At 36.4% G+C, this 117,970-nt stretch overlaps 11 protein-coding genes and 1 non-coding gene across 19 annotated transcripts; 3 read left to right on the forward strand and 9 right to left on the reverse strand.

The window, feature by feature from the left end:
• Positions 1 to 7,940: 7,940 nt before the first annotated feature.
• On the forward strand, positions 7,941 to 10,794 carry LOC117919641 (probable pectate lyase 12). The gene is made up of 4 exons (XM_034836848.1): positions 7,941 to 8,448; positions 8,837 to 9,740; positions 9,976 to 10,178; positions 10,469 to 10,794. Exons 1-4 carry the CDS (start codon positions 8,246 to 8,248, stop codon positions 10,635 to 10,637), a joined length of 1,479 nt encoding a protein of 492 aa, XP_034692739.1. The 5' UTR covers positions 7,941 to 8,245; the 3' UTR covers positions 10,638 to 10,794.
• A 2,285-nt stretch (positions 10,795 to 13,079) lies between these two features.
• LOC117920983 (transcription factor MYB27-like) lies at positions 13,080 to 14,850 on the reverse strand. The gene is made up of 5 exons (XM_034838717.1): positions 14,272 to 14,850; positions 14,050 to 14,178; positions 13,817 to 13,946; positions 13,622 to 13,722; positions 13,080 to 13,538 (listed from the first exon to the last, which is right to left on the reverse strand). Exons 2-5 carry the CDS (start codon positions 14,162 to 14,164, stop codon positions 13,192 to 13,194), a joined length of 693 nt encoding a protein of 230 aa, XP_034694608.1. The 5' UTR covers positions 14,165 to 14,178; positions 14,272 to 14,850; the 3' UTR covers positions 13,080 to 13,191.
• A 110-nt stretch (positions 14,851 to 14,960) lies between these two features.
• Positions 14,961 to 19,996, reverse strand: LOC117920984. Its single transcript, XM_034838718.1, has 4 exons — positions 19,733 to 19,996; positions 19,524 to 19,634; positions 16,324 to 16,392; positions 14,961 to 15,364 (listed from the first exon to the last, which is right to left on the reverse strand). Exons 1-4 carry the CDS (start codon positions 19,880 to 19,882, stop codon positions 15,314 to 15,316), a joined length of 381 nt encoding a protein of 126 aa, XP_034694609.1. The 5' UTR covers positions 19,883 to 19,996; the 3' UTR covers positions 14,961 to 15,313.
• Positions 19,997 to 20,669: 673 nt separating this feature from the next.
• On the reverse strand, positions 20,670 to 30,786 carry LOC117920170 (serine/threonine protein phosphatase 2A 57 kDa regulatory subunit B' beta isoform). Of its 6 annotated transcripts, none has more exons than XR_004652217.1 (3): positions 29,191 to 30,786; positions 21,718 to 21,873; positions 21,239 to 21,330 (listed from the first exon to the last, which is right to left on the reverse strand). XR_004652217.1 is itself a non-coding variant. In XM_034837548.1 (2 exons), exons 1-2 carry the CDS (start codon positions 30,373 to 30,375, stop codon positions 21,007 to 21,009), a joined length of 1,536 nt encoding a protein of 511 aa, XP_034693439.1. In that variant the 5' UTR covers positions 30,376 to 30,784; the 3' UTR covers positions 20,670 to 21,006. The 6 variants fall into 6 exon arrangements, 3 of the variants coding, with proteins under 3 accessions (XP_034693439.1, XP_034693440.1, XP_034693442.1); XR_004652218.1 differs by having other exon boundaries at positions 21,240 to 21,330; positions 21,671 to 21,873; XR_004652219.1 differs by lacking the exon at positions 21,239 to 21,330 and adding an exon at positions 21,339 to 21,357.
• Positions 30,787 to 37,491: 6,705 nt separating this feature from the next.
• LOC117921342 (protein NUCLEAR FUSION DEFECTIVE 4-like) lies at positions 37,492 to 39,830 on the reverse strand. The gene has a single exon (XM_034839211.1). The coding sequence runs from the start codon at positions 39,565 to 39,567 to the stop codon at positions 37,648 to 37,650; it is 1,920 nt and encodes a 639-aa protein (XP_034695102.1). The 5' UTR covers positions 39,568 to 39,830; the 3' UTR covers positions 37,492 to 37,647.
• Positions 39,831 to 46,893: 7,063 nt separating this feature from the next.
• Positions 46,894 to 51,419, reverse strand: LOC117920511 (glycine-rich RNA-binding protein RZ1C-like). The gene is made up of 3 exons (XM_034838095.1): positions 51,315 to 51,419; positions 51,092 to 51,213; positions 46,894 to 48,310 (listed from the first exon to the last, which is right to left on the reverse strand). The coding sequence occupies exons 2-3, from the start codon at positions 51,200 to 51,202 to the stop codon at positions 47,405 to 47,407; spliced, it is 1,017 nt and encodes a 338-aa protein (XP_034693986.1). The 5' UTR covers positions 51,203 to 51,213; positions 51,315 to 51,419; the 3' UTR covers positions 46,894 to 47,404.
• A 577-nt stretch (positions 51,420 to 51,996) lies between these two features.
• LOC117921374 lies at positions 51,997 to 52,114 on the reverse strand. Its single transcript, XR_004652334.1, has one exon. It is a non-coding gene; the product is annotated as a U5 spliceosomal RNA (small nuclear RNA).
• A 1,281-nt stretch (positions 52,115 to 53,395) lies between these two features.
• Positions 53,396 to 57,201, forward strand: LOC117921006 (heparan-alpha-glucosaminide N-acetyltransferase-like). The gene is made up of 13 exons (XM_034838741.1): positions 53,396 to 53,701; positions 53,798 to 53,935; positions 54,791 to 54,872; positions 54,999 to 55,075; positions 55,209 to 55,324; positions 55,430 to 55,538; positions 55,621 to 55,737; positions 55,836 to 55,927; positions 56,025 to 56,091; positions 56,180 to 56,261; positions 56,385 to 56,476; positions 56,607 to 56,750; positions 56,865 to 57,201. The coding sequence occupies exons 1-13, from the start codon at positions 53,495 to 53,497 to the stop codon at positions 57,009 to 57,011; spliced, it is 1,470 nt and encodes a 489-aa protein (XP_034694632.1). The 5' UTR covers positions 53,396 to 53,494; the 3' UTR covers positions 57,012 to 57,201.
• Positions 57,202 to 58,620: 1,419 nt separating this feature from the next.
• Positions 58,621 to 62,309, reverse strand: LOC117921085 (ACT domain-containing protein ACR10). Its single transcript, XM_034838879.1, has 6 exons — positions 61,921 to 62,309; positions 61,267 to 61,479; positions 60,847 to 60,952; positions 60,191 to 60,530; positions 59,381 to 59,665; positions 58,621 to 59,145 (listed from the first exon to the last, which is right to left on the reverse strand). Exons 1-6 carry the CDS (start codon positions 62,072 to 62,074, stop codon positions 59,008 to 59,010), a joined length of 1,236 nt encoding a protein of 411 aa, XP_034694770.1. The 5' UTR covers positions 62,075 to 62,309; the 3' UTR covers positions 58,621 to 59,007.
• A 3,508-nt stretch (positions 62,310 to 65,817) lies between these two features.
• Positions 65,818 to 70,588, reverse strand: LOC117919839. 3 transcript variants are annotated; one of them, XM_034837107.1, is made up of 5 exons: positions 70,478 to 70,588; positions 70,303 to 70,380; positions 70,039 to 70,134; positions 66,161 to 66,277; positions 65,818 to 66,072 (listed from the first exon to the last, which is right to left on the reverse strand). In XM_034837107.1, the coding sequence occupies exons 1-4, from the start codon at positions 70,478 to 70,480 to the stop codon at positions 66,200 to 66,202; spliced, it is 255 nt and encodes an 84-aa protein (XP_034692998.1). In that variant the 5' UTR covers positions 70,481 to 70,588; the 3' UTR covers positions 65,818 to 66,072; positions 66,161 to 66,199. The 3 variants fall into 3 exon arrangements, with proteins under 3 accessions (XP_034692998.1, XP_034692997.1, XP_034692996.1); XM_034837106.1 differs by having other exon boundaries at positions 66,154 to 66,277; XM_034837105.1 differs by having other exon boundaries at positions 65,818 to 66,277.
• A 1,317-nt stretch (positions 70,589 to 71,905) lies between these two features.
• LOC117919838 (dual specificity phosphatase Cdc25) lies at positions 71,906 to 74,050 on the reverse strand. Its single transcript, XM_034837104.1, has 3 exons — positions 73,907 to 74,050; positions 73,635 to 73,773; positions 71,906 to 72,294 (listed from the first exon to the last, which is right to left on the reverse strand). The coding sequence occupies exons 1-3, from the start codon at positions 73,987 to 73,989 to the stop codon at positions 72,124 to 72,126; spliced, it is 393 nt and encodes a 130-aa protein (XP_034692995.1). The 5' UTR covers positions 73,990 to 74,050; the 3' UTR covers positions 71,906 to 72,123.
• Positions 74,051 to 77,185: 3,135 nt separating this feature from the next.
• Positions 77,186 to 95,293, forward strand: LOC117919837 (E3 ubiquitin-protein ligase RFWD3). Its single transcript, XM_034837103.1, has 13 exons — positions 77,186 to 77,653; positions 79,098 to 79,176; positions 79,248 to 79,337; positions 79,435 to 79,479; positions 81,177 to 81,257; positions 89,255 to 89,324; positions 89,515 to 89,573; positions 92,686 to 92,796; positions 93,040 to 93,179; positions 93,304 to 93,343; positions 93,652 to 93,714; positions 93,819 to 94,012; positions 94,592 to 95,293. Exons 1-13 carry the CDS (start codon positions 77,280 to 77,282, stop codon positions 95,076 to 95,078), a joined length of 1,833 nt encoding a protein of 610 aa, XP_034692994.1. The 5' UTR covers positions 77,186 to 77,279; the 3' UTR covers positions 95,079 to 95,293.
• The last annotated feature ends 22,677 nt before the right edge of the window (positions 95,294 to 117,970 follow it).

Raw genomic sequence — 117,970 nt, forward strand, 5'->3', positions numbered from 1 at the left:
TGACCAAACTGCTTTGCTAGCTATTGGAGATTGTACAAATAATAATTGTATGGAAGGCTATCATTTGGTTGAAAAATCAAACCACCTACTAAAGTTTGTGACGCATAGCTCCATCTACAGACTCCAAATGCTTTTGAACATGAAAGAAAATGAGGGAGTAGGTAGTTTAATGGGATGGCGGCTCTGAAAGTGGTGAGGAAACTATGATATTTTTTTATGTGGAAAATCAGATCTGACTTTGATATTGAGGAAGGGTTCTCCAAATGGCGAACTTTGTAAGTACGGACGAATCAATTCGTAAATTGTGACGGCAATTGGATTGACTTCTTGGAGTGGAACGTGCAGTTCAACTTCTACATCTACATCTCGGCTTTGTTTGGTTGACAAGAAACCTTCAAATTTTCACATTTAATGGCTGCTTGAATCATGCTTTTAGTTTTAAATTAAAGTCAACTTCATAAGCTTTATTTCGTACTCTTCTATCATTAATACCCGGAGTACTAGTGAGAATTGTTGAGACGTGAGCTTCCAGGGCAGAGGCATTCAGATCTACATCCTATGATCCTTATAGATGAAAATATTTATGAGCCATATATAACTTCGAATTCGAAACAATGCGAAAGATAAAAATGACCAACAATCTGAAGATTTGACCTCCTAAAAAAAGGGAATTTTATTTTGCTGCCGTATGCATCATTCATGCCCTTCTACTAAGCAATGTTGAGTTAATAATTCATTTTGAAGTTGAATTACTGTGAATAGAATATTTTATGGAGACCCGCCGAGGCCAAGAAAAGGCTTTTATAGGGGTTGGGGGAATCAGCCACCAGGGATGAGAAGGAAATAGCTGGGCGCCGCCAAATGTGAGCCTCCAGGAAAGATCTATGCCTACGCTTTATAATAATTAGAACCTTCTGGACACCCCACACAAGAGGAAGGTGTCGTGCCCATCTTTAACTACTGGTGTCGTGTCGGAAGTTGGTGGCGGTACCTTAGTACAAAAAATGAAATGGGCATGCAGCTCTGAATTAGGCATTCCGAACTTCTCTTCACTAATTAAGCATGAAACCTAGTAACTGGTCTGGGGTTTTTCAATGGCCCAGCTAAAAGACTTGCCCCAATTCCATATAAAAAACGCTGGGTGTCAATCCTACTGGTTTTTAGGGATAAGATCAAAACGCTGGGTGTCATCCTGTAGGTTTTTGGGGATAATTGTGTTTTGGACTTTGGACTTAGTTGGACCTAAAAATTAAGCTTTGATCCATATAATTTCATTATTTAACTTCAAGACTTAGAGAAAGTGTGAATATTAAGAAGAAGAATATAAATTTTTTATCTTTCCAAAAATGACCTTTATTGATTATGAAAAAAAAAAAGTAGAAAAATATTTATTTAAATTTTATTCTTTTTGTAAACCTCAATAAAATTTGATTTAATTTAATTTAATGGTTTGGAAAAAAATACATCATTTTCCAAAAAAATAAAAATAAATTATTATTATTATTATTTAAAAATCAAATATCTTAGAAAATATATGTTTTTACAATTATGTATATAAAAATAACTAAAAATAAGTCAAAATTATTTTTTTAAAATGATATATTTTTAGAATATATTTTTAAAAAAAAATTAGTTTTCTAAAAATATTAAAATTTCAAAATAATTATTAAAAATAATTAAGATAAAAAAGTTTATTAAACATTGTGATAGAAAATATATAAAACAGTGATGAAAGGTATATTGGTTTTTCATATTTTATATTATTTTTATTAATTATATAATTTTTATGGATTAAATCTTAATTTTTGGACCATGTAAAACACAATTATCCCATAAAGGAAGTGTTTGTCCAATTTACTTCTTCAATGTATATATAAGCCAAAATGTTTCGGATATAGTCGAGACTTTTTTTTGGTGTTAGAAACTTGTCCTAATTAACCGAACAGTAATGTCAGCCGTGTTCACTATCTCGAAGCTTCTGCCTTATCGACAAAATTTTCGATTTTATCCGCTGCCCTTTCTTGTACATTTAATCAGAAATGCACATTGATGATGAATGATAGTGGCCCCCTTTGTCATGCCGAGGTGGCTCTTTCCTATTTGGGGATAAAAGCCCATCATCGTGACTAGCTCATATAAAATTATCTATAGGGGAAGGCAGAAAATGGAGCATTACTGATAGCACTCACTTAACCAACTACTGATCTGACCTTGGTGGATATCCCACAATCAGATTTTTCTAAGCTTTTCACCCACTTCTGTAATCAATGTCTGCTTCTCTCTCTCTTGTTCTTCCATTATAAGTAGCTGTTTTACCTTCAAAAAAAATATCCACGAACTAATCTTTTTCCAAAAGCGCTTATAGTACTCCCTCCCAACTCCATGGCCATGAAGAAGAAGAGATTAGTAATCTCATTGCTTTTGCTACTCGTGATGGCAAACTTCGCCTGTGCCATGAATAGGAGGATGCTGATGATTGAAGGCAACATCAACACCGAGACCGCCACTGAGCAGCCGAGAAACGAAACGGAGAATTCAGAGACAGGTGACCAGCCTGATGTAAATAACCACCATAGCATTCCCAGGCAGAAGTTTAGCGGTTGGGATAATAATCCTGGACCATCCAACAACGCTCAAACTAAGGATGGTAACGCGGTTGATAACCATACTTAAAATCTTCTCATATTCTTTCTTTCCAATCTTGCTACAAGTTTGTATAATAAAAGTAGCTCTAAGCTTAGCTATAGACTTCTGTTACGTTACAAGTGTATAGCTAAGATTAGAGCCACGGCCCGTGTGTGGATGCTGTGGTGCAATTAGTATATATGTAACCTTTTCATGTTATTCCCAAGTTTGAATGTAATATATAAGAATTAAACGGCTAGCGCTAAGATGTGTACGATTTGAGATAAAACGCCTGCAAAATTAAATTTTGGCAGACTGCTTATATTTGCATTTAAATATAAGTAATTATAGAATGGTACAAACTAAAAGTTTTAATACCAATATGGATCTAATCAAAAGGAGCAGCAGCAGCTCGATTGGAAGCTTGACAATAGGCGAACTTTGAATCCTGCTAATACAAGGACACAGATCGAAGTATCTTTATTAGGCGTTTACTTAAAAGCAATTGAAATATCGAGCTGGGCAGACCTGGTTGACCCAATTCAACATTTGGTCTTTTTTGGGCTTCGGATGTGACTAGCAAGGTTGAACAAGTTCAAACCAGTCGGAACCTAATCTGGGCCTGGCCGAGGTTGGAGACGATGAGATCTGAGTATTAATTTGGACCCGGGATCACAATACTCGCTAGAGAGAGAGGTAGATATGGGCTTCTGAATTGAATGAGTTAGAAGCCAACATGAACCTGAGACAGGTTGAGTTACGTCCGGGTCATGGACATTAAGCCCCGTTGAAGCATTCATCGGCATCATCCACTCTACCCAATTCATGCACGAGTCATAATTAAGACAAGGATGTGATTGATTAGGTGGAATCATAGAAAGTGGAAACCTGGATCATCCAACTCTCACTCATTATTAGATTATACGTACCTGTCACATCTAGTAAAAATGTTTTGATTTTTGCTGACGATTTTCACTTAGTCCACATATGTCACAGCCTCATGCCACTATTGTTGGATTACTATTTTTACTTCAATTTTCTTCCCCTGTTTCTGGTTTTTATTAAATCTCGGAAATCAGTACCATTCCCAACAAATTTGAGAATTAGTTGGTGTGGTTCAAAATCATACCATATTTCCTGAAGGGTTAAAAATTTGATTTACCTCAAATAAAAGTAATTACCTTAGAACCACAACATCCACATAGTTCAAGAAAAACCTATCACTTGAAAAGTATTTATACAATCCTATCCAACCATAAGAAAAAATTAGAATTTTCGTATTGCTCTGAATCAAAAGTTGCAAAAAGAATAATAACCAAAGCACATGTACTTCAATCGATGAAACAAGGTAGGGAGATATCGATTAACCAAGCATAAAAGATATTTGCTAAATAAATAAACGAGATATTGAATAAAAGAAGAAAACCATATTTGTGGATAGATGAGTGTTTGCGTTCATATATAAGAGTGAATAATAAAATAGACAATTTCAAATACCCTCAAATAAATGTTGCTAAACAAGTAAAGGGCAACAAATAATATTTGTGGATTGGAAAAAAACAACTCTCATTTAAGGAAGTGGACCATTGATAATAATAAGATAGGAAAGATAGATGCTAATAAGTAGTATTTTAAAGACTCAATAATCAATAAGCTTATAAATATCTTCTTCTAATTAATTTTTATGTCAAAATATTAAGGGAGAATTATGTTTTAGGGGTAGATGGGCCCCCAAATTAACAAAAGGTCTGTATAACTCTTCAAATTGAGCCCAAGACTTAATGAAAATATGAAAATTGAGTTGAAGGATATTATCCTTTAGTATTTCCAAAAAATGCCCTTTATTGATTTTGAGAAAAAAATTAATATTTTTGAAAAATACTTTTATTTAATTTAATATTTTTTAAAAATATTTTTTATTTAATTTAATATTTTTTAAAAATACTTTTATGTAATTTAATATTTTTTAAAAATACTTTTATTTAATTTAATATTTTTTAAAATAAAATTATTTAATTTAATATTTTTTTAAAATAGTTTTATTTAATTTAATATTTTTGAAAAAAAAATAATTTAATATTTTTGAAAACCACTTTTATTTAATTTAGTATTTTTGAAAAAAAAAATTATTGAAAAAAAATTATTTAACTTAATTTTATAAAATATTTTATATGTGTTCTTAGATGACATATTTGTTCGTTACTATTTCATATCCTTCAACTCAATTTGAAGAGTTATATGGACCTTTTGTTAATTTTTGGGCCTAAGTGGGATCAAAACACAATTCTCCCAAATATTAACTAATAGATGATGTTCAATCCATTAAAAGACAAGTACACTGTCCTACAATAATAAAACGAGGTTTTTTTTGTAGACTTGAATTGTGGATATCCCACTTTGGCACCTAACAATATTCAACAGGATACATAGATTGGATGTTTAACTTTCATAGGATTATATTAAACAAAATCTGACCTTAAGATGGAAAATATATTCTCTTTTGTTTGAGATAGAGGAAATTATATGTCCAACCATTTAGCTTTGGCGAGGTTTGAGACTTGCTTCCTCAAAATTATCTATAATCAATTAAACATAACACGTGAAAATTTTCAGATTGAGGGAAAATAATTGAGATAGAGGGCGTGGTGCTCAGGCTTTGGAAAAGGCTCCGCAGTTTGGGCAAACCGCTAATGGCGGACAAATGTCACCAAACTTTGAAAAAGGAGCTCCTTTTACCAAGTTTGGTCGCGTCTTTGATAAAAAAGATCCCGGAATTTATGTTACAAATAATTACTGATTTTCACTGCTTTTACTTTTGGTTTTACAATTTTCAAATTTAATACCTAAAAAGTATACAAAAATTCTTTTTGGACCCTTACCAAGAAAATTACGCCGGCTCACTTCATCATTGGATTCCCCTTCTCCCCCCTCAAAAATGATGCTCCTCTGTCCTCACGGCCGGTCACCCTCACCCCGCCACATCTCTATTGTTGAAGTGTTATTCACTTGCCTTCTTCTTCTTCACCCTCTCTCTTCTTCTTCTTCTTCTTCTTCTTTTTTCTTCAATTTAAAGACTTTTATTGAAGGAAATTTGATTTTTGTGTCGATTGAAAATAGTAAGTAGGATATGGGATCTTGAGAGCCTATTTGAAAGAACTTTCAAAAAGTAGTAGAAGATTTGGAGTGATTGCAGAGAGGATTCCAGCCCATACGCAAATATAGAAGGGGTCCACAACCAGTTGTGTAAGGCCAATAATTGCAGATGCCCAAGAGTCAAAAATCTGAGGGTAGGAACAGAGGAGGGCGCATGTGACCACTTAATTGTCTGAAAATACATCATCCCTGTGCTCTGTTCACACTTGAATACTTACTAACTACTCTCTATGCTAAAAGAACAAGCCTCGTCCCCTGTCTGTCATTTATCGTTTTTTGTCACTACAAAATTTTAAATTTATTTTTCTTAAAAATTATGATCTTTGAATGAATTATTAAGCTCATATGAAACTTGCTACATATTCTCAATCACATCAGTTTTGACTTTTGAAATCATAATTTGGAGAATATCACTTTTACTGTTAGCTTTATTATGATGTTATTTTCATGAATCACGTTATTTTCCCTTTGTTATCAAAATCAACTCTTCTTTGAATCCACAAATTTTTTCCCCATTTTTAATGCTTGAAATATTTGTCATTCAAAGGATTATTAATAAGGCCCCTGTTTTGATCATATAAAACAACATCTAGAAGTCGCACAAATCAAGTTATGTTCGTAAGAACATGAACTAAATATTATTCTTAAAAAAAACGAAATAATGACTGTGTTTTTAAGAATATGAAGTAAATATCGTGTTTTTAAGAATATAATCACATGTAGTTGAAAGAGAATTATTTTTGTTATAACTTATAATATAAATAAATTTATTTTTATTATAAGAGGTTATTGCTAGTTCTAATTGGAGAATGACACATGAACTTTTAATAATTATAAATATTAAAGAGCATATAAGGAAAAGGCAATTGGAAATTAATTTACTTACAATCATTACATAGATTACTTGCCTGAGTTAGAATTTTCAAATCTTTATTATAATTTAAAATTTTAGGTGGAATGAGTTTTGCCAAAATCGATTAATGGGCTCAATTTCAGTTAGAAAGGGAGATAGAGGCCCACTTCCTTTATCAGTTGGAGAAGAAAGGAATGAGAAGGCACTTAATTTGGAGACCCCGATGCACCTCTCTTCGCCTGATGCAGATTCTGAGCATCTGACTATCCTAAGACCTTAGGTTACATATGGAATCAACTTTGAGAAAGAAACCTTATTTATTGATAGTGGTAACTGGATGATCTTTAGAACTACAAATATCCACACTTTTCTTTTCTTTGCCCTTTTCTAATTTGACTGGGCAATAAATATTCCCCTTTAAAGTATCTCAATCCTCTTAAAACAAGTACAACAGATATTCTCCATGATTGATTGATTTCTCATTGGTATCCATATTTTTTGGCATCTGCTTTAAAATTAATGTCTTTTAATATTCCAGTAATTTTAAGGGTGTTCATTAAAATTTTTATACGTGGTATGCTTTTCATACTTTCTTTTGAAAGAAGTTAAGAATCTAGAATTTTAATATTCTTACTAGTGAAATTCTTCAAGTAGGATGAGTGGGAAGACCAAGTGAAAAAAACATCAAGTAAACAAGTATTTGAAAGAATGCCACTTTCAAACTTGAGCTAAACCAAGAATTTGATGAATTTTGGGGGACTGGAATTGCCAAGAATTTCACGGGAAGCAAAGAAAAAATAGAGGAATTTGAAAAACGAATGCAGGCAGAGAGGTAGGGCTAGAGCCCATTGAATTTGGAGACCCATTGATTCAGGGTCTTGACTCAATGCAGAAAAAAGGGGTAAAACAAAAATGAAAGCAGGCCCGGTTCTTTTGACTTTAGTGGCCCACATGTCCACAAAGGAGAAGATGAAAGAGCGGCTTACTGGGATCCCTAGGACCAATCTCCCACTCCTCTCAATTGCTTTTTTGATTTTATGGACACTGCTCCCCCACTTCCCAGCGTTGCACTTCAATTCTAGCTCTTCACCATTGTATTTTCAACAAACGAGGTTCATGATTGGTGAGAGAAGGGTGTATGAAAAGGGCTTCTGTTTAGGCTGAAAGTCCAAGACTACACTATTTTAGTAAAATGGATCCCAGTTATGGCATCAAATATAGTTAAATTTAACTTTAGCGTCTATTCCAAACGTTATCGGTTTCTAAATATTTTATTTAGACATTCTCTTTTTATACCAGGTAACTAGGGAACTACTTACTACTTGAGCCATGAAGTAAACTCTCAGCACTCTTCTCCTCCTCCTACTAAGAAAGTGAGAGCAGAGGCACTGAGTCTCTGGTTTTTCTCACTTTCTCCTGTTGTTTTCCCTTTCTCCTCTCTCACAATGAATCCCAAAAGTCTCTTAAAATGATTATAGACGAAGACCCCACTAGAGAAACAGAGTTAATGGTCTAGCCCACCCAATTCAACACCCTCATTACCATGTGTTATTCTAATAACTATACTTGCTTTTCTCAGTAATACATCTTACTATTCGCTAGCAGCGTTCAGCGATGTTAGATGTAGATCATTCTCGGCGAAAACCAACCCAGACTCATCCTTCTCCTTCTCCTTCTGCATCAGCCATGCTTCGCAGGACCTGCATTGTCCTAATCTCTCTTCTAAGCTCACTTTCTGCACTTGCTACGCCAATGCAGAACCTCACCCTCCTCGGTCAACATCCAGACCCCGAAGCTGTTGTCCAAGAAGTTCAAAGGTATTGAACAAACCATCTTCATCTCTCTGGGCTAAGGCTTTTGCTCCTTTTCTCCTCTTCCACTCTGTTTGTCAGGGTTTTTCATCTGGGCCACCCTGCATTTTGGGTTTCATTTTGCATCATTTTTTCAAAGGTTTTTTCCATTTTTTTCTTTTTTTTTTTTATTCCTTAGTTTCCAATGTGAAATGCTACATTTTTTTCCCAAAAAAATAATTTGAAAGTTAAAGGGTAGCCGGTCGCTTCGGCATTGCCTCTGTCCGCATTTCCTACATTTTTCACATATTTTTTTCAATCATTTGTTCTTCATTCCGTTTGATCTTTTACAATTATTGGTAGATAATTTGAACTTTGTCAATTCTATCTACATTTGCATTCGTTTCGAGAGCAGAAGAGTAAATGTGTCATTGTCAAGAAGACAAACACTAGAAGTGTCCCAAAGCGACCAGTCCTCATGCGTCACGGGAAACCCCATAGACGACTGCTGGAGGTGCGACCCCAACTGGGAAGCCGACCGCCAACGCCTCGCCGACTGCGCCATTGGCTTCGGCCAGTACGCCCTCGGCGGCAAAGGCGGTCAGATCTACGTCGTCACCGACTCCTCCGACCACGACGCCGTCACCCCTCGCCCCGGCACACTCCGCTACGCCGTCATCCAGTCCGACCCTCTCTGGATCGTCTTTGCCACCAACATGCTCATCAAACTCTCCCAGGAGCTCATCTTCAACAGCTACAAAACCCTAGACGGCCGCGGCGCCAACGTCCACATCGTCGGCGGCGGTTGCATCACTCTCCAGTACATCAGTAACGTCATCATCCACAACATCCACATCCACCATTGCGTGCAGTCGGGCGAGGCTAACGTGCGGTCGAGCCCAACACACTACGGGTGGCGCACACTGTCGGACGGTGATGGAATATCGATATTCGGATCACGAGACATATGGATCGACCACTGTTCGTTGTCCCATTGTAAAGACGGTTTGATCGATGCCGTGATGGGTTCCACAGGCATAACAATATCCAACAACTTTTTCTCGCATCACGATGAGGTGATGCTGTTAGGTCACAGCGATTCGTATGTGCCCGATTCAGGGATGCAAGTCACTATAGCATTTAATCACTTTGGTGAGCAGCTGGTGCAGCGGATGCCTAGGTGCAGACGCGGCTATATACACGTGGTCAACAATGATTTTACTCGTTGGGAGATGTATGCTATTGGGGGTAGCGGTAGCCCCACCATCAACAGCCAGGGGAATCGCTATACCGCGCCGTCCAATCGCAACGCCAAGGAGGTACATTCTTCAATTCAATGTTTGGAAATTCAAAAGAGTTTGAGATTAGGGAAAGAGTTTTCAATCTTTTATATTTAAATTAATTTTTTCTCAAGTGAGCACTAAAGCCATTTGTTTAGAAAAATATGATTTCTTGAAGATGCATATGTGTTTATTGGGGAAGAAATGGGAGTGGGGTGAATGGTGGGTGGAGATGGGGTAGTAATGATGGGGAGTTTGAATGAACGTGGCATAGGTGACGAAGCGCGTGGATACGGATGAGAAGAAGTGGAGGGACTGGAATTGGAGGAGCGAGGGGGACATATTGGTGAACGGAGCCTTCTTCATTGCATCAGGTGAAACCGTTGAGGTTCTCTACGAAAAAGCCTACAGCGTGGAGCCCAAATCTGCTGCCCTCATTGATCAACTTACCACTAACGCCGGTGTCCTCGGTGGCAGGTCTCTTTTCCTCTTTCTTTTACTTTCCAGTTTCCACTAAATATCACTCAAATCCCCTTTACCTTTTCACATCTCATTAACTCTCTCCCCTTTAACTTTCGTACCCAACCCGAAAAGTCTATGGGCTGGGCCTAACCCAAACCTTCCCATTGGACCGAATTTTGGAAAGTTGGGTTGGTTTGTTTTAACTTTTTAACGATAATAATTTTATGTGATTGACTTGATTGCTAATTAAAAAATGAATGAACAAACGACAAAGAAGTTGAAATGGTATGTTCATGGATGTGCAGCGGCAACAACCTTGGAACGTGGAGGACAGAACGAAGTGGTGGGGGATATGGTTTTGGTGATGACTACTCCGAGAATATGTTGAGCGGCTCACCATCCTCCTTTGCCCTTTCTTCCACTCTCCTTCCTCCTTTATTTCTCTTATCTTCCTTTCTACTCTTGTACCTCTAACCCCATCTTCTTGTGATAATGAATCATTTTTCTGTACTGTTATTTGCATTGACTCTTTTAAGTCGTAACTATGTCATACCGATCCATCCGACTCCTCTCTCTTTACTCATTCTTCTTAAACTTAAACAAAAAGAAAGAAAGAGGATAGTTGAGATGTTGTTTTCTCTTTTCTGCTGGGATATAACCAGATATGTCGCACTCTCTTAACTTTAACTGAAAACCAGATGCTTGTACACGTAATCGGATCAAGTTCTTAACATTTGCCGCAAAGCAATCTGTTTTCTATTGCCCAATACCCTAATATGATGTAGAACTTACCGGTATCCGATAATGGTTTACTCAGAGAACAGAGGTTGAAAAGCAGGGCAACAGGGTGAACACTGACCACAACTGATACATAGCATGTTTTTTAATTGAGAAAGATATTGTATTATATTCACATTATTTTGTTACTTGGGCTGAGATAACCTTGTCTCCACCCACAAAGGAAACTTTCCTTTCAAATATTGAACAACTTGTTTGCGACTGTGGGAAGGAAGACCTATGCTTTCTTTTATCTCTCTTTTCAAATCTAAAGCATAGAGAACAGGGAGAAGTGTGTTTCTAGTCATACATTTGAGAGGAAAACAAAAAAAATAAAATATAAAATCTCTATAAATAATTTAAATTTCATAGACTCTAGAGTAAAGATAGTACCGAAATGATAAAAAATAGTTCCTATATACTATTAAAAGATAGTATTTTTAATAAAAAAAATTTGGATTTTACAAAATTTGGTTCAATTTTATTTACCTTTTTTCTTTAATACTGAACAACATGTTTGTGAGTGACCACCAGTGCATGCATGGAAGATAGAAGCTAGCTATATGGTTCCGGAAGACCTAGGTTTTGTTATGGAATGTATGTGGTCCCTTTTTTGGATAGATTTGTCTCTTTTTTTTTAACTAGCCAATGATATCTACCAAGGCTTGTTCAATTCACGTCGGATCCATCTTGTCGTTTTAGAAAAGGGAAATGGTTATGGGGAGAATTTTTCTTTACTAGTGCAGAAGGCATATGACATGTAGTAAGAACTACTGATCAGTTCATATGGGTGACCCTTTTGTCTTATTTAAAAAAGGGTAAGGGTGATGGACTCATGGGTTGATCTTATATTACTAGTATATGTCATCTACAATGACCTGTTCAGATCTTGTTGGGGCTTCTTCAGTTATAGGCCAAGTAGTCAGCCATGGTTGCCAATTGGAAAACATTATCTTCTATCTTGTGATTATGCTGACCAACTTTGTGGCCCATAGAGACTATAAGGAACATATTTATTATAGGATTTCTTAGTCAGAAACTCTCTCTGACTCGACAAAAGCAATGACACTTGGGGGTCTCATACTTTGAATGTTAAGTTGTTGATTTGGACAATAATTTAAAAAATCTTCCACTAGGTATCCAACTTGTTTGCAACTGGACGCTACTAAACCAGTTTGGTCCATTGTAGAGGACATTGAGGGAACTTCATTTGTATGATCTGTCTGGATTTATTCTTTGGCTTCTAAAGCTACGATGGTAGTAGTATTAGAATCACTTACACCTTCAATTTTACATTCACCCTAAACTACGTCTTGTTGTAAGTCTATTATCACGAAGATTGAAAAAAAATTCATATACCGCATTTAATAATGTTTTTATTTGTAGTACTTTTAATAAAAGTATTTTTAGAAAAATTATCTATCAAATGTTTTTTCAATAAACACTATAATTAATTTTTTTGATTTTTTAAAAGTTTTTTTTGACATCTAATTTTTTTCAAAAACATATTTTATGTTAAAAATATTTTATTATGTTAAAAGTACTTTATAAAAATATTGTCAAATTGACTCTTACTATGTGAATGGGCCTTCAAGAATATTTGTTCCACACTTGATGAAGAGTAAATCATTTTAAAAGAAGCTTTTGTCACCATTCTCATGTCCTCGAGGGACTAGGCACATTGCTTTGCGTCATGCATTTTGTTTGGTTATGGCTTACGTGGTTAGTGGTACTTGATCCTGTGGCATTTAAAGTTGAAATTTTTTTAAACTTATCCAACTGATCAAGCCCATTACTAAAGAACATGGCTAGGAAGCTTAGTCATCACCTCTCCTCTTCTGTCCTGTTGTGGTATTTTAACCCTTAAATTCCATCCAAGATAAAAAAGCAAAGGAAAGGGCTCAATAGAGAGTCATCACTTGAGCATAAGTAGATATTTTTACAGGATATTATACAATTTAAGGTAATGTTTATTTTTTTGGCTTTTTGTTGAAAGGAATTTGCTTTCACAATTTAGGTAGTTTATTTTTTTATTTTTTCGTATCTTGTTATAAACTTTTTTACTAAAAAAAAAAAAAACTCATTTTTGTTTTTACTTTTTAATACTTAATATAAATAAAATATTACAAAAACAAACAATTTAATATCTAACACTACTAATCATTAAGGTTCTGTTTAGAATTAAGTAAAAAAACAAACACCACCTCAGACTTATTTAGATTCACTACATGAAGCTCATAAGCTGTGTGAGTTAGTCCATGACCCAAAGAGAGCCTGAACCATCCCAAACACTAGTATCACAATCCTCAGGGATCCATGCCGGATAACCGAAGGAAGAGTCTAAACTATTCCATTCCCCATGATATTTCATTTCACTCAAATCACTGGACAGCCCTGACATCCAATCTGATAATCTGTTTTCATAGGGAGAACTTGTGAAAGCAAAGTTTGACAATGCAAGAGCATCAAAGGAATCATCTGTGGCTCCCAAAACATCCTCAACAGATCCACAGTCTTCATAGTTACTTTTCTGTGTGCTTGCATTGCTTTGAATCAAGAAATCTTGTTTGGCATTGTCTATTTCACTTTGAAAGCTATCTGTAGGAGGGGACTTGATGTTACGGAAAGTGGATATAACAAATAGAAGAGGAATCAAGAAGCAGAAGAAAATTGCAGCATACCTTGTTCTTCAATTTCTGTCCTCTTCCTCAAATGAGTTCTCCAGTAATTCTTTATCTCATTATCGGTTCTTCCTGGCAAGCTTCTTGCAATCCATGACCACCTACAAGAGATTAGAATTAGAAAAATCCTTCCCAAAGTTTGGTCAATAAGATTTAAGTATGAGGTATCCAGACCACAAGAGGAAAGAACATTACTTGTTACCCCATCGTTTGTGAAGTTGAAGGATGATTTGCTCTTCTTCAGCGCTTATCTGACAACGTTTAAGATCAGGGCGAAGATAGTTCAACCACCGCAACCTGCAACTCTTACCGCTCCTTTTTAGACCTGCAAGCAAAACTTCTTCAGCTGGGGAAAAGCTTACTACTTGAAACTCAGATTGCAGAGCACAACAGTGAGCATCTTTTCTATACATTCTTGTGAATCATACCTGATGCTCTTGCAATAGAGTCCCAGCGCCGTTCCCCCAACAGTCCAACAAAGGTAGTCAGTCGCTCATCTTCCTCTTCAAGCCAAGACCCTTTACGCAAATTTTCCCCTTGCATGGCTGCTTTTCCCACTGAGCTCAAGAGGGGTTTACCCTTCTTATATAAGAAATGAGGTGGCAAAGGGCAGGGGAAAAGCGGAAAAGGGAGTGACCAGAAAATCTTACATAGGATGATAGGTGGATAACACTAGTTTTGTGGGAACTCCACCATTGGCTTACATGACTTGATGTTCAGACGGTTAAATTAGGCCATCCATGGATTATTCTATTGTTATTTCTTGAGATTGCATTGAGTTCTTCCTCCCTTTTTGCATCACCAGTTCTGGTTTTATTTGCTAAGGGCTGTTCGTTACTTGTACAACAACTACTACTAGTATTGCAGTTTGCAGATAGGTTTTGCATCTGCCAATTATAGAAGGTGGCGAGTGTAGTATTAATTAAGTAGATGATTAGATAAAAAGGCGAAAGGATAGGGATGGAGTTTTGGAAGGTAGCAGCAGACCAATATACGAATCTCAATAATCTCAACCTAAATCCTCTCCAGTATTTATTTAGACATACAGAGAGCAAACACGAATATGGATTTGTGCCAGACACCTTACAAAGTGCTGTCAATTGGAGGTGAGCGCATGCACTACCATCCCACTCATTCGTTTTATAGGACCAGCATTTAATCATGTTCTCAATTGAATTGTGCCTGTCATTGTCCTCACCTTCATCTTTGGGATTTTTCAAGACTCCAAGTAGTACATGTGCATTTTTTTCTTTTTTCTATAACGGTTTTGCCCTGCTCAACAATGGAACTGGACAGAATGAATCAATAGTGTTCTTTTGCGATGGCTGCCAAAGTCACAGGAAACAAGTTCAATCCATTGGTTCACCAGTAGGTAGTGTAACATGAAAAATTATAAAACATCCAAGTCACAGTGTTTCATGGAGGAAAATCCATGCTAGAATTCTATTATAGCCGAAATAGCATTTTGGGATAAGGAACCTCTTTTTCTCTTAACTATCAACATAAAAAATTCTAGCTTATGATCTAGAAATTAGTTTTAAACATGGGCATAAAATGCTGATAATGACCAGCTCTACAGAAACTCAGCTTGGCTAGGCTTCTGCAAGTTCCAAAAAACGTAGGATCATACATATGGCTGGCAAGCTGCCTGCTTCTGGCCACCCTCTTTGATAAACCAAAAGCCCAAAATTGCTAACGGTCTATAAAGGATTTGTTCATGAGATCGACAGCTGAATCCATGAACTGCATACAGCCAAAAAAGAATTAGAAACATCTATTAGACAGGAAACTCAAACAAAAAGCAGACTTTCAGGTTTTGCATGTGAAAGTGCAATGTGCTTTAGGACCACATACCAAACAAGAAAACTTTAAATTTAATTAAATTAAAGAATTGACAATGGACATAAAATTAATAGTGAGCTAATATTGATGATCATGGATGTTATTTTTAGGGTATTTCTTAACCTTATTTTCCTAGCTGCCATCAATACAACAACAAATAGGAATTTCAGTCAACATTTTACAGAAAAGATCTGAGAAGACAAGTCAAACCAAGCAAAACCATGTGGAAGAAAAATTGTTTCCAAAATGAGGCAACAATAATAAAGAAGAAGAAACAATCTGATAAAATAAATAAATAAATAAAAGAAGAAGAAAGGAATCCATCATCACAAGGGATGATAAACCAAGCACATCCCTCTTTTTAAGAGTGTACCCCTTTATTCCCCACATACTAGATTCACAAAATCAAACACAAAAGTTGTATTTTTTCCTTTGAAAACTTTCCTCCAGCAAAAAGAATTATAAAATAAAATTTTGAAACTAGGACAAAAGAATCATCATAAAATTTTGAAACTAGAGCAAAAGAATCTATCATGATAATTTCATATCCACTTTAAGTGTATATTCTATTCCCCATAAACAATGGCGGAGCTAGAAAATAAGTTTAGCGGGGGCCAAGAATAATAATTTATTTTAAGGGGTGTAAGAAAAAGAAAAAGAATCTATCATCATAAACTGGGTATATTTACTTCAAGGGTGTATATTTATCTTCCATAAACTGGATAGGAATTTTGACTTCTATGTATACATCACAAAATCAAGCAGATAGACTATAGAAGAGATAATTTTTCCCTTGAGAGCATTCCTCTTACAAAAGGATTTTATAAAATATTTCTAAGACCTGGAAACTAGAATTTTACCTTCCCAAGCAGCTTAAGCTCTCGTCCAACTGGTTCCATAAATTTCATGTCAATATGGATAGGCCATACCTGTGCATATGCAGAAATAGAAATTTGATGCCAAGATCATACAAGGTCAAGAGTGATGCCACGAAAGCAGTCCCAGAAATCTCTAGGACAAATATAATGTGCCAAAAATAAATAAATAAAAATTGATAAAGTATAATGTTTGCCAAGTCCTAGAGCCAACAAAAAATTTATGAAACAAACCCTGCTAGATGATTAGTTACTGTCTCCCAATTCGTACTACCGCATATATCAGAAATCACAACATACTAGTCCAAACTTGCATTACCTAGAATATGAGAACAGAGGCAACCATGTAGTTTTCCAAAGAAACACATATAGGATAGTTAGCTGTATATTCCCCCCTTGGGAGTTTTCAATGGATTATTATCTAGATCAAGAAAGCAACAAGAAAATTGATTGTGAGGCTTTTTTTTAATAGAGAAAATCTGATAGTAGTGAATCTCAACAAAAAATAATGCAAAGTTAAATATCATAAAATTGGAAAAATGAGGCAGTATACAACTCTGAGAAAACACAAAAAACTTAACATGTTTAGCTTTACTCTATGATTCCAGAACAGAGAACAAGGCTCACCATGTCATGTTTATGTACCAAAAAAGGTCAGATTATGTATATCGAGTATACTGACACCAGAAAAAGGCTTTTTACTTGAGCAGATAACTTAGGAACTCACTCTAAAAAATATTAACTAGTAAAGAAAAAGAGACTCCATGAAAATAAAACAAGAGCAAAGAAGCTGTAAGAAAATTCAAATACAGAAGATGCTATACTTGAATGAATTTAATCATTTATGAGCAATGCTTTAAGAAACTTATTTTCTATCAGGTATGAATTAAAACTATTTCAACTAAAAGAATCAAATCTCCAGCTTTCATTTTTGTAATCTTAGAAGCTGATAACATTTAAAAAAAAAAATGCTTCTAGTCAATTACAGCATGGGTCATTAAATGCCAAATATTTGGCTGAACATGTTACTTTGTACTGCAGAATCTCATTCTTGGCAAATTTGCCTAATTTCATGTTCCCCTTTCCATATGCATTTGACATATTATGAATTAGAGCCTCTTTTCTCTGAGTCTGGAACTCACCACCATCTTTTGGCATTTAAAGTTCAACTTTCAATTCTCCAAACATTTTTTTTTTCCCTCTTAATTCACACAAGTCTTTCTTTGCCTGCTTTCTGCATCAGAATTCTGAATGATGCTCTGCCAATATAGCTCTAACAAAAGAAGATCCACATAAAGGCTCAAGAATCTTTCTTGAGGTTATTCTGCTCCTATACTTTCTCTACCATGTGAAAATAATAACCCAATCACCTGTGTTTCTGGGGCCATTCACAATAGTAACTCTTTTATCTTAGTTTGATAGAGGTTATATATGCATATAGGTTTCTTTCCAAGGAAAATTGAAGATTTTATTACTAAGAAAGAGTAAAAAAACAATGATGAAAGATCCTCACAGAGAAGGAATTATAGAGGTCTATCTAGTTTCCTTGATACTAGATTAGACTCGCATCTTGAACTTGGGTGATCATAAGTAAGTTTAAATTCCTTTCATTTTCTATTACATAAAATATAGCAGGTTGTTCACTTATCACAAGTCTCCCCCACAGAATCTCCTGGAGTTGAAGATCATAGCTTATATGGTAAATTGTGTTCTGCTATAAAAGATTTTCCCTCAAATGTATTTCTCTCTCTTTCTAGAATCTTTGCATTATATTTAAGGCTATGTTTAGTTCTAGGAAAGTACCAAAGAAAGAAAAAAATATCAAGGAAAATGATTTTCTTATGTTTGGTTTCATCATGAAAAATACAAAAGAAAAGAAAAATTAATTAAAATTAGTGGGAAACTTATGAAATTTTAAATTATTTAATTTTTACATAGAAGAGTTAAAAATAAGTGAAATGGGTTTGAAGTAATATATAAAAATAATTTATTGACTTTAAATCTATTTTTTAATTTTTCATCACTTTTTCTTTCCTTTTAATTTTCCTCTCTATTTTCTTTCCCTAACATTCTCCCTCAAATTTTCCAAGAACCAAATATAGTGTAAGCAATTTAAAAGAACCATTTGTAGATCCAAAGAGGCATTCATGTGAAGTAGGTACACTCTATTCATCTCTTTTTATCCTTTTAGAATAATTGCTTTCTGTGAAATCAACAACTAGAAATCATTTAACTCTCAGAATAACCATCCCCAGTTATTGCCTGTTGTAGATTAAATCACATCACATCCCCTTTAGCAGCACCAGTCCTTTTTTCAGAAAATAAAGTAGGAGATATTTATTCACACAATTGGATATAATCTTGTGAAATGCATTAAAGTAGGATGCTACAAATCTTTATTTAATTGACATAAATATTAAATTGGTATACCCTCCGCTCTTATATTTTCTCTGTTCTAGCAGGGATTCCAGATAAGACCACCAACAAATTTCAATGACATGAAACCTAAGAGTCATGAGGATTGCGTAGATAAGAATAATGCAAAAAGAAAAAAGAATTTTGATTGTTTAAATTTTTGTGTTTGTCCTTCTATAAATTCTACATGCCCACCAATAAGCAAGGCCCTGAAAATCTGTAGGGCTGCACAATCAGGACATCAAACTAGACTACACCTGACAGACAAGAGAGTTAAATTCAGAAAATTATTGGCATCATATGCAACCCTGGAATTCTTCAAACCTCTAGCATAAATCTACCAAGTTAACACTAGTGATAATAAAATTATCATAACAGAAAGAACCACACAATTTGTTGTTGTTGGTCTTTTTTGGGAAACATAATAAAACTTCCAATTTATTACAACAAATTCAACCAAGATAGGTTTCAAGACTCATCATGCGATATTTGCACCAAATAACTGATCAATATGACTCCTAATAAGAGTGTTACAATGGTTAAGGGACAGTACTAATTGTTAACCAAAGAAGCGTCAAAATGTGGAATGGTGAAATAAACCACGAAATTCAAAATAACCCATTTAGATGATTGTGACATGTGCAAAATTCAAGGCGGAGACCGGAAAAAGTCGGAACCGTCGGTTACCTCCGGCCCTCCATTAACATAGAGAAGAAAAGCGACGGCTCTCGGTCGAATGCGTGCAAAAGAGAGAAAGAAGAAGGAAGTACCTTGAGACCAAGCAATCTAACGGGAGTAACCTGTCCAGGAACAATGCAATCAGGGCCTGCTGCTTCCACGATGGCTTCCGTTGCTAACCTATCCCCTATTGGATTTGGGTGCTGCAAATTTCAAATTTTGCCCAGCACGAAGGATAAAACATTAAAACCAGTGACGAATGAATAAAACAAATAAACGAGAATAAAAGAGAGGCAGAAACCTTCATGATGGAGAGAGCATAATGGGAAGAAGGGGTTTGGGAGACGCGAAGAATAGGGGAATGGTGGATTTTGGGGATGGGTTTTCCGGAAGGGGATGCCCGCCATGGGACATCCTTCTGGAGTGCTGCACCACCGCCTCTTTTCGACATGGGTGACTGGTATTGATATCTGTATATATGTATTGACACACAGTGAGGAAGGAGTGAAGGGATTAGAATTGAGAGAGAGTGGGAGAGGAGGATGCCAACTGTACCGGATATTTCAATGATGAATATTTGGGGAGAATGATTATATGTTTGTTAGAGGGTTGAGGTCTTCTTGCCAAAAGATAGGCCTGCCACGTCATGCATTACTATTCGACCCACACCCGTGCCGCTCCATGGCCCATTGGATATGGGTGCATTTTTCCTACCACATCATGAAAATAATTATTATTAGAGGAAAAAAACAAAGGCTAGAAAAGATTTATGCAATCCATTTAATTCATTTAATAAATGAGTTAAATTGTACATAAATAACTTTTAAATACCACCAACCCTTTATCCTAACTTAAATTTTAATTTTACTTTAAATTTTTAATCTTGATTAATTTAATTATTTAATTTTAATTATAATATAAGAAAATAAATTAATATTTTAATTTTATATGTATTTAGTATTTTAATTATAAAATATTTTTATTTTTATAATGAAATATATAAAATTTTATTTAATTATATAATTTTTTACAATGTGACATTTATAATTAACAAAACATTTTAATTTTTTATATATTTTTTAAAAATATATAAATTAATAAACTTATACAAATTAAATTAAATTAAAGAGTCTGAACAATCAAATCCAGCGCGATCCATTTATTAAAGAAGTCCCATGTGCTGATACGATTGTGATACAAAATTAACCACCCCCAATTCTCACAATTTCCCTAGTCCATTTTGAGCAAGTATAAACTATATTGAAGAGAAGAGGGAAAGAAAATACAGAATCATTCTTCCTCGGCAGCAGCGTATTACTCACAATTTTTCATACATTCTAAATTACAAAGCTCGCTGCTCTCCTGATATTTTCAATGGTAGGATCGGAATGATATTTAATAAACAATAAAAAATAAGAGAAGGTTAAAAAAAATTTATATAATATATATTGAGGGAAAAAAAAAATTAACACAATAGCACCAAAATGGACAAAGGACTGAAAGGAGCATTCTCCGTCCCATCTACCCATCATCAATTCTTTCTTTTTAGTGGTGCATTCCACCACAAAAAATCTGTTAGACTGTAATCCCATCCTCTCCTTTTCTTTGTTCTGCTGCTTCTGCCAGTCTCTTCCATGTCCATTCCCGTTGCTCTTCCAACTCTCTCGCCCTGGCCTCCATCTCTTCATGCTGCTTCTGGCATTCTTCAAACAAATCAAAATCCATTTCCAAGAACATTTTCCGAATATTAATGGTGAGACCATGGACTGCCTGGTTCCAATGAGACCGAACGTTCTTTTCCAATGGCTCAAAAATGACTGGGAGAATGACATTGCGATTCTGGGCAATTAAGCTCACAATGTGGTCATTTTTCCACAAAAAGAAGGCTCTTTCGGCAACCTGCAATGCAGATTGGCTAAGCAAAATCTGTTGAAAGGGATACAATCAAATGGGAATCCAATCCCAAAACAACTACAAAATCTTAACATCAAAAGATTTCAACAAAATTCACAATGTGTTTATTCTATCTCAAAGAAACAGTTCCTAAAAAGTGAAAGCTCAAGCTTTTCTCCCTTGCTTAACTTCCTTAATTAGATCTAACAAGTTGTTTAATAAGCAAGAAACTATTGAAAAGAATAAGACCAAAATACAGCATAATTATACAAATAGGATGTGTCATAACCCTTGGTTAATTTACAAATATCCATAAAGACAAGAACTAATGCTTATTAGCACATACCTATGCATGTTATGCAAGATAGCACGTACATGAAAAGTTAATCTTACATCTGTACTCGTGAAATATGTCTCCTCCATGCCCTTTCTGGCCAAATCCCAACTCTCCCAACTTGCTAACAGACTGGTAATCACCATCTTATTTGTGATGCAACTTCATCAAATAGATACCATTTTCTTTCATGACAAATGTTTCCAAGAAATTCTCTATAGAAAAAGAAGGTAAATCATAGACATACTTAGATATTTGTTCTACATCTAACTGAATAGATTATCTAAAAAAAAAAAAAAAATCTTCTGAATAGACGCAATAAGATCCATTGGTATTTTAACTACCATTACCCTAAGGCTATGTTTGGTTGATTGGATATAGCATATGATAGAATAAGAGAAATGATAACATATTTTATCCCATGTTTGGTTGGTGGTAAGATATGATAAGTTATCTCATCATTTATTATATCCTATATTCAATCATATTAGACTAAGTAGTGGGTATATCATCCACCCTCTTTTTTATATTCCTTCAATATGAGATATGTTAACCCTAAGCTAAGAGATAGAATATACATATCTCATGAATCATAAATTTTTTTTTTTTTTTTTTTAATCTTTTTTTATATTATTTATTTTGTAAAATAATTTTTTTTATTATAAAATTAAATTTATTGTTAAAAAACAAGAACTAAAAAGATATCTATAAAATATATAGTATACTAATATTAATATATGTATTATTTTTTTTTTATAAGCAGCAACAGAAAATATATTAAAGAAGGCCGAAAGGCCGCACCGCATACAGAAAGTATACAAAGCAGCCACAAGGCCAAAGAAACAAAAACAAAAACACCTCACCAGCCCTTAGGGGACCGCAACCCACTCCAAGAAGCTTATAAGTGAAGAGGACTCCTCTCCTCTATACAACTTAGTCCAACTCCACAGACTACTTACAAAAGACTTCTTGAGAGTCTGAATAGTCAAAAGACCCCCTCTAAAAGCTAACCTATTTCTTTCTTTCCATACCGTCCAAAATATACATAACGGAATGGTCTTCCAAATCTTCTTCCTTTTTTTACCCACAAAAGGGCCCCGCCAACAGAACAACGCCTCTTTAACCTTCTCTGGAAACACCCACTGAACCCCAAATAAGGCAAAGACGATATCCCAAAGGGTCCTAACCATTGTACAGTGTAAAAGAATGTGATTTACATTTTCCTCTTCACAACCACACAAAAAACAACAATTTGGAAGCTGCCACCCACGCATTTGCAGCCTATCCAACGTGAGGATTTTTTCCCAAGTAGCCTCCCACGCAAAAAGAGCCACTTTGGTAGGGACCTTATCCACCCAAATATTTTTTCCCGGAAAAACACAAGGATTAGGGGCTGCCAGCAGATTGTAAGCCACCCGAATCCGAAAACTGGCAGAATCCCCGCCTTTCCAAAGCACAAAGTCCTCCTCTGGAGTTACTCTGATGTCCCTTAGCAAAAAGAGCAAGTCTTCTATTAGCACCAGCTCCCAATCATTAGAATCTCTAATCAATCTGAGATTCCACCCTCCTTGGCCAAGCCTTGGATCCCACACATCATTCACCAGTTCATTACTGCACACTGCCAAGGCAAAAATCTGGGGGAATGCTTGGGACAGCGCTTCGGTGCTGCACCAATGATCAGTCCAGAACATGATCTTAGTCCCCCTCCCCACCTTGAGCTTCATCTTATTCCAGCACCAGCTCTTCTTCTTTAAAATCTCCTTCCAAACTCCCACTCCAAAGGGCCCCCGGGCTTCCTTAGATTTCCACCTACACCCCTCCAGCCCATGTTTCACCCCGATTACCTTCTTCCACAAGACATCTTTCTTAACGGCAAATCTCCAAATCCACTTGCCCAATAAGGCCCTGTTCAATAACCCCATCCTTCTAATACCAAGACCCCCCTTCTCCTTTTGAGTACACACCACCTTCCAATTAATTAAATGAATTTTCCTACCCGAGTTTCCCCCTCCCTAAAGAAAGTCTCTTTGTAATTTCTCAAGCCTTTTAGCCACTGACTTAGGCATTCTAAAGATGGACATTTGATAAATAGGAATGCTAGCTAGGGTACTCTTAATCAGGGTGATTCTCCCACCCTTAGACAAGTATTGTCTTTTCCACCGGGCAAGTCTTCTTCTCATTCTTTCCTCCACCCCATCCCACGTGGACAAGGCTTTGTGCCGGGCCCCAAGGGGCAGCCCCAAGTATTTAGCCGGAAAGCTACCAATTATGCAGCCTAACTCCACCGCCATTTCCTCAATATTATCAATCTCCCCTACTGGTATCAGCTCGCTCTTGGCCAGATTGATCCTAAGCCCAGAAGCCGCTTCGAACCACGCCAAAATCCATCCAAGATGAGTTAATTGATCCTTGTTGGCCTCGCAGAAGAGAATAGTGTCGTCTGCAAAGAGCAGATGAGACACCATAATCTCCGCTTCCCCTCTACCTCTCAGCCTACAACCAGAAATAAAGTTCCCCTGCACTGCCCGCCTTATGGGTGCACTCAGCACTTCCATGCCCAAAATAAAAAGATAGGGAGAAATTGGGTCTCCTTGACGTAGACCCTTAGAGCTGGAGAATAAGCCTTCTGAAACCCCGCTAATAAGGACAGAAAATTTTGCCGTTGAAAAACACCACCACATCCACTCTATCCAGCGCGACCCAAAGCCCATCTTTTTCAAGACCTTCATAAGGAAGCTCCAACTGATGTTGTCGTAGGCTTTCTCAATATCCAATTTGCACACCATCCCTTTTCTTTCCTCTTCTGCCAATAGTCAACCACCTCATTAGTTATGAGAGAGGCGTCTAGAATTTGTCTCCCCCTCACAAACGCATTCTGATCAGCCGAGACCACCTTATCTAACACCATTTTCAGCCTATTGGCCAAAACCTTGGCCATAAGCTTGTACAGCCCCCCTAGCAAACTGATAGGCCAAAACTCCCCAAGGTCCTCAGCTCCACCTTTTTTTGGAATGATGACCAAAAACGTGGCGTTCAGACTTTTGGCAAATGACTTCTGATCGTAAAATTCCTTGAACAGCTCTACTATCTCCTCCTTAGCGAAATCCCAACAAGCTTGCCAAAAGGCCACAGTAACCCATCCGGGCTTGGGGCCTTATCGCCGTTCATATCCATCAGAGCAGAAAAAATTTCTTCTTCAATAAAGGGGGCCTCCAAAGCTTCAGCTTCACTACAGTCAAGACTTTTAAGAGGTAGCCCCTCTATGTCGGCTCTCCACCCTGGTTCTTCCCTTAGTTGGTGCTGAAAGGCCTTGACAATCCCCTCCCTCACCTCCTGCTCCTCCACCAATTCCACCCCATTTATTCTAATTCTATCCAAAAAGTTATTTCTCCAATGGGCACTAGCCATCTTGTGGAAGAACCCAGTATTCTTATCCCCTTCTCTAAGCCACAGCTCCCTAGACACTTGTCTCCAATGGGCTTCCTCCAAAAGGACCCACTTCTTGAAGTTCTCCTTAGCTTCATTTTTCAAGTCCGTTTCCCTTTCTGATAGGTCCCTGCCACTTTCCACCCTGTCCCAAAACTCAATTTGCCGAAGGGCTGAGCTTTTATTCACTTCCACTCTACCAAAAACATCCCTGTTCCACTCTTTAATTTTCTCCTTCATTTTAGCAGCCATTCTAAAACTAGCCCTTCCTACTCTTTCCCCTCCTTGCCACCATTCGCGGAGAAGCTCCTTAAACCCGTCCACCTTGAGCCACATATTTTCAAACCTGAACGGGGAAGGACCCCGGCTCATCCCGCCCCCCTTCAACAAAATAGGGAAGTGGTCAGAGGTAAGCCTAGGGAGCCTACACTGAACAGCCCCCCTGAAGGTATCTAGCCAACCCTGAGATACCAGGAATTGATCCAGTCTCGCCCAAGTCTGATTACTCCTACCCCCACTCCAAGAATACACACCCCCCTGCAAGGGGAGGTCAATGAGGGCAAGGTCATCCACCACCTGAGCAAACCTACGCATTGCTCCGTTAAGGCTCCCCTGCCTGCTCCTATCCCTTTGAGATAAAGTAACATTAAAGTCCCCTCCTAAGCACCAAGGGTCTTCCCAAATTCCCCTTATCGCTCCTAACTCCTCTCATAACTCCTCCCTCTCCTTCCTGTTACACGACCCATAAACTCCAGTAAAAATCCAAACCCCTCCGTCTTCAACATTCTTCAACCTACACGATATAGAAAAATTGCCCACCTCCATCTCCAACAGCTCCAAGGATCTCTTGTCCCAGCAAACCAAAATACCACCCACTGAGCCTTGGGCTCCCATAGCCCCCCAATCGAGGAACCTCCCAGATCCCAGACTCCTCACCACCCCCTCAGTCATAGTCTGAATTTTCGTCTCCTGAATGCAAACTAAGTTCGCCATTTGACTCCTAATCAAAGCCTTGATCACTTTCCTTTTAGAATATTATTATTATTATATATATGTATGTATGTATATATGTGTGTGTGTGTCATTTTTATATATTGAATAACATAAAACAAAAAATTTTATTTATAAAGTTCAAATATTTATTCATTTTACAAACTAAATATAACCATAATATAGCATATCTCATTGAACATGTTACCTTAAGATATCATATCCATTGAATATAATATTCAAGGATGTCATATCCCATTAGAAATCATATCATAGGATATGTATTTCACATTCAATAGGAAATGATATCCTAAATATACATATCCTACTCTATTTTATCTTGCCAACCAAACGTAGCCTAAGAACATGTTTGGTTGGTCAGATATAATAGAAAAAGAGATGGGATTATATATATACATAGATCTCATGTTCGATTGATGATAAGATAAGATAAGTTATCTCAACACTTATTATAATCCATGTTCAACCAAATATGGGATTAAAATAAATGGTGAGATATATTATTTAATCTCTTATTTAATATCCCTTATGTATAGAATATGATAATTTTAAGTTGAGATATGATATATACATATCCCATGAGTTATAAACTTATTCTTCTCATCCATTTTCTTCAAAATTTTTAACTCTTTATATTAATCATTTTACAAAATAAAAATAAAATAAAAAATCATTAAGAAATTAACATTATAGTTTGAAAAAGAAAAAAAATTAAAAATATGTATAAAATACAACATAAAATAATTGTATGTATTAAATATTAAAATAATGAATATATTAATTTTATTTTATGTCGTATTTTATACATTTAACAACATAATATAACATTTTTATATATAAATTATAAATCTTTTTAATTATGAATATTATTAATAAAATATAAAAAAATTACTTACTAAATGAAAGATTATAGAACAAGCAATTTTCAAATAATATTAAATATGAAAGATATTTTATATATTTTTAATAGTAAATATTGGGATACAATATATTTTTTGTTTTAAAGAAATATTAAATATTGAAGTACAATATGTTTTCCATTTTGTCTTGATATTTTTTTATTCGTTATACAAACCACATACAAGAATGTATAATATATTCATGGGATTTAATATATAAGAATATCATATTTCATTGGAAATGAAATATTAAGATATCCAAATATCTTAGAATATGGACATCTCATTGAAAATGATATCTTAGCTCTTGGGGGAATCTTCAAAATTATTTGTCCATAGTTATTTGCCAATACAAGCACTGTTACTTAGACCCATGCTGATATTAACCTCCCTTTCTCCACCCAACCAAATTAAACCTCCTTCCCTTTCTCCTTCCCAAATCCACCCCTAAACTTCGGCTTGCATGTAGCCTTTCTTTTATGAGGCAACTGCTTTTATAGTCCTCATATCTTGAACACAGGAAATCCCTCCAAGAGGCAACTCTACTAGAAATTCTAAAAATGGATAAAAGATAGCTAGTGATAGGACAGCAAAGACTAAATACAATACACCCTACATATATAAATATATTTTGATAGGTAAAACAGGGAGTATATATTAAAAGGAAACGCCCAAACAGCATCCCAAAGTATGCAGGAAGTATACACTGGCTGCCAAAAGGCTAAGCCAAGTGGGGGAGGGAGATACATATACATACACAGGGAGTTATAATATTCCCTCAGCCCATCAGGTTGCATCCCAAAATATACAGGAAGTATACACTGACCACCAAAAGGCTTAGCCAAGTGGGGGAGGGAGATACATATATATACACAGGGAGTATATGTATTCCCCCTCAGCCCATCAGGTTGCTTGGACACTTTAGTGACTGTAAGATACCAACATGTTTGTGATTTATAGTCTCCACACAAGCAGGATAAGGTCTTTCAATGGTTGACTGCAAGTCTCATAACCAATATTTATTGAATTTTAAGGCTCATTCTGAATCCCTCTAGATTAAACTAGAATATGGGACGAAATAATGACCAAAAAAGGCTGCATACACATTTAAGCCAAAGAAGAAACCACAGCTACAAGCAGACACGATTAAATAATACAAGGTTTCCACTCTGCGAGAACAGATAAAATATGAAAGTTTGATGTTTTATAATCAAAGTTTTTTCTCTTGATAGGCATATGATTCATAATTGAAGTTAACATCATTGACACAAACATTGAAATGACAATATCATAAATAAAAGATTAGAACAAAGATTATGCATCTAAAATGAACCTTAACCAATCAATGCACCCTTTTGTTGATGGAGAAGGGGGACCAAAATGGACTGGTATTTATCACTCTTTTCTTCTTTCTACCACACACGGCAAAGGGCATTATCCTCCTAAAAACCATTTGCTTTTCATAGGCAGTTATTCTCCTGAAATCGCGGAAGTAAACTTGGGTAGGGGTTTTTGCTCCTAACGAATTACAAAGCATGTACTAGAAACAGAGAAATATAACATATATAGGACATTCTGGCACATTTGTCACACAAGACACCTTTGGATTCTTATGTAAGGAGACAAGGAGGATGGCATGATAGGAGATAAAAGATCCCTCAGGCTAATAGTAGTTATTGCTGTGATGCTCTTCAGAGAATTCCAGTATAATATTCATTTGGAAACATGGAAGACTCCAAAGAAAATAATTAAATATACAACAAATGTGAAGGAAAGAACGATAGGCAATGTAAAGAAGTAAACCTTGTAACTAATCAAATCTAAATTAGTCAACAAGTATAAAACTCTAAAAGTATAAATACACTCACAAAGAAAACAACTAAAGAAAATCATTGTCAACATTCACTTTACATAAACAGAAAAGTAGAAAAATGTCAAGAAAATTTGTAATATTCCTACCAACAAAAAAAGAAATTGCAAGAAATGTCAGCACAATAATCTATGTCAAACAATTTTATATCCAGAAAGTTTAAACCTTGAAAAATATGTAAGGCATAAACCTCTTTTCCTGCCAATACAATCCAAAATTTCAAGATTACTCACATAATAATCCACCACTAATCATGTAATTATACTTATAAAAGATGGTTAAAAGCTACATCAAAAAGACTTTAAATTTTAGGACATTTCCCAAACCTGAGAATGAGAGCTATTCAGGCAGCGGCCTATCTGTCTGAAAAGAGGAACCATGCAGCGTTGAAATTCAGCAGACTGTGTTGCCTCCAACACTTCTTCTAATTCCCCAAGGAAAAGAAGTTCCTTCGTACAATTAGTGATAGGCCAATATTTTAGCAAACCCCTAATTACCGTATCTGCTAACTTGTAATCTTTCTCAACAAATTGAGTGATGCAGTAAGACAGCTGCTGATGATACAGTGCAAGTGCCTTAGGTTTATGCAATGGTATAAGAGCCCGAACAAGGAACAACTTATGCTCCTCTTTCATGGGCAACGCAAACCCATTTATTATACTCCCAAGAATCTCCAGAAGCTCACCAATACCACTGTGCCGTTCTGTCTCATATATAAACCGATAAAATATATTATTAATGGCCTTTCTAATAAAGGGCCGGTGCACCATGAACTTCCCATATATGCGATGTAATATGGTTTTCAAATACTCCCGCTCTCGTGGGTCATCAGCATCAAACAAATCAAGCAGTTTTAGAACAAATGAATGATCAATATACCGCTTGGCAATCTTCGTGTCGGTGTCCGATGAAACAACATACCTTAAAAGTAGCTCATACACAAGATGAAGATGAGGCCACGCTGGTTCCGCATAGGGCTCCTCTTCTATCTCCAGCATTTCTGAGCCGGAATTTTCATGGGGAGCTGGAGGAAAACATCGGAAAATATTTACAGAAATCATCTTAATCATCTCTTCTTGATTGTTCTCTGTAATTTTCCCCGAACCGGATTGTATAAAGTCAATAAGCTCCAATAGGGTCTGCCTCTTAATTTCCTTTTCCCGTACTGATTTCAAAGTGTCCGTGAAATCAAACTGGAAACAGCAAATTTGTAGTTTCCTAAGAAACAAAAGTTGTCGATCCGACACAGCAACATCCCGAAACGGAGGAAGGGGATCAATATTGCCGGAAGGCAGAGCCGTTGGATCAATCACAGCCCCACCGGGCTGTGGCGCCGAATTGACCACTGATAGAGCTGGGGCAGTCCGAGACGCATGGTTTACAACCACATTCGACGTCGATACCATCCCAGAATTGCGATTCCCAGCCGGTCCATATCCATACAATCCCGAATCTATCGCATCGGCCTTGGACGGCTTCCGATGGCCGCGCTTTATAATTTTGTTGAACATCTCAATTAGTAACCCCTAACCCCAAAACTGTGAACTACGGAGATATATGGATCAAATCATGAATGAGCAACAAAACGAACGATGGTTACAAGTGAAAGCCGATCATGAAAGCAACAGCAATCCTAGATTTTCATCGGTTACAATCACTTCACATGGTTTTTCATAAATCAAAAGAAAACGGATCTGGGATGCGAATCAGGGCAGAAAGGTACCGTAATCGCAATCTGAATTCAAGATATGTTGAGCCGTTCATATACTGCAAAGGCGAAGGCGAGCGTTGTAGCATGTCGCCGGAAACCGGCGAAGTGATCGAGAGTGATTTCTGCAATTGGAGGAGGAGTTGGAGAAAAGCTAGTGAAGAAAGTGGAGATAATTAAATGGAGGAGAAAATGAGAATATATGATTGCAGAAAACGCTTTTTATGACAACTTAAGGATCATAAACATGTATCCAGATAAATTGGCCATGTTTGTTGTACACGTGGCTTATCAACAAAATCTGGTCCCCTCTGCCCCACCACCTTAAGGTTTCGTCCAAGTGGCTTGATTCTCTAGAATTTAGAATTCTTTGCAGCTGGCAAAGCTTAAAAGGCAACAGATTATTTTGTGTCCTAATAACATCTCCACATCACCCTAAATAAACATATGTCCAAATTATTTGGTCATATTTGTATTGTTAGCAATTTATCAATAAAATATGGGCCATTGTCTAACATGAGTTGTAGCCTTGTAAATGCGAGAGGTTTCTCTATGTAAATATAAAATTTAGAATTTTCTTGTAGAGGGTATGTACTTGCTTTTATATTAGCTTATTCTAATATTATGTTCAAATTGTCTGCTTCTAGAGGATGTGTACTTATTTTCATTAGCTTAATGTTATAATATGTTCAAATTTTTTCATGAGTTGATATATATGCAAACAATTTCCAAGTACTATCCCATTCGGGAAAGGTTTTGGGATGAACATAAATAGGTTTGGGGTGGATTATAAAAGTTTTTAAAACTTCAAAACAGGTTCAAGAATGATTTTGTCTCACCTCATTTTGATTATATATGATTTTAAATAAAATATCATTTCAATTGATTTTATTTTTATTTTTTATCATTTTAAACTTTTTTAACATAAATAAAATAAAAATAAATTATAAATATTTTGAATTTTTTTATTTATAAATTATAAATTTTAAAAAATTATAACATTAAATGAGACAAGGTATGGGAAATTCCTATGTCCATTCCACCTGTCCCATTTAATTTTTTTTGGACGGAGATAAGAATAGATATAAATAAATGAAATGAGATTGAAATAAGGAGACGTGTCTCGAACCCATCCTCATTGAGTCATGAAATCGTTTTTCTATTTTTATAACTTTATTCCTTTTGTAGTTAGTTTCATCCTTATATCAATTGGTACTCTTAACTAAAAGCGGAGTCTTAATCATTTTGCCTTTATTTTTTTTTTTATCTAATGTCAATATCATGTCATGTGATACATTTATCATTGTAGTTTCTTCTAAAAATTTCTCAATTAAGTAACATATATATATATACATATTTACAATTTTTCCATTCATAGCTACTAAAGCATCTTTTGTTAATATTTATAATATAGTTTTGTGAAAAAAAAAAATCATAGCCCAAAGTATCCAGAGTCTTAAAAGATATTAAATTCCCCCCAACTTATAAATACATTTGTCACTAGTCAATGTCTTTACAACATTATCAAACATATTTACCTTCATGGTATTAGCATTGTTCATTTAAACAATACTAACATCACATTCCTAACAAGTATCGAACCATTTTTTATAAGAACACATATGAAATGAACATATAAAATCCAAAATTTAAGAGTCAACAAAATTTTCATTAACTATAATATAAAACATTATGCTCCTCATCAAACTTTTCATCAATAATACCCCATAGATATTGAAGCTATTAGGATTCAAGTTTTGTTTTTTTTTTTTTTTTTCCACTTTTAGGTGCTTTGTCAATTCTTCATTGCCCTTCATGATATGTTAATTTTTTGTGACAATAGTAATGTTCACTTCTCTCTAATAATATGATTGAAATGATCATCTATCCTATAATAATGTATTTCTTATAATAATCTAGTCCTATTATAATGTGATTCAAACTTCACTACGAAAGTCTGTTTAGTATGAAACAAGTTATTTAGTTGCTTAACATTTTTTATCCTTAGAAAAAGTAGTTGACACCTCATCCATAATCAATGCATCAAACATTTAAGAATTTTTAAACTCGAATATAAAAACTTCAATTTTTTTTTCAATTGTTATTTTCTTTTTCTAATTTTCTTGTCACAATGCTAAAAGCTATGTTTTGTTTTTGGAAAATTTGGGGGGAAATATTGGGAAAAGAAAATATAAAATAAAAGTAGAATAAAATAAAAAGTGATGAAAAATAAAAAATAGGTTAAAACTCAATAAACTATTTATATTTTTTATTTCAAACTCATTTTATTTATTTTAATTTATCGATATAAAATTAAATAATTTTTAAAATATATAAGTTTTAATTAGTTTTAATTATATTTAATTTATTTTTTAATATTTTTTATAAGATAATCAAACACAAGAAAATCATTTTTCTTCATAATTTTTTTTTTTTATTTTCATAATATTTTATAGGAACCAAACACAACCTAATATAGAAAACTAAGTTTAAAAAAAAACTAGATTAACAACTTTAAGTATATATATATACCGAGGAGTTTCAGATAAATTATATCTCATGCATGTTTTCCACCAATTTGCTTCTTAAGTTTCTCAAATGCCTTTTCATGTTTGTGAGAGGTCATCATGCATAAGTATATTTATAATCTTACTCCTAGTAATTTGGGATTGTAACTCCGCGTATATATAATAATTTATACTCTGGGACGGAAGGATGGTTCAGTTGTAACAAACCTGTTTAGACTGCAACATGGTTGGTCACGCTTTGTATACATTCCTACGTAACATAGACATGTGCATATATAAAATTTACTCCACAACAAAATATAGCATAATAAACCACTAAAATGTTGTCCATTTGTCTGTGTCCTCTCATGGAGCGAATACGCAAGAGTGCAGATTTTAGATATCATTTTTTCGAGTAACGAGACACGGTCAAGCTGACAAAGCCGAATTTGAAAGAGGCCACAACACGGCATGATGGAATCAAGAATAATCGACTGCCCTCTATGCTCGCATCGACTTGACTTGGACTGTTTCCCACTACTAAAATCTTAATCATGATATGATCTCCTTATTATCTACCATAAATTGGCGGGACCCAAGTGGTACAGTCATATTGGATGGGGCTTTGAAATATCTGGTGTTAAGAGATAAGGCCAACTCATTGATTTAATGTACTTCCCAAAAGGATTGGTCCAATCTATTGATCTAGTAATCCAAAAATGCTAAACAGCCTAAGCCTCACCGAAAGCTTGCTACACGTCATCACAGTCCTTCTGGGTGAACACGGTATAGACACCAAGATCGGATCCAGTCCCTTGACCTTTTCTTTTCTCCTTCCAGGAGGTCTCCATCTTGTGAGTCGATGTTGCCCGCATCACGGGGTTGAAAGTGATTGCCTTACTTTTATATTTATTGGCTGCACTTATCCTTGTTAGCCGACTTCGTCCGGTAGGGACCCTCCCCTGATGACACGTGGCACATATTTCTTGATGGCACGTAGCACACAATCTTATCTGGATCAAATCCATCCGGATCTTCTTAAGAGTATATGTGGCGCGCTTCTCCTATCCGAACTTCCTTTAGGAGAGACACACGGACACTCGCAAGCATCACATCCGGACGAACCGCCATGTCACATCCGGACGATCGACATATCCTATCCGGATATGTTTTGTACAGATCATTGATTGAAGTAGGCAAGTCTTGCACGTCATCACAACAGCCTGCCATGACCACGTTCCGCCACCTGCAGAGTGAAAGGACAGGAATGAAGTGACAGCAAGTCACTTCCCACGATCTCTGACAGTCACGGCGCCTCCCACGATCTCTGTCAATCGCCCGTAGGGTAATGATGGTCCTACCACCATCTAATGGCATCATGACAAAGCCAAAATATCTCCCTACCATTAGAGAAGAAAACAGAGCTTCTGATACTATATATATGAACCTTCGCACAAAGAGGAAGGTAAGCTTGCTATACTTAGTAAAAGGTCAATTGATTTATCTCTCTTACCATGGTTGACAAAACCGTCGGAGGGTGCGTCCGGATGTCCTATCTAGACGCCTTTTGTAAGAACGATTAAATCAAGAATCTATATTAGTTGAGATCGTGTGTTCATCCATTTGACAACTACGTGGATCGTCAGGGACGCGAGCCCTCAACAGTCCCCACAACTGAGTCATTGTTATTATTTTCAAAGGTTTAAATAGCAGAGGCTGCACCCATTTTGCTAATTTGAATGTGGGAAATAGAGTTTGACTGTTAAGCATATAGACCCTGCAAGAATCCAAGATGGGATGATTTTGCGTGTCCCACAAGCCTCCTTTGTAATGGTATTGGAATGATTTGAAAGGGGTTGTCTTACACACTATAAGTCAAACATCATTTACACGGACGGACTTGAGAGATCAAACCCCAACCGGCTACTCCCATCATCCAATCATCTTCTACTCAGATTGAAGAAGAATGATGGCATTGTCTAAAATCGAAACCAGCTAGTAGTATTAGACTATTAGTATAAGCATGATTCATACTCTCCTAGTAATTAGCCACTCGTGAATTTAATGTCTCAGCTAGATTGCTCAATTGTTGACATTAGTGGGTCCAACTTTTAAAGTTCCACCAAAAGTAATAATTTCAGCCTAATAAAGTTAAAAGACCCCTCAAAAAATTTCTCAAGGACAATCAATTTTTTCCTTTTTTTCCAAATGTATTACACAAATTTGTCACTGGGGATGAAGTCGTCTAAAAATGGCAGGAGTTCTGGAAAGTAGAAGCCACTTTCTACCAAATGATTTGGTACTTGTCTCATTTTCCCACCAAGCAAAAAAAGAAATAAAGGATGACTAGAAAAAGAGATAGACCAGAAAGGCAGAAATACAGGTTCAGCAGTTTATAGAATGGGCCAGTAGGCCCATCAAGCTCTGCCGTCAAGTATCTGCTTGTTTGCTGGGCTCTTTAAAGTGGTACCCTCAATCAAAGCGACTCTAGTAGGATATTCATATTTGTGCAGGTCCAGGTCCAAGTCAAAAAAATTGAATTAGTTTCGGAGAAAAAAAGGTATGGTTTTAAAAAATCAATAGACTGCAGAGATAAAGAATAATACACGAAAATAAAATACTTTATACAAATCTAAAGTGCCCTCGTCTGCAACCCCAAGTTTGGGCCCAGGCCCAGGCCCAGGCCTAAGTGTATATAAAATTGGACCAAACCCACCTTAGCATGATCGTTTTGGTGCCCATGTGAATCCGGCGAGAATGACACAGCATTTTCCCTTTAAGAATGAACTATTGTCAGATGCTGATCACAAAATTGAAAATTAGGACTAAAGTCGTGGGAATTGAGAAATCAGGTCTGAAAAGGCGGTTTAAGAGATCTGTTAAACGAGATTAAGCCCAGTTTAAACTAATCAGGGTCAGCAGCTCAGGACACTGATACGACTTTTGCTGAAATTGTATTGAAACAATGTGCTAACTGATGGCGACTCACAGCGCACTTGTCCTGCCAATGACCAATTATACAATCTACTAAAAATTTGGCATTGTTCAATTTGAAAAGGATTAGTGTGACTCATTAATTACCAAGCCAACCAATTCTGGGTCTGTTTGGGCCGCAACAATGACGAGAGGATTGGTATATCCTATATAAACAATGGGGGGGTTTTTAGCTTTATTTATTCGTATTGGTTGGTTCCATATCTTTTCCTAACCCAACAACAAGCTAATTTATTTACACACAATTCAAGGCTGCTTTATGTCTGTTTGATAATTTTTGTGGGAGATTAGAAACACTGAGCTGTAACCCTTCTGCTGGAAGAGAAGACAATTAACAAGACTCTTATGTAAGATTGAAATACAGGATTTCACTTGGAGAAGAAGCAAGTTAAGATTATTAAAAGAGTTATAAAACTCTTCGTTCATCATCTTTCAATTAAGTTTTTAGGACAATCGATTGTTGAACATGATATTAGATCTTGCTTTGACGGGAAATCATGGATTCGAATAATTTGCATGTTTGTTTTCTCCTATTTACAATTCTTTGCTATCTCTTTACCCCAATTTGTGCAGGAAGGGTGTACAAATTGACTGTTAAACGTATTAAATACCATGCTCCTTAAAAACGGGGAAGACTGTCTTAATATGGGAAAAAGACAGCTAGTTATTAGGTTGAAGAAAGAGACAGGCCATATCCTCGCAATTAATCGAGTGACACAGGAAATTGCGTGAACCGAAAAGATAAGAGGTGTGGAAGGAGTGGCTACACTTACGCCGACACTTGAAACTTAAGTCTACCAACAAAAAGAGGTGTGTAGGAAAGGAGATGAGGTCAGCCACTGGATCAACTTCTTAACAATTGGCTCTTTGGCCTTGTGGGGATCACCTATCATGAACCATGTGACTGATTCTCTTTTTATTGTCCTGTAATTTCATTACAGGTGAAAGATGTTAGGACGGAGATGGTCATCTTTTACGGTTTTTGTCAAGACCATCTAGAAACTAGTGAAAGTGGGAGGTTCAATGTTTGTGTGTACAGTGTGTTGGCATATAATTTGGGCCCATGTTTCGAATAAATAAAGCACTTCCACGCCGATGTCTTCAAAATCAGTGAGAAAGCATCAGTCTCTTTTTGTTGAAGGCGGGTCCATTGTCGTCAACATCCATGAAGACCTTTTAAATTTTACTATTTGTTGTTTCTGGATTCTAAGTGTGGACAGCACCAATTTCTGCGGCCCTAACGCGGCCTATCCCCTTGCAGACTTGCGGTAATGTTTTGCTGTCAGAGATGATTCCAGATTTCGGTGTCACTTACTGCCAACGGGTTGGAGGTGAAGCAAGAACTGTAAACAGATTGGATGTCACCATAGGAAGCCTCTCCAATTGGCTTTGCTGCATAGGGCATAAGAGAAACATACTACTAGTCAGAGAATCTTTGTTCCACTGTTCAATAAATATGGGAAGTATTTTTGTTACTTACTTTGGGGTACTACAATATTGACAGCAAAATAGAAAAGCAGAAAATTCACGATTACATTATTACAATACAGACAATAGCAAGATGCACTGTAAATCTAGTTTACATTAATGTGCTTGCTGTTGCTTCTCTCTAAACCATCTCTACAAATTTGTGTTGGCTGGTCCATGGTAGTGGTGGTGTCTTCTGTGGCTGTGGCGGTGGCAGTGACAGTAGCCTTGGATTCTGTTTCTCCCAATTGTAGAATGCCGTTTCCGGAGGAAGCCATGTTAATCTCATCTTTATTGGCTTCTTGTCTGAACTTCTTGTAGATATCGCCTTGGTAAAACTTTTTGGTCCGGATCACTAAAATGAAGGAAATAATGCACCCAAAGAGTGTGGCTGCTGTGATTATGATAAAAGACAGTTTGTAACACGCAGCGCCTGTGCAAGTCAAGTCCTGCCCAGCAACCCTAGTAACACCTGAAGCTTCCAGTTGCTTCAAAGCTTCCTTGTCGTAGAGATGCCCGGCTACTTTGACGTTGAGGATATAAGACCCGACCGGACTTGCCACGGCTCCGAAATTGTACAAAGTGGAGTAGTATTTGAGGCCAAATAATTCTGATATGATGGCGAACACTAGTGGCCACTGGGCTCCAAAGCAGAAGCCGATGATCACTGAGGCGAAGTAAAGAGAGTTGGGGACGGCGAAGGCGATGAGAAGATGGCCAACACAAGAGAAAAGAAGAACAAAAGTTAGCATCAGCGGACGGGGGAATTTGTATCTTGTCAAGAATATTTCGGAAGCGAAGCCAGACACGACTCGACCCAGATAATTCCATATGCTGACGAGGGATACGAAGGTGGTGGTGCTGTGGGCCGTGTAGCCCAGTGAACTGCCAATCTGCCCCAAATTGTCGATAGCAGTTAGTGTTCCTCCGACTCCACATGTGGTGACAATGAACAGAATCAACATATCAATGCTGAACAGCGCTTGTAGAATGGTGTAGTCCTCGCCTCTGTCTGGTGGCTTGAACATGGTTTTGAAACAAGAAACTGATTTCTCTGCCTTTTCTGGAGCTGCAGTGGGTGGTGGAAGCTGCTCCAGTGACACCACAGGGGATGATGCTAGATCAACCGCAGGTGGATTTTCAGTAATTACTTTCACCTGGGCGGCGTCCAAGGCTTGTTTCTTACCCTTCCAGATGTTGATTTCCTCTTTGATGACTACAGCAAGTGGAAGAAAGAGTAGGATAAGAACGACAGCAGCACTTCCACTATACTCGATTCTGGAGAAGGTAAACTTGTTTTGTATTATGATTATAACCATGAGAAACCCGGCGAGGCCGAGAGACATATAGAGAAGATCATAGAAAACCTTGAGCTCATTTGCTTGCCGACCTACTTTCATGATCCTGATTGTCCGAAGAAACACGAAGGAGACTGCAGCCGGAAGCCAAGCAATGAATAGAATAAGAGATTTGGAATCATCTCCGTAGAAAGCACGGTAGAGTTGTGTGATGATAGCACCACTCAGACCAACAAATCCCTTCAGAAGACCCAAAACAATACCTCTGCTTTCAGGGAAGTTCCTAACACAAGTAACCAACGCTCCGGTATTGGCGAATGATTGGGAATTGGCGCCGATGCATATGTAAAGACACATCTGCCATATCTGGGGTTTGGCAATGCGGTCGGTGACGGCGAGCCAGATCATGAAATACCCAAAAAAGTTCATAACAGCGCCAATACAGAGAACCACCCAAGGTGGAGTGACCTCGTTGATGAGGCCCGAGAGAACCCCAACATTGCCACCCAGGTCCTTGAAGAAGCTCAGCAAATTAAGGGTGGTCTGATCATAACCCAGTGATGTTTTGATGTCACCCGAGTACAGACTGAACATGTAAGTTGCACCTGCAACAGACATGATCAGGAGTGAAGCAAAGACCATGAACCATCGCCCCACAAGCACTTGCAAACCGAATCTCCTCATCCCTCTCCCCCCACCACCACCACCACTGAACTCAGCCATCCCCATGTTTTTCCCACCTCGGGTGTCGATAAATATTCTGGAGCTGATCAGTGATGATGATTATTGAGGTTCACAGTGGCCTCATATTTATAGTAAACAGATGTCAGATATGACCTTACACGCGTGTGAATTAACCATGAGTTTCATCTTGACTTGATAGTTGACTGGTAAACGGGATGATTCCAGGATTGGGCGGAGAGATTCCAAGTAAGAACAAGGACTCAAAGCTTCCAACCACGTGCTGTGCTCGATGAAACTGACATTGACACTCACAAAGCGCTCCCAGAAACTGGGTTTTTCACTCCAAAAAGGCAATTTATAGAACTCATTTCCCAGACAATCGCTCAATTTTTTGAATCACCAAAATTGACAAAATTATTAAAAGTGAAAAATAGAAATTCCACCATTATCAAACTCTTGTATCATGATCCGTGGACTGTACTTTTTTGGTTTTGATACCCGTGACCACATTATTCTTAATTTGAATCACTTTTTTGGTTTGGATACCCTAGTTCAATTTTTCCAATAATTGTATCCAAGTATACAAGCAATCAACTTCATGGATCGATCTGAGGCTTAGAGATTAATGAGCAAGAAAACCGATACCAGGGTTTTAAGTGTGAAAAGTATCAGAATATACCATACATGATGGTCTTCAACTAGTACATGAACAAATAAAATTCAAATCTTTTGCGTCATACTGTTTTAAATTTCTGGTTCCATAATCACTCCCATTTCCTCTATATATTGTTTCCGTTCACGCATCATACTCTTCTAATAAGCAGAGCCCCTTTCGTCTTGTTAGCCCGAGGCCACAAGTTTAATCAAAATACACGCACCGATTGACTAAGTATTTATGATTCCTCTTCTTCTAAATCATCTTCTTTTTGATCATTTGTGCTATTTCTCTGCTAAACCACATGTTGAAATAGAGATGTATTTTAGACGTGGTCAACATGATTCCCCACCAATAATTTATTCGCGAGGAAATTGCATGCATGATAATCTCCGGCTAAAGTGTGCCCAAGAGAGTTGAATAGGAAGCCAGCTTTATTGGACCCTTCGTTTTAGCTTTATGCTCCTCTGTTTAGGCGGTCTTTGTTGCCAAATTCTAAAGAACTATCATTTATTTTGGTACAGGCTTCTAGAGAACAAGAGTGTCCATTTTGATAATGAGATACTTGAATTGCTAAGTTATTGACTAATTTTAATGTCTATTTAAGATACTAATATGCATATACTACCATCTTATGTTAATTGATTAGCTAATATTACAAGGAAAAGTAAGTTTTGACTTATTAATATGAAAATATATAAAAAAAATCTTAATTTTTTTAAATCAATATTATTTTTATTTATTTAAAAATAATTTAAAATATATATCCTTTTAATGAATCATTCCATTATTTCCTAAAATATCATTTTACTTGTCATGTCATTAATATCATTTGATAACTAATGTAAATTTTCCTTTCTTTTAAGATATATATACATATATTTTATTATTATTATTTAAGATTTTTTTTTCTCATAAGCACATGACTTTTTTTTCCTTTTCTCCATCAACAAACATTTCATAAGAAAAGTGGGTTACTATTGGAGAAAAATCTTAAAGAAACAGTGAAAAAAAACCATAAACTTTATTCCCAGCAAAACTCAAATTCATGTACAAATTCACCGAGTTTCATTGCTTTTAATATCCACACTCTTCAAACTACCTTACTTTTGTTACATAATGTTTATTTATAGAGAAATAAAATAAAATCTCAACTTTTCTTATAGGACAGTTATTTTGGAGGAAAAAAAATCACAAATGATATATATATAAATCTAAAAAAAAAAATTATCTGGACGAGTCTAATTATCAATTGATGTTAATGACATAACAAGTAAAAAAATCATTTTAAGGAATAATTAAATCATTCATTAAAAAAGCACATATATTTTAAATTATTTATAAATAAATAAAGATAATATTGATTTAAAAAAATTGGAATATTTTTTCATATATTTTTAAATTAGTAAGTAAAAATCCACTTTTTCTGAATAAGATTAATTATCGGGTAAAGTACCTTTTTTTGGGATTTCATTTTGTTGGGAACCACCTACCGAAACTGACATGCCCTTATAGCCAATATGAATGTACCGTTGCGTATCTCATCCAAGGACATGCTGATAAAAGTATGTCGACCGTTTCCTCAGACAAGTAAGCAGATCTTGTGGTCGGCAAGCTGGCATCACCTAATCAAGTTGATTTGGACGGAGGGAAAGTCTTGGCATCAATCTCTTTGAATATTAGGCTGGCATATGCTATGTGTGGAACCCAAATCTTTGGACCAGTTTGAATACAATGGTTTGGGCAGACTTGGACTTCCGATTCGGAGAACTTCGACCTTGTTATGGAAGTTTTTTTTTTTTTTAAGTAGAAATGGACAGCATTCTAATCAATCGAAACACTGCCCAACTTTGAATGATATATTTATTGCATAAGAATAAAGAAAGCTGGCGTCGTATTTGATGGTGTCTATTGTGCGTCACCCAAAATTTCGACTGATTGTTTCGAGTCATGCACCATCACATGTTTAGAGAGGGAATCTTCTCACCCCAATAATAAAAAATAAAAAAACATATTTATTTTTTTTATTTTAATAGTGATAATTTCTTAGCAGTTTTAAAATTCCGGAAAACTATTTCTCTATTTTTTATTTATTAAATCAAGTCGAATTGACTTATTTGAACACCTAAACCCCACTCCAATAAAAAATAAAAGAAAGGAACATGAGATAATAATAACCTATCTACACATGATTTTTAAGAAGAAATTTATAAAAAGGGTTGACAAAAATATTTGAAAATAGGAAAGAAACAAAAAAAAAAGATCGAGGTTGTTTTGAGAAATGGAAACTACAATGTCTAATTTCAAGAGAATGTGAAACGCTAACCGTGGAGTTCATTCCCTTCCTCAAGGGGAAGTTTGGGCATCAACACCCATCTTCTTGCATAAGCAAGTTAAATGAGCCAAAAAGAAAGAGCATCCCATGAGGCCTAATTGGCCCACATTTTTTTTTAGCTCATATTAAGAGGGTGTTTGTCTTTTTTAACTTTTTATTGAAAGTAATTTATTTTCTAACTTTAAGTTATTTGTTTTTCTATCTTTTCATACTTATTATAAACTTTTTACTTAATAGAAAAAACCAAAATATTTGAATTTTTTTAAATGAAAAAAAATAACATGTCAATTTTTTTCAATGTTTTTATAACCGAACCGGTAATTGAACTGAAAAAGTTACGACCGTAGAATTGGTGACTTCATAAATAATAATTTATATATTATATAAAATTTTAAATAATTCAAAATTTTCATAATATTTCATTTTTATACTTGACATATCAAATTAAATGATAAAGAGAAATATAAATATATTAATATTTTAAATTTTATTAAATAGAACTTTTATAATATTTAAATATAAAGATATATTTAAAATGAAAAAATATATAATATTTAATTTTATTTGCATGTATTTTGTATATTTTGAAATTATTATATTAATTAATTTATATTATTTTTTAATTACATTATATAATTATTATAAAAATAAATGTGAAAATGTTTTATACTTTTATACAATAAAAAATTGAAAAAAAAATAATTTTGTTATATATTTTTATTTACAAATATAATACAATGAAAAAGTTTCATAACTTAATGATTAAACTTCAATTTTTACACTTGAAGGTCCCAGCTCAATCTCTCCGGGTTTTTTTTTTTTTTTTTCTCACTAACTAATCCCATATCGAAAATGAATAAAAAATATGAATGGATTGTGGGTATAAAAGGTATGCAAGAATTATTAACTTGTAAAACTAAAAACTTATTGGGTTTGATGACAAATGGGTTGGATGATCTCCTCACATAGTGATCTGGTTCCTTAGGAAATGGAGTTATTTTGGTGCAAAATTCATCAAAATGTTTTTTTGGCTTAAAAAAGAAAGAAAAAAGTTTTTTTGGCTTATATATATCTATATTGAATTGTCTGGTTCGCTAATTCGATTCTGGTTCAACCCTTGGTCAGTTTAATTAATCGGATCGAACCGGAATCGTAACCGACCGACAGTCGATCTTCATAACTTAATGGTTAAATTTCAATTTTTACACCTGAAGGTCCCAGCTCAAGCTCTCTGACTTGTAAATTTTTTTTTCTCGCTAACTAATCCCACGTTGAAAATTGATAAATATATATATATGTAGGGATTGTGGGTTATAAAAGACATACAAGAATCAATAACTTGTAAAGCTAAAAACTTAGTGGGCTTGATGACAAATGGGCTATATGAGCTCCTCATAGATTGATTTGGTTCCCTTAGGAAACATTGTCATTTTGGTGCAAAATGCATCAAAATGTTTTTTTGGCTTAAAAAAAGAAAAGAAAAGAAAAAATGTTGAACCATCTAGTCCGCTGGATTGATTCCAGTTCAACCCTTGACCAACTTAATTAGTCGGATTGAACTAGAACCGATTAGTTTGGTCTGGTTTTTAAAACCATGGTTTTTCTTTACTTTTAATGTTTAATAGAAATAAAATATTATAAAAACAAACAATTTAATATTTAACACTATTAAGCATTAAAGTTCTATTTAGAATTAAGTTAAAAAAAAAAAAAAAAAACCACCTAAGACTATGTTTGATTCCCAAAAAGAACTAAGGAAATAAAAAAAAATGTTAAGGAAAATAATTTTTTTCATATTTTGTTTAAATCAAATATAATTAAAATTAGTTAAAAACTTAGGTGGTGTTTATTTTTTTTACTTAATTCTAAATAAAAACTTAATGTTTAATAGTGTTAAATATCATGTTGTTTGTTTTTGTAGTATTTTATTTCTATTAAGTATTAAAAAGTAAAAAAAACCTAATATGTTATTTTTTCTATTTAAAAAAAACTAATTTTTTTATTTATAATAAGTCATGAAAAAAGTAGAAAAACAAACAACCTAAATTTTGAAAACAAATTACTTTCAGCAAAAAACTAAAAAAACAAACACCCACTTGTGCATTTTAAAATTATCTAATCTTTATATAAAAGTAGAAAATAAGTTAAATGAATTTGAAATAAAATATAAAATAATTTATTGACTTAAATCTTTTTTTTTTCTTAACTTTTATTTCCTTTGATTTTTCCTTTCTATTTTCTTTCCCTCACATTTTCCAAGAACCAAACATACCTTAAGAGTGGAGTAGATTAGGCTGGTTTAATTCAACATGGCAACCATTGAAGACGTCAACCAAAAGCTTAATCCAAAACTTGAATTTAACAGTTTTGTCAAATGCTTAAATGTTTGGTTCTCGGAAAATACTAAGGAAAGAAAAGAAACGTAAAGGAAAATGATTTTTTCATGTTTGGTTGTCATATGAAAAATATCAAAGAAAATCAAATATAATTAAAACTAATTAAAAGCTTATATATTTTTAAATTATTTAATCTTTATATTAATGAGTTAAAATAAATAAAATAAGTTTGAAGTAACAAAAAAAATAATTTATCAACTTTTAATTTATTTTTTTATTTTCCTTCATTTTTTCTTTCCTTCTACTTTTCCTTTGTATTTTCTTTCCCTTGCATTTTTCTTCAAATTTTCTGGGAACCAAACACATGAATATTCTGTTTAAATTACACATTCATTAACATATAAATCTCATGGACAATTAATTAACCAATATTAAAATTGAGGTGGCCTTTGGGCATTTCCATCCCAACTGAATAATTTATAGTTATAAAAAAGTTCTGAGTCACCGATATTTCAGTTTTTGTAATGTCCTTAAGGCCACACTTAATCAAACAAGAGCAGAAAAGAAAAAAGGAAAAAAATGGATTATTTAATAAAATTTAATACTTATTATTGAATTAAATTGATTTTAAATTAAATTATTCTTAATTTATTAACTTAAAATTTATTATTTATTTTTTACTTTAAATATTAAGATTGTTTTATAAATTTAAATTTATTCTAAATTATCAAATTGACATATATATATCCTCTTTAATTCTAACTAATATTTATATTTTCACTAACAATAAGTAATAAATTTATTTATCAAATATTTATATTTAAAAATTGCAGATATATAAGATAACTAAATATATATATATATATATATATATATATATATATATATATAATAAAAATAATTATGAATATAAAAAATATTTACGGTAAAAGAGAATTATGAATATAGAGTTATAGTTGTAAAAAATATTTTTATTAAAGATTAAAAATGAATTAATTATTTTAACTTAATACTTAAAGTTTTTTTTACTTTAAATTATGCTCCAAATTACTTTATCAAAAGTAGTTTTTTTTTTCTTTTAAACTATAACTTAATAGTATTAAGCATTAAATTATTTATTTTTATTATTAAGTATGAAGTATTAATAAGATGAAAGTTAGGTTGAGATTATACTTTAATTGTTTCAAAAAATTGTTTTTAACATTCTACACAAAGCTAGAGAGCTAAATATTTTAGTTTTTCCCTTTCGGACAAATTTTTTTAAAAAATAAGTAATAAAAAAAAATTAAAAAACAAATCATTTAAAATCTAAAAGAAAATTACATTCAATGTTAAATTAAAAAAAAACAAACAAATATCACATTAATCTACTTAATGACTTAATTTAAGTTATTAAGTAAATTAAAATCATTATTTAATTTACCAAACATCTTCAAAATGTCCATTAAAAAGAATATAAGAACCAACAGCGGAGTCAGAAAAATTAAAAGTAGGCAGCCCTGATAGGTACAAGCATGAAGAGGAATGAAGAAAGGCATCATCATACTAGCAATTAAATCTAAATCATATAAGAAATTGTGACATGATCCGCTTGAGTTAATGGGAAGAATTTTGTAATCTGCGTGTAATTTAATTTTAACACATTTTTTAAATAACAATAACGTTGTCCAAATAAAACAAAAATATAAAAATGGAAAGTGTTACATGATTTCAGGTAATTTGTTTAAATTTCAATTATCCAAATTTGTTATTAAGACATGAATGGGCGGTTTTCTTTCTTTGGTGTGTTTTTTTTTTTAAAGGATAATGTCAATGTGAAAATTGCTTTTCTTGACAAAAGCTTCCTCTGTTCTCCCGAACCCCAACAGTAGCTGTCAGCCATCTATCTAGTTAGTGAGCGGTGGAGTTGTCGTCTGCACTGCCAACGCGAAATGTGGAGCCAGACATGCAATCCAAACTCAACCAAATCCTCCGTATTCCCAGATGTGGAATTGTTGATAATGAGAATAGCAAAATCATCAGCAAGAAAAAAGCCCAATACAACCTTACCACACGAAAAAGGGGCACTCCCAACTATGCACTTTCCTTGAGATGATTGTCAACAGCAACATCGAAGTCAGAAACTCCTGTTAAAGCACAAAATTCCCAACAACAATCCTCAAAGCCGGAGCAGTGGAACAAACAGGGATGACAAGTTTATGAGCAACTCAATAAAACCCAAAAACATTGCTTTCAGAGAAACATTATGGCTCTGAATCGTCTCCTTTTCTGTCACTTACCCAGACCACCAAGTGCTTCATTGCTGTGACTCAAGACAGAATCAAGGCTATTAAATAATAACCACCATGACTTCCAAGCATTCATTAATTCCACATCCTGAGTTAGTTTTAAAGAACAGAAGTAAGAGACCTACAAACTAGGCTGAATCCATCCATGCAGAAGCTAATAATAAGCTGTTCTCCTCATCAATCAGAACTCGACAGAGTAACTGTGTGAATCAGATATCAATCAGTCTTAACATGAAATAGACAAACCATATCTCAGCATCTCAGCATCTCAGTACCGGTCATAGGAAGATGGTCGACCTGCTTTTCTAGAGCGATCATAAGGACCGGGTCTGTCCCTGTAGCTTCCCCTGTCGAAACGGGCTGGCCCTCCTCCACTTCCATACTTGTCGCCACCACCTCTGGGTCCTCCTTCCCTATTGTAACCCTTATCCTTGCCGTTGTACCCATTTTGAGTGTCCCGGTCCATATATCTATCCCCTCCAAAGCGATCACCACCAGGCTGGTACCTGTCATTGTTGTAACGATCACGGCCATACCTGTTGTCTCTGCTATCAGTGCGCTCCCTATCTCCTCCATAGCGTCCCCCATCAAAATGATCATCATATCGGTCTCCTCCAAAGCGATCGCCACGACCACCTCCACCCCCACCCCCACCTCCACCTCCACCTCCACCTCCACCAAACTTGGAATGTGAAGAGAATCGGCCACCACCACTGCCGACACCATCACCAGAAGGACAATCCCGCGCCCAATGTCCTGGACGGCCGCACTTAAAGCAATCATCAGATCGGCCAACTGGCTTATCAACTCCCCTGTAGCTGTCCCTACCACCCAGCATACGATCCCTGCCACCTGGAAAATGATCCCTGCCACCCGGGAAATGATCCCTGCCACCTGGCATATGGTCCCTTCCACCAGATATGCGGTCTCTGCCACTTGTCGCGTGGTCTCTGCCACCAGGAGCATGATCCCTGCCACTTGGCATATGGTCCCTACCATAGCCATATCCTGAATCTTCACTGCCCATTTTTGGCTGTGCCTTGTTTACAGATATTACCCTGCCATCCAACTCCCGGCCATGCATCTCCCGAATTGCATCTTCCATAGCTCGATGATCTGCAAAGGTTATAAATCCAAACCCGCGAGGACGACCAGTATCTCTTTCCATCATGACCTACGCAAACACCAAACATATTGTGAAGTCAAAGGGGGCATTTTCTTGCAGGAGTAGTGAACCAACAAATATCATGGACCCTGTTTATTTTGAAATGAAACTACTCCTTTCCCAAATAAAGAGGGCCTAAAACATTTCAGTGTAGCAGATATGCTTCCACAGTTTAAATCATCAACAAATAGACATTTCGAGGGACTATTGGTGCATTTGCTGCAGCTCCTCTATTGCATTTCAGATGGCAACCAGAATAATCAGCTAGGAAGACCAACAATTAAATTGTTACACCTCATGTGTGCAAAACTGATCGACAATGCAAGAACAAGCCACCTACATACCACAACTCAAAAAATGCATTTTATGGATGAATCTATATTCATATCGGTTTACAGTTTTATCAAAAAGCACCATTGCAGGTTCTCTCCATCCAAATCAATCACAGGAACAATGGAACATGACACTAGAAACTAGCAGGCTCAGATACGGTAGGCCATAAGAAAATATGCAATCAGGAACCCTTTTCACAAATTTGAAATTCAACTCTGGCCTCCAATAAGACCATCCTGTAAACTGCAGCACATCATCATACTCATTGCAGCCAAGACAGAAATATAACGCCACTTCAAATTGCAGTCCAGAAAAATCTACTTTGTTTGAACAGAATCTTGTGTAGTCTCACAAAATAGAACTTTAATAGCAAACACCGAATCCTTCATCTAGAAGGAATGGAAAGATAATTAAAGAATGATTCAGGTGCTGCACTGCCACCAGGAAGCCTGACTATGAAAAATATTCAAGATATAATACCACGAAGAGAGATTAGATGTCAATCAATGGAAAGGGGGAAAAAAGAACTAATAGCATGTACATGTGAACTGCCATTGTTACTGGTAATTAATTATGTGGAAGGATATGCACGATAGTAGCATAATACTTTCTGCCATAATAAATCCTCTTTATCATCATATTGCTCACAATCACTCAATATTATTAACACAATAGTAACAGTTGCTCCCTAGAGAAGCACTTGAACAGACATAATATTCAAACAAAATCCAGCATGTGAACTGAGCAGGGCATTCATGATTTATCACAAACAAGCTGCATTAGAAGATGGAGTTTCTATAGGTGACTCATTCCAAGGAAGTATTTTGCTTCCTTTCTCTGGTGGATAAGTAGTTAGCATCTTGCAATCACTAGCACTCTGTTTATGACGCATCTTAAGCTCCTCTTAAACATTTAAAGTTAGGTAAATCAAAGTACAGACCACACTCATGCTACTCTTCTAATGGGCACAACTAATGATAAGCAAGTTTCACATTTAAAAATAAGTGATCCCCGAGAAGGCTTATTGTGAAGTATCTGAAACCAAAAAAAAAAAAATCCTCAAAAGCATTAAAAATAAATCTTTTGGACTCTATGATCAGAGACAATGTAGTCAAACGTTATTTGCTTGACATCTATAGAAACCAACTTACTTTCGTGTTCAAACATGACTGTGCATCCCATTTGAAATAACAATCAGAATCTTTTTCATTAAATTGATATAAATGACAGTCCTCAAGGCAACATCTGAAGGCAGGCCAAGTACCCACTAGTGTAATACTTCACTTTTCTTTTTCAAAAAATATTAGAGCCCCAATTTTGACATATAAATAGTTGGTATTATGGAAAAGGACAGCCATCTAGCAAGCAACAGCTTAAGAATTGGTTAATCAGTTCTCAGCCACATCATTAAATAAAATCTGGAACAGTGAGAATTCCTAATAGACCTCAAAGCATAGTTATTATTGCAAATAAGGATCACTCCAACAATAGCAAACATAATATACAAAATGGAAAACCGAGCATCTAACATTACAACAGTCTGCAGACTCAACACATTACAGACTACATGTCATTGGTTTATTAAATTATTCCTCAGCCTGCATACACACTTCTTGTGCAGCCAAAATTGCAAACTAAGGTGCAATTTGCACATACTTCTTGTTTCCTGTTTTGAAAACAAAATATAGTAACAATTCCAATATAAAATTTAAGAACTCTTATAGACTTATCATAAAAAGATAATTTTCAAGAACTGTTTAAAAAAAAAATCAAAGGTATCAAAAATTTTAGAGCTTTTTTGGCCATGCAATTTAAAAACAGTTTTCTGTTTTTCAAAACAATAAATTGTTTTTAAAAATTTCTAACACTATTCGCTGTTATTCTCTAGAAACAATTTTTAATAACAAAGTAAATAGAGAACAATTTTTAGAAAACAAATAGGAGTCGTTTTCTTTAGTTTTTAAAAACATGAACTTGTTTGGCCATGTTTTCTCAAACTTATTTTTAAAAACTCTATTTTATTTAAAACAAATTTAAGAAAACATAGCCAAACTTGCCCATACTAGCCCATACTAACTCAAATTTTAAAATTTGTAAAATCATTTTTTAAGAACATAAGGTAAGTACATATTTATGGGACAATGCAAGGAAATACTTCCTTTTTTATTGCATTAATGGGGCAATCCTCAAACCCACAAAAAGGACACATGACTGAGCTACAATCGTTAACATCACACAAAAGGAAAACATTGCCAAAAAATATATATGCCACAGGCATTGGGCTCCGTGATGATAAAATAATGCACAAAGTCATCCAATTTTTTACAAGAAACGAGCAGATTAACAAATTAACCTAATCAATTAACATGAAAAAATGCCAGAAAAACATACAAGTCTTAGTCTTTACTTTTCTAGGAAACCAAACAAGATGGGGGACTGATGAAAGAAACATCATACCAGGGACTCGAGAATTTTTCCGTATCGACTGAAGGCATCTTCAAGATGCCTCTCCGAAGTGTTCCAACCCAATCCTCCCACGAATATGCGATTCTCTTCTCTACCGCCCATCTTCACAAACCCTAGTGGAAAGACATTTATGGTGTTTGTAATTCAAAATTTGCAAAAAGGAAAAACTAGAGAGAAAAAAGAAAAAAAGGAAGGTGGGATTTGGAGATAATACCTGAGAGTCTCTTCTTATCACTGAGATGTAGCGGGAGCAGCAGTTCTTGCTCTAGGGCTTCTGAAACGACGAAAAACCCTAGACCCTTGTTTCTAATTCTGCTCTATTTTATTTATATTTGTCAGTAAAGTTCCCACCCGGTTGGCCTCTCCACCCGATTTTATCAAGCCCACTACTCAAACTCTGGCCCAGCCCAACCTCAAGCCCAATTTTTCGACAGCATAAACCATCCGGCCCCATTTTTATATATTATAACAATTAAAAAAAAAAGTTTATTTTTTTAAGAAAATTGATTGAATCAAATTATTTTTTCTTAAAATTTATTTTTTAAAAAGTTGAATTTTTTTTTTTCAAAAGATTTTTTATAGAAGTCATCTCTATTTGAAAGAAGAAGTTTTCTTCAAATTTTTGTATCGGAAACATCTCTAGAATGTTGGGTCTTACATGGCAATCTTACTGTGCATAGATGATTAAAATTATTATATTTGTATAAATATTCTCTCCATTATTATATTTTACAAATTATTTTTTAAAATAATCCTACAAATTTCAAAAACCTAAGCCAAGGAAGGGCTTTTGGAACTTAGATTTAGCCCGACTCCTATTGACCCCACATCCTTGGGTCACTCAAAATTGGGATATAATAGGAAATATCTCAAAGTTTGAACTTTAAAATTGTAGGGGTCATCCAATGAGGATGCCCCCTCCAAAAATAGGCGTATGCCGCTGTTTGCGGCGCGCACACGGTATTCTTTAGTAAAAGGCGAAAGAATAGTTCGCTTTGTGCTCACCGCGCGGCTGCGTGATTCACTTTGGATAATGAAATGGCTTATATAGGAAGCTTTCATGTTTGGTTTTCTCACTCGGAAGCGATGTGGGACTCATTTATATCTTCTAGACACTTGCTTTCTTCTTGTGCCAGTTCCACCCCAACCCCAAACATAACTTCATTAGCTGAAGTGGCTAACAGGACAAAAGGGGTATCAATGCAGATCATCACGAGAATCCGACGGTTCAAAAACTCACTGCACGCTTTACGGAGATCCAGTGTGCACAAACCCACGCAATGATTTTATTCGGAGGCTCTCAAGGATCAAATATTCTCTAAAAATTATAAATTTTAAATCACCCAAATGTAGGTAATGATTCAGAAAATATTTGCAGGCCCAGAAAAATAAGCTAGCCGGCAGTATTAAAGAGTCTGGATGACCTCTTTGTGATGCAATCAAATGCATGGACGGTCGAGATCATATTGTATTAGGACCCGTTTTAAATAAAAGCACCAGTCTGCAACGTTTATCATACTTATGGTGCAGCCGGCTACATTCTATATGCTCAGCTAATGCAATTCTGTATATTTGATGAGATGGACAAATGGTATCAGATCTCCAGTTTGTACTGAAATCTAACAGTCTAACAGGCAAATATCCCCATTCAACAACTTGAAAATTAATTTTCAATCATTCAAACTAAGATAAATCTGCGCTCCTTGATTAATAGGCTCAAAGCTGAAGCCTAGAATTCATGAGCTTGTTCCTGAACAGTACTTCAAAGGTAGCATAAGTCACTTCATTTATAGTATAGAAAAATATTTCATATAAAGCAAAAGACAATCTAGGATTCAAACCTAATTTATCATAATCTATAAAGCAAAAGACTCAAAACTTGTTTCTCCATTACTTTAATATTCAAACCTTTGAAATTTCTAGTGAGAATACATTAAAAAACAATCCTGCTTGAACTGTCTTACATTTTTACCAATTGGACGAGTTTTAATATTAAAGTTTGTTCCTCAGCCTAACACCAGCCCGTTCAAAAAATAGTTTAACATACAACCTTGATTGTTCCACGCTCTGGTTTCACATTCACAGGGAACAGTTATATGACAGTTCCACGCCACCAACTTCGAATCTGGATTTCTATTCTGTCTTACTCGATGGAGCCTTTGGTTTGTCCAGCCCATGCATCATCATCCATTTCTTTAATTGTCTTCTCAATGTGACCAACTGGGTCCTATCCATCCAAGTAATTTAGTCTCCAACTAATGCCGGCCCTTGACAACCTTGCCTTCTCTTGTTCTTATTATCTAGCTAGGCTAGCTGTTATAAGCACTTCCATCCCACTGAATTGGCTGAAAATTCACTCCGGGGGCTGAGAAAATTAAGGTTCCAATATCAGCCATGGACTACGATGCCAAGAGAGTGGAAGAAGGCTTGGGCCATGTTCACAAAGAAGATATCAGCGAGAAAGCAGATAAGATCGAGAAAGATGAGAGTAGCGCAACACCAGCCCAGTCGGTGGAACAGAAGGGGGAGGAGCAGCCTCTTATAAAGCAGAAAAGCAAGAGGGTGGCAACCTTGGATGCGTTCAGAGGCCTCACCATAGTGGTAAGCATAAGCCGTAAGTAATATACAGTAGAAAAACGAATTATCAAAGACATGGTTTAGGTTTCGTTGTTGTAATAAGAATGAGGATGTGTGCAGCTGATGATATTGGTGGACGATGCTGGGGGATCATATGCGCGTATTGATCACTCGCCGTGGAATGGGTGCACACTGGCAGACTTTGTGATGCCATTTTTTCTCTTCATTGTAGGGGTCGCAGTCGCCCTTGCTCTCAAGGTTTACAATTTCTTACAACACCTGATGCCACTTCCAAACAAAACGTTACAGCCTAGGAATGCAACCCTCCAGCACACAAAAGATACTCCCGGATCACGGATGAATGCATTAAAAATACTTCTTTCTCTTTCACTCTACATCTAAGAGTGTTTAGTAGTAATTCTATAAAATGATTCTAATCTTTCTAATCCTTAGAATGATAAAACTTTCAAATGTTAAAAATACAAAAAACTTTTTTTAAAATCACTACCAAATGAGTTCTAAATAATTATTAACATGTGATTGTCATATCTATACATCAATTTAGATTATGTTTGGTTATCTAAAAGTACTAAGAAAGAAAAAAAAATTGATATAAAAAATAGTTTTTTTTATATCTAATTTCACTATAAAAAATATTTTAAAAAATAAAATATAATTAAAATTTATATAATTTTAAATTATTTAAATTTTTTATAGTATAGAAAAATAAATTATATGAGTTTGAAGAAATATATAAAAATAATTTATAAACTTAAATTTTTTTTTTTTCTTTCTATTTTTCTTTTCTATTTATTTTTTCCTCAATTTTTTTTAAAATCAAACATAGCCTTAGGGGAATTTTCATAGGAAAAAAATGCATCATTTTTTTTTTATGAATGATCACATAAATATGGTTTTGATTTAACAAAAAAATCCAAGATGAGCAATGAGAAATTTTAAACTATTAACTATCAAGTATAACATAGGATATGTTGGGTTCGCAAAAAGTAAATAATTTTCATATTTGGTTTTATTCTGGAAAATCGGAGATGAACAAATAAGCCTATCATGATGCAATTAGTCCAATAATAACCTTTGAGAGTGATGTTTCAGAAAATTCCGAGGATAAGTCATGCAGTCAAGAAGATTTCCCTAAGGACACTGAAGCTTCTTTTCTGGGGAATTCTTTTGCAAGGTATCCATAGTGTTGCCATTACTATGTTTATCCATTTTTAATGACTTCCCCTTTTTCTTCTTTCACTCTCTCTCTCTCTCTCTCTTCTCTATCTGGGCTAAGTTGTATGTCATTAACATAATGTAGGAGGATACTCTCATGCCCCTGATGATCTGTCTTATGGAGTTGACATGAAGCATATCCGATGGTTCGGCATCCTCCAGGTCTTCCCTTTACCTTCGTTTACTGGAAAGTCCATCCCAAGTTCAAGTTTATCTGGATTCCTTCAGGTAGTGGAATGTTCTTAAGCCATAGCATTCATACAGTACTCACCACTTTTCTTGTGTGTATATGCAGAGAATTGCAGTAGTGTACTTTGTTGTGGCTCTCATAGAGACACTAACCACCAAGCGCAGACCAACTGTCATAGACTCTGGACATTTCTCCATTTTCTCAGCATATAAATGGCAATGGTAAATAAGCAGTACTTCTATTCCAATCAATATTAAGACTGTGACCGTCTCCGGGGGTTTGAAATTATTTAGTTTGCTATAATAATTGGTGAATTCATGGCACAGGATTGGGGGATTTGTGGCATTTCTTATTTACATGATCACAACGTATGCACTATATGTTCCAGACTGGAGTTTTGTGATAGACCAGGATCACGAAGCAAAGAGATACACAGTATGTATCAACTATTAACTGGCTTTTTGCTACCATTTCTATTATACTTGTAGCTAGTGAAACTGACTGTTTTAATTTTCAGGTAAAATGTGGGATGAGAGGACACTTGGGACCTGCATGCAATGCAGTTGGTTACGTCGATAGACAAGTATGGGGCATTAATCATCTCTACTCGCAGCCTGTTTGGACACGCTTGAAGGTTGGATAAAACTGGATAGAGTTGGGAAAAACCACTTTTTTCACATACCAAGCAAGCATTAATCACTACTCATTGGGTTTTTTCTCCTTGACACATAGGCTTGTACTCTTAGTTCTCCAAACTCTGGCCCTTTTCGTGAGGACGCTCCAAGTTGGTGCTATGCTCCATTTGAGCCTGAAGGCCTGTTGAGGTGTGTTGATTTGTAGTGAACAACTTCATACTAGCAAACAGAAGAAAAAAGGCACTATGAACTGATTTGGACTTAACTTGCTACTGGTTTTTCTTAGTACAATTTCAGCTATCCTCTCAGGCACCATCGGCATCCATTACGGACATGTTTTGATTCATTTTAAGGTTATAAACTTCAGATTACAGATAACAGTGCCTGTTGAGCATTAAACATTGAGCTCGTGAGGGATAATAGAAGTGGGTTCTTTTGCAGGGTCACGCTGAAAGGCTCAAGCAATGGGTTTCAATGGGGATTGTCTTGCTTATTGTAGCCATCATTCTTCATTTTACAGATGGTAAGCTCCCCTGCCTTTGTCCTGGCCCTGAGTAGGATGTATCTTTAACACAAAATCTCAACCATATATTAGTTGGAGAACATTAATTAATTCAGAAAGTTCCATTTCTCCACTGGTTTGCAGCTATTCCCATCAACAAACAGCTCTATAGCTTCAGCTATGTTTGTTTCACAGCGGGTGCAGCTGGAATTGTATTCTCTGCATTCTATTTAGTGGTAAAACAGTTCAATCCAGCTGAAATATTTACATTTTTTTTCTGGTTTCAAAGCTAATTAATTATAGAATCCAAGGAGAATAATTTTTTTTTTTTTTCCCATTGTGTTCTTCCTCTTCATGAGTAAACAGATTGATGTTTGGGGATTTCGGACACCATTCTTATTCCTAGAGTGGATTGGAATGAATGCAATGCTCGTGTTTGTGATGGCAGCTCAGGGTATCTTCGCCGCATTCATAAATGGATGGTATTATGAAAGTTCGGATAACTCACTGGTAAGTAGTATTGCCTATTCATTGGGAAATCTTCTTGTATATGATCATTTTCAGAGAATCCTGATTATTTTGAATATTACCTAATGGCATAAGAATATCTACTGTTGTGGTCAGGTTCATTGGATCCAAAGACATGTTTTTATTGACGTTTGGCACTCAGAGAGGTTGGGGACTCTCTTATATGTGATATTTGCTGAGATCACATTCTGGGCCGTGGTCTCGGGCATCTTGCATAAATTGCATATATACTGGAAGCTCTAGAAGCCAAAAATTATGAGAAGATAAATGGAGGATTTGGAGATTTGCTCTTACTTGCAACAATCATATGTATACTTTAGACCTTCGGTGGTTCCTTTCTCATTGACTTGTCTGTTTGTATGTTGTTTCTTTTTTTGGTTAATGCAGATGTAATATATGCTTCCTTTAATTTGAAACTACATCTTTCAATCTCCTTGGCTAAGTATTCCCTAGTGATCAGTTTGGTCCAAGGAATAGTGGGTTCTCCATAAAGGTATCTTTAAAATTGAAGGAACACAGAAAACACTAAGTTAATTGGACGCTTAAATCAAATTGGTTGCGCATAGGCTGAATCATGCCCTTTGAAGAAAGGGAATGCCATAAAAACTTAGGAACTCTGTTTCGGGTATAAAGTCTCCTCAATGTCAAAAAAGGCGGTGAAAAAGAAGGATACGTTCATTCTATTATGGAAATACCATGATGCAAGGCAAGCCTTTTGTGATGCTTGACCATGACGACAACAGACCCAGGACTTGGAAATTATGGAGAGCCTGGAACTATTCAGGATTGAGAAATAAAAGGAACGTGCCCCATAAAATAAACAAGGAAGTCTCTGGAATTTGATAATATATGGGGACTGTCACGATGAAGCTACTGGTACAGACAAATATAGGTCTTTGGATGACAGTGGGAACACAAGAATCGTGAGTCATTTTAGTAGTCAGCTAAATGACATAAAACCATCATTTGGAGCATAATGAAATCAACGGATGAGTAGAAATAGAATCGCTATTATCAACTTTGGTTGAATGAAGGATTTGAAATTGGGGATAGGGGACCCAACCCGATGGTTCAATTTGCTGAATTATACATGCAGAAACGGATAATAAGAATGATGATGGGACCATCGATCCATATCAGGAAACACAAAACCCACGTGTAAGGACATCTCACATCTGCAAATTATTCAATGATAGAGGCTTTTGATGCGATTCAACACATCTTTTGTTATAGACACCTGGTCTTGTTTGATATGGATAAGAACCAAGAAGCAAGAGAAAAACCGAAGAGAACAGGCAGGATGAGCACTAGAGTTTGTGTCAACTTTACTTAAGTAGAATGAGGAGGACAGCCCCCAAGGTAAATGATCTAAGGTCTACAAGGGCACAAGAGGAAAGAGATATGAACCCAGAAACATCCTGTCAAAATACAACCTCCTCAAAAAAAATGTGGAATTCTTTCTTCTTTTTTATTTTTTTATTTTTATTTTTTGCCAACAAAATTTCGACATTATTGAGACTGGATTATAGCACTGGGGAAAAATCTGCGTGTGTCCATTTTTAGAGAAACATCTTGTACACAATGATAACTCTAGCTTTAGGGGATAAAAATTATTGGGTTCGATGCATCATCTGAAAAGAAAGGCTGTATGACCCTGCCAACTAATACTTCTAATCCTATCTTTGGAGGAAGAAGCACCCATATTACAAACATGCAGGGCAACCATTAATTTTATTTTGTAACAAGCTGTGTGTTTAGATTCATATACAGCTCCATCTTTTCCCATTTCTCTATAAATATTTTACTACAAAACCCAACTCTTCTGCAACATGCTCTAGATGCAGTGCTTGTGTACAAAAGAGGATAAAAATAGCCAACTAAAAATTAGAAAGGCACTGCTGGAGAGCACGGTTTATTCCCAAGTAACCAACACTAATAGAAAACTCACACAAAGGAACATTTCTACGAGACAATTATAGCTCCTCATCTTCTATTATTTCAGGTATACAAAGCCATCAGAGATTTACCCTCCTCTTTATCCCCTCACTACCAACTTCTTCTCATTTTTTATACAACAAAGTTAGTCTCACAAAGCTGTAAATTAAGATGCGAAACTGCTCAGCCTTTTAATAACATATTTGCCATAATTTACATCTAGTAGACACTGAAACAGCCTTAGTACACTGTACAAAGGTTCCAGAAGACCGTAGATTTCCATGTGAAGATATTTCGATGATTATCACTCCCAACCCATCAACATTTTCCAAACTCCTTCCTCAATCTTGTTCCTGGGGACCAACAAACCATCTCCTTCATCAAGTAGGATTCGGTAAACTTCCCATTCCCGGTCGGCGATCATCTGCCTCCCAATTTCAGCCTGGAAAAGCAATCACATTAGTCAACTTGGACTTGGGACTTCATCCAATAAAACTGGATATGGTAATGTAAATGGTAAAATCAAATGGCTTCCTTAGCCCATAAACATTGTCAGACGCATAATTCCAACAAGCACTTCCAAAATGCACAACAGGCTCTTAGGGTTACTAAGGGGCAATTAATGCATTTGCAAGTTTAACCCAACGAACACGTATAATAGGAGCATAGAGAAGTACCGAAAAGATGCAAACATTAAGCATCTTCAGAGCATGAGTGATGTCAAAGAATACGAGAGGCCGGCCCTTTCCGGACAGCTCCACTGGATTTGCAACCAGCAGCTCTGTATCAGGACCACGGCTCACCACAGCCACTCTTAGAGGACGAAGTAGCTCCATCCGCAGACGAGAGCACAATGCATTCTGCTTGTAGGGATCCACTACTTTCTTCCCATCTGCTTGCATGATGAACAAGTCCACCTCACAGTTTCTCCTTGGTTTTGTGGTCAAGCGCCCATAGGAAATCTGAAACACATTATCAAGATTTATGTATTGATATCATACAATACCATCAGGTAAACAGTCAAAGAATGATTTAGCAATGCAAGTTATAAAATGATCAAGAATTTTAGCATCTGGCCAGCATGCATGCCAAATGAGCATGTAAGGCAACGCATCATAGGAAGAAGCATTCAGTACTTAAAACACAATCCTTCCTATCACTGATGCAGTTATCAGGCTAACGGTGGCAACTCATAAAGGATCTTAAACACTGGGGCTATACAATTGTCTGGGTGGTTGCATAAAGACTTGAGTGATATGCAATCCAAGGGTAGTCACAATGCAGTATGGAAGACATGAAGCATGAGAATCCATGCTGTGCCATGCTGACACAATTGTTATGGGTTGAACATATTGAAAACTGCAATTTCCTATAGAAGAAGCATAAGGGGTAAGTGTATTCAAATATTATTATTTCATGGATGAATAACTGACACTTGCAGTATTTCATTATATCTTTTCTCAAATTGGATTATAGACGTAATGTACCTTGATATTGTAATCCTTTAGAGTTCTCATCATGTCGTAAAGGAGACCTTTGTGATCTTGGCAGACAATTTGGACAAGAGTGTGAGCGGGACTGAGGGAATTATCCATTGTGATGGATATATTACCAGATACCTGTGGCAATCCACTTGGGGGCTCATCCTCAAAATTTGAGCCGAAAATCTCTCTGGTGATTGCAGAAGGGAGGAGCGTTGATGTCTGAGAACATGCAGTAATTTCAGAGCCAACCATACTTATGTCACAACTTATCATGGCATCTCCCAGAACAGTTTTTAAATGGTTATGTGTATCCTCCTGTCTCTTCTTTGTATGTAGAAGTTCTCTGACAAGATAAAAAAAAAAAAAAACATTAAATTTGGAACCAGAACAACATAATAAACATAAGCCCATTTTTCACTAACAGTACCGAAGAATTCTTGACTTTTCCAAAAACCCCACTTGGCTAGGAAGGATCTCCGGTTGGTCTTAAATTGGTATTTCCCAAGTATGGAAATTATCAATAGATTGGACTCTGAGTCAGCCACCAAATTCCCCACTTCGTATGGGTGTTGTTTTCATAGATAGAGATAACTAGGAAAAAAATTGGTCCAAAACAGATGCGTAGCAAACTTGTTTAGGTTAGGGGTTTCTGTTATAACCTTGTGTCTGTGATGAAGAAGAGGTCCATCACTCTTCCATCAGGGGTCGTGGATATCTTCACTTTCTTTATTGTAAGCTCGAGTTCACAAAGAACCTCCGTCACATCTGCCAAAAGAAATTCCACATAAAAGCAGGTCTATTACATTCATGGAATCTGAATTCTACTCAGAAATTGGGAAAACCAGATAAACTTCATACCAAAATAACAGAAAAGGGGAGACTGTTGTACAATCCTTAAGGGGATTGCAGCAAACGCAGAGAGGGAAAAAAAATGGGAAATAAACTATGGAAAGGAAAAGAAAGAAAAAATCAAGAACTAGTAATGGCTATCTAAAACAAACACTCGTCAATTCAAACCCAGGAAAACAATTTCAAATTTCAAAAAACAAGCGAATTGGCAAGACCAAACATAGAAGTACCATGTAAAAGTCCTTTCCGGTCATAGCAACAGAACTTCAACAAGAATACATCAGGAGGCTTCGGTGGCTGCAATTGAAAATACGAAAACCCAGAAGCCGAAGAACAAGAAGGGCAAGCCTCAGACAGCCTATCCTGCAACAAACTCCATCTCGTTGTCGATTTTCCGATAACCCAGAACACTATGTAGCACCATTTGCCGTCTGTGGATACATCTGCATCACACAATCCAAGTAAAAGGAAAAAAGCTCAAATACGCATTACTTTGTTCCCCAAAATTTTATGCTTGCAGAAGCATGGTAGGAAAAAGAAAAGAAAATGAAATTGAAAATTTCTTAATTGGGACCCGACAAAAATAAAAATCCAATTCCCCATACAGCCTTTTGTGTAATCTGAATTTAATTCTTCGCACTCCGTAGCCAAGTAATATTTCACATTTTCGTTTTCCTTAATTTTCCTGGGTTTTCAGGAAAACCAAACAGGGGATTAGAGACAACAGACCGACCAAAAGGGGAGGGGAAGACGGCAGAACCCATAATACTCTCTGTTCGGTTGGTTACGATGGTAGGAGAAGGAAGGAAACGGAAAAGAAAAACAAAATCTTGAATCGAGGTTTCTCCTTTTCAGAAAACCAAGAAAAGCATGAGTAAGCTTACCGACTCTGACAATGCTCAAACCAAAAAAGAGAATGATGCGACAGAGATCACATCCCAAGCCCGTCTTGTCAGGGCAGTTCACAGTAAGAACTCTGGGTTCGCCTTCCTTCTCTGATGGCTTTATGATCACTACGTCGTCGTATAGTATCCCCATCGCTTCTTTTTCCCTCTTCAATCTTTCAATACACAGATTCAAACTCAAACCCAGCTGCTGCGGATTGTCGTTCTACTGTGTGGAGCACTGGAAGCCGAAAGCTGAAAGCTTTTTCTCTCCACAAAGAAGAAGGGTAGTTAACAACCCGAGAGACATAAACAAAAATAAAAAAATACAACACCATCACAGTTTGGTCTCTCTGCCTTTCTTCCCTCCCACTTGTTCTTCTTGTTGTTGTTCTTTCTCTGTCCTCTTACTATTAATCAATTAATTAATTCACCAGATATCATTTCATTGTTATTGTTATTTTATTTAAAAATCTTATGACTGTGAGAAGATCCTGGAAAATATCGTAGACGAGACATGTGGAGGTTGAAAATTGCAGGACCCACGAGAGTTGGGTGAAGGAGCTTTTGGCCTAACACATCAGAAAATTTCTCCATTAACCCCAGAAAAACTAGACAAAAATGAGAAAGCCAAGCCAAAAAATCAAACATTCAAAATCACATGGGGGGAGTGAGAAGCAGGGGGCCCCAAGCACCAGACCTTGAAATTCACTCACCGTCTCTTTATCTTATCATTTACGGAGAAGTTGGAAGATTGAATATGGCGCGAGTCAGTTGGTTCTCGTGCCGCCCACCTATTCCAGAAGGCAACAGCCGCCATCACGTGTCTTATTTCGTTGAACTGATGCTTCAAAAAATGTTGGCATGTCCTTTCAAATTTTGCTGTGGTGGACCTCCCTCTCACCTAATCTTCACCCTCCCTCTGTCTAATTTGAACTTGTTTAAGCTCATTGCCCGTTTTTATAATATAATATGTTGCAAGAGGATCGAGGTCTACGTGGACTCTACTAATTGGGTCGTCCACTACAAGATCCGACGGATGGGATGGCCTGCAATCTGCATCATAAAAAGAAAGCTCCCAATAATGGGGAGTACTTCTTAGTTTATTGCAATGGAAATTCTACAGTACCCAAGTGGGTAATGCCCACTATTTAAACAACGGTATCTCTTTTTTAAGTTTTAAGCAAAGTACTTCTGAAAAACTACACAATTCATCACTGAATGGAAATCAACTCCATGGAATAGGTTTGTGGAATTTGGGCCTTAAAATAACAATTAAATTTTCTTGGCACGGAGGCCCTTTTCGATGGGAGCCCAATATAAATGGAGGAATTTGGGCTTTGAAAGCCCAAGAATGGGCCAACGACCACGATTCCAGGTAGTACTACATCAAACGATCAGAATGAAATATTATGGAGGTGAGTCGATACAAGAAATAGCGTGGAAGTTGATAAAACGAAGGGTGAAGACTGACCGAAACCACGTGCTCATCATCTGTATTATAAAATAAAAGTGGCCAGTGGTGAGCTGGATTCAAGGGACAGAGATTAAGACAAGGCCACCCGACTTTGATGACCACTACAATAATAATGCCCCTCATTATCATGTGACGCCTAGCTCTGACGACATGCTTTTAGTAAATTGGCTAAGCAAAATTGTATAATATTATAAATAGAATCTAGTTCAATGTTTATGCAAACACCATTAACTAAGTCGGGGTTAGTCATCTCACATGTCAAAGCTCAGGACCATGTCACATGACACTAATGGACTAGATGATTAAGCCATTACAAAATGTCATGACCAATTATTTATTCATTTATTTATTTTGGGTTCCTAGGTGTAGTGCCAATATCGTTGATTTTCAAAATGTCCCTTTGATGTGCTGCCAGAACCCAGAATAGAAAATAGAAAATAAAAAAATACCCCAATCCAGTTTTCTTTCCTTTCAGGACGATCAAATTGGTGTCTTATTTTAAGTCTTTTTAATTCAAGAAGGCCACCAAACACACCTCAAATCAGTGAAAGAATACAAGTTTAATAAGTCCTAATTGCTCACGTCTCATCACTAGCGTTGAAGATGTTTTTTAATTTGTGCCCCCCACAAGCGCATGATAATCCAATTACTTAAAAAGACAGAAAAATTAATGTATATCAGCTAACCCTCATTTTCTACGTGTGAAGGCAAAGGGCATGTGAGAAGAGGACCCTTTTGATTGGCACCCCCTTCCCAGCCATTCACACGTATGATATATATGGGGAAAAAAGGCGTAATTTTGCACCAATGATGGTCTTAATCTAGCAGCCATGTATTTATATTTTTGTGTCATATTCAAGTAATATATGAGCGACGGGTTGTCCACGGCCGATTGCTTTGTCGGGTCGTAGTGTGTGGGTCCTGGGCCTGACAAGTGGGGCAGATGTGGACTAGTGCAGCCCCTGTGGCTTGTAAAGGCTAAACTGGGGTTACGGGAAGGATCAGAATTGAGTTAATGATAAGAAAGAAGATTATAGAAATGATTATGGTCAAGTTGGAAATGGGTGGGAGGGAGAAACTAAAGAGAGAAAGACAAAAAAGGGGGACCGAGTTGGAAAATAATTGTGAGAAAGTGATTGTGAATGGGAAAGGGTAGGGCTCTGGAGCCTCATGGGGTGTGGGTGGATGAGGATCCACACACAGATTCCAATCAGAAAGTGGGATCATCCACTAGGTATCCCAAAGATTCAGTTGGATATTTGGGAGGGTATGAAGTGTTGGTGAAATATCAAAGAGAAAGGGTAAATCCTGATGTGAAAATTGTTAATGTCATTTTCGAGTACATGGTAGTGGTGAGTGGTGGAAGGTTCACTATCTGAACAGGGAACGAGGTCCCCACCGAATCGCTGCAGTAGATTTGCCAGGTAATGAAAAGGGCGACACATAGTGAGATTCCATGGAAACATCCCAAAAGACCAAGTGAAGGGTCCCTACATCATTCAAATTTAAGGAGGTACAGCGACATGAAATGGGCCCAACTTTCCAAGTCCAAGTCAAAAAACATTTTTTGAGGTGGTGGAAAACACACACATGATGCGCTTTCCACGTCTTTCTTCGTCTAATGGCGTGCTACACGAATTACACTACTCACCTATCATTCGGAACCCCAATTATAGTTTTAAATGAATTTGGCACCTTACACTTGAAGACAAGGGCTTGGGTTGGACAATCGATAGTGCTGGGCTTGGCCTTGGCCCCTCCACTGGATCATCGGGTTCTCTTAGGTCCACAAAGCATTGCCTCAGTGACAAATTTGACAAAACTTAGTTGAACACAGGTAGGAATTCCTGTGGAAATTCAGCCCAAATGTCAAATAAAATTTACCTTAGGTGAGACTTTTGTTCAAATGATTGGGTGAAGCCCGGGTATAAAGAGGTTTCGCACAATCCCCTTTTGGGTTGCCAAGAAAATAAAAGAAAACGATAAAAACTGGACTTATGATATCGGGTTTTACATTGTTTTCATTCTAAAACCCAAACTCAACATAGGCTGAGGCTGAATTCCCTCTGGGTCTCCACTCAGGTTCAGTGGAGGCCCATGAACCTGAGTGGGTGTAAATGAGATGCTCATGAAAAGGCATGAAACATAAGCCAATATATCAGTAACATACTAAACCAACTTCTAAGTTCCTAAAAAGTAGCCTAATCTTCCCCTAAGAACTCAAAAGTAGTTTGATTAATCCTCCACCCAAAATTATAAACTTTATCCCAGCGACATTTGAGTTTTAGTTTTTGAGGTCCTAGTCCGTTTCAAAGCCTGCTTGGCTGTCTCTTGCACATTGGACAACTCCATTGGATGTTCCGTACATTTGAAAGTAAAACTACATATTCATCGTGTCCAAATTTTAGTGAAGATAGCAGTGGCTCTAAAGCATAGTCTGCAATATGCAAACTAAGATGACATATTAATCAAATCAAGAAGCTCCTACACAAATCTTCAAGAGAAATTTTCTAGAATTATAAAATTGCCATCCCCAATGTTCTAGTTGGAATTGCCTTTGTCCAGAGTACCATTCTTCATCAACAAAAATAAGGATAGTAAACCAACTTCAAGAATTTGCCAAATCAGTTTTATACAATCGAAGTTCAAAGATTCAAACTCCATTGCTCAACAACCTGTAAATAGACAAATCATCTTTTTAGCAAGACTTGCTACCGATCAAGCAATTAAAGAAGCCTTTTATCTTGAGGAAAAACCTTGTACTTTATAAGTGAGATGTATGTTAGGAGAGGTAGTCCAACTTTAGTCGCACTTGCTATTCTCTACTCCCACTGGTTTCAGAACAGGCTCTGGTGCACCAGGTTCAGTTTCTACCCCCACCTGTTAAAACATGAGACAACTCAGTTAATTTACCATCCTAGGGTTAGAACACCAAAACAACAACTTTATCGTGTGCGGACATTACTATTGAGGGTCAGATTTGCTTTAAAGAAACAGCAGTAATTTTAAAATCAGGAATGATTCATAAATAGTTTCACTAAAACCAAACCAGATCTGCATGTTTGGATGGTAGTAGTTGCTGGTGGTGCAGCTATGGAATAGCAACCAAAAAGTCAAGATCAAGTATTAAGAAGTAATGACAGCCAAAATCATGAAAGCAACCACGAAGTGAAACAAGTGGTGGTTGATTTGACACGACTAGCAACTTTTATTCCAATTATAATAATGAAAGCAATTAATAGCGCAGGAACTACTCCTCTGTAGATGAGATCAGACTTCACGTTCACACTCACTGCATTATGCGAACTGGACTGGCATCCTACTTTTCTTTTGGTCAAGATGAAGGTTCTATCAATTTTATAACAACTTTCTCCAACAAGCATGGACCTGGAATTGGCCAGCTTTTAGAAGAGGTGAGTGCAATGAGCAGAAATCTGACCCGCTATCAAAGTAGTCCTATTGAAACCAAAAAATACAGGCCTGTCTGAGCTCCTTAATTGTTTTGGTTTTAAGGCTGGCTTATTTATTGTCTTTTCACCTTCCCTTATTGATAAGCTCTTTTCCTAGCTCACCTGAAAAGATGAAAATGATTTTTCATCATCTCAACTAAAGTACTGAACTTCCCCCCATTCAAGGCAAATCTCCGTCAGTTTCACGCAACTATATTTAAAATGGGAATCATTACAATCAGGGTTTCCCATGCACAAAATGATTTAGAGAAGGGTTTTTTTCCCCCAAAAAAAAAAAATCAAACATTTCAGTCAACTGTCAACCACCTTCCATTTTTAATATATTTTCTGAATTTGTAGACCCAACTACAGTTATTGATTAATAACCTTAAAATCATGCCTAATATGAACAACAACACAACCACAAACAACCCAACCATGATGCTAAAAAAGTCATAAAAAGGAATATCTATCTAAACATAAAGTATGCTGGAAGATTAGATAATAATATGATCATACGCTAATTATGATTGAAGGACTGTGCATAGGACATGCATAAGTGGTGTCTATACAGGCCTTGTTTGGGATAACTTTCTGTTTTTGGCTTTGGCCTATAAATTAACCTAAAGACCAAGTCACAAAAAAGTAACATTAGTATTATAAAAATTTTATTAAACATGAAAAAATTTCTTGCATGAGCTAAAATAGAGCTTTCACAAGAAATAGCACTTTCTTGGATTCCTTATTAAGCTCCTTTTTAAGTCATAAGCTCTTTGAACAAAGTTAGCCAAACAGACATAGCTCTTATTAAGCTTAAAAAGAGTTTTTGGCTTCTTAGAAGTTGACCCAACCAAGGTCATAGTTTATTTTCCAAAAAAATGACTTTGCACCAAAAAAATAAATATATCATTTTCTATGTCTGGAAAGTAATTTCTCACCCATCATCTCAATATAATTTTTCATGATATGATTCAAAGATAATGCAAATGAAAAACATTTTGATCAAAGTACTAGCAAAAATGAGAAAATACTAAGATTGAGGACCAGAAAAGATACAAATCATTTTTGTTATCATTGATTACTCACCCACATAGAGGAGGTGATGAATTAAAGTGGACATAGAAATACAAAGGGACAAAAAATTAATATGAATGGAAAACTGGTTATGATTGTGTGTGACTTGACCAACACCCACCACATCTTAAGGGAACATTTTCTAAAGGCCAATTTGACATTGCTGTGAAAAAATCACTTCTAGTCGTGCTGGAAAAAAAAAATAAAATCAGTTGTAACTAAAAGTTTAGTAAGTTTCAAAAGTAACGTTTAAGAGTTTGACAAACCACATTATTAAATTGCAGTGAAAGCGTGTAATGACCAAAATGGGGTTGTAAAAAATGTAAACAAGTTCTAAAAAACTAATTCTTTAGTATTTGAATTAAATAATTAAACCAGAATTAAATAAATCATTGTATTATTAACCAATTTTTAATATTTTCATTCTCGTTTTCAAAAGAACAATCCATTTTTTCTATTTTAATAGAATTCAAGTAAGTAGATCTATAATATATCTATATACATGGTGAGAGAGAGAAAGAGAGAGAGATTTTACAATGAGTAGTGTAAAATGGAAATCCCAAAAGAAAAAGGTTCTATGAGAGAGGATGATAAGAGAGGGAAAAAAATGTGTAAAGAAATTGTGGAAGTAAATTATTAGAAGATCTAATAAGCAATTTTATATAAAAGATTCAAATTCTTAATAACTCGCTTTTGAAAAGCTACCATTTACTTGCTTCTTAAAAGATTCTTTTACAAACACTTCTTATTTACTTTATCAAACAAAATAATTGCAAAAGTGATTCTGAGGGACGTAAAATCAAATCCCAAACAGAGCCTAAAATCATCCATTGATTGGGCTGCTAGTGCTTTATGGTATATAGTGTTGAATAGGCAAGAAAAAAGAAGTTTATAACACATGACTAAAATAAGGAAGTTGAGATGGATCTGTCATTTGTCACAAGCAAGAAGGGATACAAATGGGCCTTAAGGAGCTATGAGAAGAAACAGTTAAGGAAAAGATGAGAGGAAACAAATTGATTTAGCCAAAGATAGTTTGACTAAAACCTAATGATTCATTTGATTCATCTGAACATATTACAACACATGAGGAAGAAGTTGTAGGAAAAGACACTGCTTATGTTTGAAAAAAAAATATATATATATAACCTCAATCACAGAAAAACCGGATTAAAAGAAGGGGACAAGGATGACAACCACAAAGAAGAAGATGAAGAAGAAGAAGATGAAGAAGAAGAAGAAGAAAAGGAAGAAATATCCGTGCAGCTATCCCCAGGTAGTTTGTAAAAAGATCGATCAATTCGACCAAGCATGCACAATGCTGTAATGACTTAGATATCATGTTAACTGCAGTAAAAACTACACTGCCGGACCTCTACCCAAGTAGATTACCAATCAGTTCCAATCACCAGCATATGGTTTTACAAATAAAGACTTCTTGAGATATTTAAATCTGAAGAAAACTGTATAACAGTCCATTCCAACCTCAAAATTAAAAGGATAAAGGAAACAGAGGTTCAAGTTCTGCTTAAGAACAAAATCAGGTTTGCTTATGGGATCTTGATAACAGGACATCAACACTATAACCCTCAAAACTCAGCTCAATTCTGTTCAGATGTCACAACTATTAAATAGATAATCATTTTTATATTATTAATAAAAGAACACCACCATATTCAAAACAAAGAATATGCTAAAGAAGTGTGCAGGAAAAGGTAAAAACAGAAAATACAGCTGCAATAATCAACACCAAAATCATCCTAATATTTAATTGGATTTTCTTCACACATTTCAGGTCGTTCATATCAAACTTTTCCCCCCACCCTCTTAGTAAAATCATGTCTGTAGCCTTGGAAAATATCATATATTTATGATACTTATCTCATAGTGTAGTGAGGATTTTGCCCATTCCAATTCCTCTCATCTCAATGTTATTAAGATAAATAAAAATTAAAATTAAATTTGAACAATAAAATAAAATATTCTAAACAACACCGGTGAACAGTGAACTAAGTTTCCGAACCCAATTTCCCAACCTACTCAACAAAGTGGATAGCAAGTAATCATAAAGAAACACCGAATTCCCACAAATGAAAAGGCATTAGGGCATTTACTTACCTTGCTATTATTATTGGCCGCAGGCTTGTACGGACATGCAGCTGGAACCCTTTCTGGCTTCCTATACTCCCATCCGAAAAGCCCATAAACCTTTGCCTGCAAAATGGAAAATTATTAAAAATCAAACCCACTTTCGATAATTAAAGAAAATGGCAAAACACGATAAGAACAAACCCACAAAAATAATAAATCGAGAAAATTAAATATGAAAGAAGGGAAATCTATATCGCAAAGAGGGATTATAAGGGGAGAGGATTGTCTCACCATGATGAGATTGAAGAGTAAGGGCAATAAGTTGACTATTGGAACCAGAAACAGCGGTAACAAACACGCCAGACATACCTAACAAATATTATATAATTCAGATCAACCATAATCAGAAGTTGGTATAGCATCAAAACCACATTCAGAAAACAAAGAACGCCCTTGCGGGAATTACCATCTTCGATCGCCTCTTGCTCTGTGTGAAACGCAAAAGGGAAGACTCTAGCGGGTGACGATGCACTAAATGATGCCTCCCAAGGTCGCAATGCTTTCTTACCTCCGCCTAATTTTATAGTCTTCAACGCATCAGGCGGGTTGATCGGGTAAATAGCAGAATCAAAGCCCAATTTAACTTCTAAATGTCTTGCTAGCCCAGCCCAAATTCAAATGCCAAAGAGAAGCAGACTTCTTTTTGCCCACTTTTCCTCTTTTTCTTTAGGGCTTTTGTTCCTGTTTTGAATAACTGTTTTATGTTATTGAAAACAAAAAACATAAAAAATTTGTTTGGAAAATGAGGTGTGTTTTTATTTTTTGTGTTCTCAAAAACTACTTTTTTTGATAACAATAAAAAAATATTTTCATTGTTTTTTTCACTATTCAAATAATCGATTGTTTTTCGTGTTTTCTTTTCTTTCTTTTTGTGTTTTCTCAGCTGTTTTTTATATTTTCACAAAGAGTGAGCTCCACCCACCCACCCACCACACCCCCACTTGCAAACCCTCTCTTTTTGCTTAAATTATTAAAATTAATATACTTATACATGATGACAAAATCATCGTTTGTTTAAGAAAATTATAATTGATTTAAAATTTTTAAAATAAAATATTTTTTTTATTTTAAATGAATTGTGCATATAAGAATTATTTACATATTTATAATATTAAGTTAATAGAAAACAACATTTTAATAATTAAAAAAATAACTTTCAAACATGTTTTTTATTTTACTTATTCTAAAAAACTTTTTTATTAATTCAACAAAACATGTTTTTTTTTTTTTTAGAATAAAAATTGTTTTCCATAATTCAATTCCCAAACATAATTTTTTTTTTTTTTTCTGAAAACATAAAAAACTATTATGAAAAACTGTTTTCCATGATAGTTTTCAACAACAATCAAACAGGCCCTTACTTTTTTCGAGGCTTATATTCAACTTATTTAATTTGTAACATTTCTATATTTATATTTGTACTATGTATAAAAGTATGACCCCTTCAAGACACTTTTTATTCAAAAAATCCTACTAACAAATTTATATACCTGATAATGTCATCTCAATTTACAACAATTCATTTCCCTTATACCACGATGTCTTCTTAGTTCACACTCATTCATTCCCCTCAAGGGAAATAAATGAAATTAACCCTACTAATTTTCTAATAATGTTGATGAATTTAGTCAGCCCGTGTGTGAAATTTCCTTTTGTATATTGACCGTGGCATGGAAGGAAGAAGCAAGGGGACGAGTACTCCTTTCCTCATAGTACCTCAGCGGCTCAGCCATCTCAGCGAAATGATAAAGCTGAAACACCTATTAACGCCATATGCAACCACTGAATAACAGCCTCCCACCGGCAGTCAAAGGTCAGTTATCTTCTGGTCATGTACAGCAAATATACCAAAGTTCATTTAAAAATGGAACCCATACAATCAGCCAAGCAGGCTGCAAAAACCATGTTGTCTATCACATGAGAAATAAACAATACTGTTTAAACATGATATCCATTATGAACGTTTAAATTGTTACATCGTAATAATATGCTTCCATTTCTGTTACAGCAGTGAGAACGTGCTTCCCTTCTCATCCAGGATGTATTCTACAATCACTGTGCATTGTCACCCTTACAGGGGATGCTAGTGCAACGACAAACAGGTCTACCAGAAGCTTCCCAACCATTGAAGCCACGTTCCAAGACAAGAATGTTCTTTATTTCCTCATTCTCCACCCCTGTGAGATAGGTTGCAAGCCTTCGTGCACAAGTTGGACCACGAACCTACAAAAGCATCCACTGTAAGATTATTGGTTTTGCGACATTGTATAAATGACTTTCATATAACTATTCTGGTAGGCGACAATAATAAGTTTCTGGCATTGACAAACAAAAGCATCCACCGTGAGATTATTTGTTTTGCGACATTGTATAAAAGACTTTCATAGAACTCTTCTGGTAGGCAACAATAACAAGGCAATAACAAATAAAAGAAGGATAATCTGCACATTCAGCATAGAAATCCCATTATCTCACAATAGCAGAACTGCAGAACAGTGGGTGCTGGTCAGCGCATAAAATGATATAAGCATCAAGGCAGTTTCAATATGCCAGATGACAGGATCTATTATATGCAATTTCAGTTTCCTATGGACACAGGATGGGACTAGAGAGAAGAATCTTAGAGAATTTATTTTATGTAGTTGTGTCGAAGGAATCCTACTTTGAGATATCATTATGAATGTTTGAAATTATACTTCCCAATTCTTTTACTCACCATTTGAGCAACAGGAAAGGTCAAATGGCTGCAACTTGACCACCATAAAAATATGCAAGAAAGTCCTGGTTTGACCAACATGGTGCTTTATTTTTTGAGTTTACATCAGATTAGTTGCTTAAATAAACCATTCATACACACCAATGCAACAGAGAAAAACTAAAGCACCTGACAAGACTCAATTGTGGATTAGTCACGGTATCTTTGTCCCGTCGATCCTTAATCTATAAGAATTAGTGTTTTGATAATTACTTCTGATCAAACTGAATTTTCAATTACTAATCTTACAGTAGGAAGGGGTTAAAGGGATCCTAAGCATACCTCATATCAGTCATTTGCAACGTAACAAATGAAGAGAAGAAAATTGAAAACGAACAAAAGATCATTACCGATACACATTCATCACGACATTAAAATGCTTCTAGTTGTGTTCTAGAGCGAGCCAAATGTTAATAAAACCAGATAAGTTAACAACTAGAACAAATGGGCAATTCACAAACTTTATCAAAGGCATGAAGCAACATTCAGATAAGGGGGGAAAATGATGTGACACAATCCCAGCGCGATGAAAATCCCGTAAATTTCAGTAGATCAACAATTTTGCGGAATTTTCAGATTTCCTTTTAATGGAAATAAGAAATTGCAGACTATATGTGAACCATTAATTAGTTTAACACCACCATAAATCTGCAGTGAATCAAACAAAATTCTGCAATACTCAATGTCATGATATATCAACCCGGTAGATGTTTCCACAATTTTCCTCGAACTGGTTAAAATTAAAATGGAATGCGAAAACCTGGTCGAAATGAACACCCAAAACAAACCTAATAATGAATCCACCCACCTGACTTAAGGCGCAATGGAAGACCAGGGTGTCCTTCCCTTTGACCTCTTGAACCAGATTAGAGATCTTATCAGAAAAGGTGTCGCTCGCATAGTGCAGAGACCCGGCTATGTGTCCATCGTAACTCCTCTCATCGTCCCTGCAACCCCACCACACAAACCCTCAATTTCTCCCCAATTTATTCAGCCAAAATCACAATCAAGAAGGATATATAAATTAATCGAAAATCGTGAAAAGCAAATACGTAAAAGGAAGAAAATAAGACTAACTACCGGACATCGACAATAGCAATATTAGGGCGACGTTTGAGGGCTAGAAGCTGCGAACCAGTTATGTAAGAAATACTCCGAGCCATCTTTCTCTCGTTTCCTGTCTGGACAGTAGACCCAATAGGAAGTCGAGAGCGAGAAAGACTCCGTAGCTTAGACACAGGGTTATATAGATACTGCTAGGATGTAAATTTTTCCGATTGGATCGGGTTAGTAACTAATTGAAACCCGAAAAGTAATAAACATTAAAATTGGGTCCGGATAGCAACTAATTAAAACCCAATAATTAATAAACTTTTAGAATCAGTCTCTTAGTAAAAATGTGTTTGTCAGGTCTTTTATTAGAGGTGTTTTTTTATAAAATTATTTTTATGCGGGTAGGATATCGAGTGTCTTTTCATAAAATGTTATAAGTGATTTTTTTAGAATTTTAAAAGTATTTTTTAAAATTTTATCAAATATTTTATAAAATCATTGTCAAAATTCTAATACTATATTTTATAGTTTTTTTACTTAAAATGTTTGAAGTGAAAGTGTTTTTTTACTACACATGAAGTGTTTTATATATATATATAATATTTGTGATTTTTCATATTTTTTTGAAGTATTTCATAAAATTAATATCAAATGGATTCTGATTCTACGTGGCATTTCTAAATTTTTTTAACATTTTTTACTTTTCATCAAAAGGTTGTTTTCAAGTGTTATAAATATCAAAAAATTATTATAAACGACTATCAAACGAACTATACAAATATATACAATGGTTTGAAAACCGGATTGGACCACTGATCGGCCACAGTTCCGATCCGGTCCGACCAATTTGACCGAAATGACTTCGAATTGGGGTTGGATTGCTTGAACCGTTCGGTTCAATTAAATTGTATTTATTTATTTATTTATTATACAACATCAAAATGACATTGTTTTGGAGGGTATACAGGTTGCCTGAAAGTCTAGAAACTGGAAACCCTCGCCGCCTCAGTCCTGCCCCCGCAGCAATTGATAGTGTGTCGCTCCGCCTACCCCCGACGTGCCGCAACCCGTGACACCTAAACTGTGTCCATCGACAGCTATTACAAGGCGACAACCTGTGGCGTTGGAAGCCAGCGAAGCTCTTCCTAGTTCCATGCGGTGTTGAAAGTCGGCAAAACTCCTTGTTGTTGTTAGACATTGGAAGGCAGGGTACCCTTCCCTGTCACTGGTACATGCTGTCAAAATTTACGAATTTATTAATTTTTAAATTTTTTATAATATATAAAATAATAAAATATATATTTATGACGTCACCGGTTCGACCGCTGGTCCCACCAGTGAACCAGTAACTTTTTCAGGTCAACAACAGGTTCGGTTTTGAAAACATTTAATATATATGATATTATATTTATTTTACGGTTTTTTAATAAAAATATTTTATCTACATGTGTTTTCTAAATAATCATATATTGAATTTGTTTTTTTTTTAAACATTATAAGTTATTTTTCAAAAATTTTAAAATATTTTCTAAATATTGTTAAACTCATTATTTTTCTTTAAAAAAATAAGAATATATTTTACACTACAACAACTTTCTAAAAACATTGATAAACAACCGTGTTTAGTAATGTATTTTATAAAACATTTTTAATATTTATACCACTTGAAATTTTTTATCTTTTTAAGTATTATTAGTAAGACTATAAATATTTTTTAAAATTATTATCAAACGTACTTTTAAAGTCCGTTTAATAATACTTTTTAAAAGTGTTTATGTCCTTAAAAATACTTAAAAACATTTTTAAGGTAAAAAAATAGATGTTTGATAATATTTTGAGAAACGCTTTTGAAAATTTAGAAAACACTTAAAGCATTTTTCAGACGAGTATTTGGAAGGTGTTTTTTTTAATAAAAATACTTTAAAAAAATTCATATATATGATATTATATTTATTTTACGGTTTTTTAATAAAAATATTTTATCTACATGTGTTTTCTAAATAATCATATATTGGAATTGTTTTTTTAAAAATATTATAAGTTATTTTTCAAAAATTTAAAAATATTTTCTAAATATTGTTAAACTCGTGATTTTTCTTTTTAAAAAATAAGAATATATTTTACACTACAACAACTTTCTAAAAACATTGATAAACAACTGCGTTTAATAATGTATTTTATAAAACGTTTTTAATATTTATAATACTTGAATTTTTTTATCTTTTTAAGTATTATTAGTAAGACTAAAAATATTTTTTAAAATTATTATCGAACGTACTTTTAAAGTCCGTTTAATAATACCTTTTAAAAGTGTTTATGTCCTTAAAAATACTTAAAAACATTTTTAAGGTAAAAAAAAATAGATGTTTGATAATATTTTGAGAAACGCTTTTGAAAATTTAGAAAACACTTAAAGCATTTTTCAGACGAGTATTTGGAAGGTGTTTTTTTATAAAAATACTTTAAAAAATTTAATATATTCATAAAATACAAATTTATTGCTATCATCCATTTATATTTCATTTTCCGCTTCTTTATCGCTCTCTTTTTCCTTTTTGTAAACATAATTTTTTGAGTTTTTTTTAACAATATAAATATATATATATATATATATATATATATATATATATATATATATATATTGTAATAAAAAGTTTTTAGTTTATTATAATATATTTTTTTATAATAAATTTCATTTTTAGTAAATTATTATTATTAAAAGTGTTTTTATACTATACCATATATTATAAACACCATTAGAGTTACTTTCCTAGTTTTTTATAAAACATTTTTTCATAAAAGTGGGCTAGACAAAAATATTTTCAATAAAAACACTCTTATTAGAAATAGTTCCGGACTTTTAATTCAAATATGATCCAACCTTATTTTTAGAAATTGCTCGTATGAATTGAATTGATAAGTTGATATGGTTCAAAAAGTAGCTTGAGTGAGAATTTTCATAAAACTTTTTATTTTATATGTTTATATGGAATTTTTTTAGAAAAAAATGAAACCATGTTTCGCCGTGATAATAAACTTTTAAAATAAATTGATATATATATATATATATATATATATATATATAAACGAATTTTAAATCTATATAAAAACCAAAGCTTAAAAACGATAAAAGTATAAACTAAAATTGCTCTAATTAAAAAATTGCTGAAAAAAGTAACTCAAAAGGATGCAACGAAGCGTCTCGAATTAGATTTGGCCAGGGGCAAAATCGTAAAAAAGAAAAGAACTTACAACGGATACTTGCAACTTGCAAGGCTCCAAGAACGCAACATCTTTTTTGCACCGCCTTTTTTTCCCCTTTAAATACTTTCGACTCAGCTCCCCTTCGTTTCCACGATCACTCCACTCCTTTCAGAGGAGAGCTTTAGCAAAGCAACGAATGGATACATTCACCGTAGACGAAGAGACGGAAGATGACGAAGAGACAGAAGGCGAAGCCGAAGACTATATTCCCGTGGAGGGGTCGACTAGGGTTTCCCAAAACGGTGCCGTTACGTCCGACCAAGCGATAAGCGTTAATGGAGGCAGCGATGCGGTGTTGGCACTTCGGGTTTCCGACGAGGGGTTCCAAGAAGGGGGAGGTGAGATGAGAAGAGTGGAAGGAGGAGAAATTTCGGCGATGGGGTCTTCGTCGTCATCCAATGGGGGTGAGACCCAGGAGGGGTTAGACGGGTGGGTTCAGGATCAAATCGATGGTTTGTGTTGCCCTATTTGCATGGAAGCTTGGACCAGTGGTGGCGAGCATCAAGTCTGGTTGGTTTACTTACTTCTGTTCACTTTATATTCTTCAGATATATCCCGCGTGAATGAAGCAAAATTAAGAGATTCAAATTTTTGTACCATTTTCAACCAATAGGCGCAGGCGAGACAGCTAAGTAAGTGGGGAGTGCTCCATATTATAGGTTTCGTTTTTTCCCTCGTTTTGGTAGATCAATTGTGAATTTTGTTTGTTTCTGGATTTAATTTATTCTTAGAAAATCCAAGAAACGGAGTCCAGCTAGGAACTCGATGTTAGAACTCAACCAATGTGAATACCCTAATTTCATATATACTGAAATAGTCTTGTTAAAATCAACCAAGATGAATACCCTAATTTCTTATATACTGGAATCTCCTGATTAAAAAAATGAGTAAAAAAATAATAGTAGAAGCATACCTGAATCCATTGAAGGAGAAACCTTATAGGAAGAAAACCCTTTGAGATGGTCTTCCAATTCTGGCCACTAGATTCTGTGTCAATTTCTCTCTGAGAGGATTTTCGGAAATTGGAATGCGTAGTGGTAGAATGGGGACCATAACCCTATTTATAAACTGCTATGGCAGTTTTAATTTTATCACAATTATATTTCTGCCCCTCATAGAAATAATAATTATCTAATGGTATTTACACAATAATCTCATGACAATTATACCCTTAAGCCAATTAATCAATTATTAATTAGATCACTATATCTAGGCTTAATTAAATGATAGCACACACATTTTAATTGTTTACATGTGTGGCCCAAATTATAGATTAATTACAAAAATTAATCTAACACTCGAAGGCTCATTCTCCGGTTCGTTTTGATTTTGTCTGGACGTTGGAAAGCGAGAGAAAAAAGAGGAGGGAAGGGAAAAAGGATGGGGAAGAAAAAGAAGAAACAAAAAAAAAAGCTTGAGTTAGATGAATAGGCGTAGGCGAGGCAGCTAAGTACGTGGGGAATGTACCATATTATAGGTCTCATTTTTTATCCTCGTTTCGGTAGATCAATTGTGAATTTTGTTTGTTTATGGATTTAATTTGTTCTTAAAAAATCCAAGAAACGGAGTTTGGCAAACTCCAGGCACTCAAAGGAGCATTCTCCGGTTCTTTTAGATTTTGTTTGGATTTTGGAAAGCGGAGAGAAAAAAGAGGAGGGAAGGGAAAAGGATGGAAAAGAAAAGAAAAAAGAAAAAGAGAAAAAAAAGCTTGAGTAGCTTCATAAACAGAGCAGAGTGTGAATTACTTTTCCTTTTAAAGGGTCAAGTTTCCTCTCTCTTGGCACCGTTCTCTGTCTACTATACTTGTGTAACTTGAATCGTATTGGTGCTTTTATTTTACAAATGCCATTCATGATGAAGTCATTACCCCTCAACTTCTTGAATGCTGGTGATTTTAACAATCTCCTACTTCAACAATATCCACTAATGTAATTGCTTCTTTTAAGGATTGCAGTTGTCTTCCTTGTGGGCACATATATGGCATCTCTTGCATCAAGAAATGGTTTCAACAATGTGGAAGAAGTTCAGGGAAGGTATTTTTTTTTTGAGTTAGGGCACCTGTTTCTGTATCCTGACTCACTATTATTTCTCTGTTCTTTTTTAGTGTCCTCAATGCAAAAGGAAATGCACATTGAGAAATGTTAGAACACTTTATGCATCACGGGTTGTTGCTGTGGATGAAGATCTACGAAAGGTTGTATATTTTATGCATAATCCAATGGAGATGATAGATTAATGGAGATTATAGTTTTGACAACACTTAATTGAATGTGGCCATTTCTTGTCTGCAGAAAATTCGATCTCTTGAAGCAAAATGTGCTAGTCTTGAGAAGAAGGTAAAAGATACTTACTAGGCAAAAGGAGAACCACCATTAAGTGCTTGTGGTGTAATTTATGTTTGCCTGTAAAAAGAATTGTATAATGTTTGGTTGTAGGTAGCATCACAACCATCAGCCGCTGCCTTTTAGTGTTCAACATACATCACTATATACTTCTCTCTGTTCATCTTTCTGACTTTTTATGATAACATACCCCCTAACAGCGCAGGTATCAAATAATACTTGTTTTATTCTAGATGGTCTGGTTCATGAGGCAGTGGATACATATAGAACAACTTTTATAAAACTTTCCTGATGTTCTTCTATGCTCAATTATTGTCAAGAAAAAAAAATGTTCATTTGAGTAGGAAAATAGCATAAATTAGCTGTATCATGCCATTCTAATAAATATTTTAATGCTTCAGCATTCTTCTATGCCAACATCAGTAAACTACTTCCCTCCTTTTTGGATAAATAAGATATATCTGTCTTTGTTACTGATGAGATTTTCTGGTAAATTAGATTGAGGAGGCACAATAGTTGTAATAGGTGCAGCCATCCTGGTGCAAGCGTTACCATAACCTATAAACCTAATTATCTATTTTGGGATTGGGTAAGATTGTATATCGGGGATGACTCCATGTCGATGCTTGATTTTGTGGATTGGTTAGGAACTCCGTAGGGTGCGGATGCTTATTTTTGTGTTTCTGCACCTTTTTATTTTTTGGTTGCTTGTATACATTGTGTATACTCTTCTCTTTTTAATACAATAGCTTTTTTTATACCTATAAACCTAGTTATCTTTTATTTGGATTGTATGATTTGATATATTGTAGAATTTTTTATGGATGCCATGATGCCACTTGGATATGCTTCCTCCCATTTTTTAAAAAATTTTTTAAGTATAAAAATTTAAAATCCTTTGAACAACTTATTGGTTATTGCATTTTTGCCTTTTAGTTTTAAAATCTGGTAGCTATCCTTTTAAAGTATAAGGAAACAAAAGAAAGACCCTATCCTACTTGCATATATATATACTATTTGTGTTTGTGTTTTCTAAAGAAAGAAAAAGGGTATTCAGATGAGACATCTAAGTTTTGCAATTCGTGAAATTTCTTCCTTTATTTTTTATGACCAGAGGACTTTATTAAAAGGATACTAGAGAATTAAAACAGAGGATGAAATAAGGAGTTTTCCTTATAGAAGAAGAAAATTAAGATGGTGCAGCAAAAGAAAAAGAGAGGCCTAAAAAGGGCAATGAAGGCAAAAGTGTCCTTCTTAGCTGTAGGTATCTACTATTGAGATGCCATTTGTCAGGATACAATGAATAGCTGCCCCTACTAGGAAAATTTAACACTTCTCTACAAATATGACACAAACTATGGGATTTTTTCCAATCCTATTAGCTGCCTTAAGAATCACATCAATGTTGTTCTTTTTTCATGATATGTAGCCCTAGTTTACATTATTTGAAACCCATACATGGTCAGAAATTTTCTCTAGAATTTAGGTAGTCATTCTGTTGAAGTGTTTCATTTCTGTTGCACTCCTTGCATTTTGATGTTTTCTGTTTATGAAAAGGGTTTCACAAAGCAGAGTTGTATATAACATGTACAGTTGATGATGCCTTTTCCTCACTTCAGTGGTATCATACTTTCTGGGGACTATTATTAGCTAGGGGAGCAAATGTGATATCTTGATATTTTTAATTGCAGAATGCTGATTGGTGTATGAAAGAATCTGACTGGCATAAGAGAGAGGCTGATTTACATTTACAAGTACAACAACTTATAGAGGTATAACCTCTTGATGGACATATACATTTTATTTTTATTTTTATTTTTTTGTTTTTGTTATTGAGGAGATCTTTCCTTTTTGATGTAAAAACAGGTTTATTGACTTCTTACCCTATCCATCAATGAAATTTAACAAAGACTAATACTCATTCCTATTTCTATGAGCATGTGTCATGGAAGGGAAATTCACAAGCAAGGATGAGGAATCCTTCAAATAGGATTCATATCAAGAATGAACATAGCAAACACCCATACTAATCCAGATTTTCTGTGGGAGGGATTGAATCCAAATAACTCAAGGGGCCTTAAAGTCACTGAAAAAGTTTGAAGAGGATATGACACTTCTTTTAGCCATACCAAGAAGTCTTTAATTTGTCAATCCAGACTTCCAAGAAAACATCCATCTATAGACAGGTCTGCAATGCTGCACATCCAATGATCATATCTCTAGGACTGTCCTGTAACTAAAACTCCTGCCACCATAATATCTAGGCCCCCATATTCTTTCATCTTTACTATACCTTCTGTTAAGGACAACAGTTTTGTCTTGATAGCCAGCCAAAATTGAACTGTTTTTGGGAAGGGCACTGATGAATCTACCTCTTATGATTCCATAAAGACCTTCAAACCTTGTCTGACCTAGGTAAAGGGCAACCATCAAAATTGAGCTTCAGTCTATCATTAGGTGAAGAACCCAATCAACATTTACAGCCACAACACTCCAACATGAATAACATATTGAACTCCAATCTAATATACTAAATCTGACCCCATAAAACTTCTTGATCAATAGCACTGAAAATCAGGCTATAGCATAATATTCTTCTACAGTTCCACATGTTAACCACAAATTGTTATGTCCTCAAATATCCTTGCATTCCTCCTCAACCAAACAACCCACATGAGAGCTATGATGATTCAGCACCTCCTACACCTGAAAGGAGATGAATAATGAACTATGTGTCAGCAATGCTGGGAGACCTATGGAATCCCAGCTATAGAAAATAGTTTTTGCTATGGCTTTGGAACAAAAATGGAGAAGATGGTTCAGCGATTCCGCACTTCTTTAGAACTAAACACAGTAATCAGGATCATCAAGCCTATTGAGTTGAAGAAAATTATTTGTACATTAAGCTCATAAAATGGCACATCAACCATCCAAAAGCTTTAAGGTTTTAAAGCAACTTCAATTTTCCAAATAAAATTTATTGGAGAAAGAGACAAAAGTATTAACATTTGAAAATGCACGAAAAAGGAATTTAAAATAAAGAGACTGCTAGATCCAAATGCTCAATGCCTCTCATCCAGGAAAGAATGATATGGAGACAAATCTTTTCTTTTCTTTTTTTGATATGCAAAGATCAAATATAATAATAGTGGTTAACAAAATGGTGCACGGAAGCGAGCATATACAGGAGGTATACAAAAAGCATGAGAGAGAGCGAGGGCGACCCTGCGAGCGAAGGGGGAGAAGGGGAAAGCCGGGCGGAGAATCGAGGGAAGAGGAAGAGAAATAGCTTCGTGGTGGAATCAAAGGAGTTTGAAGTAGTAACTGAGGAGAAAAATGGTAAGAGCTTTGCCATTATCTCGGAGAGCAAGGGAGGGGTGGTATCTTGGGTCCGGCTAGGGCCGGCGAGTGTGGGTCTACTCATAGAAGGGCTGACCCAGTGCGTGAAGGATGGAAAAGATGGCAAATGGGAGAAGGGCTGGAAGGAAAAAGGGAGGGCCTACTCCTTGGTTAGAGAGGCTAACAGGGCCGGGAGCTTCATCCGCCTAGGGGTGACGGACCAGGAAAAGAGGAGATTTGGTATCTGTATACCAAAAGGGAGAGGGGAAAAGGGAGGATGGGTGTCTTTGGTGGAGTCCCTCCTGTGGGCTGGATTTCGGCGCGAGGAAAAGGCAGTGGATCAAGGGGCAGGGGAGTCAGGTAGGTCATATGCAGAGGTGGCCAAGGGATCTGGGTTAAGGGATTCCGCAAGGGCTAGAGTAGAGCTAAAGGAGGAGGATATACGGAACAACGTGAACAGACTTAAGCAATGTCTGATAGGTAAATGGAACCCTAATTCGGCTCGCGAAGAAGATCTAGCGAGGTTGGGGTGGACAGCGGCAAGAGCGTGGAGATTGAAAGGTAAGCTAGGGCTGGCTAGATTGGGAAAGGGCTGTGCTCTGCTGGAATTTGAGACGGTGGAAGAAGCTCAGTGGGTTCTTGCCCCGGGGGAGAGATCAGTGGGAGGGTTCCATCTGGGCTTGGAGATGTGGAGTCCGAGATTTGGATGCGCTGCAGAGGACGAAGAGAGGAAAGATGCGTGGGTAAGGATCCTGGGGCTTCCAATCTCGTTGTGGGTGCCGTCGATCCTGAGGAAAGTGGGGGACGAGTGCGGCGGCTTCGTAGGTATCGATCCTCTAACGGAAAGGAAAGAGGACTTGGAATGGCCAAGGATTAAGGTAAAGATGAATGGAGGTTTCTTGCCGAGTTCGTTGGAGATTGGGGTGGAAGGGGAGATGTACGTCGTATCCCTGTGGTGGGAGATTCCGCCGGCATTAAGGAGAAAACAGGGGGATGGGCGTGAGGATTCTGGACGGCAGAAAGGGGAGGTCAGGGGCGATGGCTATCCACGCGCGGGATGGTGTGTGGGAGAGAAGCTGGGCGCTGGAACCAAGGAGCAGCGTCGGTCAGAGGAAGTGACGGGAGAGCAGGTGGGAGGAGAGGGGGGGGGGGGGGGGAAGTGTTTGAAAAATGGGCCCATGTCGGGCGGGTGGCCCGACAGAGCTCTGGTCCAGCGGGTGATGGGTCAAGCTCCTCTGGATCGGGGCTTGGCCTCGTGGGCTTGAAGCGGGACTGCGGGCCAGTGTTGCAAGGCCCATCTCTGTTAGAAGGGGATGGACTGGATGCAGGTGGGTTAGAGTGTGGGCCGGCTAAGGGTCGGGCCTCCGAAGGAATGGAGCTCCTGCCCCATGGGCCTGCTGTTTCGGCTGGGGGCCTTCTGGGCCAAAGGCAAGCTAAGTTCATGGGCATAGGCCCTGAAGAAGATTTGGGCCTAAAAATGGAATGGGAATTTATCAAGTGTCGCGAGAAGGAGATCTATGGAACGCAGATGCCGGCTCCCCAATGTTCCATGGCAGAGAGAGAGATCGTGGAGGAAGCACTCAGGTATGGGTCCTCTTCAAATCTTAGGGTTGGGGATTCCTCTCCCTCTTCTTCTTCTCTTTTTGGTCGGACTCCGGCGAGGGAGTATTGCGACCTTTCTGGGGATTTAAGGGTGAGCCGCTAGCAAGAAAACAATATAGAAGATGCAGCTTCAGGGGGGGAGTCAGCGCGAAGAGAGGGCTGTTGGGATTTGGTTGCGATTAATGGCGGCGCTTTAGAGGTCCAAAACCTGGATTGGATTCCAGCCGTGTCTGGATCCCAGGTCCTAAGGAGTGAGAAGGAGACTAATTGGGAAGAGAGCAGCTTGGCTAAGTTTAGCAAGCTGTTGGGATTTTCAATAGAGGGATTGGAGAGGGAGATCCTGGAATTCTTGTCCAAAATAAGGAAAAGACGGGAAGGGATACACAGCAAGGGATTATTGGAGAAAACAAAATTTGAGAGGGAGCTCAAAAGGTTAGAATGCTCAGTCAAATACAAGGGGAAGGAAAAGAAGAACAATTTCATGAAAGATAGAGGGGGCCAATTGCTGTTGGGTTAATGAACCTCAAGCTGATGAGCTGGAATGTGAGGGGTGCAAATGACGTCAATAAAAGAAGGATTATTAAGTCTGTAATTAGAAAACAGAGGGTGGATTTGGTGTGTATCCAGGAGACAAAAATTCAGTTAATGACTGATGGGGTGGCGAAAAGCTTAGGGGTGGGGAGATTTTTAGACTGGAGATCTATTGAAGCTGCTGGAGCAGCTGGAGGTGTATTGGTTTGTTGGGACAAAAGGTCCTTGGAATTGTTGGAGTGGGAGGAGGGCCTTTTCTCAGTTTCTTGTAAATTTAGAACTGTGGAAAATGGGGCAATTTGGGTGTTCACGGGTGTGTATGGCCCTTTCACCAAAGAGGATAGGGAGTGTTTCTGGAATGAGCTCGGAGCAGTGAGAGGTCTTTGGGGTGAGCCATGGTGTGTTGGGGGTGACTTTAATGTTATCCTCGCGCAAGGAGAAAGAAGCAGGCAAGGGAGGGTGACCACAGCTATGAGGAGGTTTGCTCAGGTTATGGATGACCTTGAGCTTATTGATCTTCCCTTCAAGGGGAAATTTTCACGTGGAGTGGGGGGCTGCATAATCAAGCCTGGGCAAGGCTAGACAGATTTTTGGTTTCTTCCAGTTGGCTTGACCAGTTCAGCAATGTGACTCAGAAGAGATTATCTCGGCCTATATCAGATCACTTTCCAATCACAATCGAGGGGGGTGGCAAAAGAAGAGGCCCCTCACCTTTTAGGTTCGAGAACATGTGGCTTAAAGTGGAAGGCTTTAAAGATCTATTGAGGAGTTGGTGGCAGGGGATGTCGGTTAGTGGTAGGGCTAGCTATAAATTGGCAACAAAGCTGAAGGGAATTAAACAAAATCTAAAAATTTGGAACAAGGAGGTGTTTGGGAATTTGGAGAGTAATAAATTGGCTGCCTTGCAGCAAGTGGACTATTGGGACCAAGTGGAAAGTGAGAGGAGGTTGTCAGAGGAGGAATTTTCTAGAAAGAAAGAAGCAAAAGAAGGATATGCTAAGTGGGTCAAGCTGGAAGAGACTCATTGGCGACAGCTATCTAAGGAGCTGTGGCTAAGAGAAGGGGACAAAAATACGGGGTATTTCCATAGAATGGCAAATGCGCACCGAAGAAGGAATACCATGGAAAGAGTGAAAATCAGGGGGGCCTGGCTGTCAGAGGAGAATGCAATTAGGACCGGAATAGTAGACGCTTTTCATCGGTTATTAACGGAAGACTCGGAGTGGAAGGCAGATATAGGGGGTTTAAATCTGAATCAGATTAGCCAACAAGAGGCGGACATCTTGGAGCTGCCATTCATGGAAAAAGAAGTCCACTCGGCTCTAATGGACATGAATGGGGATAAGGCTCCAGGTCCGGATGGCTTTACGGGAGCCTTTTGGCAATTCTGCTGGGAGTTTGTGAAGGAGGAGGTGTTGGAGATGTTCAAGGAATTCCATGAACATAATACTTTTCTCAAGAGTCTTAATGCCACGTTCTTGGTGCTGATCCCTAAAAAAGGAGGAGCGGAGGAGCTGGGGGATTTCAGGCCGATCAGTCTTTTGGGAGGATTATACAAACTATTGGCTAAGGTGCTGGCCAATAGGGTTAAAAAGGTGATGGATAGAGTGATCTCCTATGACCAGAATGCGTTTGTAAGGGGGAGGCAGATTTTGGACGCGTCTCTAATCGCAAATGAGGTGATTGACTCATGGAAAAAAGAAGGAAAGAAGGGCCTAATCTGCAAACTAGATATTGAAAAGGCGTACGATAGCGTCAATTGGCAGTTTTTGATGAGGGTAATGGAGAAAATGGGCTTTGGGACTAAGTGGAGGGAGTGGATATGGAGCTGCATATCGACTGCCAAGTTCTCAGTTTTAGTGAATGGGGAGCCAGCTGGTTTCTTTCCTAGCTCTAAGGGACTTCGGCAAGGCGACCCCCTATCTCCATATTTGTTTATCATGGGAATGGAGGTGCTGAGTGTTTTGATTCGAAGGGCTGTGGAAGGGGGCTGCATCACTGGATGTAGAATCCAGAGGGGTAGGGGGCAGGCTGTTAGCATCTCTCACCTCCTCTTTGTGGATGATGCCATAGTTTTTTGCAAGGCTAAGAAAGAAGATATGACCTGTTTGAGTTGGACCTTATGCTGGTTTGAAGCTGCTTCAGGGCTGAGGATTAATTTGGCTAAAAGCGAAATAATTCCGGTGGGGGAGGTGGAGGAGATCCTGGAGATGGCTGTGGAGTTGGGTTGCAAGGTAGGGCAGCTGCCTTCAACCTATCTGGGGCTGCCCCTGGGTGCGCCAAATAAAGCTGGCTACGTGTGGGACGAGGTGGAAGAACGGATGAGGTGGAAACTAGATCTTTGGAAGCGGCAATATCTCTCTAAGGGTGGTAGAATCACCCTCATAAAGAGTACACTGGCTAGCATGCCATTATACCAACTGTACCTATTCCGTATGCCTAAGGTAGTGGCGAGAAGACTAGAAAAATTGCAAAGAGACTTCTTGTGGGGAGGGGGAAGTTTGGAGAGGAAAGCTCACCTTGTCAGTTGGGAGAGGGTGTGTGTGAGCAAAGAGAAGGGGGGGCTTGGCTTGAGGAAACTAGTACTCTTGAACAAAGCCCTCCTTGGAAAATGGGTATGGAGGTTTGCTCATGCCAAGGAGGAGATGTGGAAACGTGTTCTTGTGGCAAAGTATGGGCAAGAGGAATTTGGGTGGAGAACTAAAAAAGCAAATGGGGCGTTTGGTGTTGGGCTTTGGAAGGAGATTATGAAAGAAGCAGATTGGTGTTGGAACAATATGGTTTTTAAGGTTGGAAAAGGCACCAAAATCAGGTTTTGGAAGGACACTTGGTATGGGGATGTGGGGCTGGCCAGGAGATTCCCTAATCTCTTTAACGTGGCTGCACAAAAAAGCGCCACTGTGGGGGAGTTATGGGACCAGTTTGCTGGCCAAGGAGGCTGGAACCTTAGACTTATTAGAAGCTTCAATGATTGGGAGCTGACCTTGGTTGACGAATTGCTACAAATTCTAAGGAGTCAAAGAATTACCTTGGAGGAAGACTTGGCCGTATGGAAGGGGGGAAAAAATGGGAAGTATGAAGTCAAGGATGCGTATGGGCTGGTGACCAGCCATAGTACCCCTATGTTTCCCAAAAAAGGAGTTTGGGTGGAGAACGTTCCTTCCAAGTTAGCGTTTTTTGCATGGGAAGCTACTTGGGGGAGGGTTCTTACTATTGATAGGCTTCAAAAGAGAGGATGGCAGATGCCTAACCGGTGTTACCTTTGTGGTAGTGAGGAGGAAAATGTAAATCATCTTCTCATTCATTGTACAGTGGCTGGCGTGTTGTGGGGGATGGTTTTTAGCCTGTTTGGAGTCCAGTGGGTCTTTCCAGAAACTGTAAAGGAGGTGATTATCAGCTGGAAGGGTTCTTTTGTGGGCAAAAAGAGGAAGAGAATTTGGAGATCCATACCGTTATTTATTTTTTGGACGGTGTGGAAAGAAAGGAATAGATTAGCATTTAGGGGGGGGGGGGGGGGGGAGCTAGCTATACAGAATATTAAATATTCTTTTGTTTGTAATTTGTGGGGGTGGGCAAAGTTGTATAATAGTGCGGAGTCCCGCTCCCTTATAGGTTTCCTGGAGTGGCTAGCTTCCAGTTGAGGGCTGGTGGGTTTTTTTTTTGATTGTTTTTTGGTGCTTTGTTGTGAGGCCGTCGTCGCCTCGTATACTCCCTGTGTACCTTGCGGCGTTTGCCTTTGCTAATATATTTGTGTTTACATATCAAAAAAAAAAATGGTGCACGGAAGCATACACAATGTATACAATGGTGCCAAAAGGCTGAAACAAGGTGAGGGCATAGAGACAAATCATTAGGGAAGCCAGGCAAGGGAAAATAGATCAAGGAAATTTGGATGCTATGTATCAAAAATCCTATAAAGATTTCCTTTATCCTTATCACTGGTGGTAGCACACATTTGGTAGACATTTCTTGCGTAGCAAATGATGTATCTGCTGTTTGCTTTGAATTGATGGTAGGCATGTGTATAATATTTTTTCCACACTTTCTGGCAGCATTCATTTATGGGGATATTTGTGTGGTAGAAGTTTGTTAAACTCACTGGCTTAGGCCTTGGTATAAAAAGATCTTAACTTGGGGAAGTTTGTTTAGCTTTCTTTAGTCTTTCTCTAGTGAGAAAAAGTTATAAGTTCTTGTTAAACTCACTAGATTAGATTATGTTGGTAGAAGAAAACATCTTTGTTTAAATTTATTTTTGATCTTCTTTTTCTTATGTTGGGTTTAAACTTTGGCTTTGTAGAGGACAACTTATTTGGAGTGCTTGTCAAGTGAAATGCATGGCAGAGGGTCAGGATTAGTTGCTGCAAGGGGTTGTCTTCATTCTTTCTTTGTGAAAGATTTCTTTTTCTTTTGATATTTTACACATTTTGCTCATTTTGTCCATCATTTTATGATTTCCTGAGAAAAAAACCAAATTTACTATAGCATCAAGTGTCAAGATCATGTTATCCCCTCTATTTTGATTTAGAACAATTTATCTATTTTTAACTATTCTTGTAGGACATAACTTTGCTGAGAATTTTGGCAGACAGGGTTCCTCTTGCAACTTTGTATTACAGGTGTGGCACTTGGTTTTTCTTATGGCAGGGTTTTCCTTTCTGGGTGGAAACACCCAATTACGATGAAAGTTATATTTTTTTTGTTTGTTTGTTTTTTGGCTTTTGTTTTTTTGGCTCTTTTTGTTTGTTTGTTTGTTTTTTTCTGTTTTTAAATGCCTGAGAAGAAGTGTTTGGTGCCTGGAGAGTGATCATCGGATGATTAAGGGCTGCTCTAATGTCCTCAATTTTCCTTTTTATTAAGTCCCTTCAAGTGTTGGATAAGATTGCTCCAAAATCTTCTATTCTTGACAAGCAAAAATGAAGATTGAACTGGGGCATGTGAAGAAAAAACAAATATAAATGAAAAAAATGGAACTTTAGAAAGTAGGGAATATAATCATGTTAGACATAACTTGTCCACTATTGTTCCACACCATCCATTTCACTATGAGGAAATCAATAAATAATGAATCCTTATTGCATGACTAATCTACATTATTAAAGTGTTCCAAACTCCTTGTTTATATAATTTGGTTTTTCTTTAGCACATTCCAAGTTTACAGATAAGTAAGAAATAATAGGGTAGTTTTGTTAAAAAAAAATGGAAAATATAAATTGGAATTCTTAAATTTTTTTATTTTTATAGATAAATGAGAATTATTATTAAAAGTGTTTCCTCTAGTAGACATGAAGTATATAAAAGTCTCCTTATGGACCTTATCTGAGTAAGAAGAGGTCAAACAAGAATTCTTAAAATTCGTCTCTTTTGTCTCTCAAGTTTTTTTACACACTCGTCATGCCTCCTATAACACTCAGGTGGATTAGAACTCTTTTTAAAGATTATGTGTAAAACCAGTTTAAAGTTTTTGTTGACCTTCATGTATGAATGATGGTCAGTTCTGAACATCTTTCTCATGTGTTTCATGTGCTGTGACCTCTAGTGGTTCATAAATATTGTACTGCAGGATTGAGAAGGAAACTGAGAGCATAGCATATCAATTTAATAGTAGAAGGATATCCTTGAGGGAGGGATCCTTGTGATGATTATGGGGCCTGAGGTAGTCATTTAGCATTTATAATGAGTTAGGAAGCAGAATCCATATCATTGAGTTAACTCCACCATCTCCATGTCACTTCCATTTTTTGGCACCAACTCATTACTGTCACTGAACCACTACTGCCACCTTGGGCTCCCACACTACCACTACACAACCCCATTACCACCTAAGCAATGCTAGGAAATAATTGTTTCTGCCATCACACTATAATCATTGTCATCCTGTGTGCCACATCATGAGCACAAACCCACTGCACAAAATCTCCAACTACAAATCTCCCTCCACTTCCACCTACACCTCTTCATTCACTTCCATGAAACCAAAGAAAAAGTACCTATGTTTATAGCAATGCCAAAACTTCCAATTTCATACCCCTCTCATCACAATCATCACTAACTTGGTCAACCGTGTTCTTGCTATTCTAAGATAGGTTTGGCCAATGGTTAGCATACTTGCTAGTTTCGCCAGAAAATTTCAATTCAGCAATCCATTTTTTTTAGATAAAAACTGAATGCATGAAACTCAATTAAATTGGACCCAGATGAAGTTATGGATCGGCTTTCATGGGTGGTTGCTTTGTGTTTACATGGTGTTTGTTTAAGGTAGATTCTTGTGAAGGATTAGGAACAGAGTAACTGTCAATGTCGATATGGTTTTTGGTTGACTTGTAGGATGTAGCTGGTTAGGGGAAAGGTTGTTGGGTCAACTATGTCTTTGTTTATGGTGTAAGTGTTAAACTGCCAATGTCAATAAGGTTTTTGGATGTCTTTTAAGATGTTGCTGATTAGGAGAAAGGTGGGTGGGGTCAATTACATATGCGTTAATGGAATATTGAGTTGAGTGCAGGAGATTGTTTGAGCTGAATACTAGGGACAAAATGGGGAGAAAAATAGCTAAGTTTATCACCATCATGGATGAAATTTCGCTGAAATTTCATGTATCGATGATCGGCGATACAAAATAGGCAGGCGAAAAATCGGTGAGGCGATTTTTCGGAAAATTTCGGCTAATTTCACCGAAAAATCGAATTTTTACCTATTTATCGGCAATTTCGGCGATTTTTTGGTCCGGTCAATGTGTGGTAAAACCCTCAAAAATATGAAATTGTGCATGCAAGTTCCTGGACTTGAACCCTCGCCCAAACCCAAAATAAACTTGTGTTCTTACCTTGACTGGCCACTGGGCTGCTTGCCCACTTGTTAAACAATAGGCACCAAATATATATATAGTAAAACTATCACAAAACAAAATGTTAAAAAATAATTTTAATAAACAAATTAATTCTAATTATTTTATTTTAAAATTTCATTTAATTAATCACTAAAAATATAAAACCTATCATTATAATTTTCTTAACAGTTTTTTATATCATTTATATATTAATTAAATATAAAAAAATGTAAATATTAAAAAAAATTTATACATATATCATCATTTATTTTATATCATTTAATACAATTAAAGTTAAATGAATTATAATTTTAAAATAAGATATGTTGTAATCAAATATCACAATATTATTATCGAATGACATTTGATGTAATTTAATAAATTTATATCTTTTTATAGATGCATACGATATTATTATCAAATATGATTAATTATATCATATACATATATTATTTTTTTTATAAAATAACTTTAAAATATCTATTATTGTTTATTATGTTATTTTTAGAGTTTTTCTCAATATTTTCATAATTTTAGGCTAGCAATTTTTTTTTCCAAAATATCCGCCGATATATTAGTAAAATCAAAGTACCGATATATCCATGATTATCGATATTTTCATCAATGATCACCATTGATGGTATTGATTTCATTATCATAGCCTTGTAATCCCTTTATGGTGCTTGTAGGCTTTGGGCCCTTTTCTAAATTCTCTGTTTGGTGAATGTTAATCATCAAATGGCATGGTGTTGGTGCTTCCTGGTCCAAAATTAGTTTTCTTCTTTTCCTTTTTTATGACAGCTTATTCTAGATTAGCTTCTCTTAGCTATTCTTATTTGATTGTAATTTCTGTTCACTCTCACCATTATAATGTTACTTGTGCTTAACAGTCAGAATCTTTGTAGAAAGAGTTGCAGGTAGATGGTGCACGATATTTTGATATAGATGCTTCTGGTGAAATTTTGGTGATCGCTCGAAGGCTGTCTGGGACGGGAGGAACGCATGTACTTACCAAGGTATGGTTGTTTGGTCTTGAAATGAAAATTCACATTAGTAATCAACACTTTAGTTTCAGGTTTTATATTTTGTGGGAAGGACCTCTCATTCTTCTCTTGAACTTTATTATTATCAATATATGTATATGTATCGTTTCAGATCCAAAAAAATAAAAAATAAAAAATAAATTCAACACTTTACTACCAACTACATGCATACTTTAAAACTCCTCTTCAAGTTTCTTTTAAACGTGGTTTTTGCAGATGAGCTTGATATCTCCACATGAAATGGAAGATATTCTACTTCCTTCTGGTACAAAAGCTGTTAAGGACTTGCGTGTTTCCCCTGCTAAGTGTAGACTTGCACTTTTGGCTTCATTGGGGAAGAAATTATCAGTTCTTAGGTGAAGCTACTTTTTGCTATTTAATCTTTGTTTCCAATTTGAGGCTTCTACTTTGTACACCATGATTTTCTGTGAAAGTATCTTACTTTGTTGTTCCTGTTTTTCATTTCTATTTTTTTTCCAGTATGGAAAGCAACAATGTTATTCTCACATATGATTTGCCAGTAAGTCAGTTTTTTATCCCCTCTGATTTGTTCTGATGTTGGTTATAAATCAAATAGGTGGATGTTTGCTTGCTTTCTCCATCTTCCTGCTTCTGGAAAAATATTTTTTTTTGAAAGAAACATCTTCTTTTCAATTTCTTTAATTAGTACCAATTTTGATAAAACAGTGAAATATTTCATAGATTGTGTTGGACCTTGAGGCCCGGCTCAGGTGGCAAAGGATTTTTTTTTTAGTTGTTGTGTGTGTGGGGAAGGGTTTGAGGTTTTTCATTGAGATGAATATTCTCATAATTAACAATGTCTTCCAGACGGCTGCTTGGTCATGTTCATGGGATCTGAACAGTTCGCATTATATGTATGCTGGATTACAGGTACTTAACTGTGTTTTGTTTAGTTTCACGAGACAATTGAATTCAGTGGTCTTTTTTTTTGTTTGTTTGTTGTTTTTTCCACCCCCCATTTTAAACTTGTGCAGAATGGCATGCTTATGGTGTTTGATATGCGCCAAACTGCAAGGCCAATGGCAGAAATTAGTGGGCCCACAAGCAATCCCATTCATACTATACACTCTGTTCTACACAACTCAGCCCTCCCATCAGGTGTTAGCACCCTTCTATCTGCTTCTTCAGTTGGTTTGTGCCAGTGGAACTTTGGTGGAAGTGAAGAGAGGTAGGCTTTCACCAAAATTTTCTTGGGGAACCAGTAATGCGTTGCAAAGAAAAAGGAATTGATCACATGCTTTTACAGCCACTAGAAGAATGAGATTTCCTTCCAAATTCTCGTTCCTTGTTTGACTTTTTCTTGTTCTTTGAATTTTTCATCAATTTAGATAATTTGGTAACTTATTGATGCATTGAAAAATTATTATTTGTTTGGAAGTCTCATTTTGTGTTTCTATGTCCATCTAGTAATTGTAATGTTACTGATGCAAACAAGTGCAAGTATGTTTCACCTTCACTAATAATTTTTCTCTCCTTGTATTTATTTTGGCATTCTTAGGGAAATCAATGGTGATACTGGATTGGAATTCTTATAATATTTTGTTTTTCGTGAGGATAGAAATTCACAGAATTTAAATGGTCATCCTATTCCAGTGTAGCTTGTTTTAAGTGATTAGCAATTTATGCCATTTGAGATATAAATTCCTTGCGTACCTGGAAAGCAATTACTTGGAAAATTCTCATGCAATTCTATTTATTTCTTTATAAGGCCTTGCTTTGACCAATTTCTAATTAATGTGCATTGCAGGCCATTTCTGGTTCCTGAAACTAAGAATCACGGAGTTTGCATATCCCTTGCTCATTGTCCGAGCAGTGATGACATTGTTTCTACTTTTCGTCCCAAAGTTGAGATGTCTAATGAGATTGCTGTTTCTCAATATTCACTTACTCCATCTGTTATGGGGCAAGGGATGCAGGGTTCTCATGTTCTTCTCAAGAGAGTGGGTGGCAATTGCTATCAAAAGTTGGGATCTTCGTGTGCAAATGTAAATGATGTTCGCCTGCCGAGATCTGCAATTATAGATTTACAGAGTCACCACCCACTGTTTGTATCTGGGGATGAAATAACACATGAATTAGTATTGCAAGAATTGCCATCTTTAAGAGTTTCTCAACGCCTCAAGTCTCAGAAACATCCTCTCCGTGATGTTAAATACTCACATGATCTAAGCCCAAGTTTGCTTTGTTGTTTAAGTGAGGACACCTTGCAGTTTTTTTCTGCCAAATTTTCATGAAAAAGGTAACTTCGTTTCAGTGGTGATATCCTTGCCTCACTTGCTTTGGTTCATTCTTTTCATCAAATGGGTCATGTTCACATATTTACAAATTTTGTAGATTATGGCATATGTAATAGTTTCAATAGGGGACCAGTTACATTTTGAAATTATTTGTAAAGGTGATGAATGTAAAGTTTACTCCTTATTTGGTAAGAAGTGCATTTTGTTTTTTCTTTTGAGAAATTACTAGGATAAAATGTTCTATGGCAATAGAACTTAATAGTGTTTCCGTGTACAAGATGCACTTAAACACAAAAAGTAACAGGTGATGATTTCCTGGGCCTCCGTAAATGCCAATGAAATAGTGTGCAACTGCAATAAAGGTGTTAGGAAATTCTGGTATATTCACTGTAGCATTGAAGATCATCTAAAATGAACAACCAATTGCTGTCTGAGATGAAATCATAATTGCTGCCGAGATCTCAGGAAAACCCAAGGCCAGAGGGTCGTGTATCTCCTTGAGGAATTTCTGGGGTGATCAAAAGAGCGGTTTTATTCAGGAGATCTTTCATATCTATCAAAAACCTAACCTGATAACAAATTCTCTGGGTAATGAATCATAGAGGATGAAGGAAACAGAAGGTGCTTCAATATCTGGTTGTTGAAGGGGAGGCATTGGTTCATCAGGTTTCCTTGGATGGTGTTGAGATTAGGGAGATGAGAGGAGCAGAGAAGATGGAGGTGAAGCGCCTTTGCTAATGGTTTGCTTGCCATCAAATGTGGGTTCAGAGTGAAATTGATGGTTAGTTTTGTCCTGTTTGTGTGAACTTGAACCAGCAGAGGTGAGCATGATTTGTGGTACAAATAGTTACTTTTTTCTATCTCTGTGTTATTGTTTGTTTCAGTAGTTTCTTGATGTGTTTGTGTTGAAAGCATGCTCTTTGCCTTGTGTTATGTTCGAAATGTTCTTTTTAGCATTACATGCATGGATTGTGTTGCTACTTGGAATAAAATGGTGCTGTGAGTTGATTCTGGCTGCTGAAATCATGTGTAACTAAACTAGCTTCTTGATTTTGGTGACATGGGAAAAAGCAAGGTACTTTGTGCCAGGTGTAAACTGAATGCAGCCTTTATCCATAGGCACAATACAGCTACATTCACAGGTAATCAGACAAAAGTTAATTTCCATATTGGATGGAAGGGAACAAAAACATGGGCATGATGCTTACCTTCTAATTACCTGGGAAATCGATGAACCTCTCTCTAGATCAACAAATTTCAGATTTCTTGATTCAATCCAACAAGCCTATTACTGTAAGTAGCTATAGTGTCCTAATGATATCACTTACAAATCTGTGATGGCACTTTTTGACATTATCTCTTCTTTAGCATTGCAATTTATCCAAGAATTGCTAAATAAAAAGAGCAATTGTGTCAGGACCCTTTTCCATTTAACCTCTCTTCTTTCTACATACATCTTTTTCTGTCTTCTATGCTTGCGTGTTATTATGTTGTAGTTGGCAGCAAGATCATAGACCCATTTCTCCATTCTAGTTCACATTTATTTCCTTTTTCCTTTTTGGTGTCCACTATGTAAGATGAAATTCATGTTGAGGCGTGTTAGGACACTTCATGCAAGTTGTTGCTGTCAATGAAGATCTACAAAAAGGTTGTGTATAGTCTAATTGTAGATGATGTTTAAAAGAAATATTGAAACATAGTTGAGTGTGCCTATTTCATTTTTTTTTTTTTGCAGAAAATTTCCTTGAAGCATAGTGTGCTAGCCTTGAGAAGGTCGGTATATTTTTTTGGTGAAGAATTGTCATTGGATGTTTACATATGAATTTACATATGTTTACATAGTATTTAGTTGTTGGTAGCATCATGCATTACCTTTGAATATTGATTGAGTGATACCCTTTTATTTATTTATTTTTATTAGAAAAAAAACATGTATTAAAAATATGGATAAAGAAATATAAAAGAAGGATGAAGAATCCTCCCACGATACAATGAACTAATAAAATAGTATGTTTAAAACCTCTAAAATGCTAAATAGACACCTATACATTAGTATAGTACCACCTGGGAATATACAAAAAATAACTCAATGAGAGGAATGCTCCTCTCTTGCTACCTCAAACCTTTCAATCTACACACCAAATAATAATCAAATAATAATATTGGATCATATTGAGAGGAATGCCCTTAAATGTTGTGAAGTAAGAGGCCTAAAAGGAGGAGTAGAAGGGAATGTGATCCTAAAGATGGGGTTGAGACCTGCAATGCTCTCAAAGATGGGGAGTTTTTTAGAAAGCTGGGTGGAGGAGGGAAGACGTTACTTGCTGGATTTGCGTAGCAATAGAGCAGGGCGGTTCTTGCTTTGTTCTGGTTAGGATGTGGAAGGAAAGTGGTTTTCATTGGTGTTTCCTGAAGAAAGGGGATTTGTAGGGGGATGGAAAATCCTGTCTGGCAAGCTAAGAAGTCTTGGTGTTTCCATGACCCAAAGGAAAGTGGAGGAGCATAAAGCTACTGTAGACCCTCCATTTTCTCCCCTAGCACATTCCCTTTTAGGTGCTCTCCAAGTTCTCCTTTATCCTGTAGTCTTCCCCTGGTGGCCCATTGCTACTACATGCCTACCTTTTCCAAGCCACCTTGGAGACTTTTGTTGGGGGATTAATTTGATCCCTTATTGTGACCTTGGTAGCTCCAAGTTAGATTTAGGAATTTTTATTTTTTTTTTATTTTTTATTTAAGGATAGCCCATTTAGGAAACACGCTATTGAGTCACATTTTAGGACACTTCACCCAGGCACACCCTGGCTTACCTAGGCTTACCTAGACACTTTTAGGCCACTTGGGCACATCCTGACTCACCTAGACACCTTTTAGGCTACTTAGGTACATTCTAGTTCATCTAGACACATCTTAGTTCAACCAGGCACTCCCTAGACCACCTAAGCTCACTTAAGCTCACCTAAGCTCACTCGAGCTAACATCAACTTACTTAGTACTTGAGTTCATGTTCAGCTCACTAGGTGGCACCGTAGCTCATCTCAACTCATTGAGTTGCACATTAGCTTAACTCACTTGATTTAGTTCACTTAGTTGCATTTTAAGATTTTTTCTAGTTCACTTTAGTTTAGGTGCACTTTATAATAGTTAATTTAGATGCATATTTAGTTCACTCTAATTTAGATGCACTTTAGGATAGTTCATCTTAGTTGCACATTAGTTCATTCCATTTAGGGACACTCTAAGTTAGTTTAGCTCATTTCAGCTCATTGAGTTGCACATTAGCTTATCTCACTTGATTTAGTTCACTTAGTTGCATTTTAGGATTTTTTCTAGTTCACTTTAGTTTGTGTGCATTTTGGGGTAGTTAATTGAGATCCATATTTAGTTCACTTTAGGATAGGTTCATCTTAGTTGCACATTAGTTCATTCCATTTAAGGACACTAAGTTAGTTTATCCAGTTCTTGTTTAGGTATTTTATCTAGTCACTTTTTAGGATTCCTTTTAGGTACGTTTTAAGACAACATTGCATTTACCTTGTTTGGATTTTTCCTGGAGATTGAGTTTGTTTTTTTAAAATGAATGGGCCACATTTGGATGTATTACATAGCTACATGGAGAGTTTTTGAATAAGGAAAGAGTGGACTTGCAGCATTGCCATATGGAAAACAGAAGATTCACAACATGCAAGGAATTTGAAGAAAAAAAAGGCTCTCATGGTGATGGACGGCAAAGAGATAAGGAAAGGTGGACTTGAGAGTCCACGGCCACATGGTGAATTTTGTTTTGATAGGGAAATTAGAGATTTTGAAAATCAAAGGGACGCATTTATGGATATACACCGGCTGCCACATCTTTTGAGGATTCACACGCACATGAGGATCTTTTGGGAAGTCCATGGCTGCCCATAAGGTAGGAGGAGGTATCATTCACTCAATATGGGAGGTTCAGATTTAAGTGGAAATATTAGAAAGGACTCCCCATGAGTGGTGCGGCTACCATGGTAAAAAAAGAAGAATACATTGCTATATTGACTTTTGGATATGGAAAGGAATTTGAAGTTGAGTGGAGTCTTATGGAAGGTGTGGCATTGATGTTTGGATATGGGAAGGAGACCTACACGAACAAGGTTTAGTTTGAAAAAAGGATTTACACGCATGGGACAGACTTGGACGGAAAAAAGGGGATTTATTTTGAGAGAAAATCTTAATAAGGAAATTTGACCCAGGACACCTAATGGAAGGATAGAGATCATGGGAAAATTTTTTCACGCACATGGAAGAGGCATTGGGAGTCCATGGCAAGAGGAATCTTGTTTTGGGAAGAGTCCTCATTAAGGGAGGTAAGATCATGGCTTTAAGAAGGAATCCGGGCTGCATATAGAGGGTGGGCAGATCACAGCTGAAGGTAAGAGGAAAGGAGATTTTTATTTTTTTTAAAAAGGGGGCAACGCGGCTTTTTGAAAAGGAGTATGACCAGATTTTTGAGGAGAGGAAACATGGCTTTTTGAAGAGGAGCATGGCCTGATTTTTGAGGGAGGCTACATGACTTTTTGAAGAGAAGCATGACCAGATTTTTGAGGGGGGGCAACACAGCTTTTTGAAGAGGAGCTTCACCAGATTTTTGAGAGGACTCACAGTGGATCTTCAAAGCATCATGGCTGAAGAAAAATCAGAGAATATCGTGGGTGCATCTTGAAAGGGATTGAAGGTAAGTTTCTTTTTTTTGGATTTCCATTAATTCTATCTCGATCTTTCTTATCGTTTATAATCCTTGATGGTTCATTTATATATATAGTCTTCTTGAAGTATTTGGTTTTGAAAGTTTGTATCAGGAGAAGGCAAATTTAGTTTCTGTATATTGAGAAAAAATTACATGCACAGGAGACGTTCTCTACTCTGCGATTTATAGTTTCAGCAGTAACAAACTACACTACCAGATTCTTAACTACTTGCATAGTTCTTGAGTGATCTTGGTACTATTCAGTTCTGTTGTTGCAACAACCTTCTGTTGCTAGTGCAGGTGTGGTCTATCAAGTTTTACTTTATTCTTTGATAATCCATGCTAGTTCATCACTTTCTTTAAGTGTTTTTACTTTTTGAAGAGAGCTTCACCAGATTTTTGAGAAGACTTGCTGCAAATCTTCGAAGCATCTGAGAATACCATGGCTGCATCTTGAAAGGTGTTTAGTAATGTATTCTAGAGCTTAATTAATTCTATATTAGGATATGTTAGGATTGCACTATTAGTGCCTACTTTATAGGCTGATTTATAGTAATTATCTTTGTATAGTTAACTTCCTAATATAGGACTCTTGTACATATATATATATATATATATATATATATATATATCAGCTAGGATGTAACCCTAAAAAATAACCTACAGAATATATGAATGAATTTTATGTCTTGTTTCACTATTCTGAACATGGTATCAGAGCAGGTTCAACTCTAACCCTAGCCACCTTTTAGTCTTGGTGATCCTTTTTTTTCCTTCTTCAGTCCTAGTTTGTTTGTTGTGAGGGTAGATCGATAGCCTCTTGTGTGATTGATCACTTTGTGCCTTTGTGTTTGAGGTTGTGTGCCTTGTGGTAATTGTATTTGTGATTCAAGATGAGGGATAACATTTTTGCTTCAGATCTACGTGTTTCTGTTGGTACAACAGTGAAGTTTAATGGAAGAAATTATACTCTTTGGTCCCAAGCTTTTTGTACTTTCCTGGGTTCCCAAGGTTGTGATCATTATCTTAGTTGATAAAATGTTGGATCCTAAGGATTCCGAGTATGCATCATGGTGTCAGTATGATGGTCTAGTGAAGACATGGATGTTGAATTCCTTGGAACCTGAGATTGCTGCTTCTGTTGGTCTGACATCAACTGCTAAAGAGATGTGGGATGACATCAAAGAGATGTTTTCTAATGATGGTAATAATTCTCGTATATTCTCTTTGTTTCAACAACTGGTAGATAATAAAGAAGGTGAGAGGTCCCTTCCAGAATTCTTTGCTGCCTATAGAGGGATTATCAATGAATTTCGTGAGCTTCTACCCCTTTCTACAGATTTAGACTCAGAAGTGTCAAGGGGAAAACCTATTTGTATGTGGTTTTTTTAATGAATCTAAATGAATAGTATAACACTCTTAGGAGTCAATTGCTTGGGGACAGTGCCATGCCTACGCTTTAGTCTGCTTTCTCTCGCCTACAATTTGCTTTTCTAACCTTGTCCTCCCTTGGTGTGGATCTTAAGTATTTTGCCATGGTTGCACGTGGCTGTGTGTGTGACACTAGAAAGAGCAAAAATCGTGATGGGTTATGTGAGTTTTGTGGTAAACGAGGGCACACTGTGGATTGATGTTGGGATAAGCATGGTAAGCCCGATTGGGCTACCAAAGGTGCTAAGTTGTCCAATTTCCAACATCCCTAAAGTAGCAAATGTTACACTTGCTTTTAATGGATCTACTTCTTTTTCAACTGTTCCTAAGGATGTTATTCAGATCTCTAAGGAGGAGTATGATAGGTTGCTTCATTCTCAACCAAGTTCTATTGCCTCCCATGCCCTCTAGTCAGGTACTGGGGCACTTGGTGCCTTATCTTGTAATTCTTGGTTAATAGATTTAGGTGCATTAAATCATATATGACTGGTGACTAGCATCAATTGAACAACTTTACACCTTGTCAGTCTCTTTAACTTATTACTGTTGCTGATGGTTTTGTTTCTAAAGTGTGTGGTTTTGGTACTATTCATACTCCCTCTCTTGGGCTCAACCAAGTCTTACGTGTCCCAAAATTGTCATTTAATCTTTTTTCTGTTAATCAAATTACAAAATCTTTGAATTGTTCTGTGACTTTCTTTCCTACTCATTGTATTTTTCATGATTTCCAGACGAATACAGTGATTGGATACGACTTTGAGTTAGGAGTGCAAACAAAATAGGAAATGAATGTATTTTTTTTATTCTATTCTATATTTAAAACTATATACACGTCATCCTCTTTATAGAGGATTTTTCTCAACACAAAAATAAGAGACAACTTAACAACCTAACAATATACAACTATCTAATAGATTACAAAAAAATAAATCTCCTAATATCTTGCTAATTATCTCAGCCGATCCTATCTTTTTCAACACTCTCTCTCAAGCTGACTTAAAGATATCTTCCATAGCCAGTTTGCCAATTAGTCTGTCAAATTGCTTTGTAGGAATTCCTTTTGTAAGCACATCAGCCACTTGCTCATTAGTAGGAATATACAACATACATAAGTCCATTCTCGAGTTTTTCCTTAATAAAGTGCTTGTCTACCTCCACATGCTTTGTTCGATTGTGAAATACTAGATTATGAGCTATTAAAATAGCTGCTTTGTTGTCACAGTATAGTTTCATTGAGATCTTCGATTCTTCCAATAGTCGTCTAATCCACAACACCTCACAAATTCCAAGAGCAACTGATCTGAACTCAACCTCTGCACTACTCCTAGCCACCACATTTTGTTTTTTGCTTCACCAAGTGACAAGGTTACCTCCAACAAAGGTGCAGTAACCAAAGGTTAAACGCCTATCTACTACACTCCCAGCCCAATCTGCATATGTAAATGCTTCAACCTGCTGGTGCCCACGACCTTTAAACAGTAAACCTGTTGGGGGAAAACCTTTTAAAGTTTATTCAAGGAAGAAAAGGAAGACCTAAGTAAACTTTAAGTAGAATTAATATTAATTAGAATTGAATTGGGATTGGTATTTGTTGGAGTCTAATTAGGATTAACTAGTTGAGTTATAATAGGTTATTAGAGTCCTAATAGACTTTGGATGTTATAATTAGAATTAGAATCATAATAGGTTATTAGAGTCCTAGTAGACTTTGGATTTCTTAGAGAAGACTATAAATAGGCTAATCAATGTAAATCAAAGGAATGGATTGATGAATAATATTATATTTTCTTTCATTGCAAGGTTGTAACCCTCAATGGTGAGACTATTGATTTTCTTCTAGGTGAGACTCCTAGAAGGCCTTAGTGAAACTCTAAGGTTTTCCATCTTTTCTTCTTTGTTTCTTCTCTCTCTATTTCTTATCATATAATTTTCTCTACCATAAAATTTATTCCTTGTTCCTCTCCTTATACCTTAAAAATAAAACCCTAACCCACCCACCTTTGAGTGTAGGCAACCATCCTAGGGTTGTCCTACATCAATTTTGGTATCAGAGTCAAAGTTCTTGGCTTGAAGGCATATGCAATTAAGGAGCGGAGCAACTTATGCAAGCATGGGTTCCAAAAGAACTTCTAGCAATCAAGATGCCACTACAATATGCTTGGAGGAAATTTCAGCCACACAACAATCCCATCAAGATGCTATAATACAACTAAATAGCAAACTTGATGAGATCACGAAGTTATTAGAAAAGAGTCAAGAAAAACGACCAATTGAAGAGGGAATTGCAAGGCATCAATTCAGACAATCGCCAAGTCGATCACGCGAAGAACAAGACAATTTTATGATGGGGACTCGAAAAAGGGCCAGACTTTTTGAGCTAGATGATGATGTGACTAAAAAGGTATGTCTTGAAGTTGCTGAATTTTATGGAAAACTAAATCCAACAACTTTTCTTGATTGGATTATATCAATGGAAGATTACTTTGATTGGTATGCAATGCCCGAAAATAAAAAAGTTCGGTTTGTGAAGGCAAAGTTGAAAGGAACAACACGTCTATGATGACATAATATTGAGAATCAAGTTCATAGAACTGGCCAACCACCTATTGACACATGAGATGAGATGAAGTTGAAGATGAAGGAGCACTTTTTCCCAACTGATTATGAACAACTTATGTATACAAAATTGTTTTCCCTTAAACAAGGTACCAAGTCCATTGAAGAATATACAGAAGAATTCCATGAATTGAGCATTCGAAATCAAGTGCGGGAAAGTGATGCTCAACTTGCAGCCCGCTACAAAGTTGGACTTCGAATGGAGATTCAACTTGAGATGATAGCTGCACACACTTATACCGTAGATGATGTTTATCAACTAACCCTCAAAATAGAAGAAGACCTCAAATTTCGGGTTTCCAGGCATCCAAGTTCACAATTTGGGAGCATTTTCTCCAATAAGACAACAAGTAAACCTTTAAGCACATCAAGCTTGAGAACTTCTAATCATGTGAATGGTGGGGGCAACACTCAACAGACTTCAAATGTGGCTCATAAGAATGGTAATAAAGGTAAAACTTCAATGAGTATTGGAGATAGAAAAGTAGACGTGACTCCTTTATGCTTTAAGTATGGTGGGCTTGGTCATTATGCTGTTGTGTGCCCAACCAAAGGTTTACACTTTTGTGTTGAAGAACCAAAATCTGAATTGGAGAGTTACCCAAAGGAAGAAAAGACCTACAATGAAGATAAAGTTAGTGAAGAATGTGACTACTATGATGGTATGACGGAAGGACATAGTCTGGTAGTACGACCTTTATCAGCTGTCCCAAAGGTAAAATGAGAAGAAGATTAGCGACGTACTAGCATTTTCTAGACACGTATTTCTTGCCAAGGAAGATTATACACCATGATCATTGATGGAGGTAGCAGTTTGAACATGGCTTCGTAAGAACTTGTTGAGAAGCTAAACCTTAAAACGGAGAAACATCCAAATGCATTCAGAGTAGCATGGGTTAATGACACCTCTATCCCGGTAAGTTTTCGCTACTTAGTAACATTCTTTTTTGGTAAGGACTTTGAAGAGTCTGTATGGTGTGAGGTCTTACCTATAAAAGTAAGTCATATTTTACTTGGAAGACCTTGACTCTTTGATAGAAGAGTTCAACATAATGGCTATGAAAATACATATGCTCTCATACACAACGGACGTAAGAAGATCCTTCGCCCAATGAAAGAAGTCCCTCCAATTAAAAAGTCAGAGGAGGAGACACAACCAAAAAAGGTACTTACTATGTGTCAATTTGAAAATGAGAGCAAGGAAACTAAAGTTATTTTTGCTTTAATGGCTCGGAAAGTGGAAGAATTTAAAGAACAAGATAAGGAATATCCAACAAACGTACGTAATATCCTTGATGACTTTTTTGACTTGTGGCCTGCAGAGTTACCTAATCAACTCCCTCCTTTGCGTGACGTACAACATGCCATTGATTTGATTCCCGGTGCATCATTACCAAATTTACCAGCCTACAAAATGAATCCAACAGAGCATGTTGAATTGAAAATGCAAGTTGATGAATTACTTACTAAAGACTTTATTTATGTAAGTCTAAGTCCTTATGGAGTTCCTGCCCTACTAACACCAAAGAAGGATGGATCATGATGGATGTGTGTGGATAGTCGTGCAATCAACAAAATCACAATCAAGTATCGATTTCCAATTCCAAGACTTGATGACATGCTAGATATGATGGTTGGATCAGTAATCTTCTCAAAGATTGATCTAAGAAGTGGATATCATCAAATACGTATTAGACCAGGGTATGAGTGGAAGGTATCTTTCAAAACTAAGGATGGATTGTATGAGCGCTTAGTCATGTCGTTTGGACTAACCAATGCTCCAAGTACCTTCATGCGGGTTATGATGTAGGTATTGAAACCTTTTATTGGACGGTTTGTTGTTGTCTATTTTGATGATATTCTTATCTATAGTCGATCTTGTGAAGATCATGAGGAACACTTGAAGCAAGTAATGCGCACTCTTAGGGCTGAAAATTTTTACATTAATTTGAAAAAATGTACTTTCATGAGCCCTAGTGTTGTATTTCTTGGCTTTGTCGTGTCTTCTAAGGGTGTTGAAATAGATTTGGAGAAGATCAAAGCTATTGTTGATTGACTAGTACCAACAAATATCCATGAGGTGTGAAGCTTCCATGGAATGGCTACATTCTATCGATGATTTATTTGAAATTTCAGCTCTATTATGGCCCCAATTACTGAATGCATGAAACCTGGTTTATTTATTTGGACCAAGGCGACCAACAAGGCATTTGAAGAAATCAAATCCAAGATGGTGAACCCTCCTATCCTACATCTACTAGACTTTGAGAAAGTATTTGTGGTGTCTTGTGATGCTTCCCATGTGGGAATTGAAACAGTTCTTAGCCAAGAGGGACATCTTGTGGCTTTCTTTAGTGGGAAGCTCAATGGGGTAAAGAAAAAATACTCCACATATGATCTTGAATTCAATGCTGTGGTGCAAGCAATTAGACATTGACAACATTATCTCAGTTAGAAGGAATTTATTTTGTATTCGGATCATGAAGCTTTGCGATATCTTAATTCTCAAAAGAAGCTTAACTCTCAACATGCAAAATGGACTAGTTTTCTTCAGCTATTTACCTTTAATTTAAAGTATTGTGCAGGAATTGAAATAAAGTAGCTGATGCCCTTAGTAGGAAGACCCTTCTCTTAGTAAACATGTCAGCCACTACAATTGGATTTGAATAATTAAAGCATTGTTATGACAATGATGCTGATTTTGGAGATGTTTATTCATCTCTTTTGAGTGGTTCAAAAGCAATACGTATTGATTTTCAGATTTTAGAAGGGTACTTGTTTTATAAAAATCGTTTATGCTTACCAAGGACTTCCCTACGTGATCATGTCATATAGGAACTTCATGGAGGTGGAATGGGTGGACATTTTGGACGAGATAAGACCATTACTTTGGTGGAAGATCGCTTCTTTTGGCCTAGTTTAAAGAAGGATGTTTGGAAGGTTATCAAACAATGTTGAGCATGTCAAGTAGGAAAAAGTTCAAAGCAAAATACAGGGTTATATACGCCATTACCAATTCCATCCAAACCTTAGGAAGTCTTGAGCATGGATTTTGTACTTGGATTACCAAGGACACAACAGGGCTTTGATTCTATATTTGTTGTGGTTGATAAATTTTCCAAAATGGCACATTTTATCCCATGTAAGAAGGTTTCGGATGCTTCTTATGTTTCTGCCTTGTTCTTTAAAGAAGTAGTTCAATGGTATGGATTACCACAATCCATTGTTTTTTATCACGATGTCAAGTTTATGACCTATTTTTGGAAAACTTTGTGGGCCAAGCTAGGTACTCAATTAAAATTTTCAAGTTCTTTTCATCCTCAAACTGATGGACAAACAGAAGTTGTCAATCGCAGCCTTGGTAATCTTTTGAGATGCATTGTGAGAGATCAATTGAAAAATTGGGACAATGTCTTACCACAAGCCGAATTTGCTTTCAATAGCTCCACTAATCGTACTACTAGGTATTCACCTTTTGAAGTGGCATACGGGCTGAAACCTAAGCAACCCGTTTATCTTATGTCCGCACCTACTTCTGTCCGCACCAGCCAAGATAGTGATGCATTTGCACGTCATATATGAGATATACATGAAAAAGTACGAGAAAAAATCAATATCAACAATGAGAACTATAAAGAGGCAGTAGATGCACATCGAAGATATATTCAATTTCAAGAAGGTGATCTGGTGATGGTTCATCTATGACCAGAAAGATTTCATCCAAGCACATATCAAAAGCTTTAAGCTAAGAAAGCGGGTCCATTTCGGGTACTAAAGTAGTTGGGTGAGAATGCTTATTTGTTAGAGCTCCCTTCAAATGTGCATTTTAGTCCAATATTTAATGTGGAAGATTTGTATATCTACCATGGCCATCACAACAATGTAAGTGAAGAGTTGGATCTGCAATTACCACATACTCTTAGCCCATGTCCTGAGATCGAGTATGTTTTTTATGACCCATTTGTGTCTACTCGACAAGGTGGATACCAAAATTTTTTGGTGAAATGGCGAGGCAAACCACACTTTGAAAATACATGGATTACGAAAACGGATTTTTAGAAGCTTAACCCTGATCTCTATGAATTGTTTCAAGCATCTAACTCGTTGAAGTTGAGTTTTTTCAAGCAGGGGAGAATTGATGGGGGAAAACCTTTTAAAGTTTATTCAAGGAAGAAAGGGAAGACCTAAGTAAACTTTAAGTAGAATTAATATTAATTAGAATTGAATTGAGATTGGTATTCGTTGGAGTCTAATTAGGATTAACTAGTTGAGTTATAATAGGTTATTAGAGTCCTAATAGACTTTGGATGTTATAATTAGAATTAAAATCATAATAGGTTATTAGAGTCCTAGTAGACTTTGGATTTCTTAGAGAAGACTATAAATAGGCTAATCAATGTAAATCAAAGGAATGAATTGATGAATAATATTATATTTTCTTTCATTGTAAGGTTGCAACCCTCAATGGTGAGACTATTGATTTTCTTCTAGGTGAGACTCCTAGAAGGCCTTAGTGAAACTCTAAGGTTTTCCATATTTTCTTCTTTGTTTCTTCTTTCTCTCTATTTCTTATCATATAATTTTCTTTACCATAAAATTTATTCCTTGTTCCTCTCCTTACGCCCTAAAAATAAAACCTTAGCCCACATTCCCTTGAGTGTAGACAACCATCTTAGGGTTGTCCTATATCAAAACGCCTTCCAGTTGACCCTTTTAGATATCTAAGGATTCTATAAACAACATCAAAGTGTTGTTATCCAGGTGCATGCATGAACTAGCTCACCATGCTTATTGCAAAAGCAATATCCGGACGCGTGTGTGACAAGTAAATCAGCCTCCTAACTAGCCTTTGATACTGTTCTTTATCCTTCACTTCATCATCTTTGGAGGGCAGCAATTTTATGTTGGGTTCAATAGGTGTCTTGGCTGGTTTACAACCTAGTTGTCCTGTTTCACCAAGTAAATCAAGGACATATTTACGTTGGTTTACAAATATACCTTCTTTGGATCTAGCAAACTCCATTCGAAGGAAGTACTTTGAGGCTCCCAAATCCTTGATTTCAAATTCTACTGCAAGTCTTCTTTTCAATCTCTCCAACTCTTCTTTGTCACTGCCAGTCAAAACTATATCATCCACATAAACAATCAGAATAGCAATCTTACCATCTTTACTGTGTTTGTAGAACATAGTATGGTCAGCTTGGCTCTGACAATAGCCACAATTCTTTACAACTTTTCAAAATCTCTTAAACCAAGCTTTAGGAGATTGTTTGAGACCATATAGGGATTTTTTTAATTTGCAAACTTTGTTTGATCCAAGCTTTCCCTTGAATCCAGGTGGTAGATTCATAAATACTTCCTTCTCCAGATCTCCATTTAGGAAAACATTTTTTATGTCTAATTGGTGTAAAGGCCAATTTAAATTTACAGCCAAAGATAACAAAAGTTTGATTGAGTTTATCTTGGCTACAGGAGCAAAAGTTTCCTGGTAATCAATACCATAGGTTTGAGTAAATCCTTTTGCTACTAGTCTCGCCTTGTATCGTTCTATGCTCCCATCAACTTTACATTTCACAGTAAAAACCCACTTACAACCTACAGTTCTTTTCTCTTTAGGTAAATCCACTAACTCCCAAGTACCATTTCTTTTAAGAGCATTCATCTCCTCCATCACTGCTACTTTCCAATTTGGATCATCAAGGGCTTCATGAATGTTTCTTGGAACCAACATGTGTGAGATTTTTTAGGTAAAGGCTTTATGAGTTTTAGAGAGTTTTTTATAGGATAGATATTTGGAAATGGGATATTTAGTGCAGGTTCGTGTACCTTTTCTAAGGGCTATAGGAATATCAAGGTCTAAAGAAGAAATGAAAGGAATTGAAGGTAGGTTAGGAGTAGGACTACCTGTGATATTGATAACTTCAGGTCCCGAAGGTCGAGATTGGTCATTACCAAGAGGAATAGGTTGACTTTGATTTTTTTGATGAGTCTTTCTCCGAGTATAAACCAGATGCTCAGTATTTGGTTGTACTGATTCTCCCCTTGTTTCAGATACAGTAATGTTTGGCACTATATGACTAGAATTTTTATCAATCTTATCACATTATTCCTCAGGATTATAAATAAGAGGTGGAGGAGTAGTTAAAATTGTATTTGGTAATGGAGTGGGAGATAAATCCCAAAAATTTTCTTCCATTACATTATTCTCCTCTTGAAGAGAATTTTTGTTAAAAAAAGATTTATCTTCAATGAAAGAGACATCCATACTCACATGCATTTTTCTGGTTTGGGGATTATAATATTTATACCCTCTTTGATTAGAGGCATACCCAATGAAAACTTTCTGCCCCTGGATCAAGTTTAGACCGATTATGATTAGGTAGGTGAACGAAAACAATGCAGCCAAAAACTTTTAGGGGTAAGTCGGAGTACATTCTAGATAAAGGAAAGATTTTTTGAAAACATTCTAGTGGTGTGCTATACTTACGAATTTTGGTAGACATTCGGTTAATGAGATAGGAGGCTATCAAAACAACTTTCCCCCAAAAGTATCTTGGAACATTCATGGAAAACATAATAGCACGAGCCACTTCAAGTAAATGTTTATCTTTTCTTTCAGCAATTCCATTTTGTTGAGGGGTATTCACACAAGTCGATTGATGGTAGATACCTTTTTCTTTAAAAAAACTACCCAAAAATTCATTAAAATATTCAATTCCGTTATCAGTGTGAAAAATGCCAATTTTTACTTGGAACTGAGTTTCAATCATGTTATAAAATGTTTGGAAAAGTTTTCCAACTTCTGATTTTTCATTCATCAAATAAACCCAACATAAACGTGTATGATCGTCTATGAAGGTAACAAACCATTGTTTTCCAAAAATAATTGTAATTTTTGAAGGTCCCCACACATCACTATGTATTAAATTAAATGGTTTTGAGGGAACATAAGGTTTTGGATAATAAGTAGTACGATGACTCTTAGATAAATAGCAACTTTCACAATAAAAAGATGAACAATCCAATCCTTTAAACAAAGTAGGAAACAAATGTTTAAGATATAGAAAATCAGGGTGTCCTAGTCTTAAGTGCCAAAGCATTATTTGTTCATAAACAGAAAGAGAACTAACACTACTAAGGCCCTGAGCCCGTTTATTGGAGAAAACACCATCAAAATAGTAAAGACCATCTATCAACTTAGCACTGCCAATCTTCTTCCCTGAGTTTTGGTCCTGAAATTCACAGTGAGAATCATAGAAAAAAAGACGTCAATTAGAGTTTTTGGTAAGTTTACTCACAAACAAAAGATTACATGCTAGTTTTGGAACATGGAGAATAGATTTCAGATCTATGTTCTCGGATAATTTTACCAAGCCTTTTTTCTGACTATAGGTGAGAAACTACCATCTGCAATCCTAATTTTTTCACTGCCAGAACATGGTGAATAAGTGTTGAACAAATTTGAAAAACTAGTCATATGGTCAGAAGCTCCAAAATCAATTATTTATGCAGTAGAATTGAAACAACATGAAAAGGCATTAGGTGCACTACCTATTTGTGCTAGAGAAACACTATGAATACTCGATGGAGAATTGGATTTTGGCAGTTTTAGAAGGTGATCCATCTGCTCTTTGTTGAAGGGACTTGACCTTGATTCATTGACAGTAGCATTGACTTTGGGATTTGAACGTTTGCTTCTCTCTTCGGGCTTGCTGTTATGCCAATTTACTGGTTTTCCATGGATTTTCCAGTAGTTTATTGAGTGTGGCGCGGTTTGTTACAATAATCGCACTAGATCTGTGGCCTTTCTCCAGGCCCTCGCTGAAAACTGGCCTGTTTTATTGGCAGAACCTTCAGCAACACTAAGAGCAGAACTTTCAACAGTTTTGCTATTAGATTTCTTTCCCAACATTACGTGTTGGCGACTTTCTTCCCTTCGAACTTCAACAAAGACTTCGCTGATTTTAGGAAGAGGAACTCTGCCAATAATTCCTCCTTTAACCTCATCAAACTCTACATTGAGTCCAACAAGAAACTTATAAATCCTATGAGCCTCCACAGTTTGTTTGTAATGATTAGCATCATCAGTGGACTTTCATTCGTAGTCGTTGAACATATCCAAATCCTAACAAAGAAGCTTCAATGAACTGAAGTACTTGGTGATAGATTCTTCTCCTTGCCGAATCTCACCAAGTTTAAGGGTCAATTCATACACTTGGGATTGATTACCCAAATCAGAGTACATCTGATTCACATTGTCCCACAATTCTTTGGCTGTGGAGTAGCACATATAATTGGAGCCAATCTCCTCATTCATGGAGTTCATGAGCCATGTCATCACCATTGAATTTTCTGCATCCTAGGTTGTGTACAGAGGATCCTCTGATGTCGGTGCCACCTTGTCTCTAGTCAAGTACCTAATCTCCCTTCTCCCTCTAAGATACATGCTAACTGATTGAGACCATCTTAAAAAATTCACCATTGAGGCGAATGGTGGTAATCTGAACAGGATGGGATTCGGTATTATGGGTTTGGGTTGCAGGTTTAGTTGCTGGGCTGGAAGAAGAAACAAGTGGGTTTGACTCAGAAGAAACGTCACACATGACTACTGGTTAGGAAAAGAAATACGCAGAAGAAAAAAAAAATCGCAATGGTTTTTTGAGTGAATTAGGGCGGCTCTGATACCATGCAAACAAAATAGGAAATGAATATATTTTTTTAATTCTATTCTATATTTAAAACTGTATACACGACATCCTCTTCATTGAAGATTTTTCTCAACACAAAAATAGGAAATAACTTAACAACCTAACAATATACAACTGTCTAATAGATTATAAAAAAATAAATCTCCTAATATCTTGTTAATTATCTCAGCCGATCCTATCTTTTTCAATAAAGAGTCTACTATCTTACTCATGATTCTTCGTTTGTTGCTATTGCTGGAGGTGTGTCTCCTTATCATTGGCATTGTCGATTGGGTCATCATAACCTTTCTCGATTAAAAAAAGTTGTGTCTTTTAGTGAGTCTGTTTTTGAAATAAATTGTGATGTGTGTCAATTAGGAAAACATCACATAGTGTATTTTCTTTCTAAAGAAAGTCGAAGTTTACGTCCTTTTGATTTAGTACAATTAGATGTGTGGGGTCCTTATTGTTATTCTATTGTGTCAAGTTATAGGTATTTTATTACCTTTGTGGATGATCATTTTAGGATGACATGGATTTACTTGTTAAAAGATATACCTTTGTGGATGATCATTTTAGGATGACATGGATTTACTTGTTAAAAGATAGATCATCCGTTCTTGATGTATTTCAAACCTTTCATAGTGAAATAAAGACTATTTTCTTCTAATGTTCATGTGTTAAGATCTAATAATGCTTTAAAATATATGAAATTTGATTTTTCCAATTTTTGTTCTTCTAATGGAATTATTCATCAAACATTCTGTGCTTATACCCTACAGCAGAATGGTGTGGTAGAGCGTAAAAACAAACATTTTCTTGAGGTTGCTCACACCATTATGCTTCAAATGACTACCAAAATCTTTTTGGCATGATGTTGTACTTACCGTAGGATTTCTTATTAATAGGATGCCATCTTCTGCTTTTGGAGGTGACATTCATTTTAAATGTCTTTTTCCTGACTCTCCGTTTTTTCCTCTTACTAGTATTTTTGGTGTGTGTGCTTTGTTCATCTTTTTGAGACCGGAATGGATAAGCTTTCTCTTAGAGCTTTTCGTTGTATTTTCTTGGGATATTCTCGAAATCAAAAAAGGGTACAAGTGTTATGATCCGGTGGCTAAAAGGAAATTTGTTTATGCAAATGTCACATTTTTTGAGTCTGAATCGTTTTTCAAAGTTTCTACTGACAAACTGTCTGTCCTTCTTCCTACTCCGTGTATACATCTATTCCACCTTCAAAACCCTTACAGGTTTACACTGGGCTAAAAGCTTTGCAAATCCCTTGTGCTCCAGAGCCATTTCCTACTCTAATGGATTTTGCTGGTGATTCTAGTAATTTGCCAACTGCTCTCTGAAAAGGTAAACGTTCTTGTAACATTCCTTTGTTAGTGTTGTTTTGTTTGATCATCTTGGTTTTTTTTTTTTTTTGTCGTTTTGCTTTGTCTTTGTCATCTGTATCTATTCCTAAGGATTACCAAGAGGCTATTATAATTGGAAAAAGGCTATGGATGAGGAGATGTTAGCTCTTCTTACGAGAGGTACATGGGATTTGGTATTGTTACCTGAGAGGGTTTGTCCAGTTGCATGCAGATGAGTTTTTACTGTAAAGTATCGTCTCAATGGTTCTATTGAGAGGTATAAAGCATGACTAGTTGCCAAAGGGTACACAAAAACACAAGGTATTGACTTTTTTTGAAACTCTCGCCTGTACTTGGCTAATTCTATTTGTGTAATTATTATTTGTGGTGGTCAATAAAGATTGGCTGATGTATCAACTAGATATAAAAAACGCATTTCTTTATGGAGATCTGACTGAGGAGGTTTGTATGGAGCAACCACTTGGATTTGTTGCTTAGAGGGAGACTCATTTGGTGTGTAAACTAAAGAAGGCTATTTATGGTTTGAAGCAGAGTCCTAGAGCTTGGTTTGACAAATTCAGCCAAGTAGTTTTTGCTGCAGGATTTTGGTGAAGTCAGGTTGATCATTCAGTGTTTGTGTGACATAGTTCATTTGGCATTGTGGTACTTATTGTATATGTTGATGATATACTCTTGTCAGATAGTGATGTGACTGTTATTGAAGAAACTAAGAAATACTTGCAGCAACAATTTGTTACAAAAGACCTTGGTAATTTGAGGTATGTTCTTGGTATTGAGGTTGCTCATGGTAAACAAGGTGTAGTGCTATCTCAAAGAAAGTAAGCAACTGATCTTCTACAAGAAATAAGCCTATTAGGGGTAAAACCAATAGATGTTCCAATGGAACCTAACCTAGAGTTGTGGAAGGAGGATGAAGACTTTGAGGACAGTGCACAGTGTTGAGAGAGAGAGAAAGAAGAAAGACCTTAATTCTCATTAATGTAATGATCTACTTACAATTGAAAAATATATATATATACAAGGCTAGGAGTCCTAACTACCATACATGTGTCCTATATTAACAAGGAAAGGTTATACACTATAAATACATTATATTCAACATTCCCCCTCAAGCTGGAGCATATACGTCATATGCACCAAGCTTGTTACAAATATATTTAATCCTAGGACTCTGAGAGATTTAGTGAAGATGTTAGCTAGTTGATCATTTGAATTAACAAAACTTGTAGCAACACATCCTGATGCGATCTTCTCTCTAATGAAATGACAGTCAACTTCAATATGTTTGGTCCTTTCATGAAAGACTGGATTGGATGCAATATGTAATGCGGCCTGGTTATCACATATGAGTTTCATCTGTTGATCCTTTCCAAATCTCAACTCTCGAAGAAGATGTCTCAACCATATGAGTTCACATGTTGCCAAAGCCATAGCTCGATACTCGGCTTCAGCGCTAGATCTGGCCACTACATCTTGTTTCTTACTCTTCCAAGATATTAGATTACCTCCAATAAAAACACAGTATCCTGAAGTGGAGCGTCTATCTGTGGGTGAGTCAGCCCAATTTGCATCTGTGTAACCAACAACCTGAGTATGACCTCTGTTCTCGTACAACACACCTTGGCCTGGTGTACTTTTGATATATCGAAGAATGCGGATTACAGCATCCCAATGGCTATCACATGGTGACTGTAGGAATTGACTAACAACACTCACAGGAAAAGAAATGTCTGGACGAGTAATGGTGAGATAGTTCAATTTACCTACGAGCCGTTGATATCTCCCGGGGTCTCCTAAAGGCTCCCCCTGTCCTGGTACAAGTTTGACATTCGGATCCATAGGTGTGTCTACCGGTTTACAGTCTAACATACCGGTTTCTTCCAGGATGTCTAAAGCATACTTCCTTTGGGAAAGAACCACAGCAGAACTGGATTGAGCTATCTCAATTCCCAAGAAATACTTGAGTTTCCCCAAGTCTTTGGTCTGAAAGTGGGTAAAAAGGTGTTGTTTTAGTTTCTGAATACCATCCTGATCACTGCCTGTAATGACGATGTCGTCCACATAAACAACCAGATAAATACATTGCCCCAAAGAGTTATGATGATAGAAAACTGAATGGTCTGCTGTATTGCGAAGCATGCCAAACTCTTGAACAACAGAGGATTACGAGTAGAGCGAGTACCTTTCCGAACAGCAATGGGTAAGTCATTAGGAGAAGGCAAAGCCGGGGTAGGTGAAGCCGAAGGGATAGGAAGTGAGTCAGCAGGTGCCTCAGCAAAAAGGAGAGGAGCAACGACACGAGGGCGACGATGATAAACCTGAAGTGGTCGAGGAGGCATAGCATCAGGTGGGGAGACAATGGGAATAGGCGAGACTTCAGAAACAGGAAGAGACTCATAAATGGTGGAAAAGAATGGTGAGTCCTCAAAGAAGGTGACATCAGTGGAGATAAAGTATCGATGAGTCTCAAGGGAATAACAACGATAACCCTTCTGAAGTCTGGAGTATCCCAAGAAGAGACACTTCATGGCTTTGGCGGAAAGCTTGTCCTGTCCAGGAGTGAGAATATGAACAAAGCAAGTACAATCAAAGACACGAGGAGGAAGGAAATAAAGTGGTTGGTCAGGGAAGAGAAGAGAATGAGGAATCTGATCATGTAAGACAGAGGAGGGCATACGATTAATCAAATAACAAGCGGTAAGAACAGCGTTCCCCCAAAAACGAAAAGGAACATTACTATGGAGGAGGAGAGTACGAGCTGTCTCAACAAGATGTCGATTCTTGCGTTCAGCTACCCCATTTTGTTGAGGAGTATGAGCACAAGAAGACTGATGAAGAATCCCATGATGAGACATAAACGAAGTAAATGGGGCTGAAAAATATTCCCTGGCATTGTCACTGCGTAACACACTATTAGAAATATTGAACTGGGTTTGGATTTCAGCATAAAATTTCTGGAAAATAGAGAATAACTCAGCTCGATTTTTCATTAAAAATAACCAAGTACATCGAGAATAGTCATCAATGAAAGTGACAAAATACTGAAATCCTAAAGTAGACGCAGTCCGACAAGGACCCCAAACATCAGTGTGGACAAGCTCAAAAGGAGACTTTGCCCGATTATTCAAATGCTTTGGGAACGAGACACGAGTATGTTTCCCAAGCTGACATGACTCACACGGAAGCGACGATAAAGTGGAAAAACGAGGGACCATCTTCTGGAACTTGGAGAGACTAGGGTGGCCCAGACGATTGTGAATGAGGAGAGGAGCATCAGTGGAAATGCAAACTGCAGGAGATGAATCCGAAGTGAGGTGATAGAGGCCTTGAGACTCATGTCCTATGCCAATCGTCTTTCCCGTACTCCGGTCCTGCAAGGTCACAAATTTATCAGAAAAGGTAATAGAGCAATTAAGAGTACGAGTGATTTTGCTGATGGAAATAAGATTAAAAGGACATTCAGGAGTATAAAGGACAGAAGTGAGAGGTAGAGAAGGCAGAGGAAGGGCCAAACCAATATCTTTAGCCACAGTTTGAGAACCATTAGCTAAGGTAACAGTAGGTAAAGCAGAGGTAGTAGTAATAGAGGAGAAAAAATCCTTATTACCAGATAAGTGATCAGAAGCTCCAGAATCTAGAATCCAGGGTCCAAGAGAAGATGTGTGGGTAAGGCAGGAAGAGGCATTACCAGGCTGGGCAACAGAAGCCTGAGATGCGGAAGAGCTCGGAGGCTGAGGCAGTGGAGAATCAGAGGACTGTGCCACATGGGCAGTGCGAGGAGGTCGTCCATGTAACTGATAGCAACGATTGCGAGTGTGGCCAAGTTTATTGCAATAGGTGCAATGAGGACGTTGACCTCTACCTCGGGTACCACTGCGGCCTTCTCGAGAGTTAGTTTGAGAAACTAACACAGAAGAATCTGAAGTGCTATCAAATGGCAAAGTCTAAGTGGAGGAGATACGGAGGAGGCGAGCAAACACATCATCCAAGGACGGAACTGATGAACTACCAAGAATCTGATCACGGACAGGCTCAAGATCCGGACGGAGGCCAATAAGA

Source organism: Vitis riparia, chromosome 8 (genome assembly GCF_004353265.1).
Source record: "Vitis riparia cultivar Riparia Gloire de Montpellier isolate 1030 chromosome 8, EGFV_Vit.rip_1.0, whole genome shotgun sequence".
Lineage (NCBI taxonomy): Eukaryota > Viridiplantae > Streptophyta > Magnoliopsida > Vitales > Vitaceae > Vitis > Vitis riparia.

Coding starts and splice junctions, on each gene's coding strand:
- LOC117920984 (XM_034838718.1), bottom strand. CDS start 19,882: ATGTCGAAAAGAGGCGGTGGTGCAGCACTCCAGAAGGATGTCCCATGG. Junction 16,393..19,523: donor TTAGATTGCTTGGTCTCAAG/GTACTTCCTTCT, acceptor GCATATGCACAG/GTATGGCCTATCCATATTGA. Junction 15,365..16,323: donor AGCTTAAGCTGCTTGGGAAG/GTAAAATTCTAG, acceptor GGCTGTATGCAG/TTCATGGATTCAGCTGTCGA.
- LOC117920170 (XM_034837548.1), bottom strand. CDS start 30,375: ATGTTCAACAAAATTATAAAGCGCGGCCATCGGAAGCCGTCCAAGGCC. Junction 21,358..29,190: donor TGAATAGCTCTCATTCTCAG/GTTTGGGAAATG, acceptor CCCTTTCAACAG/ATTTTGCTTAGCCAATCTGC.
- LOC117920511 (XM_034838095.1), bottom strand. CDS start 51,202: ATGGGCGGTAGAGAAGAGAATCGCATATTCGTGGGAGGATTGGGTTGG. Junction 48,311..51,091: donor GAAAAATTCTCGAGTCCCTG/GTATGATGTTTC, acceptor GTGTTTGCGTAG/GTCATGATGGAAAGAGATAC.
- LOC117919837 (XM_034837103.1), top strand. CDS start 77,280: ATGGATACATTCACCGTAGACGAAGAGACGGAAGATGACGAAGAGACA. Junction 79,480..81,176: donor GTGCTAGTCTTGAGAAGAAG/GTAAAAGATACT, acceptor TTTTAATTGCAG/AATGCTGATTGGTGTATGAA. Junction 94,013..94,591: donor TTTGGTGGAAGTGAAGAGAG/GTAGGCTTTCAC, acceptor TGTGCATTGCAG/GCCATTTCTGGTTCCTGAAA.
- LOC117919641 (XM_034836848.1), top strand. CDS start 8,246: ATGTTAGATGTAGATCATTCTCGGCGAAAACCAACCCAGACTCATCCT. Junction 8,449..8,836: donor GTTGTCCAAGAAGTTCAAAG/GTATTGAACAAA, acceptor TTTCGAGAGCAG/AAGAGTAAATGTGTCATTGT. Junction 9,741..9,975: donor CCAATCGCAACGCCAAGGAG/GTACATTCTTCA, acceptor AACGTGGCATAG/GTGACGAAGCGCGTGGATAC.
- LOC117920983 (XM_034838717.1), bottom strand. CDS start 14,164: ATGCAAGGGGAAAATTTGCGTAAAGGGTCTTGGCTTGAAGAGGAAGAT. Junction 13,947..14,049: donor CTCTATTGCAAGAGCATCAG/GTATGATTCACA, acceptor TTTTGCTTGCAG/GTCTAAAAAGGAGCGGTAAG. Junction 13,723..13,816: donor CACAAACGATGGGGTAACAA/GTAATGTTCTTT, acceptor AATCTCTTGTAG/GTGGTCATGGATTGCAAGAA.
- LOC117921085 (XM_034838879.1), bottom strand. CDS start 62,074: ATGGGGATACTATACGACGACGTAGTGATCATAAAGCCATCAGAGAAG. Junction 60,953..61,266: donor CCGGAAAGGACTTTTACATG/GTACTTCTATGT, acceptor TTCTTTTGGCAG/ATGTGACGGAGGTTCTTTGT. Junction 59,666..60,190: donor TAAAGGATTACAATATCAAG/GTACATTACGTC, acceptor AATGTGTTTCAG/ATTTCCTATGGGCGCTTGAC.
- LOC117919839 (XM_034837107.1), bottom strand. Junction 70,135..70,302: donor TACTCTTCAATCTCATCATG/GTGAGACAATCC, acceptor TCCATTTTGCAG/GCAAAGGTTTATGGGCTTTT. Junction 66,278..70,038: donor CGGCCAATAATAATAGCAAG/GTAAGTAAATGC, acceptor ATGTTTTAACAG/GTGGGGGTAGAAACTGAACC.
- LOC117919838 (XM_034837104.1), bottom strand. CDS start 73,989: ATGGCTCGGAGTATTTCTTACATAACTGGTTCGCAGCTTCTAGCCCTC. Junction 73,774..73,906: donor ATTGCTATTGTCGATGTCCG/GTAGTTAGTCTT, acceptor GTGGGGTTGCAG/GGACGATGAGAGGAGTTACG. Junction 72,295..73,634: donor TCCATTGCGCCTTAAGTCAG/GTGGGTGGATTC, acceptor ATGCTTTTGTAG/GTTCGTGGTCCAACTTGTGC.
- LOC117921342 (XM_034839211.1), bottom strand. CDS start 39,567: ATGGGGATGGCTGAGTTCAGTGGTGGTGGTGGTGGGGGGAGAGGGATG.
- LOC117921006 (XM_034838741.1), top strand. CDS start 53,495: ATGGACTACGATGCCAAGAGAGTGGAAGAAGGCTTGGGCCATGTTCAC. Junction 55,076..55,208: donor GATGGTTCGGCATCCTCCAG/GTCTTCCCTTTA, acceptor GTGTATATGCAG/AGAATTGCAGTAGTGTACTT. Junction 56,477..56,606: donor TCTCTGCATTCTATTTAGTG/GTAAAACAGTTC, acceptor ATGAGTAAACAG/ATTGATGTTTGGGGATTTCG.